Source organism: Medicago truncatula, chromosome 8 (assembly GCF_003473485.1).
Source record: "Medicago truncatula cultivar Jemalong A17 chromosome 8, MtrunA17r5.0-ANR, whole genome shotgun sequence".
In the NCBI taxonomy this organism is placed as follows: domain Eukaryota; kingdom Viridiplantae; phylum Streptophyta; class Magnoliopsida; order Fabales; family Fabaceae; genus Medicago; species Medicago truncatula.
This window is the reverse complement of record NC_053049.1, coordinates 10,422,214-10,533,444: the sequence shown is the minus strand read 5'-3', so window position 1 is coordinate 10,533,444 and position 111,231 is coordinate 10,422,214. Positions and strand designations below refer to the sequence as shown.

General features: G+C 33.0%; 15 protein-coding genes, 1 non-coding gene and 1 pseudogene across 20 annotated transcripts; 8 read left to right on the top strand and 9 right to left on the bottom strand.

The window, feature by feature from the left end:
• The first annotated feature begins 2,709 nt into the window (after nucleotides 1-2,709).
• LOC25500769 (F-box/LRR-repeat protein 12) lies at nucleotides 2,710-6,217 on the top strand. Of its 2 annotated transcripts, none has more exons than XM_013589254.3 (2): nucleotides 2,710-2,921; nucleotides 4,533-6,217. In XM_013589254.3, the coding sequence occupies exon 2, from the start codon at nucleotides 4,729-4,731 to the stop codon at nucleotides 5,914-5,916; it is 1,188 nt and encodes a 395-aa protein (XP_013444708.1). In that variant the 5' UTR covers nucleotides 2,710-2,921; nucleotides 4,533-4,728; the 3' UTR covers nucleotides 5,917-6,217. The 2 variants fall into 2 exon arrangements, with proteins under 2 accessions (XP_013444708.1, XP_024628469.1); XM_024772701.2 differs by having other exon boundaries at nucleotides 4,397-6,217.
• A 5,073-nt stretch (nucleotides 6,218-11,290) lies between these two features.
• Nucleotides 11,291-14,221, top strand: LOC25500767 (60S ribosomal protein L5). The gene is made up of 9 exons (XM_013589252.3): nucleotides 11,291-11,449; nucleotides 11,695-11,764; nucleotides 11,864-11,955; nucleotides 12,802-12,928; nucleotides 13,016-13,095; nucleotides 13,176-13,292; nucleotides 13,386-13,520; nucleotides 13,621-13,790; nucleotides 13,891-14,221. Exons 1-9 carry the CDS (start codon nucleotides 11,447-11,449, stop codon nucleotides 14,003-14,005), a joined length of 909 nt encoding a protein of 302 aa, XP_013444706.1. The 5' UTR covers nucleotides 11,291-11,446; the 3' UTR covers nucleotides 14,006-14,221.
• Nucleotides 14,222-15,863: 1,642 nt separating this feature from the next.
• LOC25500766 (glyoxylate/succinic semialdehyde reductase 1) lies at nucleotides 15,864-19,881 on the bottom strand. Its single transcript, XM_024771679.2, has 9 exons — nucleotides 19,689-19,881; nucleotides 19,416-19,526; nucleotides 19,230-19,328; nucleotides 18,538-18,639; nucleotides 17,214-17,329; nucleotides 16,659-16,737; nucleotides 16,409-16,579; nucleotides 16,083-16,159; nucleotides 15,864-16,046 (listed from the first exon to the last, which is right to left on the bottom strand). Exons 1-8 carry the CDS (start codon nucleotides 19,791-19,793, stop codon nucleotides 16,088-16,090), a joined length of 855 nt encoding a protein of 284 aa, XP_024627447.1. The 5' UTR covers nucleotides 19,794-19,881; the 3' UTR covers nucleotides 15,864-16,046; nucleotides 16,083-16,087.
• Nucleotides 19,882-21,799: 1,918 nt separating this feature from the next.
• LOC25500765 (receptor-like protein kinase At3g21340) lies at nucleotides 21,800-23,100 on the bottom strand. Its single transcript, XM_024772123.2, has 3 exons — nucleotides 22,847-23,100; nucleotides 22,395-22,584; nucleotides 21,800-22,286 (listed from the first exon to the last, which is right to left on the bottom strand). Exons 1-3 carry the CDS (start codon nucleotides 22,929-22,931, stop codon nucleotides 21,881-21,883), a joined length of 681 nt encoding a protein of 226 aa, XP_024627891.2. The 5' UTR covers nucleotides 22,932-23,100; the 3' UTR covers nucleotides 21,800-21,880.
• Nucleotides 23,101-26,048: 2,948 nt separating this feature from the next.
• LOC25500764 (probable LRR receptor-like serine/threonine-protein kinase At1g05700) lies at nucleotides 26,049-32,212 on the bottom strand. 2 transcript variants are annotated; one of them, XM_013589249.3, is made up of 13 exons: nucleotides 32,074-32,212; nucleotides 31,232-31,778; nucleotides 30,672-31,153; nucleotides 29,587-29,725; nucleotides 29,434-29,505; nucleotides 29,002-29,073; nucleotides 28,828-28,908; nucleotides 28,523-28,662; nucleotides 28,044-28,261; nucleotides 27,774-27,900; nucleotides 27,273-27,335; nucleotides 26,820-27,009; nucleotides 26,049-26,711 (listed from the first exon to the last, which is right to left on the bottom strand). In XM_013589249.3, exons 1-13 carry the CDS (start codon nucleotides 32,168-32,170, stop codon nucleotides 26,306-26,308), a joined length of 2,634 nt encoding a protein of 877 aa, XP_013444703.1. In that variant the 5' UTR covers nucleotides 32,171-32,212; the 3' UTR covers nucleotides 26,049-26,305. The 2 variants fall into 2 exon arrangements, with proteins under 2 accessions (XP_013444703.1, XP_024627890.1); XM_024772122.2 differs by having other exon boundaries at nucleotides 31,232-31,700; nucleotides 32,074-32,175.
• A 3,466-nt stretch (nucleotides 32,213-35,678) lies between these two features.
• Nucleotides 35,679-40,504, top strand: LOC25500763 (adenine DNA glycosylase). Of its 3 annotated transcripts, none has more exons than XM_024772354.2 (7): nucleotides 35,679-36,248; nucleotides 37,621-37,680; nucleotides 38,109-38,228; nucleotides 38,463-38,560; nucleotides 38,694-39,220; nucleotides 39,427-39,524; nucleotides 40,099-40,504. In XM_024772354.2, exons 1-7 carry the CDS (start codon nucleotides 35,820-35,822, stop codon nucleotides 40,189-40,191), a joined length of 1,425 nt encoding a protein of 474 aa, XP_024628122.1. In that variant the 5' UTR covers nucleotides 35,679-35,819; the 3' UTR covers nucleotides 40,192-40,504. The 3 variants fall into 3 exon arrangements, with proteins under 3 accessions (XP_024628122.1, XP_024628121.1, XP_013444702.2); XM_024772353.2 differs by having other exon boundaries at nucleotides 39,424-39,524; XM_013589248.3 differs by having other exon boundaries at nucleotides 39,418-39,524.
• Nucleotides 40,505-41,003: 499 nt separating this feature from the next.
• TRNAI-AAU (transfer RNA isoleucine (anticodon AAU)) lies at nucleotides 41,004-41,077 on the bottom strand. Its single transcript has one exon. It is a non-coding gene; the product is annotated as a tRNA-Ile (tRNA).
• Nucleotides 41,078-41,667: 590 nt separating this feature from the next.
• LOC25500762 (uncharacterized) lies at nucleotides 41,668-44,449 on the top strand. The gene is made up of 5 exons (XM_013589247.3): nucleotides 41,668-41,963; nucleotides 42,261-42,339; nucleotides 42,607-42,797; nucleotides 43,961-44,030; nucleotides 44,132-44,449. The coding sequence occupies exons 1-5, from the start codon at nucleotides 41,820-41,822 to the stop codon at nucleotides 44,284-44,286; spliced, it is 639 nt and encodes a 212-aa protein (XP_013444701.2). The 5' UTR covers nucleotides 41,668-41,819; the 3' UTR covers nucleotides 44,287-44,449.
• A 173-nt stretch (nucleotides 44,450-44,622) lies between these two features.
• Nucleotides 44,623-49,873, bottom strand: LOC25500759 (uncharacterized). The gene is made up of 2 exons (XM_024771754.2): nucleotides 49,522-49,873; nucleotides 44,623-45,086 (listed from the first exon to the last, which is right to left on the bottom strand). The coding sequence occupies exons 1-2, from the start codon at nucleotides 49,723-49,725 to the stop codon at nucleotides 45,075-45,077; spliced, it is 216 nt and encodes a 71-aa protein (XP_024627522.1). The 5' UTR covers nucleotides 49,726-49,873; the 3' UTR covers nucleotides 44,623-45,074.
• A 2,550-nt stretch (nucleotides 49,874-52,423) lies between these two features.
• On the top strand, nucleotides 52,424-58,197 carry LOC25500758 (ribonuclease 2). Its single transcript, XM_024773232.2, has 9 exons — nucleotides 52,424-52,731; nucleotides 53,649-53,677; nucleotides 53,957-54,030; nucleotides 54,516-54,617; nucleotides 54,732-54,735; nucleotides 55,037-55,128; nucleotides 55,896-56,057; nucleotides 56,275-56,374; nucleotides 57,816-58,197. The coding sequence occupies exons 1-9, from the start codon at nucleotides 52,517-52,519 to the stop codon at nucleotides 57,860-57,862; spliced, it is 825 nt and encodes a 274-aa protein (XP_024629000.1). The 5' UTR covers nucleotides 52,424-52,516; the 3' UTR covers nucleotides 57,863-58,197.
• Nucleotides 58,198-58,307: 110 nt separating this feature from the next.
• Nucleotides 58,308-64,289, top strand: LOC25500757 (cytochrome b561 and DOMON domain-containing protein At3g07570). Its single transcript, XM_013589242.3, has 6 exons — nucleotides 58,308-58,747; nucleotides 58,838-59,243; nucleotides 60,950-61,119; nucleotides 61,947-62,352; nucleotides 63,461-63,744; nucleotides 63,914-64,289. Exons 1-6 carry the CDS (start codon nucleotides 58,574-58,576, stop codon nucleotides 64,142-64,144), a joined length of 1,671 nt encoding a protein of 556 aa, XP_013444696.1. The 5' UTR covers nucleotides 58,308-58,573; the 3' UTR covers nucleotides 64,145-64,289.
• Nucleotides 64,290-65,035: 746 nt separating this feature from the next.
• On the top strand, nucleotides 65,036-66,568 carry LOC25500756 (cytochrome b561 and DOMON domain-containing protein At3g07570). The gene is made up of 3 exons (XM_024772523.2): nucleotides 65,036-65,329; nucleotides 65,671-66,076; nucleotides 66,185-66,568. Exons 1-3 carry the CDS (start codon nucleotides 65,132-65,134, stop codon nucleotides 66,430-66,432), a joined length of 852 nt encoding a protein of 283 aa, XP_024628291.1. The 5' UTR covers nucleotides 65,036-65,131; the 3' UTR covers nucleotides 66,433-66,568.
• A 6,828-nt stretch (nucleotides 66,569-73,396) lies between these two features.
• Nucleotides 73,397-76,954, top strand: LOC25500755 (cysteine-rich receptor-like protein kinase 25). Its single transcript, XM_013589240.3, has 7 exons — nucleotides 73,397-74,897; nucleotides 75,027-75,164; nucleotides 75,268-75,389; nucleotides 75,460-75,670; nucleotides 75,745-75,982; nucleotides 76,071-76,221; nucleotides 76,355-76,954. The coding sequence occupies exons 1-7, from the start codon at nucleotides 73,397-73,399 to the stop codon at nucleotides 76,685-76,687; spliced, it is 2,694 nt and encodes an 897-aa protein (XP_013444694.1). The 3' UTR covers nucleotides 76,688-76,954.
• LOC25500754 (tyrosine decarboxylase 1-like) lies at nucleotides 76,939-78,723 on the bottom strand (annotated as a pseudogene).
• An 8,748-nt stretch (nucleotides 78,724-87,471) lies between these two features.
• Nucleotides 87,472-89,886, bottom strand: LOC25500753 (metal transporter Nramp2). The gene is made up of 4 exons (XM_013589238.2): nucleotides 89,169-89,886; nucleotides 88,842-88,978; nucleotides 87,945-88,597; nucleotides 87,472-87,776 (listed from the first exon to the last, which is right to left on the bottom strand). Exons 1-4 carry the CDS (start codon nucleotides 89,792-89,794, stop codon nucleotides 87,552-87,554), a joined length of 1,641 nt encoding a protein of 546 aa, XP_013444692.1. The 5' UTR covers nucleotides 89,795-89,886; the 3' UTR covers nucleotides 87,472-87,551.
• A 2,224-nt stretch (nucleotides 89,887-92,110) lies between these two features.
• LOC25500751 (serine acetyltransferase 5) lies at nucleotides 92,111-94,687 on the bottom strand. The gene is made up of 2 exons (XM_013589236.3): nucleotides 94,043-94,687; nucleotides 92,111-92,932 (listed from the first exon to the last, which is right to left on the bottom strand). The coding sequence occupies exons 1-2, from the start codon at nucleotides 94,580-94,582 to the stop codon at nucleotides 92,441-92,443; spliced, it is 1,032 nt and encodes a 343-aa protein (XP_013444690.2). The 5' UTR covers nucleotides 94,583-94,687; the 3' UTR covers nucleotides 92,111-92,440.
• Nucleotides 94,688-100,152: 5,465 nt separating this feature from the next.
• LOC25500750 (proline-, glutamic acid- and leucine-rich protein 1) lies at nucleotides 100,153-110,486 on the bottom strand. Its single transcript, XM_013589235.3, has 13 exons — nucleotides 110,118-110,486; nucleotides 109,082-109,198; nucleotides 108,282-108,346; nucleotides 107,456-107,561; nucleotides 106,707-106,778; nucleotides 106,422-106,481; nucleotides 105,770-105,899; nucleotides 105,494-105,687; nucleotides 105,205-105,389; nucleotides 104,652-104,779; nucleotides 103,668-103,954; nucleotides 102,393-102,630; nucleotides 100,153-101,144 (listed from the first exon to the last, which is right to left on the bottom strand). The coding sequence occupies exons 1-13, from the start codon at nucleotides 110,382-110,384 to the stop codon at nucleotides 100,399-100,401; spliced, it is 2,595 nt and encodes an 864-aa protein (XP_013444689.1). The 5' UTR covers nucleotides 110,385-110,486; the 3' UTR covers nucleotides 100,153-100,398.
• Between the last annotated feature and the right edge of the window lie 745 nt (nucleotides 110,487-111,231).

The following is a 111,231-nucleotide window of genomic DNA, read 5'->3' as shown; positions in this document are numbered from 1 at the left end:
TCAGGTGCATTTTGTGGTAAATATTTAACAAAGAGAGTTCAGTTCTAATTTGGATGAAAAGTGTAATATTAACAAAAAAAAATGTTGCTATAATCTTTCAAAACCCTTTTATTCCAATAGGGCGATTTGTTTTGTTGAAGAAATAGGGCGATTTGTTTTGAAGAAATAGGGGAAATAAAGCGATGCCGATTTGCTTTGTTCATGAAAATAGGAGATTAGGTGTGAGCATTAGTGTTGTTCATGAAAATAGAAGATTAGGTGTGAGCATTAGGGTTAAAATGGTAAAATTATGCAACAGGGTTTAGGTTAAAATTAGGGCTCATGAAAATATGAGATTAGGTGTGAGCATTAGGGTTGTTCATGAAAATATAAGATTAGGTGTGAGCATTACGGTTAAAACGGTAAAATTATGCAACAGGGTTTAGGTTAAAATTAGGGCTCATGAAAATATGAGATTAGGTGTGAGCATTAGGGTTGTTCATGAAAATATAAGATTAGGTGTGAGCATTAGGGTTAAAACGGTAAAATTATGCAATAGGATTTAGGTTAAAATTAGGGCTTACGGGTTACCTTTAATATATAAGAAGATTAGGTGAGAGCAATAGGATTGTTCATGAAAATAGGAGATTAGGTGTGAACATTAGGGTTAAAACAGTAAAATTATGCAATAGGGTTTAGGTTAAAATTAGGGCTTACTTGTTAACTTTAATATATAAGAAGATTAGGAGAGAGCATTAGGATTGTTCGTGAAAATAGGAGATTAGGTGTGAACATTAGGGTTAAAATAGTAAAATTATGCAATAGGGTTTAGGTTAAAATTAGGGCTTACATGTTAACTTTAATATATAAGAAGATTGTTCATGAAAATAGGAGATTAGGTGTGAACATTAGGGTTAAAACAGTAAAATTATGCAATAGGATTTAGGTTAAAATTAGGGCTTACTTGTTAACTTTAATATATAAAAAGATTAGGAGAGAGCATTAGTATTTTTCATGAAAATAGGAGATTAGGTGTGAACATTAGGGTTAAAACAGTAAAATTATGCAATAGGGTTTAGGTTAAAATTAGGGCTTACTTGTTAACTTTAATATATAAGAAGATTAGGAGAGAGCATTAGGATTGTTCGTGAAAATAGGAGATTAGGTGTGAACATTAGGGTTAAAACAGTAAAATTATGCAATAGGGTTTAGGTTTAAATTAGGGCTTACATGTTAACTTTAATATATAAGAAGATTGTTCATGAAAATAGGAGATTAGGTGTGAACATTAGGGTTAAAACAGTAAAATTATGCAATAGGGTTTAGGTTAAAATTAGGGCTTACTTGTTAACTTTAATATATAAGAAGATGATGTAACTTTACTAATGTATAGTGCTCAAAAAGAAAAAAAGAAAAAAAAAAGCATGATATGGTCATTGAATTTCTATAACATATTGCTGGTTTGTGGTATTCAACAAGCGAATCGCTTGAGTATAAAAAGTTAACAAGCCTGGTAAGCTTGTTAACAACATCAACCTTCAGTTATTCTCCTGTCAACAATGAGGATAGGAAAATCCTTGGAGGAATTACACAATGTGAAGGTGGAAAGAAAAGTTTCACCTCAAAATCTAGCTCAGCTTGGAGTTTTAAGATAGTCAGTATAGAAAAATCTAGCTCAAATTACTTTCATTCAACAATACTAGAAAAATGAAGCAGGACTAAGAGTGGCACCATTACGGTATTCCAATAATTAGATTATAAAACATGTCTTTTTTTATTAATCCCCGGTTCCAAACAAAAATTAAACTCGAATTTCTTCAACGATTCATCGTTTGAGGAAAATATTTTAAATTTATCATAAAAAATATAATGACAAGAGATGAAAACCAATGTTATATTTTGTTCTTATGAGGATTGATGTTAACACCATGTATATTGATTCATTGAATCTCTACATAAATAAATATAATTATCTCTTAGGTGTGTTGAAATTCCATTCCAATTTTTATTGAGAGGCAGATTCCATTCCAAATTTAGAAAATATATCAATTACCATCATTCTTCCAAATTTCTCATACTCTTCAATTGTTTTGACAAGAATGTGTATGTACTTGTTAACAAGTAAAATTTAAAGAATTTAATTTATATACACCCATGATATAAAATATTTTATTCACGTGTCTAACCAAATATATGAGAAAGTCTTCCTTGGGCACATACCCAACATCTCAATTTTGGGCATATACTCACACAAAACTAACAAAATTAAATAAAAAGTATTTAATCAAATCATTTGATATATTATAATTTTATTTTCTATTAACTTTTTCTTGCTTTTCTGTGTGTGCCCAAAATTAAAGTGTTAGGTTTGTGTCCAACCAAGACTTTCTTCCAAATATATAGCATTTTTTTTAATTAAAACCAATATTAAAAAGATTTAATTTATATACATTGTTAGTGTTTTTTTTTTATCAAATTGTTTAATAATTAGAAATTCATTTTAAAGTGGAAGTTCGAACTCATCTTCTACATACATTTTACAATATCACAATCAACCGAGCTCATGTTACACGCCGGGAATAATTGTGGCACTATTTAATCTGTAAAATAAATAATGTTACAGTTGACGTATAAAGATTAAACTCTACCTTAAAAACAGGACCGACTATTGTTATTTTTTGTTTGCTTACGTGTTTGTGTTGAATTTATTAAAAACAAAACCAAACCGAGTGACATTTATTTATGGAATTTAGGTAAGAGTTAGAAAAGAAGCAAAGAAAGAATCGATCGACACGGAAAATGGAATTGACAAGTAAGGAAGAAAGGTGATATTCCTCAATTTTCTCTTTCTTTTTCAACAACAAAATCAGAGTTATAATGGATGAACATGGCGATTGCAATTTCAACCACTGAAGGATGTCACAAACTTATGTCTCTTACTGGTATGCTAACAACTCCCTCTTCTTTCTTTTCGCTTTTGTTTTTTGCTGCTTATTATGTTTTTTTTTTTCCTTGTTGCTTAATTCACGTGATTTTGAATGCTTTCACGGTTCTGAATGTTTTTACACGTGTGTTATTCTGAGGTTAGATATTATGATATCTTTCACAACCTATGAAGCACGACACAGAACACGAGACACCGATACCGAAGCTGATAATAATTTGAGAAATGATATAATTCAATTTAATCACATGTGTCGGACACATACGTATTCGACACCTGGACACACCTAATCCAAGGTGTGTTTGTGCTTCATTGTTGTCAACTGAAATGTGTGTTACTGTCTGAATATAAGCTCTTGTTAGTCTGTTTGAGAGAGTTTATGGTAATATGCTTTCAGCTTATTTCCACAAGTTCAGGATAGCTTATGAAAACATCATATAACTTGTATCAAAACAATTTGACTTATTTTATTTTATTTTTGTCCATGCAATAGAAGCTTATAGCATAAGCATTTAATTAAGTTGTTTATCCTAACATAGCCTTACTATGGTTCTGTTTACAATACAAGACGAATCTAATTATCTAAACTTTGTTAAGGTTCAATTCAACAAAAGTCTAGAAACATGATCAAAGTAGTGCTTACACTACAAGACATAGGCATACCTTTCTCCTAGTATGATGTTGCCAAGGTTTTAAAATACGGTCCGTTACTGAGAAAAAGGCCGTGACAAAAAGGTGGTATAGGTAGCCGACATTACTGTTTTTCACTGTTTTTACAGAGTGAACAAAAATCACGACGAAACGACATTACAGCTGCGACGAAACACTGTTACGGCCACAACCGTTATTTAAAACCTTGGATGTTGCTGACCTTTTTTTAATTATTTTCTAACTTCCTAGTGTTCAGTTTATGCTGACATGAAAATGCATATTGTGATTTTTTTTTTTAGTTGGTTACTGCTTTTGTCGTGTTTGTATGCGTCGTTAGAACTTGAAGATTATCTGGCTATCTTTTCCTTTTTATTTTTGGCTCTTGTGTGTGTCTTGCTAGTTCCTTTTTCGGGTAATGGGCTTCAACATTTAGAAATCAAAATCTTGCAATGTATGGGATGAAGAGTTGATTTTCGGTTTGAAAATATTGAAATTTCAGAAGGGTAAGGATGGATGAAATTGTAGAAGTGGGGACTCTAGCACTTTTATGGATGTAAGGGGTCATGAATAAATGAAAAATTACAAATGATAATTATGATATGATGTAACATGTTAAGCTTGGAAGACAAAAATCTACTAATTAGCATTATATGGTAATAGTTATAGTATATAATGAAAGAATTAACGAACGCTCAGCATGCTGAATTTTTCTGACTTGACATGGGATGTTGTTCTTATTTTTGAAAAATCCATGATTTATTCTATTGTTTTGTTCTATAGTTTTGTTTTAATTGTATTTTGAGATTTTGGTGTCCACTGCAGCTGCGGCTCTTGTGGATACCCTCTGAAATTGACATCTTCAAATCGTATCACATCTAACATTGCATCAGAATACCAAAAGTCTGTTAATAAAGGATCAATCTCCTTTTCTTCAGTTGATCTCAGCCGTTTTACACAGGTTGATGAAATAAATTGTTTTCCAGTCTCATGGTTGTCTCGTTCAAAGACTAAACTGCTTTGCCGCAAATGTGGGGTTCATATTGGTTATGGTTATAGTAGAGAATCACCTGCACTTTGTGGATGTGAGCCTTCCATTTCACCTGGCTCTCTGACAAAATTCACCGTAAAGATTCGATCATTACAGCCTTCTTCAGATGAGTCTTGAAAAGGTTGACATGGAAGATCTTTCCAAACTTGGCGCTACCTCCATCACGCACTTACCAGATGACTGCCTTACTATTATTTTTCATGGTTTAGATTGTCGTACTGATCGTGAATCATTTGGCTTGACTTGCCGCCGATGGCTCCGTATCCAAAATTTCAACCGTCGGACTCTGCAATTTGAGTGTTCATTTAGTATATTAAACCCTTCCTCTTTGTCTGCTAAGGGTCTTGATGTTTACACCGTCCATATTCATAGGTTGCTAAGGCGCTTTCAACATTTAGAGTCTTTATCTCTATGTGGTTGCACGGAGCTCGATGATTCAGGACTAACCCGTTTGCTAAGCTACGGTTCAAATTTACAAAAACTTAATCTGGATTGTTGTTTGAAAGTCACTAACTACGGGCTATCCCTAGTTGCTTCTGGTTGCCCCTCATTGACAACAATTAGTCTCTATCGGTGTCTTATCATTACTGATGAAGGATTAGAGACTTTAACCACTGCTTGCTTATCTTTGAAATGCATAAACCTGTCATACTGCTCACAAATATCTGACAAAGGGTTGAAAGCTCTTACTCAGCAGTGTCGCCAGCTTCAAGCTATTAACGTATCACACTGTGAGCGTATAAGTGGCGTTGGATTCGAAGGGTGTTCCAAATCTCTCGTACACGTAGAGGCCGAGTCTTGTAAACTTAGCCTAGAAGGGGTAGTCGGAATTGTTAGCGGTGGCGGAATAGAGCATCTAGATGTATCTTGCTTAAGTTGGTCACCTTCAGGAGATCCCTTGCGTGGAATAGGATTTTCCTCAAGCCTCAAAATCCTAAACTTTCGAATGTGTAGATCAGTTTCTGATGCTTCTATTATTGCAATAGCCAAGGGATGTACACTACTTGAAGAATGGAACTTAGCATTATGTCATGAGGTGAGTATATCTGGATGGCAAGCAGTGGGGTTATATTGCCAGAATTTGAAGAGACTGCATGTGAATCGATGCCTCAATCTTACTGATAATGGCTTGCGGGCGTTACGAGACGGTTGCAGAAGTCTCTCCATTTTGTACTTGAATGGTTGTGCTCGAGTGACACCTTTAGCATTAGAGTTATTCAAGTCTCATAGAGGCGATGTTTGCATAAAGGAAGAAGAGGTAATGTGCATAAAGCCTTACTCCCCATTCAGATGATACTGGCTGATACAGAATTATCAACAATCTAGACATTAAATGTATTCTCATTATAGAGAAAGGTCTGCATACAGCTGAGAATATTTATCAGTTGTCTTATAAGGTCTTTATTTGTATAAAATATATTTTAAAACTTGTGGTTACTTCTATTTATACATTATTTAGATACTACCTGGTATAGATTATCATATGTCATAAATATGCACACAAATAATTCTGGAATTGGATTGGATGGAAGTACACTAGTATTGTAATTTGTACCCCTGAGGGATCTCAATACATACTGTCACTTTGAGAACAAGTATGCATTTTTCGATCATGTTCAACCCTTGACAAGCTAAAATTGGAACAAAGGTTACGGCTTAATTAAATACAAAAAAGATTGTTAACTGTGTAGTTTTTTTTTACTGCGTAGTGCTTGATTTGTTTGTTTAATTTGATAGCAAGCTGAAGTGTTGTGCCTGTACACTAACTTGTGCTACAACTTGCTATAATATAAGACAAGGCATCAAATAGTACACGTTTTAAATTGTTGCAACAATAGAGTTAAATTTGTCAAATAGGGACCATGTCCAACTTCATTATATGTTATGCAAGTATTATCAAATTTCAAAAGGGTGAAATTCAACATTTATAAAATATTAAGTAAAATAAGTTGGATAGATATAATATATTTTTCATTTAGAGGGTGTGTTTTTTGGGTAGTCATGTTATTGGTGTGAAGTATTCACTAACTTTTTCGACGAATAATCTTTGTCAGAGAACCTGATTGGCTACTTTTACTGGGGCCTCCCCTTCTAATCATTTTTTTTTCATCCCCAAGACTCAAACTCGAGATCTTGCTTAAAAGATTTGAGTCCAACTCCACTCGAACAATGTAATGTTATTTAGTTGATTGTTCAAAGTTACCTTAAGTACTACATCTTAATAGTATAAATATAAAAATAGAGCGAAATATATTACCACCAACTACACTAGACACAAGGTGTGCAAAGAGTGGAGCAAAAAGAGTACAATGAAAAAGTAGAGAAACATTACAACACCAATCACCAAAAACAATCTAAACCTCTAATACACAAAGCTTCCTAAGCTCCAACATCATCCTTGAACACTTAAGCATGCCAAAACAAAGCTTCCTAGTTTTAGACAGCACCTATAACAAGACTAAAACTTTATTGTTCAGCAGAAAATCACTCCCAACCCACAACATGGCATTACCTCAAAGCACCTACAACCAGCCCATTTACTGCAAAATTCTGCAGAAGAAAATCTGCAGCTCCTTGCCATACATTGTGAATATCACTACTAGCTCCCCTCATTAATGTATAACATCATATACTGCATAATTTTGTAGATTTCAACTTAACCTTTATGCTACCATCGACTCCACTCTAAGACACATCAAAGCTACATCAGCAAACCACAGACCAATCCAACAGTGAAAGAACATAAAGTTCCTGAAAAGAAACATCATGATCTCTCAAGTACTCGAGAGTTGAAATGCTGCTCCTTGCTCAATAGGTAACGTGGTCCGTAATACGCAGCAGAATAAAGAACGCATAGCATCTCTAGTTTTCCATACTATCTAGATGCTAGAGAACCATATGGTCGGGTCTCCCAAATGGGAAGACCGCCATTTCAAAGATTCACTCCACACCACTTATAAAATTGAACAATTAAAGAAGATGATTTAGGATTTCTAGATTTCCACAATAAGATGAAGAATTGATATTGATTTTTTTTTTCTTCCTAAAGTTATCATTTGTTTGAAGGAGTGAATAGCCAATCACCTCCTTGAATTTGTATCTTCACTCGAATACTTCCCTTAAATCTGCAAAATAGCAAAAATCCCCCAAAATTTGCTAAGCTTCTGCCACTCAGTCCCTCCGTTAGTTTTCGCCGTTTGAGAGTATGATGTGGTCGTTAACTATCGACCTAATAGTGCCACATGTTTTGAAGGTTATGCCACGTCATAGGGGAGTATTTGCATATTTTTTTAAGAAAAAAGATTGCTGGATTTATTATCTTTCAAGGGTAAATAACCTCGCCTACCTTGAAATATGTAAATACCCCCTCAAATTTAACACTTTTGTGCAAATTGCACTGTGAAATTGATGATAAAAAGCCAAATTGGTCCCTGAAATATAACACTTGGAAGTGTTTCCATGCAACTTTAGTAATTGGAGTTTGATAGTATCAAAATGACATTCATAAAACTGACAGCTGAATTAAGATCAAAATCAGAGAGACAAAGTATCAATCTCTAACATGTTTAATGAATGTTGACATTGTGTCAAAAAGAGGTCATAAATGGAATTGCAAGTTAGTAATATGAATAGTAGCAGTCAGAAATGAGAGAGAAATTGTTTCATGAAGAGAAAAAGGGGAATTTGTTTCATCACAACTTGCATGTTAGTAAGCTAGCGTGTTAGAGAATCCAATAATGAGTAACATGTGTCTTGAAATTCAGTGAGTGGGTAACATATTTTTAAAATGTCTAAATGCTCAATATCCCAAGGATAACTATAAGTTATAGATAAATGCCTAAATGTAATTAAATGTACAGATTATTTACTAACATTTTAATGAATAAATAAAGCCACACTTGAATAAATAAAGCCACACTTGAGAATCTGAATGCAGAAGGACCAAAGCTAGTCATATCAATACCATCTTGCTCTTGTGTGCAACTTGGAGTCTTTTCTAAAGATTTTACCACATATGTCCTAAAATCTTTGCCGTCACTAGATATAGCAATATAATATGATTCAACAGCACAACAAGAAATATCATTAGACATTAGCAATATCAGTTGGTTCAACATCAGTCATGTCCATATCCAGGGTCGTTTCTGAGATTTTGGTGGTCTTAGGGAACCTACAATTTAGGGGCTAATTAATGAATATATATGTATATAAACATCAAATTTATGCAAAGAACTAAGCAATTTTTTTAGAGCCTAATAAACCCCTAAAAATAAAATTGGGAACCAAATTTCGTACTTAATTTTTGAAGCCTAGGGCAGTCGCCCTCTTCGCCCTACCCCAGATACGGCCTTGTCCATATCCTCAGATTGCTCTCTTTTGGCTTTTGAGTTCCATTCAAGGAAGCTTGCATTTTATAGTACGCATACAAGACAGAATTTGAATCTCAATGTTTAAGGCAAACAATTTTTCAAAATAAATTATATGCTCCTGCAAAATATTGCATCCACGTACTCAATTTTTTAGTTGCCAGATTACTACACCACTAGATAACTGATGTACAGAATTACTCTTTTTGAAGCATTCCTCTTTTTCTCTTTGGTAAAAAAGAGATTTATTTCACTCTTGTATAAGTTCTTTGTAAAGATTTATGGTAAATGTACTAATGTTGATTTTTTTTTTTTGGGTCAAGGGTTGTTGGTTTTATGTGTTTGGTCTAAGGGTGAGTACATCTCAATTCCGACATGTGTGGGCACAAAGATTAGACATATTATTCAAACACAGTTACAAAATGCATATCATATAATTATTTGAAATACATATTATTTAATTATCATTTTTCTTCTTTTTTTCTTTCTTGTGCGTGTTTAAAAGATGTGTCCATATAAGAATTATTCCTTGTTTTATGGCTAATTACGTCGTGTTACATGAATAGTCATAAATCGTATGGGAAAATTTTAACCACAAATTCACATGCGAAATAATATATAAATAGTCATAAATCGAAATAAAAGAGGCTCGTCATTTTATTGATAAAAGTACAATTTGAAATAAGAGAGATGAAACATAACTTGTCAATATTGTGCTAAATAAAATTATGAGGTAAATACCCTTTCCGATGCATGTTCGAATAATATCAACATCATCAAATGACTTGATTATCTCCCGCTCGATGTAACATATCATCAAGTCATTGAAAATTTTTAACCTCTTGATCTCAATTATTTAAAGCACGTTTGGTTACACTTTACACACAAGTGGGGAAAAAGTGATGCAAAGTAATTTTTCATTCTATTAACTTATTTCACAATCCTCTAAAAAACTTAGGGTTAAGTATTTTTACAGTCTCTACAAAATCACAAATTTTTAAGTTTATTCCTTATAAAATTTTAATGGTAATTTTAATCCTCCATAATATTGTAACTTGTAAGAATAGTCCCTATTTTGAAAACTTTTTACAAAAAAATGGACACTTTTAGTCCTCCAAAATAGTCCCTATAAAATGCAAATAGGGACTAAAAATGAATAAATTTTTTGTAAGGACTAAACTTGAAAGCTTGTAATTTTTTAGGGACTTAAAATATATTTAACCCAAAAACTTATTTTAGAAGCAAACTTGTTGGATTCAACTGTGATTAATATTGTCTCATATTGCCTTGAGGTTTTTGTGTGGAGACGTGGAATCTCCCACTCTTGTGGTCCTAGAGCATTGTGCGTTTGATTTGCTAAAAAATGAAGGACAGGACAGAACAACTCTAGTTGTCCAGTGTTTGATTTGTAAAACTGTTTTAGGTACAGGACAAACTGGAGGCAAGAGACAAGACAAAAACTGATATTTTTGTTCCTCAGCAAACCACAACACAACTTTTTGTCCCACGTACAAGTTGTCTAAAATATCAAAATAGCATTTTGTCCCCCAAAAATCGTATAAAACAAAAAATTATTCTATGTCATAAAAATTTGTCCTGTGCTGTTCTCCCTTGTATTGTGTTGTTCTTTCCTGTATTGTACTTGCTGTTTTGCAAACCAAACGCACACTTATTGTTACTCTTGACACTCCTTTAAACTTCCCAACAAGTGGTACCGGACCTATGTGGATTGAGAGATTTGTCTTTGCAGTTGGGTGTAAATAATACATAGTTCACACAATAAAAGATTAATTATATTTATACATTTATTTATTAATAACCTAGTTCAAGGGTGGTCCGACATATTAAATCTTGACCAGAATTTCTCAGTGGTTCGATTCTCGATCTGATTCAAATGTTTTTCCACCGATTCCATGATTAGTCCCATGGAAAACTTAATGGTTTAAGCCATTGAGATATCTTGAAACTTCCATCGAGATCAAATATATTATTTACAACAATAAGTGATCGAGCTAAAATGGTTCAATGAACTCCACCAAATGACTAATCAAATTATTTAAGAGAACCCATGTTCGATTTGAGTGGAACAATTCTTAATCAAAACTTTATTTATTTGTCAAACTTCGAATGAATAAAACGATATTCATATAAGAATCGATTGACTAACAAAAAAAACTCTCCATACCATTAATACATTTCATATTAACTGAGTTAAGGTCACGAGCACAATATCTATTATACGATCGACCACCATAATTTGTAAAAAATAAAATAAATAAGATTGACAAAAGCTGTCTGTTTTTAGGGTTTGAATTAGACAAAACCAGCCCAAGCCCAATAATCCATTTTAACCCGACCCATCGAAATCAATCTATATAACCAAAACCTTGCCTCTCAAACCCTAGCTCCTTCTCACTCTTCCCATCAACTCTTGCGGATCCAGCTGCGTCTGCAACAATGGTTCGTTTCACTCTTCACATTTTCTCTTCATTTCGTTTCCACCATAGCTTTAATTTCTTAGATCTGTATATATAATCTGTTTCTCCTGTTTGATTCTGTATCTTTTTACACAGCATTCAGTATTGTTTGTTCGATTTTTGATTAATTATTCATTCTGCTGTGAAATTCAACTACTTTTGTGTCGTAAATGATTTTAAGAGATTGTTTTTAACACCATTTTTCGTTTGTTGTGTTTTTTGAATTAGGTTTATGTTAAGGCTCAGAAATCCAAGGCTTACTTCAAGCGTTACCAAGTCAAGTTCAAGAGAAGAAGAGGTATTTTAGTTATTTCTATGTTTTTTTTTATGATGTATGAATTGAGTTTTTTTTTGACAAAAATGTATGCTGATTATTTATTTGATGATGAATTTGCAGAGGGGAAGACTGATTATCGTGCTCGTATTCGCCTGATTAACCAGGATAAGAACAAGTACAACACCCCCAAGTACCGATTTGTTGTCCGATTTGTATCCTTTTGTCAGTTTATAGTTATGATTTTCATTGATGTACTTGTATTTAGGTTGCTGTATTGTTTTGTTCAATTGATGACATGTTTTTTATGTGATTAAACTGGTTAGTATTTTTTTTAATTAATGTTGATTTTTTATGGTATATGTTAGAAATTGTTAGAAATGCTACTGTGGGAGTTGAATCCACAACCCTTTTGGTTTTTTTTTGTGTAATTAGTTTTTGATATGCATTTTTATGGCATATGTTAGTAAGCAATTGTTAGAAATTTTATTGGGGGTTGAATCCATAACCCTTTTTGTTTTTATCTTCCAAGAAGACATTGTGTGATATATATTTATAATTATCTTAATTGATCGTTTCATTTTTATGGCATATGTTATTAATTAATTGTTAGGAAGTGCTAGTGGGGAAGTTGAATCCACAACCCTTTTGGTTTTCAACTTCCATGAAGACCTGGTTATGTGTGATAAATATATCTACAATTATCTTAAATTATTGTTGATTTTTTATGGCATATGTTCGTAATTAATTTTTAGAAATGCCAGTGAGTGGAGTTGAATCCACAATCCTTTTGGTTTTTTCTTCTATGAAGACATGGTTTTGTTTGATAGATTCTGTTCATGGCATATGTTTGTAATCAACTGTTTGGAACGCTAGTTGGGGAAATTGAATCCAAAACATTTAATTAAACACCTTAATCACGTAATCACCTTATATCTTTTTTGATAGGTTGTTATGTTAGAAGTATTTGACTTTTGGTGCTACTTAATCATAGATATTATGTAAACAACTGTTAGTTTGTTGGTGTTTTTCTGCTATTGTTAAACTTCACTCATTATTAGACCAACAAGGACATAGTGGCACAAATAGTGTCTGCTAGTATTGCTGGTGATATTGTTCTTGCTGCTGCATATTCTCATGAGCTGCCACACTTTGGTCTGAAAGTAGGCCTTACAAATTATGCTGCAGGTAGTTATCCCTTGTTCTCATTTTAATTTGTCTTTATCTTTTTTTCCGCTTTGTATTGTGATTGAATGTATGTTAAATTATGACCAGCTTATTGCACTGGACTCCTCTTGGCCCGTCGTGTTCTGAAGACACTTGAGATGGATGAGGAGTATGAGGGCAATGTTGAGGTATTTGTGATATTTTTTATTCTCTTATCTTATCTTGATGTTGTTCTTTGCAAACTAATTAGATTAATCCTTTGTAACAGGCTACTGGAGAGGATTATTCAGTTGAGCCAGCTGAGTCTAGGAGGCCGTTCCGTGCTCTCCTTGATGTTGGTCTTGTTAAGACCACCACTGGAAACCGTGTCTTTGGTGCCTTGAAGGTACTAAAAACATTATATTGCAATTCAAATGGTTATAGTTATTGATATTTGTTTTCGCTGATTGTTGATTTTAATAATTGTGATGGTTTACAGGGAGCCCTAGACGGTGGTTTGGATATTCCTCACAGTGACAAAAGGTTTGCTGGGTTTGACAAGGAGAAGAAAGAGCTCGATGCTGAGGTTCACCGCAAGTATATTTTTGGGGGACATGTTTCTGCCTACATGAAGGTATGAATAAAAATTAATCATTTGTTTTTTTTGTTGTTATTTTTGGTGTGCAATGCACTCATTTCCAAAAACGGTGAATAATGTTGAATATTATCTGCAGACATTGATTGAGGATGAGCCTGAGAAATACCAGACTCACTTTAGTGAGTACATTAAGAAAGGAATCGAGGCAGATGGCCTTGAGGAGCTTTACAAGAAGGTTCATGCTGCAATTCGTGCAGATCCTACAATCAAGAAATCCGAGAAGCAGCCTCCAAAACAACACAAGAGGTATTTTTTCCCTTTTATTTCATACTAGAATCTGTTACCTTGGTATTATTTGTTACATGCATGAATGAAGATGACTAATTTATTTTTTAATCTTGTGTAGGTATAATCTGAAGAAGCTTACCTATGAGGAGCGGAAAGCTAAGTTGGTTTCACGCTTGGCAGCTCTTAATGCTGCTGTTGATGATGAGGACGAGGACGAGGATGACGATGAGTGAAAGACATTGTGTTTGCAGCCCAAGTGATGGATATCTAGAACTTTTTATGAATTTGCAATTAGATAAACGTTTTTTTGAAAATTTTTGTTGCCTGTACTGTTTATTTTTGAGGTTAAAATTTTGGATAATTACATGTTGGCCTTTCACTGGTTCAACTTTCTGGGTTAATGTGTTTTTAACTTGATTTTCTCTTGCATACAAGTTTCTTTACTTTTATTAGTCGCTCACTTGGTTCTTGTAGTTTATGTGTTTTATAATACCTTTCATGTTGGCCATTAAAAGATACGCAATATTGGTATGAAATATTTTGTTTTTTAAGAGAATTAATTACCTAAGTAACACAATTTTAGAAACTAAAATATATGTTATGTTGTGTAACAATATGGAGCGTTCCGGTTATGCATCAGTATGACGTATTATTTTAAGATTTAGGAATTTTTTTAGTGTTAATCTAAATGGTTTTTCTCCCTTCACATTTTACTCTCTATTAAACTAAATTTCCCAATTGATGTACTTCCAAGTGAAGCTAATGTTTTTATGAGGTTTCAATCCTGGGAAGATTTAGTAACAGAAGCGTGTACTAAATACCCTTCGGCTCAGAGATGGAGTTTATAATGGGGAAATGCCCTTATAATAGGGATGTTGCTTTTAGTAGTCTCTCTTGTCACCATTATTACCGACCGCTATTTTCTATCTTAAAACAAGCTTCTGTTTGCTTTTTGATTTCGTCTAATGACAAGGAACTCATATCGATTACTATTTCTTCTTACATAAAACAATTCTTGAAACTGAATCATGTACTCGTTAGGTTTAGTTTTTGAGAAGATGTGGTATAATGGTGGTGAAAGATAATGGGACAAAAATCTTTTGTTTGATCCGATGGTAAAATGCCACTATGGTAACCAGTAACCCTGCTGATATATTGAAGCTTCTTCGTTCCTCTGAACTGATGTGTTGACATCCTTGCGAATATGGGTCATGGCGACGACTTCATTTTGATTGTGAAAGATAAATTTTATATAAGATATTCAACCAATTGAATGATGGATCAATAAATTTAGATGAAACAATATTTCTTTACCGTCATATTCGCTGAGACGTGACGTGTAAATTTGCAAGACAAATACTATGTTGCGCAGTTGGTAGATAACTGAATCTTTTAAGCATAAAATAAGAAATCAATCTCAAATAGATGAATGTTTAGAGGTAAGTATCTCACGAGATCATTTCGCAATTTTCAAATGGTAAATACCCTAAATTCACTTAAACATCATTGATGCTGGTGGCGTGTGTTTAGTTTAAGATTATTTTCAATCATTTTCTGCATGTTACACTCCAATATTAATTAAAGTGAAAGAGCATTGCAAATTTAAAATTTTGGTTAAATTTATGTTCAAAAAAATTCTCAATTAACAAACTCTTTTCATTTCATTTTTTTAAAATATAGGGTTAATTACTCCCCCAACTCATTGAGTTTCTTCTCATTGATAGCTTATATAGTAAAATTACAGGGAGGTGAGGGAATGAAAAATGACAGAGAAGAGGGACAGAAACATAGGGTTCTAGCCTTACTTTCTATGAAAGAACTCATTGAGGATGATTGCGACTTTGTTGAGTAGAAATTACAATGTGGCCAACTTTTACTGCTCATTTAAAATATGCATAGTTGGAGGGTTACTTAATAATAATGTGTAGTTCATAATCACTTGTGCGCGCTCACTCTCGCATTGAAGTCAAATTACTCCAGTGTAATAGTATTTGGGTACAACACACAAGAGACCTATGCATATACCTTTTAAATGGCCTAAAACATTTATGTCAGCGGACATATGGCCAATGCAATCTACAGCAAGCAACGTATTGAACCGAATCCATGCGCTAGCTAATAAAATTTCATGTTTTGAAGAGTGCAAATGTTTACAAGGTTCATCAATGCATTCAAATGAGAGAATATAGTAATGACCTATGCTCAAACAGCCATTTCATATATATATGTGGTTTACATCATGCTGTTGTTGCTGATAACAGTAGTTCAATCAATTCAGAAAGAAAATCATGTCAACGATGAATGATCAATAGCTTTTATTTCAAAGTCTCATGGACAGCTGAAAAATCAAGGTCTCCTAATCCCAAGCTTCTGGCTTTCTTGAATGCCTACAAACAGAGTTCAAACTTTATTACCTCGTGAAACTTATTAGATAGAGTCAGTGAACATCTAAAGAAGCATTATCAGATAGTTACGTATTTTGGCAATGAAATGTGACTGAGGAGTAAATCATTAATGGCCATCTAACTATGAATGCTACAAGTTTAAACTTGAAGTCACGTGACTTTTCAAAGTGGTCATGAGACCATTAAATAACTTTCAACAAACATAAAAATGTCCTCACTATATAGTATTACCTCATTTGCTGCAGCTGCGACAGGCATTGGTACAGCATTTTCATCTCCAAGGGCAAGAGCCAGTCTCATGTCCTTCTGCTGATGTTTCAGTGGAAAAGCAGGGGCGTAACTGTTCTTAAGCATTGTCGGTCCTTTCAATTTAAACATGCCGTTACTTATGGCCCCAAGATCCTGCAAAAAAATACCGCAGATATTCTCAGAATGTTAATAAAAGGCATTAACAAGAATCCTCTTTATCACAGTAACTTACCAGCACATCAAGAAGTGTGCTAGGGTTCAAGCCACTTCTTTCAGCAAGTGTCAGTCCCTCAGAGAAAGCATTCATCATACTGTAACAGAGACACAAGAGAATAACTAATTTACAGAACAAAACATAAAATAAGGACATGCAATCTAGCTAGCAACCAAATAAGGACCGCTAATATGCAATCTGGATGAATTTGGGCTTGTTTAGATTGACCAATCTGAACTTATCTGCTTGGTTAAGCACTTATGAGACTGTTTGAGAGATTATGGAAGAAAATATGACATGTCCGTAACATGTTTTCATATTTCCGTAAGCTCTACATGATAGCTTATGAAAACCACTTATAGCTTGTATGAAAATAGTTTGACTTATTTTATCTGTAGAAATAACTTATACATGATAAGTGTGTATGCTAAGTGCATAATTAAGCTATTCATCCAAACACAGCCTTTTTCTTGTTTTCTGATTCATACAATGCTCTAAACTGAAGTTGCAAGTTATCCACCTTCCCACTACCAAATTAAAAATAGAAGGAAGAAAAAAAGGGATGAAAAGTACCTTCCCATTACCATGTTGACAACAAGTTTCATTTTTGCTCCATTTCCAACCTCACCCAAAAAGAAAGATTTCTTTCCAAGTACATCAAATGCTGGAAGTGCTTCATCATAGAATGCCTATATATCAAACAAATCCACCACTGAATTTGATATATACGGCGATAAAATGCATGTTTGTAGCTTTTCATATGCCTAGAGAGTAGAATATGCCTAGAGAGTAGATTTGTTGTATAGGATGGACAAATCATGTACAGTAATCAGGATCCATGTAGTCTTTGTATTCATTATAGTTTAGTCTATTTGGTTAATCTTCAGTGCTTAATTTAAACCGTTCGATTAAAGCCTAATGAGAGGCAGCCCTCATCTGTGCAATCCAAATGGACCTATTGTCAACCTATTACGGCGATGTTTACATAACAAGCTTAATTAAGCCTTTATCATATGAGAGCCTATAGCAAGTATAACACTTCAAATGCCAGCAAAATGATTAATAAATTTCTACGTCTCTTCTATATAAAAGGGAATGGCGGATAGTTTTTCAATATCTCCTACTATAACCGCATAAATACAATTACAAGGCATAGAAATACAAGGCAAGTGAGTAAATAACAAAAAAAAAAAAGCATTGTCCCGCAGATTTTAAATTGTGAGACCACTCGTTCCATTTCTCTCTCACAAACTAAGTTTCTACAGTAACAGGAAGAGAATTGAACCAATTTAAACAAAGTCGACATTGTAACCGTATATTCTTACATACATTAAAAAATGATATGGAGTTAAAATGTAATCGAAAAGCTGGCGTTAAACATAAGAATTAGTATATAGTCCCGCACCTTACACATTCTTTCAACATACCTCACTCCCCCTCTTAAACTTTCTTCTCTAACAACTTTATTTTCAAAATAGCATTATGCTCACAGTTGCCTTTTCAATAATGCAATCTAAAATGGACTGGCAAAACTCTATCATGAAAATTTTGAGCTTTCTGATAGCTAATCTGGATAATAATTGTAAATTGATGCTTTCAAACTGTAAAGATTTTAATTCCACATTTATTGTCATCTCATTACATTTTATATATATTACTCAAATATCTTCAAGTAGATTCCAGTGTATTTTCATTTGGGAACTTAAAGTAATACTTGAGAAAGAAGGTGATAATAAAACACACACTCGTTTGAAAGGCATGAGGAAACATATCACATGATAAGAGAACTGAGAACATTTCTGGATAGTTCAACTCTCCAAATGGCTAAAAGCACAGCAGAGCAGGAAGGAAGCAAGATGACATAAAATTAATCAACAACTTTTATATTTAAAAATACCTTGTCTCCGGCAGCAAGTATAACTAGTTGACCATCTTCTGCAGGCTTCTTGCTACCCGAAACAGGAGCTTCAAGGAAGTCACCACCTTTTGCTTTGATTGCCTGTAGAAAGTAGGCAGATCTTTAAGTTGCAATTTATATCAAAGGTCTTTTTTCCAATTCCATTTGAAAAGTCGATTATCATGTAAAATGCAAACTACCAGGTTATGCTTACAGCCTTGATATGCAAATATAGTTACTTCAGTCAACCAATGATTCATACATACAGAACTTAGTCAAAGAAAAGTAGTGGATGTACACAATTTTTTTTCTTTTTGAACGAAATTGCGTATATTCAAACATTCTACGGCAAGAATCTGTGAATAATGTAGTACATAGTCTTTTTAATTCTCGCATTCAAAATTAGGAAAGCTTAACTTCATACTTAAGTATTCCTCATTCAAACATAATCTCCAGTACTATAGACTTCTCAGCAAACTAAATATCCCTAAAAACAGAAATTTTCAATGACCAAATTCAAATTAATGACTGCAATCAATCACATATTTATAATTAGATAAAAACCAAAATGCTTACTTCGATGCTTAATAGTTAATATTAAAACTTACGAGTCTTGATCATGTCAATTAAAGGATTTTGGCAACATTTTTCAGCTATTAAAATACACATGAGCAACAACATAGTATAGTAACCTCGGATATCTTGATAGATGTCTCAGCATCAACTGTTGACATGTCAATATAACCTTTTCCATTAATTTGCTCGAGAACACCATCCTTATCAAACACAACCTAAAAAATTCAACACGAAACGGAATTTAAGTATGAGAAAATAAATCGGTGTCAGTCACATCAAGGATGAATTTCGCAACCACTGACCGCCAAAGCAGCTGCAGGATCAGATAACATTGCAATTGTATATTTGCATTTCTTGACTACAGCTGCAGGTGTTTCTCCAACTGAAGCACCATGTTCCACGAGTTCATCACACTACAATCAGATGTCACAAAATTGAGTCACTACTACAAGCTATCTTTAGTAATTCTATAAATAAAACTTACTTAAGCAGTTATAGCATAATCAGTTATGTATAAGCTATTTGGATAACAAAAGATAAATTAAAGAGTAAAATGAAATAGAGAAAGTGGGTACCTTGGAGAGGGTTCTGTTCCAAACAGTGACTTTGAAGCCATGGCGTAGAAGGTTAATTGACATGGCTTTGCCCATTATTCCCAAACCCAGAAATCCAATCTCCATTTTTGAAAGTAATTCACTGTTTAATCACTCACTCTCACTATTTTCTTCTTCTTCTTCCTCTCGATAAAGACCCTTCCTTTATAATCATCAATCAATATATCAGAGCCATTAATGGATGATTATAAATCTCTTATTTAAAAAAAATTAAAATAATAAAATAAAACGTACATTTCTTTTCGTTATGATTGGTTCACTATGAAAATGGAAAATTTTAAGCACGTTTCATTTTTAATATCTGATTATTTATTATTTAATATAAGGATTTTAAAGACAAAAATAAAATAATCCAAATATGTTAATGGATCAATTGACTTAATTTAAAGAGATAAATTGACACTTTTAAAAATTGAGGGACCAACTTGCATCTCAAAAATAAGTTAAAGTATAAAAATACAGTATTTAACTATTGGAAAATGTTAACAAATGTTTCGGGGCACTTGTTAAGTGAATATAAAATGAAATATTATTTTGGAAATTGTGCATTATACTTTTTGAAAGTTGAAAAATATTTTTTTTTAATGTAAAATTTTACATTTCTTTCTACTTTAAGTTTGTTAACTAGTGCCCTGGGACACCGGTTAACAAGACTCTTAACTATTTAAACTCAATCCCATGTTGTCCATAAATCTTAGCTCAACTGATAAAAATGTCGAAATTGTTAGTCCGTCATGATTGGGGTTCGGACTCTGGCATCTCCATTTTGTATGTGTGAGTTTACGATAGTTTTTACCATTTCTTCTATCTACCTACCAAAAAAAAACTCACTCCCATGTTTTCTTTTTAAAATTAAATCGAAAAGAAAAGTTTTATTGTAAATCTACATTTTTTAGAAGGGGAAAATACATAAGAAATAAAAAAAAAATATGGGGACATAAACATAACTCGATAAATTCACACGAAAGTGTAATTAATCCCAAAATTAATCAAAAGTCTTCAATGCGGTGTTTGGATCTTCCGTCAACACAGAAGTAGAGTTCACATACCATCGACTTTGTAACAAATGATAACAAGCTAAATGGCCCTTTCGAGCCCCACACTTCAAGTCAAACATAGTGAATGAAAAGTTCAAATTAACGTATGAATCTTCTACCAACACAGAAGCATCTAAGATCTATCAACTCTTGCAAACCGCAACAAATGATAACTGCCCTTTCGAGCCAAATAATACTTTGAACCAACTCCATTAGCAAGCTGACACTTAGACCTTCATAATCGTAATTAGTTTGAATTCAATCACAAAGATTGAGACGGATAAAATCAGCAGCTTCATTAGCAAGCAGAAACTTAGCATTTGGAAGTTATCTGAAAGCGCAAAACTGGATTTTTATTATTTCAACACAATTTTATTATTTTTCTGTTTTTTTTCTTCAGTTTGTTATTTTCGGCCCAATTAGGGTTTGTTATTTTCCTAGTATTTAAACTAAACTTTCGTAGCTTAAAAGACATCATTCAATAAAGTTATCGGGAACTTTTCTCAACATTGGTGGATTTTGGAAACCCTTTTTTGACAGGTTTGTCGCTTGCAACTTATCTATTTATCTTTTAGATTTAGAGCTTGCTAATCCTTGCTTCCCGTTTGTGACAATTTAGGAGGAAAAATAATGCTTCTAATTAAGCATCATTCATGTCGTAGTAGTTGACACACTAATTTTTTCTTTTTTTATTCCTAGAAAATTCTAGAATACAAATTATTATAAATATTGTTGAATTATGATGTACATTTCTAAATATTTATAGAATACATTATAAAGATTTATAGAATCATTTTATTAAGTGATAATGCACACTTACATAGATCTTTCTAGAATATTTGAATTGTTAGTAGAATAAACTAATACTACATTTATATAAGAAAATATCATGAACATTCTAGAATTTAGTAATTTATCTCTCTACAATTGTATTCAAATTTTTGAGATTTAATGTAAGTAACATTGAAGCTACGACGCACTATATTATCTCCTTCTATAATAAAATGCTACTAGATATTCGACCACCAGCTCTAACAGTAACACTAGATTTTCTAACAAATACAACAATGAAGTGACACCAAATATGTAGCACAAAAATATCATTATAAATGGTGGTTATCTAGCTAAAATAGTGGTTTCTGATATAGTAGCTATAGAAACCAATTCATCTCTAGCTCTCGTGCTTACATTATTTATCTGAACCGTCTCAAAAGATAGACATTCCTTTAACTCTCCCAATATTTGACTCATGTCTGGTCTTTCAACTTCATTTGATGATGTGCATGACATGGCAATCTCTACAGCTTTCCATGCTGAATTGATGTTAAATTCACCCTCCAACTTTGGATCAACAACATTTTGAATATCTCCTCCTTCAACTATGGGAATAACCCATTGAAGTATGTGAATGTATTCATCAGATGCTCTTGCTACTGCTTTTCGACCGGTGATCAACTCAAATAAAATAATTCCAAAGCTGTAGATATCATTTTTTTTATTTGTGTTTCCTGTTCTCTGATATCTATTAAGAAAACAAATAAAATAACAAAATTAGTGATATTGATATAATATATTGCTTCTTTTCAATCTAATGTTAGATTATAGAATAATATTGGCATTTGACACTTACTTAGGATCAATATAACCTGGTGTACCAGCAGGTCGGGTGGATATATGAGAATCAATATCGTTACCAAAAGCTCTACTTAGGCCAAAATCAGCTATCTTGGCATGCATATTCTCGTCTAGTAATATGTTGGCAGGCTTCAAATCCCTATGCATAATCGGTGGTTTACATCCATCATGTAGATATTCCAATCCTGAAAATCCAAAAGAATTACTGCAATGTAAGGGTACAAGAGAGAACCAAGAGACATAAAAAAAAAGGCAGTTTGATGCACTAATGTTTCTACATATGCAGGGATTGAGAATGGGTCACGTCAATTGATGTATTATTTGCAATCTTACTCTGTTTCCAAGACTTAAACATGTAACTTTTCAGTCACGTGATAACAACTTTACCGCTACACCAAAACTCTTTAAAAGAATCAAGAGACATACTAAAAGTAAAATGTACATTACCATGTGCTGCATCAACCGCAATTTTGAGTCTCTCATTCCATTTCAAGATATTTGTATTACCATCTGCATGCAAGCATATAGGCATTAGTCATTGAAGTTTTGCATAAGCACTCTTTAAAATGAAAAGATGGAAAAAATTTCTTCCAAATGGATTATGTTTTATTGACATTACATAAAAACTGTTGATGTGGAATCATCCTAGTATATTAGGTTTCACTACACATCAATAAAAAACTTGTCATAACTCTTAGAAATCGTGGTTGAGCCTAACACAACCCTACAAAACCGGCTTCTGAGGTGAGGATTGTAGCACGATTGTGACAATTTCAAAACCCACAAAACATCATTTTTACCCTCGAATTTGCTCCTAACTTGGCTAAAAATCCCTGTTTTCGACCCCGTTTGACCCTAAATTGATAGGAAACATTACCTAGGGTTACCCTATCATCCAAACACTACTTCTTCATTAACCTACCAGATTATCTATTCTCTTTAGGGCTAAAAACTCAATTCAAAAACCGAAACTAGTTTCCTTTATTCTCATCTTTCAACATCATATTTTAATTCGTTCATCATCATTCTCTCATCAAAATTCACACCATAACAGCAAAAACATATTAAAATATAGGACAACCCACCCATCATAGATTAAGATACCCTAAAGTTCAAAGATTCTTCCCCTTACCTCGATTCTTTTGGAAATTTTCAGCTTTGGCTTGATTTCGTCGCAACTAGGGTTTCTCCTTATCTCCTCCTCTCTTCTCCCTTTTTCACGGTCAACAAAAGTGACCCTTCTAACTCCTAATGTTTCTATTTATATTTGGGTCAGTCACTTGTTATAATTTTCTTTTCCTCTATTTACTCATACCCTCCCCCACTTATTTAAAACTTATATCCTACACCTCCGACTTCATATTATTTTTACTTAATTCTTCACTTCATCTTATTAGCCCTCACAATATATCACTAATCATCAACACTCTATTCTCTTGTAAATAATACATTACTTCATAAACATGCATCATTATAATCATAATAAACACGACTCCACCTATTTAACCTCACAAAATTAATTAAATAAAAATTTGGGGTGTTACAACTCTCCCCCACTTAAATAATTTTTCGTCCTCGAAAATTATCCGAAGGAAATAACTCCGGATATGATTCCCTCATCCTATTCTCCAACTGTACGCTTTACTTCCCCCGACAGGTCTCCCTTACCCCACCTTTACTTAGTCGGGTACCTTTACCTCCCAAGTGTTTCACCTTGCAATCTTCTATCCACAAGACCAAGTCTCAACGGTCGCGTCATTACTCACTGGCACTCTACTATACTTTATTACATTACAATCATCCTTTATTTCTCTAGTCCATGTCCAGTTGTGAATATTTAGATCCGAACTAGTATAATCCAACTACATCCTACACCTTTACGCACCACCCTTCCTCTATACCCCACCATCACTTGCTATATACTAAATCCTTCACATTAAAATAAGGCATGTCCACTCGGATTACCAACCTATCCTATAATAATCCAAATGAAAGCTTAAAATACAACAAAAGGTCGCCAACACTGCACTCCTGCTAGGTTATTTCAACTGATCAAAACTTATATCTCCCATTTTGTAAGCAAATACTACCTAACATACGTTCTCCAAAAATATCCTTCTCTTTTAACATCTTATGACTATCCATATTAAACACGTCCCGCCAAATGATTCTTATCCTAACTGATAACTAATCTAAACCACATCCATCATTCTGCTACAACTTATTCGCCCACAGTTATACATAGAAGGTCGAACCAAAAATTCTCAACTCATACCACCATCCTAACTTGTTAAGACTCAATACGGAACTCATGCATCATATTCCTTCAAACTATATCTAGCACTAATCTAACTCCAAGATTGTTACCATCACACCTAACTTCTCATTCTGAGTACTAACCTTCTCCGAAATGGAACAACATGTGAAACTTCTCATTCAAAATTAATTAAATAATACATTACTTTTGAAACATGCATCATTATAATAATAATAATAATAAACACATTAGTTACCAATTGTTAGATTTTTAAATAAAGAATTAACGCATATGAATATATCAATAAGATGCTATATTTAAGAACCGAGGTAATATGTTTTTCAAATAAACTAAAGGGCTTACTTACCATCATCTTGTTCTGTTTCTGGTTTTGAGAAGTCTTTTACTTTATAAATTTTAATGGCATTGAGGATGGGTGGAAGGGTTGAATTCTCTATTTTGAAAAGGGAAATTAAGTTAAAGTTGTTGTACTAAATACGGTTTTTACTTTTCGGTATATAGGTATCACAAGCGCATACCAAAACGAGTCACTCACTCTGATGTTGAACGCTCTAGTTTCGTTTGGTGCCAGATTTTCAACCTCATTAAAGTGCATGTAGAGGTAGTATCAGTCATTTACATTATCTACATCACAATGCAATTGTAAAGGGTCACTAGCATTTACTGGTGTAATAGCACTGCTCATCACAATTGCAGGTGGTTCAAAATTATTCTGAAGTAGATCATCACTATATATGAAGGTAGGTGCTTAATCGTGCCCAATTATTATTGAATATATTTGAGGATACCAGATGCGGTCAAAAACATCATCTTTGTACCTGTGTTGTTTGTTCATGACCAAAAAACTTATCGGTAATGGACTTGGATGTTATTTATTTATTGGGTCTTGCTAACCAGTGCTCTCAGGATCATAGTTAAGGAAACTATAAATAAAAATTTTGTATTAAAAATATAAGTTTTGACTTTTGATTAAGTAATAATTTACACCATTTTTTATAAAAAAATTACTTGTTTTAGTTGCTTAACCAATGCCCTGAAAACACTATTTAACATTCTCTTTATTTATAAAAAAAGATTATGCAAATTTACGTCTACCTAAATCATTATAGTATAAATTAGAAAGTGTGTACATTTTCATTTGAATCAAAAAATCTTGTATCCTTATGATTTAAAAGTAGTAACTTGAGGTTAGTTTTGTAGCTTTCATTCAAAACATTTGTATTTTATGGACCAAAAGTATATTTATAGGGACTAAAAACATATTTAACTCTACAAATTATTATAAATATTGTTGAAATATGATGCACATTTTTAAATATTTTTAGAATACATTATAAAGATATATAATCACTTTGTTAACCAATAATAATGTACACTTATAGATCTTTATAGAATACTTGAATAGTTACGAATAAACTAATATAAGAACATGTCGTGAACATTCTAGACTACTAGGACATTTGAGATTAGTGTCAGTAACATTGAAGCTTCATCGCAATATATTATCTCCTTCTACAATCAAATGCTACTAAACATTCAACCACCAGTTATAACACTAGATTTTCTAACAAATACAACAATGAAGTGACACCAAATATGTAGCACAAAAATATCATTATAAATGGTGGTTATCTAGCTAAAATAGTGGTTTCTGATATAGTAGCTATAGAAACCAATTCATCTCTAGCTCTCGTGCTTACATTATTTCTCTGAACCATCTCCAAAGATAGACATTCCTTTAGCTCTGCCAATATTTGGCTAATGTCTGGTCTTTCAACTTCATTTGATGATGTGCATGACATGGCAATCTCTACAGCTTTCCATGCTGAATTGATGTTAAATTCACCCTCCAACTTTGGATCAACAACATTTTGAATATCTCCTCCTTCAACTATGGGAATAACCCATTGAAGTATGTGAATGTATTCATCAGATGCTCTTGCTACTGCTTTTCGACCGGTGATCAACTCAAATAAAATAATTCCAAAGCTGTAGATATCATTTTTTTTATTTGTGTTTCCTGTTCTCTGATATCTATTAAGAAAACAAATAAAATAACAAAATTAGTGATATTGATATAATATGTTGCTTCTTTTCAATCTAATGTTAGATTATAGAATAATATTGGCATTTGACACTTACTTAGGATCAATATAACCTGGTGTACCAGCAGGTCGGGTGGATATATGAGAATCAATATCGTTACCAAAAGCTCTACTTAGGCCAAAATCAGCTATCTTGGCATGCATATTCTCGTCTAGTAATATGTTGGCAGGCTTCAAATCCCTATGCATAATCGGTGGTTTACATCCATCATGTAGATATTCCAATCCTGAAAATCCAAAAGAATTACTACAATGTAAGGGTACAAGAGAGAACCAAGAGACATAAAAAAAAAAGGCAGTTTGATGCACTAATGTTTCTACATATGCAGGGATTGAGAATGGGTCACGTCAATTGATGTATTATTTGCAATCTTACTCTGTTTCCAAGACTTAAACATGTAACTTTTCAGTCACGTGATAACAACTTTACCGCTACACCAAAACTCTTTAAAAGAATCAAGAGACATACTAAAAGTAAAATGTACATTACCATGTGCTGCATCAACCGCAATTTTGAGTCTCTCATTCCATTTCAAGATATTTGTATTACCATCTGCATGCAAGCATATAGGCATTAGTCATTGAAGTTTTGCATAAGCACTCTTTAAAATGAAAAGATGGAAAAAATTTCTTCCAAATGGATTATGTTTTATTGACATTACATAAAAACTGTTGATGTGGAATCATCCTAGTATATTAGGTTTCACTACACATCAATAAAAAACTTGTCATAACTCTTAGAAATCGTGGTTGAGCCTAACACAACCCTACAAAACCGGCTTCTGAGGTGAGGATTGCCCACACTTATAAACACATTGTCAGGCCATGTCCTATCCGATGTGAGACTCTTAACAATATCATCACTTTTTAGTATAATATATGATTGATGAACAAAATAATTATTTGTAAAAGGGAGGACTTATTATGTGAACAAGAATAACAAGAGGACAAAAACTACAATTAAGATAACTAAAAATAAAATATACTTTACCAAATAAGTGTTGTAGGAGATTTCCATTAGCCATGTATTCATAGATCAATGCTTTAACTTCACCTTCATCACAATATCCAACGAGAGAGACCAAACTTCTATGATGAACAATCGTTAGAAGTTGTGCCTGCATTTTATAAGTTAATGTTATGTCTACCAAAGTTAACTGCGGAAAATATTGCAGGAGTCTTAATGTGAATACTATTACTACTTGACTAAAATCATGAATGAATCCATTGTGCTTTGGTTAACTTGAATCTAAAAACTAACCTCAGATTGAAATTCCTTATAACCTTGCTTTGATGATTTTGAAAGAAATTTTACAGCTACTTGGGTCTGATCTTGTAAAATGCCAATGTAAACTTTTCCAAATCCTCCTTCTCCAATAATAGTTTTGAGGTTATCAGTAATATTGAGAATTTCAGTGTAACTGAATGTTTGATGCTTTGATTTCATTGAATCCTTTTTCTTAGATTTTGACCATGTAGCTACAGTGATAAAGAAAATTGAATGAAAATATGCAAGGATGTGGAAAAAAAAATTAAACATGAATGTAGATATAGAGATTGGAGAAAAACCATTTGTCTTATAATAATGTAATGATAAACCAAACAATTGAGTTTAAGTGGTTAATGAACTTTACTTACCTCTCAGTCAAACTTAGATTACTAGGGTCTCTTTCCCTTAGAAATAAGTGGATTAACAAAAACAAAAATTAAACATAAATGTGGACATGATTAATGAAGTACCTTTTTGTCTTCTATATATCCAAAATCCAAGAGAAATCAAAAGGATTACAATTAATGTTGAAAACAATGTAACAAGTGGTACAACAATGTTCTTCTTTTTGCAGGATTCCGTCGTACAAAGTTCAGGATTATCATCCACACTGAAAGAAGTTAAAGGTGCTAAAAGATTAGTTATCATATCATTGGTGATATTTGCATTATACAAAAATTTAGAATAGAGGCTGAAGACTTAGAAAAATAACAGCTAGAATTAAGAGTTAAACTATAAAAATTGACATATTTGTAGCTTTGTGTACAAAGCATACCTCAACGATAGTGAACCTGTTTTTGATCTCTCAAGGAGTCCACTTGGAACTAACCCTGTAAGTTTGTTCTTCCCCACATTTCTGCCAACACATGACAAAAAAGATGACACTGTTTTACCTTTTATACTAATAATCAATGAAATTACATTTGTGATTCATTGACATAGGACTTACAAGACTTTTAGTGACCGCAGTTGCATCAGAAAATCAGGTAAGGAACCCTTTAAACTATTGTTTGATAAATCCCTGAAAGGAAACAATTTATATGCCGTTACAATATTGAATTTTCCTAATACAGAGAGAATTTCATCATTTAACCAAATGAGATTTATCCTAGAAACATACTATAGTCACTATACTTTGGTATTTATTTGATATTTTAAATAATTGAAGTAATAACATGACATATAATCCCCTTAAAAAAAAAAAAAACATGACATATAATCATATAACATTTTAATGACAATTGATTTATGTTAAAAACATTTTACAATTTATTTAATTTAAAAAGAAGAATTTTTTTAGATATTCCATCAATTTCAATACCCTTCAACCAAACATACACTACTCCACTGCTTATTTAATCCAATGAGATTAGGAACTCACAAATACTGTAACATAGTGAGCTTTGATATGGAAGGTGCTATCTGACCAGTCAATCCACTTGAAGACAAATTCCTGATTGCATTTTCAAATATAATTTCAGAGGACAATTAAAGTTTTTGAATTTATGTATATTTTAAGTGATTCTAAACTTACAAAGATGTGATTCTTTGAATGTTATTGCCATCAATACTACAGTTTAGGCCTTCCCACATATACTTCACTGGACCACATGGATCTCCATTCCAATTTCTAGCCATCCCATAAGCATTCTTGATGTTTGTGATAGTATCAACTAGTATTTGGTATTAAGAAAAACAGGTCAAAATATTTCAAGCCAATTTACGCACAATTTACTTTACTTTACACCACAAATTATACTAAAAATCATATATATTTTTTTGTCCTAAATATAAGATATAATTTACTAAATTAAGCAAATTAGAAAATTTGGTAGAAATATTATTTTATAAATTTACTCTTTAGGAGAGAATTATTTATTTTTTTATTATAGTATTTAGAGTAAACTATCAAAATTGATTCTTACTTTATAAAATGTTTTTAAATAGGTTAATTTGATTATGAATATATAGTGTCAAATTCCGTCAAATTTTAATCATATTAGAGTTGAGGACCAAATTCAGTAGTAATGTAATGGTTAATTGATAGAAAGTGATTAAATATATGACCCAAATTGATAGTAAATTGTTAAAATATAGGAAACTAATTCTTATGAACTAATAACTCCACTTGAATTGATATGGTGGTGTTGATTTGCGCTTTAAAATATGTTCATCTTCAAAGTGGTTAAATATAGAGACCATTTTGACAATTTAATATAGTCATTAGAGCAGCCTAATATATTTCTAGGCCCCAATCAAAATTTAAATAGAGGTCTTTTAAATCTGTTTAGAGAGAATAAGAAACAAACAAAATGAAAAATAAATTCACAAGTTCCCTCAATTAAAAGTAATTTTATTTATTCATGTCAAACATTAAATATAATTATCTTGTGACAATTTATCATTTTTCTCTAAAGGCAGCTCCATTAGTTTAAAATTTTTCTATTAAAAAAACCTTTGATCACTAATATCTGTTGAAAATATTTAATATATAAACATTAGTTACCAATAGTTAGAGTTTAAAATAAACAATTAACGCATATGAAAATATATCAATAAGATGCTATATTTAAGAACCGAGGTAACATGTTTTTCAAATAAACTAAAGGGCTTGCTTACCATCATCTTGTTTAGTTTCTGGCTGTGAGAAGTCTTTTACTTTATAAATTTCAATGGCATTGACGATTGGTGGAAGGGTTGAATTCTCTATCTTGAAAAGGGAAATTGGATAGCGTGTGCCTCCAGTTAAAGGTGTTGTACTATATATGGTTTTTACTTTCCGGTATATAGGTATCACAGGTCCATGCCAAAACGTGTCACTCACTCTGATGTTGAACGCTCTAGTTTCATTTGGTGCCAGATTTTCAACCTCATTAAAGTGCATGTAGAGGTAGTATTGGTCATTTCCATTATCTGCATTCCAATACAATTCTAAAGGGTCACTGGCATTTACTGGTGTAAGAGCACTGCTCATCACAATTGCTGGTGGTTCAAAATCATTCTGATGTAGATCATCACTGTGAAGGGTGGTGTTTAATCGTGCCACATTTTTATTGTATAGTTGAGAATACCAGATGCGGTCAAAAACATCATCTTTGTACCTGTGTTGTTTGTTCATGACCAAAAAACTTATCAGTAATTTATAATAAAAGACGCTGCTATAGCTGACTTGATCTTACCGATATTGTAAGTTTTCGATGGATTTGGAAACCATGTGAAATCGTCCAGAGAGTGATAATACTGATTTAGCTGAGTGTGTGGTATAAGTATTATTGTTCAAAGTCCTCAATTCTATAGCTGAAATGAATGGAATCCCTTTGCCTGTGTTAACAAGACATGGTTGTATGTAATCTTGTGATGGAGTGTATATGATCTCCTTGAATGCGAACCCTAAATCATTGGAGGAGAACGTCACTGTATCCCACACATTAGGTCCAAAATGAAGATCAAACTGTGGTGTTTCATTTAGATTATCATAGTTTCCATAATAGAAAGAAACTCTGATTAAATATTGAATACCACTTGTAACATTTATTCTGTAACAATTTCTCACTCCACTAGGAAAGCTCCTCACATATTCTAGTTGCTGTTGAATATCATCTTTAAATTGTATCCTCTTGCTTACACCTGTATCTATGAATTTGGTATCTGAAATGTAATTTATGTATGTGCTCTCATGAATATAGCTCAAATGTTGAGGTAGACCACAATCTATGCTAATGAATCCTGAGACATATATAAATTAAGATAACTTATTTAACTATATATACATACAAATAATAATTACTAGGTTTAATGATGTGTTTCGTCCTTGCAATTAGGTGTCATTTAAAAATTAGTCCCTGTAATCGCTAATCCTGGCAATTTACCCTTGCATTGTTTAATCATTTAAAATTTCGTCTTTTGACCAACTTAATCACTGCCACGTCATCAAATTAGCAAAATGGCATGGAAATGGACAAAAATACCCTCGTAATTACTATGTGATATAAAGATGCTATAGACAAATTCATAAACAAACCTGATTGATCCTGAGCTTGTATCAAAACCAAAATAGTAAGAACGCCAAGCAATATGGAACGAAAATGCAGTAACATTCTCATCATTGTTTGTTTCATTAGGGATACAATTATGGACTGATAAGTGTTAATTCTATACAAGGAAGCATTTATACTGCAGTAACAACTATCTCCATTAGTTAAATTTTATAATATTTAACCTTTTTTTTTTTAATGTTAAGGGACGGCTTTCAACGACCCTTCTACCCTACAAGAGATGGCAAAGAAAGAAATAGAATGGACCAAACTTAACTATATTCTAAAGGATACGCTAAGGGACGTCAACTTTACACAGTCGGAGTAATTGTAGTTAATACTCTTTTTTGGCTTTTGCAAAAAAAATAAAAATTGTAGTTAATACTCTTAGTATCTCATCCAACAACCCATGGGTCTTCTAAATCAATCAAATATTCAAGTTCTTTTTTGTTTTTTTTTTTGTTTGAACGAGTCAAATATTCAAGTTTTGATAATGTTGCATGGGGTAAACGATATTGTAGACACATTATATTAAACGGAGTTGATTCAATACAAGGTTAATTAATAAATATCTAGAATTTTACTTTGCATTACTAGATAGTCTGAGAGCATCTACTTTTGACCTAATTGTTCTATCTCGGGATGCAGAGCTTATAGTCCGCAGTGCGAGATAGACAATAGCGATCACTTTTGAATTCCGTTGATTCCTTATTTCAATTTTTTCTCATCAAAACGTCTGTAACGACTATGCCTCAATCTTAATCAATGCTGAATTTGTAAAATGCATATTACGGCTACAAAATTGTCTGGTTCATTTGGATTTCCATGGCTTCAAGGCATCTTCCCGCCTCTTGGTTTTTCGTGAGTTTTTGAATGGATTCTTTCGTAAAACTCAACTAAAACTTAACTTAATTAACATAAACTTCCTATCCTACGACTAAAATTATGCTAATTGATGAATATAAACCTATAATTTTTCTCTTTATAAGAAAATCTAAAAAAAAAATCTCTAAATTATTGAATGTCAAAATCATTTTTATTTAATCCCGTAACAAGCAGGTCTATGAGGAAGTTTGTGATAACTTTAAAAAAAATCCCACTTATTTTAAAAAAAAAATATCAATTTAAAGAGTATTGTATTTGTTTGTAATAGTTTTAAAAAATCATAATCTACAAAAATTCTAAAAACAGCTTCAAATAAAAAGTTGTCAAAAGGTAATTTTATAAAACAAAAAAATAGATTTCTTTTAGATGAAAGACAATAAAAAGTATCAAAAGATGGAGAAAATTTTCTAACAAAAATATCCCTTTTCTATAGTTGCATCTAAACAAATTAAATTTGTTATTTGAAAAAAATGAAAAAAAATCAATTTAAGGAGTATTTTCCAACAAACGCAAAATTGATTGTTTTTTTTTTCCTTTCTAAAATCTCCAAATTATTGAAAATTTTCTAACAAAGGTATCTCTTTTAAATTGGTTATTCGACAAAAATCCATTTAAAGAGTATTTTCTTACAAACATAAAATTGATTCTTTTTTTTTTTTTTTTTTCTTTCTAGAATCTCTAAATTATTTTAGAATGTTAAAATCTTTTTTTTTTATAATTTGTAACAAATGACCCCTGTATTAAGTTTACTTTTACTATTAATAAGTTTTATTTTATGATGTGCAAGTACTTTTATCCTACATTGGGTCTATTTTATGCAATAAAACTACTTCGTATGACTTTTTCTGTTTAGGTAGTCCTATGAGAAAGCTTTCAACCACTCTTCTTTGTGGTCATCCATCATAGCTTCTTCATAAAACTTTGGTTCTCCCCCATCAATGAGTAACACAAATTCCGTTGCAGGATATTTGGTTTGCGGTTTAGGAATCTTAGATGGACAAAGTTATTATGCATAAGCCATTTCCTTATGCACCCTGCATAAACACTTCAATAATAGGATGATTTGTGGATTAATATTGGGGGTTGTGTAGTTTAAATGGTTTGAGCAAATTGTTGAAGGAGTTGGAGGAGTTAAAAGACTAAGATGGTGGAGGAGAAAATATAAATTTAAATCTGATTATTAATTTGTTTATAAACCTCTAAAAATAATAATTTGTCTATTAGAAATAATCATTATTGTCACTTTAAAAATACACATTTTTCCCTATTTTGATGTATATATGTATGTAGTTTTTCCAAACTCCAAAATTAATAGTTAGCTTTAATATTTAACTATTAATTGTTTGTTTTTAAGAAAAAAAATAATATAAATTTTTAAGTTTGGGGGGCATTTTGCACATAAGTGCAAAACTTCAGGGGGATATTTGCAAAACGTCATGTTCACTAACAGAAAAATTTGACGGAGGGGGTAAATTGACTAACGTTGTGAAATTTCAGGGGGGTAATTGAAGTTTTGTTAATTTCAGGGAGGTAATTGATGAAACTTACAATTTCAGGGGGGAAATTGACTATTTACTCAGTGAAAAATATGAGAAATCGTGTTCTTCTGACGATTAATATCTTTTATACCATTGTACTTTTGACAGTTTTAGTTTCCTAGCACCAGAAACTGCCGACTTTCTATATATAATTCAAACGGTCATGTATAACAATATTATCTCTCCAAGGTTCATAAATATCGTGTTCCAATGCTTGATTTTATCGTCTAAAAAGACTTATCGGTGCAGTTTGTTGCCCGTTTACCTTCCATTCATATGTAATTTTTGTGTGTCTGTAATACTGGAGGAAATTTTTTTGCAACTTTAAGACTTGATTACATTCTTGCTCCATCTAATTTGAGCCATGTGTGATTTCGGTAATCCAACTTTTTTAAAATATATTTAAGTTTGAGCTTGCATGAAAAGAAAACCATATATCTGAAGATTGAAATCCATATCCAAACATAGATGAAAGACAAAAAAAAAAAAGGTGGAAAAAAAAACTAATATGTTACCTAAAATTAAAAAACAATATGAATATTTCCGCTCTTAAAAAAATGATTGTTCGCTCTAGAATAAGATATAGGAGTAAGATTTTTAGCCAAAATTTTCAAAGATCTAATTTGACCACTCATAATTTTTTAGGCTCGATTCAATCTCTTACAAGTGCATTTCTCATTTCTCTATCAATTTAGTTTAATCTCTTATTTGATAATAATTTCAAATTAGTCCTAAAACCAAATTTTTTTTTTTTTAGGCTTAAACACACTTTTAACCTCCTAACTTTGTACTAGTTGCGATTTTGGCCCCCTATCAAAAAAATCTACATTTCAGCCCCTTAAGTTTCCTTTATATTGCAACTTTTAATTTTATCATTCAAAATCAACCATTCAAGACGGTAGAAGATCAAGAAACCAGTTCCAACACATATTCTTTGCGTTATAAATCTAAAACTTGCTCAACAAAACACCCCACTTGTTTTTAATGTCTTGAATTGTTGATTTTGAATGATCAAAATTGAAAGTTGCAACAAAACATAAACTTAGGGGGCTGGAATGTGATTTTTTTTAATAGGGGGCCAAAATTGCAACCAGTGGAAAGTTAGGGGTCAGAATTGTGTTTAAGCTTTTTTTTTTTATTGAATCAGAAACCAAACCAAACAAAAGTAACAGGGTACTTTTTGGGACTAAATTGACTCGTTTACTCTTTCAAATTTGGAGAGGTAAGATTAAGAGCAAAGTACCGCTTTTTTTATGAGTGGAATTTGAACGACACCAACGTTAGATAGAAGAATCGTTAAACCCCATTTTATGTTTCTTTGTTTTTGTTTACCATCACCAACATCAACACTGTCACTAATTTCCAACATCAACATGTCAGAGAAGACCTTAAACAAGAACAAGACCCGAAAGCGTAACATTAATAGTGTCACCAAAAAGACACCAACTTTGGTAAAAACAGAAGACATAGAAGATTCACCATCATTCTTCTCCAAAGATGAAACCCATAAACTGAGAACGGTTTTATTGGATTGGTATGATCGTAACCAAAGGGTTCTTCCTTGGAGAACAACGTTGAATGATGAACATGAAGAAGAAGAAGTTGAAAAGAGAGCTTATGGTGTTTGGGTTTCAGAGGTTATGTTACAGCAAACAAGGGTTCAGACTGTTATTGCTTATTTTAACCGTTGGATGCTTAAATGGCCCACCATTCATCATCTCGCTAAGGCTTCTCTTGAGGTTCATTTTCATTCATTCCTTTTCCCTTTTTGTTTGTAAAAATTGTTCTTTTATAGTCAAAATGTTAGTTGTTAGCTCCGGTGTCTGACACGTATCAGTGTCCTACACGGACATTACATTGAATTATGTCATTTTCTCAAATTATCATTACTTGTCAGTGTCGTGTTTGATGGCCGTGTCTGCATTCGTGCTTCATAGGTTGTTAGTATATTGTTATACGGGAGGGGGAAATGTTAGCAGGGATTGAATCATGGTCCTCCTTCAGGGACTTCTTTTTCAAAGATATTGTCGAATATGACTCATTTACTGATAAGTGGGTAGGTGCTCGAGCATAGCGGAGTGACTGGACTGTATTATAGTAGTTAAATACTGCATTGTAGTATGCAGCCCTAACTATTGCAATTGCTTCTCTTTAGGTTTTGACTCATTACCTTTTTGTTAGTTAACACATTGTTGAGTATGACTCATTCATTGAAAACTGGGTACGCGTGTCGAGTGTAGTGGAGCGGAGTGAGTGGACATTAGTATTTAAACATTGGATCGTACTTTGTAACCCTAAGTATTGTATAATGGAAAAACTACAGCCATCACTTATGTGTCAGAGATGTAGGCACAATTGACTAAACTCCACTATCGATTGTTTGTGTTCTTGTGGGTGTTTATTAATCTGATTTGGGAGATTTGCTGTTCTAACACGTAGTATAGGAGATTTTCTGTTCTAACACATAATATGATGGATTGGTGGTTATCATAAATTAAAATATAATCATTAAACAGAATTTTGTGAAGCTTTATGATAGACAAGATGACATAATCTCATTTAAGTGGATTTAACATGAATGGAGAAGATTTGTGGAAGCTATAAGAGGAGTGGAGCTATGTGCCACCCGCACTTAAGATTGAAGACTTGTATAGTGTGAGACACGACAACGACACATGTAGTAACATTCAATCACTTTTATTTTCTTAAATTATTATCGATGTCTATGAAACAGTGTTCAGTGTCTACATCTGTCAGTGCTTCATTGGACTGGAGTAGATAGAGGTAGTCTAAAAGATTGAGTTAGATGGTTTAGTTGACTGATCCACGTGGAAAACATCACCAGGTGGAACAAGCTTGGTTGTTGTTTATTTTTCTGTCAAACTTATGTTATCAAGTTGCGAAAGTTGTGAACTTAAATGCAAATGTTATGTTATTATGTTGTCAAGTTCCTGTCATTTTTTTGGGGGCCATGAATTAATTCGGAAAATATTCTGCTTTGACACTATGATGTTGACAAGTTGTGAAATTTAGTGCCGATTATTTGATGATAGGATTCCACATTCAAGTTATGAAATTTAAAAGCAAGCATTTGTTTTGATTTCTATGCAGGAAGTAAATGAGATTTGGGCCGGTTTGGGATACTATCGGAGAGCTCGTTTTCTTTTAGAGGTGCGCTCTCACTACTACATTGTTTTTCTTCTGACTATACCTTACAGGTCTCACTTATAAATTTTAATAGACTGTGGACTGCTTGAACTTCAAATGGATAATATGAGTCTTCCTCTATCACATTATATTTTTTGCCTTCTTAGTAAGAGTTAAGAAACAGTCAAAAAAAGGCTTATAATGTATAAATCAAAGTCTCATATATGGATCTTGTCAAACATAGCCTCCGTAGAATCTCCAGTTTCATATTGAACAACTTCTCCTTCTGCTTTTGATGTATGCTAAAAGATCCTTGATATCATGTTATGAATAACGAGAAGGTAAGTAACCCTCTCAAAGAAAGTAAAAACAGATCAATACGAGAGAAGTATGCTAATAATACCAATACATGCTGCAAGGTTTAACCAGGCTCTTAACATTTCTTTGTTTAGGGGGCAAAACAAATAGTTGCAGAAGGAGGTAGTATTCCAAAAACAGCTTCTACGTTACGAAAGATTCCTGGAATTGGAGATTATACATCTGGTGCAATCGCATCTATAGCATTCAAAGAGGTGGGTAGTTTCTGTGGTTTTTGTCTATGAAGCACTGACACAGTCGCACACTGACACCAGTAATAATTTACAAAAGTGAAAGTGATTAAATGTAACTAGATGTATTGGTGTTGTGTCGGTGTCGGACATTGACACATCTTGGACACTTGACACACCTTTAATTCTAAGTGTCGGTGCTACATATTTGTTATTGAAAAGTAAATATTGGCTATTTCTAATGAATTAAATTATCAGGCGGTACCTGTTGTCGATGGAAATGTGATAAGGGTGATTGCCAGGCTAAGGGCCATTTCTGAAAATCCAAAAGACTCGGTAATCATTAAGAGATTTTGGTGAGTGTTTGTAAACTTCTGGAACAAGTTATTCATCACTTTATCTCATAAAACTTTATAATCATTGCTTGCATTTCTATTCCTTTACTTATTTTGTTCTCTATTGATGTGTGTTGTTGGAATGGAGATTAAGGGAAATAGCTGCTCAGTTGGTCGATCCTCTTCGTCCAGGAGATTTCAATCAGGCTCTCATGGAACTCGGTGCAACTGTATGCACCCCTTTGAACCCAAGCTGTTCGTCGTGTCCAGCATCAGAATTTTGTCACGCACTATCAATTGCTAAAGATAATAGTACGGCAGCAGTTACAGATTATCCGATTAAGGTTGTGAAGGTTAAACCAAGATCCGATTTTTGTGCTGTATGTGTTGTTGAATTACTTGGAGGTGAAAACCAATCTAGCAGCAGATTTGTTCTCGTAAAAAGGCCCGACGAAGGATTGCTTGCCGGTTTATGGGAGTTTCCGTCTGTCTTAGTAGATGGAGAAACTGCTCCATTAGCTAGACGAAAAGCAACCGATTGTTTCTTGAAAAAAAGTCTCAAAATTGACATCAGAAAGACCTGCGATGTTGTTTTGAGGGAAGATGTCGGGGAATTTGTTCATATTTTTAGTCACATTCGCCTCAAGTTGTATGTTGAGTTGCTGGTGCTACAATTGAAAGGTTTGAACCTCTTTCTATTATATGCCATTACAAGTTGAATTTAATCTTTCAGTTTCTCCACATCACATTTACTTTACTTAAATAGGTTATGTAGGTTATTTATTATACATTATCATCATACAGATGTGCATGAAAATGAATACAGTGATTACATTTTAAGGATACCCTTTTGTACTAACTGTTTTCCCCCTTAAAAGGGACAGTAGGTGATTTGTTGAAAAGCAAGGACGATGAAACTACAACTTGGAAATGTGTTGAAAGCAATGCTCTCTCAAATATGGGACTGACGACCAGTGTAAGAAAGGTAGTATGATGCACTTAGGCTTAGCAATTCCAAGTTGACATTGGGCATGTTTGGATTGACTTATTTGAACTTATCCAATGGCATAATCACTTGTGAGACAATTTTAGAGAGCTTAAAAAACAACTTATGATGTTTCCTTGAGCAGTATTCGGCTTATTTCTATAAGCTCTCGAAGATAGCTTATGAAACCTACTTAAAGCTTATATAAAACAGTTTGACTTTATTTTATCTTTTGTTATAGAAATTAAACAGGACCTTTAGTGGTTACATGTTATCCTTCTGTGTATTTGGTGCAATTCATTAGTGAATTTACTATACTAAGGTTTTAGGGTCTGTTGGTGTCAGGAAACTTTTTTCTTTTCTTTGTTTTTTGTTATCATTTTTAATTGTGAAACGGCTGTATAGTTTTTACTTTGTTTCTTGTTTTCAGATACTTGTACAAAGAATGTTTTCTCAAACCAAATAGGCCGTTATATTCTTTAGATTCAAAGAATCAAAGTTGAAGTTTATTATTCTTCTTGCTTTAAATCTTGATACCGTATTTCCGTATCTTAAAGTTGGTATACTATTGCAGGTGTATGACATGGTTAAAAAATTTAAGCAGAAAAGACTTCCTTCTAACCTTGTGCCAACCAAAAAGAGAACTAGAACAACCAAGAAAAACTAGTCTGGTTCAATCAGATTGGCTGCATTTCCAAAATTACAAATTAATTTGCTGATGTAAAACACTTTTCTTGCATTTTATTCTTAGTAGACTGCAATGTTAATTTTGCAAGGTACTTTTTTCTTCATGATACCTTTTGCCAGGCATGGCAAGCTGTGGTATGTAAGGTTCTCAATATCTTTGCCATGCTATGTTTCTTTGTAATTGAGGTACCAATGTATCTTGAATTTATGTTGGTTAGAGTTATCAGGAAACTAACAAGACAAAATACATGTATTATGTATAATATATTTGATTGGTTATGTTTTAGTAGCAATAATTCTCTTTAAATATCTGCTTAATTTATTATTTCATACTTTTTATATATGTTGATCCATTTCTTAGAATTTATATCATTTTAGGAGTAAAAAAGTTTTAAAGTATAGTTTATTATCCTCCAATTTTGCTATATTTTATTTTTAATGTCATCCAACTTTTATGAAGGAAAAATTGCCATGTAAGGATCTCAATATTCTTCTAAGAAGCAAAATATTGCCCATCATTGCTTATAACATAAAAAAAATAACTTTGGTTATCTAAATTATCTATCATTGTATTATTTTTCAATTAGTCAATATTCACCGATAATGCAATAATGCTTATCTATTTATTATTTAAATTTGAAATATTTAAAAAAAAATCAAAAATTGTTAATTAGTTTTTTTTAAGGAAAAATTGTTAATTAATCATTATAAATTGAAAAGGCAAGATACTAATAAAATATTATTAAGAAATGACAAAATAAATTATTTTCCTTAATAAAAAAGACAAAAAATTGGCCCATGGCAGGTCAAAACCTGCGACCTTCGCGTTATTAGCACGACGCTCTAACCAACTGAGCTAATGGGCCAATTGTGAATGTAATCTTATTTTAGACAAGTTGGACATTAAATATAGATACTTCTTTCAGCCAAAATTTGAACTTTAATTCGTCATGTTGTGGGAGTTTAGCTCTTTCTACTAGACTCAATGTTCATTGGTTATTTTTCATTTCTAACTATTAAAAAGTTTTTTTTCTTCAAAATTATTACAAATAATTATTTCACAAAGGTTAAAAGCAAATCATTTTAAAGAAAATGATATTTAGCTTTTTGACACAAAAATGATATTTAGCTTGAATCAATAAAAAAGAATCATTTTAATATTTTTTGAATCTTATGTGACACATTTAGACTGTGTTCATCATAGTAAAAAATTATTATTTTGAATTGCAAAGCCAAAATAGATAACCAACTTTAGATGAAACTAACATAATATATAGCTTCTCAACTAATTTATCTTTTAAGATCTCTTTTTTACTTTCACAAAAAATCAATTTGCCTTTGGCAATTTATATGCGATTGATATTCAGTCACACATTATTTTCCACTGGTTGTGTTTGTATTCTAGTGTTCCTAGTTTCTAAATTAAATAGATAGATAGAAGAGGCAGAAAAATCAGTGGCACATATTGTCTCAAAAACCATGTGGATCAGAAGGTTCATTCATTTTGTTCCTCCAACGTATGCTTCTGACAAAAACCATCAATAAACCAGTAACAGAAAATGGAATAGAAAATAAAAAATAATAAGAAAAGAACACACAAGAATCATAATGCAAATGGCACTTTTGTTAAGAGGTGGAGCACTTGGAGATTCTAGCTTTCGTTTGTGTTCTTTAACTTCAACCTCTTCTTCTTTGCATGTCTCTCAAAATGTTGTCATACCCAACTCAACATCATCACCAATATTACCTTTGGTATGTCTCATTTATGCAGCTCATATTAATTTATCAATTAATAAAATTTATTCTATATGTCTGTCTATCTATCTATGCGTATATATATTGCATGTACATGCGCACGCGTGCGCGTTTCATTCAATAGATAAGAACTAAGTTTAACTTTTAAGTCAACTTTTATAAGTTTTGGATGAGATTCTTCTAATTTAAAGTTGAACTTATGCAACTAAAATATTATATATCAATTACATTTACTGCTTTTGTTTTTGAAGTAACCAAATGATTAATTTTTATGTTTCTTTTCTTGTGTTGCAGATTGCAAGTAGATTTAAAGCAGTAAGCAGAAACAAGATTACTTGCTCTGCAGTTCAAGAATCATCTACTAGTACATCAGGTATGTTATTAAATGAACATAATCAAAACTTAGGTTTGGTTTATTTTGTTAGTTTAATTGGTATGCTACGTCAGTGTAAAAAAGTTTCGCACATACATTCAATCACATATTTTCTCATAGATATTTGTAAAGATGTTTTAGGAACGTCACACTGATTAAGTATGATCGGATTCGTATATAAAACATTTTTAGGCTTGATGTTGTGCACAAATTAAATCATTAATTTTGGTTTTGAAACTGTAATGTAATTAAAATTTGTGGTTTTAGCTACTGCTGAAACAAAGGAGGAGGTAAAGGAAGAAGCTCCAAAAGCAGCAGCAGTAAAGAAGACTCCTGCTAAAGCTCCAGTTAAGCCTTTACCTCAGATGATGGAGGAGGATGTGATTCCTTCATTGAAAGCAATATTAGAAGCCCAACAAGATCTCTCTGATATTGAGCTGGTTTTTCAGGACAATAAGGTTAGTAATGTAGCTATGCTTTCTATGTCTGTTCAAATTACTCTCTTTGTAATGATTGCGATCTACGCTATATAACAAGGTACCTTGTTGGCCTATTCCCCTTCCATCCTCCAACTCTCAGCTAGGATCAGCAAAACTCAAATGAACTATGAAGAGTGTTCGATGAACTTGATTTTGCAATTTTGATCCTAATTGAATGTTACTTTGTAGTAAAACGATTTATGTTTGAATTTTTTTATTTCAAAAGCAAGTTAGTAGTATGGTTTAGTATGAAATTTCCAATGTAACACCAAAATTATAGTTGTTCACTTTTCGGTCTAACATCGTCTCAGAAGTAAAATCATGTTTGATTAGAAGTGATCAAACAAGTTGGTTTGGAAATCACACTTGAGAAGTTGAGAGCTCCAAAGGGGGTTAGGAGCTCAAAAACATGAATCTTAATATGCCTTAAGTATGTGTTTGGACAAAATTAACTTGATTTTACAAAATTGGTTTGAAATGAAACGACTTATGTTTAGATTTTATTTGTGGCAAGTTCTACAGTGAACCTTCTTGATAGGCAGTCCATAATGGACTGACACTTAAAAATTGCACAAAATATCAACGGCTCTCCGTCCTTCAGAAGTAGATGATCATGGTCCTCTTCATCCTCACAACTAAGACAATGACTTGATCGATGTCAATTTGACAAAAGCAATGACAAACACATACTAGTTATGTTTTGAGGAGCATTTCTCTTGTTTTTGCGAAACTGACACCAATTAGTCATTGTCTCAGACTTTACAGCAAGAAAAACCATAAACTTTTACTTCTAGGAGTCGACGTAACGTAAGTCATCATTGGAGTTTCATACAGTTTCAAATAATGTTCCACGGTGTAGAAGTTGCCTTAGTCAGTTGCATCAAAAGCTAGATAAAGTTCCTTCTATCAAAACCATGTTTCAATCCCCAAACCATAGTTGAAAAATAAAGGAAAAGTGTCTGTTAACATTTTAAAAATATCACGAAATTAAGTCTTGAGCCTTGAAAACATGTTTTTGTGCTCTAAATGCAGTTCCAGATGCATTATAAGTGTCTTTTCAAGCATGTTCATTTAGTAAGAGCTTCAAATTATTGAAACAAGTTACTTATAACATTTGATTAATCTGATATTATGACCGACAGTTGGAAGGTTCATTTCTGAAAAAAGGCAATCCCTATTCATTTTGGGCCTTCTTTCCCACAGGACTTACAGGTATGAGCATTTTGTGCTTGCTATTAAGAAAGTAATTTCTCACTAACATTGAGTTAAATGCACTTATTAACAAATGTCACCATCATTACGTGCTTGAATAGGTCCAAAGGGGTTTTCTCTGTCATCATATAACTCAGGAGCTAGCACTGTTGAACCGTTTCTAGTTGATGAGAAGAAAGTTAATTCAAAACTCATTGTCTTTTGGGTTGAAAAACGTTTGGCAGCACAAGGGATTATTCCTGTATGGAAAGATTGATTCTCATAAACAAATTTTCATTTTGGTTGCAAATGATGTAGCATACATTTCACCATTCTCTTGTACCTTGGCTCATTGACTATGTGGTGTATGGTATATAAAGTGTTGTTTTGATCAATGTGCAACTAATTGTATATGATTTTATGAACACGTTTGTTGATCATTGCCTGGGTTTGTGATCATTATTTGGTTAAAAAACACTTTTTTAAGCTCATTTCAGATTGTCACATGGCCTAATGAGAAATGTTGAGGAGAACAGATTTCCTAATTGAATAAGTTTTCTTAGTATCATATATAAACAAAACATTGACAAAATTTATAAGGAAGCTTTGCTCAGACATATAAACTCGTAAAACAACCTAAAATAGAGAAAAATCAATACACAGAATACTTCGCCAGTTTGAAATTTTAACAGCACTTTCAAATTTAGTTTCTTCATGTCACTCATTTCTGCAATGTTGAAATTGCTAAACAGAAATAAATATGGCAATAGAGAAAAGCTCAAGCTCTTGTACTGAAGCAAACATCCAAGCACTTGTGGTCAAAGTCACTAAACATGAATAAAAAATTAATATTTGGTAAACACCGAATAGTAAGTTTTGCTGAACTCATTTCTTTCTTCCCTCAGTATGGGGGAATCTCTTGGGGAGACAGATAAAAAAGCAGGGTAAGAATTCTAAGGTTGCCTCAACAATCTGTTTTATTATGGACATTTCCTCTACAAACATTTTGAACCAAGCATATAGCTCTGAGATCCTTGTGAAAAACGTTTTACTGGAGCCGAATATCTAACTTTCAACCTGCCAAAGAGAAGAAAAACATCATCAATACACCACTTCCACGGAAATTAGAACTAACAAGAACATCTTTGTAAGAATAAAATAATCATAACTGAATCTCCATCTCCCAAATTATCTCTCTAACTCTAATTAATTACCATCAGAAAATATTATTGGTTTAGTCTAGATGGAAAGAACATATACTTTTAATATGTGCCACCCTCTACGGTAGAATCTAGTTTCAAATCCTTCAAGTGTGATATGTTTTGATTCCAGATTAGTATTTCCAGATGTTCAAGCACTCAACGTAAAATTGAAAAATTAAAGGGTCAGCAGGACTAAAAAGAATGTAGTCAAAGATCTTTCACCAGACGCATAAAAAAAAAAAGTAGTGAATTTCATAGTTTCACTAACAGATCATGATTCATAGGATGAAAGTGGTGTCTTTTATGGTTGAACTAAGCCTTATGCCCTTATTCCATTAGGCGGGTCAGTTAGGCAATTACATGATGAATTAATCAATGGCATTTGGCTCTATCAAAAGGCTAATGTTTAGCAAAACCATTTCTAACAAAGTTTTTCTTAATAATCTCTCCTAATGTTTTTTCAGAGATTCCTCTGTTCCTTTTCATCACAGGGATTCAGAGAATCATTATCTTAAACTTATCCACTTTTTTCACCAGAACCCAGTTATCTTCCCACTTGACCAACCCACAGACACAGGTTTCTGTTATCTTCACCTTCATTGATGCAAACCCAATATTTTCCTGGATATATCAATTCCTAATCTTATACATCAAAACACTCAACTTCCTTTTATTACTAATGTATCAGTAAACTAATGGTGGTAGGGGGTAGCACTATAAGGCTTATGAGACTTTTTGATCTGAAGATGCTTTAATCCTGCTAAATATTTTCAAAGTGTAAGATGCAGATTGTTTCCACCATGAATATCGGAATCAGAATATCAACATCCACATCAACAATCATAAAATTTGCTATGAATAAATCATGATTCCCATATTCCATTTCAAAAGACCGGAGATGCTTCCTCTGAGTCACTGCTTCAAGAACTTGACAAAAAAAAACTATGCCATAAAGAAGATAACACCATCCCACGCCACACCAGAGTCAAAATTCACACATACTGCTGACATAGCAATGGAATTTTTCTTAATTTTCTTACAAATCTTAACCATTAGGCGAGGTTAAAATCAAATATAATATATTATTCCACAACCATCAACACCTTTCCTCATTTATCTAATAATAAGAAATACAGTGCTAGTAACACATTCTCTATTTGTTATTTTTATCTAGATTGTCTCCTTTATTATGTTCCAATAAATCATGTGAGTCTCTTTTTCCAATTCAATGAGACTTAAAATTGAGAAAGATGATAGAACCAACAAAAAGAAAAATAAATTGAGAGAAAGATTGATTATTTGAAAGTTAATATAATGAGAAAACTTGATTGCCAGTGTAGGATACACTTCATATAGCAATCCTAATTAATTCTAACAGAATAACTAAAATCTAACCAACATGTAACTAACTTTAAAAATTTCCAATTAATTCCAACAATCTTAAAATTTGATTGAACCTAACTCAACCCAACAAAACTGAAATGAAAAATGAGGGATGTCTCCAATTTGCAAACCCATTTTCAGGCTACACCTTATCTGATTTTGGACTCTCACCACACACCCGCACACCAAGGATCGAACATCTAGAGCGTGACCCGAGTGGTAATCTTGGTAAGACTTTGATACCATCTTAAAATTTGGGTTAGACCTAACTTATAAACACATAGCTCAATACAGTGTGGGAGTCTAAACACTTATTCCAAAAGTGGTGGAGTTCACGTGAATTTCAATCAATAGCAAAGGCATCATAAAGAATGTAATGCAAACACTTCTTTAATAATATTACTAATAATTTCTATTTCGATGCAAATCCTAGATTGTCAATTTTCTCACTTACAATTGAAGATGAAAACAATTAAAATAATAAAGCCCTAGCCTGACGTATTCAGCGAGAAATTTTATTATACTCTTCAAAAAATTGCAAAATTATTGGTTAGTTGGTACGATTGAAGGGTCAGTGGGATTATAGAGAATGTAGGCAAAGCTCTTGTGCCAGCTGTTCTATGAAAAAAAGAACTAAATTACACTGTTTTTCCCCCCTTTTAATCATAGGATTCAGAGCACCAGTTTATCGTAAATTTATCCCCTTTTCTCAAAAGAACCCAGTTTTCTTCCCACTTACCTACCCACAGACACAAGTTTCTGTTATCTTCACCTTAATTGATGCAAACCAAATATTTTCCTAGATATAGCAATTCCAAATCTTATAAACCAAAATACTAGGCTACCTTTTATTACTAACGAGTATCACATTATGCAGTAAACCAATGGTGGTAAGGTGTAGCAGTGTAAGGCTTATGAGACTTTTTGGTCCGAGGATGCTTTCATCTTGCTAATCTTTTTAGTATCAGAATACCAGTATCCGCATCGATAACTATAAAACTTGGTATGAATAAGAAGTGATTTCCATAGTCCATTGCAAAAGACTAGTGATTCTTCCTAAGTCATCGCTTGCTAAGCTTATGCAGAAAATAACATGCATCCTAAATCAATAGGCGAGGTTAAGCTCATAAAATTCAGGACATTCTAATAAGAAGAGTGCAAACAGGACATTCTCAATTATTTGTTTTTGTTTCAAGACTCTTATATTAAGTAAAATTTCTGTAAATCCACTAAATCATGCTGGTCTCATTTTTCTTCTAGACTCTCTTCTTTATTAAATAAAGGACAAAACTTAGATGCAGTTCCCTATGTGCTGTTGGTACTGTTCTCCAATAAATTTGTGACAAGTGGATTTCTTAATATAGTCATCTAATCTTTCGTTAACTCTCTCTTTACGGCTGTTAACCTACGAAACAATTAAAGCCCAACTTTCTTCCTGGCATGACCAACATCAACTACGAACCAACTTTCGTGCCGGCATCCTCCCCAGGAGCTACTGCGTCTCTGTCACCTCCAACAAATGCCCATGGCCTCCCTTCTACATCTATGTGGTTTTTTGTTTTGTGAGACATGCTAAGTATTTGATACAGTGGAGATTATCTTCGTTTACTATTTTTAATGAAATCACGTTTGCTGTGCAATTGACTAAGGATCTTCCAATCCTTACAAATCATTCAACAACATTCACATCCTATTTTGAATCTTGCAATGGCACATCCCGAGAGAGACATTGAGGACCCAAATAAAAATCTGATTGAAAAAAAGTGAAACATGTAGAGGTGTTTTGAGAGGTAAATTAAGAGGTTTCATTAATTGAAAAAAAAAAAAAAAAAAATTGGTGTAAAATCTAATTGTAGTTTTGAGATACCATGGTTGTCGGTGGTTGTTGCAAGTGAATCCTGTGAATTGGAGTCTTTCAGGCAACTTTCACATTGGAAGTTAACGGAGGCAAGAGGGTTAACGGAAGCGATATAGATTTAAGGTCAAAGTTTCGATAGCGGGTCAGACGTGGAATAAGTAATCCACTTGTCTCAATTTTATTGGAAAACAGTTAAAACAGCACCTAGGGAACTGTTTATAAGTTTTATCCTTAAATAAATTCAAGTGAATTCTACTAAATCATGTGAGTCTCATTTTCCGATTTGGCGAGAATTATGATTGAGAAAGATGGTAGATTCTAACAAAGAGAAAAATTAATTGAGAGAAGGATTTATTATTTGAAATTGATAAAATGAAAAAACTTGATTACAATGAGTGTAGCATACACTTTATACAGAGACCCAACAAATAGTGTAGGATACACTTTATTATATAGAGACCCTAATTAAGCTAACTAAACCTAACAAAATAACTAATATCATAACCAACTTTAACAGTTCCAACTAACTCTAAAAATCTTACAATATGGATTATCAAACCTAAATCAAACCTACAAAGTTGACTTGGAAGGTTAGAGACTGGCTCCCACTTATAAACACATTTTCAGGCTATATCTCATATAATGTGGAACTCTCTCAACATACACACTCACGCCAAGGATCGATCATCTGAAGTGTAACCCTAGTGGTCAGGAGCGAGTGGCCTAATTGGGTCGGATACTATTTTAGAATTTTCGTCGGGTCTGACTCAACCCTACAAAACAGGTTTATAACTCCCACTTATAAACACATTGTTAGGTCATATTTCGAATTCTTAACACTTATTCCTAAAATGGTAGAGTTCGGATGAAATTCAAAGAATGTAATGCAAACACTCCTCTCTGATAATATTATGAATAACAATTTAAATTTTGGTGCAAATCCTAGATTGTCAATTAAATCAGTTAAAAATGAAAATGAAAATGAAAATGAAAATAATGATAAGAATGCAACCCTAGTGTTGAGCGAACAACTTGAATTGTTGTTGATTGGTGCAATTAAGGAAAATACCTGATCATGATTGGAAACAGGAGTGTGGTTCTGCAAATTGGATTCGAGATTTGAGATTCGAGTTTGAAGAGCGTCGAATTGTTGAGTTACGTGAGAAGATAAAGCGTGACGATCAACCCAGAGATCCTTCCAAACGAAATGGGAAACAACCGCAGCTGAAGTGGTGAATCCTAAGCTGAACCATAGCAATCGAGTTCGAATCATCCTTACTTCTCTTCTTCCCAAATGTCACCGCCGTAGAACAACAGAGCTTCACCGTGTCGATGGTGGTGGATTGAGATAACCCGCACAGGTTAACGACGTCGTTCTCTACTAACTACGCTTGCTGTAGCGTGAATCTTGGCCGTTGGATAAATATATCAAGATCATATGTTTGAACTCTGTTAAGAATTTTTAGCATAGGGATTTAGTTTTCTGCCAAATTATTATTTATTTTTTTAAAAAGCCAAATTTAAATTTGTTTAACTATCTTTAAATTTTTTAATAATATTTTTTTTGGGGTTAAATATATTTTTAATTCCTACAAATATATCATCTTTTTATTTTAGTTTCTCTAAAAAATTTCTTCAACTTTTAGTCCTTATAAATTTTTGCTTAATAGTAGTTTTGGCCCCCTAAGTATCAATAAAAATGCAATTTTGGCCCCTAACAAAATAAAAACAATTCAGCTCTCTAAGTACTGTCCATTTTGCATTTTGGCCCCCCAGACCAATATTTACAGTCATATTTCATCAAGAGGCATAATGATACTTATCATGTTATGCAGGAGGGGCAAATCTCATCTAGGACACTCGTGTCCCTCAACTGCCCATTAATCTCATATCTATAACTCGTGGTGTTCAACATCTAAACCACAATAAAAACACATAATTATTCTATAAGGTTTAGAAAAGGGCATGTTTATAGGAAAATTCAATTCCATTTATCTTGTTATAATACTTTAAAATGAAAAATATATTAATTAGAAGTTTTCTCTTATCATTCTCTACAAAGTTACTTATTTAAATAAGGTGAAAAGTTTCAATCAAATGTAGAATTTTTAACTAACATTTAAGACTCAACCCAAACTATATTTTGAATTCATCTCAACGATTATAGTGGTATAATCAAACTCGATTTTTCTATGTACAATGATATAAGAGGTCTATACTACTTTATATATTTCAAAAAAAAAATGATATAAGAGGTCTATACTACTCTATACATTTCCTTTGTATACTAATCGAGAAAAGTGTCAATAATTAATCGATGAATTCTCCTTTTTTTCTTCCTCTCATAATCTCAAAGTCTTCCTCCATTTTCTTCGTAGCTCCCAAACAAAACTTTATGCATTTTTTGAGAGTTTGATCGGGAAGGGGTTTGTGGACTTCGGAAGAATAGAGAAAGAGACAACACCTTATTTGATATAACATTAGAACCAGAATACATATAAAACATAAGATCATTTTCAATAAGGGTGTCTCAAATTTCAAGATTTAATATCTATTAAGTACGTTGTTGGGAGAAATAATTTTTAATACCTATTAAGTATAAGGTCTCAATGAAGACCTCTTAAGTGAGATTCACATTTTTCAATATTATAAATAAAATGTAATAATATAAAATTATTGAAAGATGATTAATGACTCTTGTTTAAGATATTTGTGTAAAATTACTAAAAAAATATTTGTGTGAGATGGTTGGAGGGACTGAATACTTATTAGATGCCACTGTTAAAAATTATTAATAAATGATTGTAGTGTGATTTTCACTTAAACTCAAAAATGAATATTTTCGTTGCAGATGTTATGTTCCTCTTTTTTTGGTGGTGTCCAGGATTTGAACCTAAATCTTACATATTTTATGCATATGTTATGTTCCTCTGATGACCGAGTATATTTTTAACTTTTTATAAATACTTTCTGTTGTATCATTTGTGAGTCTTCCACGTACTATTTTTGGAAAATCTATTTTCTTACTAGTCAATCTCAATATAATTCAATATTAAAAAAGTAGTCCCATCGTCAATCTTAAAAGTTAAAACTGCCTAGAAAAAAAACTAATCCTAAAAAATCGTAATTATGGACCAGCTTACTATATTGAGCAATCCATTTTTGTCTACTTCCGCGAATACGACATCCTCAAAAGGTACAAAGGAATATGCTTATAGAAAATTCTATTTTTTTTTTTTTTGCAGTGAGAAAATTCAATTTCTAATAACAAGCAACCTTTTTTCGTAAAAAAAATAACAAGCAAATTTTTACTGACCAAAGAAAGAAATGTTTAGAAAATCCGTAAAAAAAAGAAGAAATGTTTAGAATATCTCAAATTAATTATCATTTTTCCGATATAAATATGATTTATATTTTTTTGAAAAAGAAAAATATAATTTATATTTTAAAATATTAACAATTTAACATAATACCATTTATATACTTCAATAATTTCCCTAGATTGCGAAACATTTTGGTGTCTACACTTTACTTCATGGTTACTTAAATAACAATCCATCTACTTGGAGCGTTACTGCATAGTAAATGTTGACATGTTTTAGTTTGATATTTTAAAATCGATTTATCATGTCATGAACAATCTCTTTTAGAAGATTCAACTCCAATTTTTCTCTTTTTAGTATTTTACCTATCGTGTTTTTGTAGAAAAACTTTAATTAATTGTCAATAATAACTTATCATTTTCTAACATCCAACACAACATCAATTATTAATCGTCAATAATACCATAACAAATTACTAAATAAGTAAGGGTATTATAAGAATAAGAACAAAAAAAAAAAAAATTTGATGAAATGAAAAATATTAAAATTGCCAATTGATTAAAATTACGTGAGAAGACAAAATATCTAAACAAAGAGAATCATATTACGTGGAAACCTCGAATTTAATGCAATAAATAACGAAACAAACTCGCTTAATTCGTAACTACCCAATCTAAAAACAACCAAGTCCTTCCTATTTCATTGCATTTTCTGATACCAACCCAAACGCATCACGCAACAATGTCTTCTCCTCCTCTTCTATGCCTATTCCTCTCTCTCATCGTCGTCTTCGCCGGAACAGTTTCTCCGGCACGTGCCTCCGATGAGCTGGAGCGTGGTGGTGGAGGAGGAGGAAAGCAAAGAGAGTTTGATTATTTCGCTTTGGCGTTACAATGGCCTGGTACTTTTTGTCAACGCACGCGCCATTGCTGTGCCAATAATGGTTGTTGCAGAGGGTAACAACCTTCCCCTTTTCCTTTTCATTTTCCATTTTTTCATTTTTCATTTCAATATGAATATCTAATTATTATTTCAACATTACCAAGTTGTTAGGTTTAATTTATTCATTTTTGTCATATCTTAAGTTGAATTAACTTGTTTAAGTAATCTGTTTGTGATTTAAAAAAGGTATATTTATCAAAATTACCATCTCATTTTTTGGTCGTCAGTAGTAATTATATAAAGGTGTAGACTCTGTTTGATAAAAATATGGGATAGCTAACAAACTAGCTTATATTGGATGACTTATAAGCTAACTTATAGTTTTTTTTTTTTTTTTAAGCTAGCTCACAGCGGATAAGCTAGCCTAATTTTTTTCAATTAAGATTGCAGGGGTAAAAAATGACAAGTTATAAACTACTTGAACTAACTTACCCAAAAATGCTATAAACTCATTAAGTATTTTTAGTCATATGAGCTTATAAGCTATAAGCTCGAATAGGTGTCTTAACAAACAGACCCTTGGTCCTCTTAAGTTTTATTTTTTATTTTTTTATTTTGAATTCAGTCATTACAAATTCAGAAACTATTGCTTTTAGTCCCATGTTTCTAAATTTGCATAGATTGGGTCTAAAATAAATAAATTTACAGGACTAAAATTAAAAAATGCTATAATTGCAAGAACTAAAATCATATTTAAATCTTATATAAATGAATGATTCAACTTTTGAAATAAATGTAATTACATTATTAATACCACTTATACTTATGGAATTTTTTTTGGATTATTATTGTTTTAATACCACTTATACTTATGGACTTGTGGAATGAAATTGGTTTTAATTTTGCATTTTATATAAAAATACTTGATATGAGAGTGACATTGTTAAATTTCTGATAGCTAATTTTGTTTTTTTCTTTTGCTCCTTTTCAGCTCCAATTCTCCCGGAATATTCACAATACGTGAGTTTGAAATTTTCAAATTTGTTATTGTTACATTGATAATTTAGATATGTTGAAATGGCTCTTTCTTGTTTACCTGTCTATTTTGGGTTTAAAAAATTGTATTGTATGTGTTTTGAATCAAATTCTACTTATGATTTGTGGAGTTCTTTTGTTTGTAAAAATCAAAATCTGTTATGGAGGTAAACTATATACCAACCTGTGTCTCTTCTGTGTATGGACTATGGATATTCCTACAACAATTATCTTAACTGATCATTATTTGTGCTTGTATAATAGATGGACTCTGGCCTGACTACAATGATGGAACTTGGCCATCCTGTTGCACTAAATCTCATTTTGATCCAAAAGAGGTACAATTTCCGACCATAATGTGCAAATCATTACATTACAAACCATATGTATCAGTTTTCAACTTTTCATGCTTGGACTGACAAATTTTGGACAAAATAAAATTGAATTACCTTGCTTAGTTATAGCAGGAAGTTCTAGTAATAATTTTTAGTTTTATCCGATAACTTATTGATAAATAATTTTGAATTGATGAAACTCAAGAACTACTAACTACTAACATTTGCCATTAAAAAAAACACTTTTTTAGCTGTTGAAACTGCATATTTTTATTTTTTTATTTTGAAATTTTCACTGGTTTAAGTTTAGTTTACATTCTGGTTGTGTTAGTGTTGCATTTATATCTATACCACCATTAGAACTTTGAGTTTGTTTTTAATCCAATTTGTTGCAGTTTGATAAAAAATATAAAAAAAAAATCCAATTTGTTGCATTAGCACTCCATTTCAACTTTTCAAAGTTTTACCTTTTCATTTTATGTGTGCAGATATCAACATTGAATGAGGCTTTAGAGAAATATTGGCCATCATTGAGCTGTGGCTCACCATCATCATGCAGTGGTGGAAAGGGTACATTTTGGGGTCATGAGGTGGTCACTTAAAATTACTTATTTTCTCATTTATCCTTAAATTATTATCAAATCTAACTTATTTTTTGATATGGTCTATGTTTCTGGGACTACCATGTCGGTGCACATTCGCAGTGGGGTAAGAATCTTTTATAGTCTTTTCTCACTTACAAGAGTTAAGAAGTTCATTCAATGTCTTACTCTTGCTGCTGGAGAGTAATTGTTGACTGTTTTTCTAAACAATTTGTGTAGGTTATATAGAATATTAGTTTGGTAAAGTACAAAGTCTTCAAAGTTTCAACATTTATTTTTAGTTACAAAATTTTCTTCTGTCACTTGGTTTAAATATTTTATGCGTTTTGTTTGAGGTAAAATCTTTTGGTTTTCTTGTATTAATATTCCAATATTCCAATATTCTAATATTGAAATTTTATTTGCAGAAAAGCATGGTACATGCTCGTCTCCTGTGTTTCATAATGAATATGATTATTTCCTGACAACGCTGAATGTTTATTTCAAATATAACGTTACAGTAAGTTTCTGGAGCATAGTTTTTTGTTACACATAAATTTCTATATTTTTTTCTCTGCTAATTAACTCGCATGGAGTAATAATCAAAATAGGATGAGAAGTATATACCTGATTGTATTTCTGCTTCTGGTCACATGTCTAATTCTCATTTCTCCTACCAGATTAAATATCAAACCTGCTTGGCTGAATACTAGCACTTAGAAGTTAGAAAATACAATTGCAGTCCATGTAGCTGTTATTATTTTACTTTCATCTCGTTCCTTCCCAACACAGTAAAAAACAAATGAATTTTGTCTACTGATTAACCAGTGATCCCCCTCAACATGATATGATTTGGATATTAATCAATGAATCATTTATTCACCGATCGTCCTTCCAGTTGATAAAATTTGTCTTCTGATCGATGAACTGTTCAATTAGTCGTCCCTTTGACCTTGGTGCCTTTGTATACATATGAGAATGCTTTGATAGTAGATTTTATTTGGATTTAGGGTTGGCCTATTGCTGTTGTATTGTCCAAACAAATGCATGCAAGTTGAAATTATAAAAAAGTTGTTGGCAACTAGGCGCATTGTCTTATCTATTGTAGGCGGTGTTATATAAATTCCTTGCTGCTCTTTTATAGGGTACTGCGGTTGGAGGTTATTCTGTTTTTGGAATGACTACCAATTGTATTTGCAAAACCTTTGATTGTAAAGACCAAAAGCCTAATTGCATATGCATCACAACATTTTTTGACTATTATGTTTTTATTTTAACATTTTTCAGAGCGTTCTAAATGATGCTGGATATGTTCCGTCAAACACAGAAAAGTATCCCCTCGGAGGCATTATCTCTGCCATTGAGAATGCTTTCCATATATCTCCTCAAATAGTTTGCTCAAAAGGTGCTATAGAGGAACTTCGTCTATGCTTCTATAAGGACTTCAAGGTTCGAAATCTGCTCTAATTTGTAATAGACTCAGCATATAAGAAACTAAAAGATGTCCCATGATTTCTAATAAACTCACCCTGATTAAGCAGACTTTAATGGGAACTATGAGAGAATTCTCATTATATTGTACTTTAGAATGGTTTACTAATCCTATTCAAACATTAAATTTGCCACCATACTTACTCTAGTATATTTGTCCCATTTGTTTTTGCAGCCACGTGATTGTGCTATTGGAGCAGACGCTAAAATTGACATGGTTACTAAAAAAGCATCATGTCCTAAATATGTTAGCTTGCCAGAAACTGTATCAATTGGTAAGCTCATTACTCTTTGGCCTTTATGCCATATTTCAGACTTTCAGTTGTTCTTGACTTTAACTCTAAATCCTAGAAAGTTGTGCTTTTAGGATAGTTGGTTCATGGTACTCATGCTTATTATGATTTGATCAATGCTTACCACACCATTGTCAATTCTTGAAATCTGAACAAGAAACTTGATGGTACTATTTCACAAGTATTCTAGATATCAGTAGTACCGAGAAAGAGCACAATTTTATTTATTCTCAGATAGAAGAAGAAATTTCATTAGAGAGAAAAAAGTACAAATAGGGATAATGATAAGAAATCCTTCAAATAAAAATCAATACTTCAACATCAAAGCGAACCCAGAAAGTGGTTTTGGGGTGAACTAAGTATGAAGCAAGGCTTTCCAATTTTCGCAAATCCAAAATCACAACACCCTTAGCTGTCCTGGGTATAAACCACAGAGAAGCCAAAAAGTGTCCTGGGAATATTGTCTTCTGTGGAAGATCCCTATGCTTGATAAGTGTATGAGATTACCACAGACACCCGCCTATTTGCTGCCTGTGGCTCAAATGGATCACGTTTGAGAGTATCACGTGATAGCATGTGGAAGGGAGGAGGGTATATATCTAGAAATTTGAAGTTGGGTATTTTAAATTGGTAAGTGGACTCCTCAATATCTTTGCATCTCTTAGATTCCTGAGATCCTAAGACGGTGTCCAACTTAGTTGCTTCATGACTTCTCCTTAAATTGAAAATCAGATTGTGGAAATAGATAGAGTATAGGCTAAATTATACCTTTTGTCCTCTTGAGTTTTTTTTTTGTTTCACTTTGGTTCCTTAAGTTTTTTCGTTGTATCAAGTTACAACAAACGTTAGATACTTTGGTCCCTTAAGCTACAAATATTAGATATTTTGGTCCCTTAATTACAAATATCAGTCACTTTGGTCCTTTCTGTCAATGTCTAATATTTGTAATTTAAAGGATCAAAGTGTCTTAAGGGACCGAAGTGTCTACCGTTTGTAACTTATGGGACCAAAACGATACAAATAAAATTTAAAGGACAAATGTGAAGTCTACAAATAACTCAAGCGACCAAAAGCGTATTTTAGCGTGCAAAATATTTAGTTTGGAGGATCGGAAAGGTACTCTGTCCTAGAAAAGGAGGGTCTGCTTTTGACTCAACTTCAGTCTAGGTAGTCAATAATTGGTAATCTGCTGCTATTTTATGGCTGCCTACTTTATTACTGCCTATTTTTTAATTTTGGTGAATATCACTGTGCATTTTTAAATATTTACTTAGTTGATAACTTCTATCATTCTATGGGTTGGGGGTTGAACATTGTTTTTATTGTGATATATATCTGGTAGCCCAAAATTGTGTAAAACATTGACCACTGTGTAATTCATTTTATCAATTTTATTTTATACTAATAATCTCTGCATCTGTAGGTCGTGATGGACTTCAGAGTTGGGAGTCAAATGATGCAGCTCTTTAAGGTTACGGCAGTGTGCTCCTATTTGTAAATTTCTGTACCATGCGAATAAACAAAGTCAGAGACATGGATTTCTTTGGACATTGTATTATTTATCAATTTGGAGACAACAAATTGGATAAAGTGAAGAACTGGACATATACCTGCTAAACTTGGCCGGAAAAATGAAGAGATTGCTGAAAGTATTATCTTGGATCTATCTCAGTGCACTGCTTTATTTTGGGGGGGTTGGGTTGTATATGTTTCTTTATCATTATCATTGAAAGAATGTACAATAAGATATATTGTATCATAATGAGTTGTGGTAAATGAAAACATTTTCCTTTAATATCATCATATATACCTTTTGCCATAAATCTCCCTTTATTTATATACTTTTGCATTACACATGAGTTAAAGCAGGAGCATGGTTCTTGTTGTCTTATTAGACACATGATGCATTACGATGACTATATGAAGTCGTAAATAAAAACTTTGCATTTCTGTTGATGCAAAATAGCCTTTTTTTACCCCCTTATTTTCTTGTGGACTTTAATCTTCGTGTTAATTTATAGTCATAATTGAGAATGCCCCCCTCCACCATGTTAGTTACAACTTACAATATGATAATCATTACCTCGTTTAACTTTATTTTATCCTTTTTGTAAACATTCCCAAATAAATCTTCCTTATGCTATCGCATTTTTCAAACACAATCACAAAAAATAGAGACAAATGAAGACACCTCTGCCCCTCCTTTTCATATTTACCATTCTTGGTTCATTCCTCCATGCAAGGCCAGAAACCGATTCATGTACTGGTAATCTGACACTCAAAGCTCCAATCCCTTTTGATACAACCAACCTTCATTGCCTTTCTGTATGGGATGCTCAAGGTTTCATCCTCAGAGTAGGTGCACCATTTTCAAATTTCATTACATATATATCAATATTTCAGTGCCGCCATATATACAAATTATTTATGTTTACTGTTTTGCAGTATGTTCAGACTTCTGCAAACATTTGGAGCTTCATTCTCTCAACTCCAGACACAAATTCTTACATAGCTATGGGGTTTTCGGCCAGCGGAAGCATGGTAGGTTCAAGTGCAATTGTAGGGTGGGTGGCATCTAGAGGAGCCAGTGGAGGGATAAAGCAGTATTACCTTGGTGGGTTTACCCCAAATCAGGTAGTGCCTGATAAAGGCAACTTGCAGGTTATAGGCAATTCAACCTTCATCACTTTACAATCCTCTCGGTTATACATGGTGTTTCAGTTAGAAACTACTGTACTTTTGTCCTGGCTGATACTTGCCACTGGATCCACCGGTTTATTCCCTGCAGCACCAAATTATGCTCTAACAAAACACCTCGACAAGTTTTCTACAAGAATAGACTACTCAAAAGGTTAGTGTATATTTAGTATTTAAGCTGTGGTTTCATTCAAGGTTTTAAAAAGAAGGACCACTACTGCGACAAGGGCTGTGATGATTTTAATTTGCGGTTGTGGTGTGGTTGCGGTTATTGTTACATCGGTAACCTTTATACTGAGGCCAAATGTGGCCGATGCAGAGACCTCAAAATCTTACGGCTGCAATTGTCGTTGTAGACGGAAATTTAAAACCATGAGACATCATAGTTTTTTTATGCGACTGAGACTGAGACTGCGTCATTTCATGAATTGAGGCTCCTTTAAAAATTGAAATAGTCATAAATGATTTTTATTCTCCTTTTAAGAATAAACCATTTATTTTTTGAAGAACAACTAATTGGATAATTAATTGTCTATGAAGCTGAATTAAAAAAAAATAAAATCAAAAACTATGTGAAATATAACTAAGCTGTGGTTTGGGTTATTGTAAGCCACACATAGGATAGAGTATAACTTCAGCAAACAGTTTTTTTTAGTACAACTGCGATATCTGTTTTCACTTTCTTGCTTTTTTATATGTATAATTAGTGCTAATGGTCAAGTACACATCATTATAGGTCATTATGCATGTGGAAATGCTAGTTAGCACGGAGCCATTTTCACGAAAAACAACGATTGAACTTGATGTGTATTTGTTATTACAGTTTTATCCTTAATCCATTTTTATATGACAACCTTACCCTTGATTGATTAGTGTGTTTTCCATTTCGTCAAATTCCGTGATTAAATCTCCCGTACTCAATAGCAATGCTCCATAGTGGGTGAGATGTTTTTATCAAAAACAAGAAAAGCCAAAAAAGGGAAGTTGTGAAAAACAAATAGTGGAAGAAGTAACTATTCTCAAGGTATCCAAGTAAATTTTGCATAAAAAAAAAACTGCACTCAATTAACTGTTAATGCTTGCTGTATTGATACTTGCGCTTACATGTTGTTGAGTGAACTAGTTTAGCTTCTTCAAAAAAAATCTAAGTGCTTTACATGTACTCATTATTTCTGTAATAAAAGATAAAATGAAGTCAAACTTTTTGCATATAAACTATAAGTTATTTTGATAAACTACTATTATGTATAGCTTATAAAATAAGCTGAAAACAGTTTGTTAACATGTTATAAGTTGTTTCCATAAGCTAAAAACAGTTTTGCAAGTACTTAAACCAGTATATAAGCTCAAATGCAGAGTCTGAATGCACCTAAAAATAGCTCGAGGGACAGAGGCATAATTAATACTACTCTAATAATGCATGTAAAGTTTGAACTATCATAATTTTATGATAATTTTTACCCTCTTAATCTTACCTCATGAATGAAAGGTTCCATTCAAAATAAAAATGTATTAGAAGTTTGACTTTACACCAAAAATAAAAAAGAATGAAAGGTTGACTAATTAATGGTTTAAGTTAGCCTTCTACCAAATCTACTTAATCAAATAAAGGTCATCATAATTATTGATAAACTGCTTCTTCCTTTGCAACCAAATACCATTGTTTAATTTGTAATAATAATTCCTTTACCTTTTCTTTGTAACAACTTTTTTCTTTTTCTTTATCAATTAAATTACAATATGTCTCATAACACAAATCTTACTAATACGTTTATAAACACACAAACATAATTAATTGAAATACAGAAATGAAGGCATACTTAGCATCCCTCATTTTCACAATTTGTTTTGTTGCTTCAGCAAACCTTGGAAGTTCACAAGTGAATGGAAGTTCTTCTTCACAAGGAGATGGAAGTAGTTCACAAGGTGACTCATGTGACACCAAGCTAAACCTCAGTGTTCCTCTCCCCTTTGACACAACCAAGCTCAATTGTCTTGCTGTTTGGAATGCTCAAGGATACATCCTCAGAGTAAGTGCATTACTCTTTAACTTAACCAGTTTTTATCTATCTATATTCAAATTTTGAATGTCGATACTTGCAATACAATCATCATAATTGCAACCACATCTTCTCGGCGTCTCCAATCTCTATGGTCAAAAGTTGGGGGCCGGCTGCAAAGGATGGAGACGCTGAAGAGGATGCGAGCTCAATTAATTCTGAATTTGAATCCCATTTCGAGTCTTACTACTCATATATTCATGTCACAATTCTATCGTGATACAATGCTTACAAATACAACCAACATCAAAATGGACAAAACTTACATACATTTTATTGTGTACCATTTTTACATTCTTCAATGACAAGTCAACTCATGGATTGCGTGTCTAATCTAATAGTATAAACAAAAAATTTTAAATTTAAATTCAATTAAAAAAAAATAATCTACGTGGAGTTTTTTTTTTTTTTTTTTATCCAAAATCAAATGTATCTCAAAGTTTTTAACTAAGGACTAATCACTATCGTGGTGCGTGGCTGCGCTGGCCAAACATTTTTTTGACACCGACGAATCTATGTAACATGTATCTTTGATAAATAGTACAAACATCTATAAAACAAAACCTAAATTTTATCCCATCTCTGGTAAATAGTACAGACAACATCTATAGAACAAAACCTAAATTTTATCCCATATCAAAATATATCAAAATAACAATAATAAAGGCAATGAAACTAATTCTAAAATTATTGATATTATCTTAAATTTTGAATTAATTTCATCTAATACACATTTATATTTCAAAATTAATTTCAAACAGACCAATCTTATACATAAATAAACTATATATATGCAGTATTCTCAGACATCTTCAAACATATGGAGCTTCATTCTCTCTGCTCCAAACCAAAATTCTTATATATCAATAGGGTTCTCTCCCAATGGAGGCATGGTAGGTTCAAGTGCAATTGTAGGGTGGATTTCATCCAATGGAGCAAGTGGAGGCATGAAACAATATTCTCTATCAGGGTATGCACCAAACCAAGTGGTTCCAAATAGAGGCAACTTACCAATTATTAACAATTCAACTATGATCACATCACAGTCATCACGTTTGTACATGGCATTCCAGTTACAAACCAACCGCCCTTTGTCACGGCTGATCTATGCCGTCGGACCCAATGGTGTCTTTCCTACGGCTCCAAGTTTTTCTCTAATGCAGCACCAAGACAAAGTTTCTGTTACAGTGAATTATGCAACAGGTAATTAACTTGTTAAAAAATGTCATGCATGTTTTTTTTTTACAGTTTCAAATATTTAGACATTTTTTTAAAAAAGCCGAATTAACTTTGTCTTTGTTAAGAGAAGCTATTCAAAATAGTGTCTCATTTAAAGTAGTTTTTAGACTATTTTCAGATTAGACTGTCATCATCGTGACAGTCTAATCTTTATTCAATGACCGAGATTTCGTGACTATGTGCTTTAAGGCCCAAAAATATGTGCAAAAATGTATGTTGATTTGCAATGAAGAAATTGTACTCTTTTAGGCGTGGAGTTGGTAATTGCTTTATGATTTTATTATTAAATAACAAAGAGAAAAGGTACTATAAAGTAGGAAGTGGAAATTAAGCATGTTATATAGTGAAAATTGTTCCAGTGCTGACCTTTTGGTTTGTTAATTTTAGCATGTTATGTAGGATCAACATTGGCCCATTAATTTCACTGTCAAAATAACTTAGATTTGGACCAGTGGTTTTGGGGTAAATTCTTCTCTCATCTTATTAACAAGAGAATGATTAAGTTGAAATGTAAGATCAGAAATCGACAATCTACCAAACCAAGCCATATGTCTTGTCCTCTTTTGTTTGGTATAACCATATGTTTTGAAGTTGGATTTAGTGTATTCCATTTGGATTTTAACTAATAGAAGAATATTTATTGGAAAAAGTGAGTTAGATAATATGCTACTAGCATGACCGAAGTTGACAAGCAACTCGCATTTTCAAAATTAAGTTTTGAATCTGATTAGCTCATCTTCAAATATAAGTTATCCGATCAATATTGCATAGTCTAGATCATACATCCAATTATTTACATTTAGAGATGAGAAAATTATATTCAAAATCCTATTTTAAAATATAGATTGTTCGTTTGAGATATGAGAATTCAAATCGTGGATATATATCCTCAATTAAGTAGAAAAAAGAATTTCAACATAGTTTTGTTTTAGCACATTTTGTGGATATATAGTCATGTAAATTGACCTAAAAGCTTTTGTTAGTTAGAGTGAAATTTTTCATTGTTTCAAAGATTTGAATATTTCTCAGTGAACAAAGATTATTAATATATGGATTATTTCATTTGAAACAGGTTCAAGTGTATTAGGAAACTCATCTATGAACCTAAAAAGAAGCCATGGTGTGTTGAATATATTGGGATGGGGTATCTTTATCATAATGGGAGCAATAGTTGCTCGTTACTTCAAGGATTGGGATCCATTTTGGTTTAATTTTCATGCTTCAGTTCAGTCACTAGGCTTTGTTCTTGGGGTAATCGGTGTAATTACTGGGCTAATCCTCAATAATCAACTCCATATTAATTTTAATCTTCACAAGACCCTTGGAATCATCATTCTTGTTCTTGCTTGCCTCCAGGTATTTTCTTGAAACCTTGATCTATTTTTAGGCAAATTGACGAGACATCTTGGTCATGGTTCAACTGTTTTAAACCGCTCGAATTTAAATCAGTTGATTGACCAATTCAGTTTGATTTTTTAAACCTTGCTTAAATCACTTAATAATGTTAGTGAATTTGTTTTGGTAGGTAATGGCATTTGTTGCTAGACCAAAGAAGGAATCAAAAGTGAGAAAGCATTGGAATTTATATCATCATAACATAGGAAGAATAGTTATTATACTATCTATAGCCAACATTTTCTACGGAATTCATTTAGCCAAGGAAGGAAGTGAATGGACGGTAGCTTATGGAATTGTGCTTGCAATATTACTCTCCATTGCAGTTATTTTTGAGATTGGACTGTGGAGTAAAGACTAAATTTCTTTTCTTTATATAGATAGATTAAAATTGTTTCATCATTGGTTTTCATTTTTGAGCTCTTTAGTTTCTTTTGTAATCTTATTGTATGAGAGGATGATTAGAAATGAATTAATTTTACAGTAAACATGTGTGTTTTAATAGATTATAAGGCAAAGAAAAAAACGTTTTTCAAAATATTAACCAAATATGTTTGTTTGAGGGAGAGTTTTATCACTCATTGTGGTCCTATCCGACTCGAGAGATTAGTCTTTGCAGTTACGCGCATAAGATGTTCACACCGAAAAAATTTGTTTGCTTGAGAAAACATTATATGAAATGTTTGTTTCGAAGTGTTTGTGTGTGTTAGTATCTTCCATCCTTTTTGGTGCAACTTTAGTAACCAATCCATTTTAGCGATCTCAATTTTATCCAACTCTTTTGTCTGAATTTGAACTCAGAACCTCTAACTCCTTATCCATTAGCTCAAACCAGTTGGGATATTCTATCCCTATGAGTCAAACACTAAATGTGAATATCTCTTTCGGTCCATCGAAATTCAAATATTGACAAATTTAATCTATTCCGCTAGACACAACTCTTATTGGTCTTAAAATATTGCTAATTTATAAAGGATATATTTATGTATTCGCAACATGTCTTTATTTCTGATTTATGTACCTTAATTTAAAAAGTACTTAGCTAGCTATAAGACAAGTAATTCAAACAGGTAAGCCTTTTTTTAAAAAGTGTATTTCCTTAATTTTCTAGTAACGAAATATCATAAGCATGACATTTCGTTTGACCATATCATATACACCTTTGAATTGATCGAATACAACCATAACAGTATATATATATATGTCACGTTCCATCCAGAACTTCCTCCAATTGCCAAGTAGTTCGTTAACTCCAAGGTTAATATAACCTATAACATTTCTTATCTTTCTTTATTAAATTAAACATGACATAATTAATTAAGGTTACATCCTATTCCTATCACTTCTAATGGCCTTCCACACAAAAATGAAGTTGACATACTTTTGCCTATTAATCTTTCTCATTCTCCTTTGTAGTTCATCAATCCTTGTGACTTCTCTAGATTCATGTGCCTCTAATTTGGTCCAACTTCAGCAACCAATCCCTTTTGATACAAAATCACTTCTCTGCATTCCTGTTTGGGGCGATCACAATTTCATTCTCAGAGTATGTGTTGGTGATTTCCATTTTTTTTATTTATTTATTTTAAGAATCCATCCTTATTTTCTTTTATTCTTAATTAATTGCACATTTTATATAGCATCATGATGTAGAATTGTATGCCGTCGCAAAGATCAATCAACTCATATTCTAACTTCATATCAGATTTAAATACTACCACTTGTTCGATCTTCATCCAACAACTAAGATGAACAATTCGTATCTGCGAATTCAACTAAAAAAGGTTGCTAAATGAATTTGTGATCGATTGGCAAAATGATGCTAATTTTAGGTACTAACTTAGTGATCAATTTTACATTGAAATTATTGTTGTGAAAATTGAACAGTATGCTAAGGCTTCATCAAATATATGGAGTTTTATATTCTCATTCCCAACAAACATAAATGCATATGGAGCTATAGGGTTCTCCAAAAATGGCAACATGGTTGGTTCTACTGCGATTGTAGGGTGGATGCCATCTTCAGGTGCAGGGGGAATGAAAATGTACTCTCTTGATGGAAAATCAACAAATGAAGTGATTCTTGACAAAGGAGAACTTTATATTATGAATGCATCATCCATAGCTGCAGCTGGCACATCACTAGTCTACATGATCTTTCAATTGAAAACTACACAACCTAGTACAAAATTGTTATTTGCCATTGGACCAAATGGTGTATTTCCTAATTATCCTGACTATGCCTTGTCCAAACATAGCGGTCACATATCATTGGTCATAGATTATTCAAAAGGTTAGTCAATTTTGCATTTATATAAGTTTTTCATTATGTAGATTGTCTTCACAGTTAATTAGTGTTTTGTTAAAATGACTGCAATCTGAATATTATATCTTGAAACAGGTAAAATAATTAAGAGAAATTGTAACCCAAAAGTTCCAAGAAGAAGGCATGGCATTCTGCAGAGTGCAGGATGGACCACTCTAATGATACTCGGATCCATAATTTATCGTTATTTCAAGCAACGGGATCCCGCTTGGTTTTATTTGCATGCTTCTATTCAAACAATTTACTTCCTAGCTGGCATAATTAGTCTTAGATTATATGTTATAGAGTTATTAGTTATTGTTATAGACTTTTTCTTTTTCTAATAACTATGCTAAGGGTTGTTTACTCCTTTTATTCTCTTGGTTAAGAGTTTTGGACTAATGTCAAAGCAGAATTTGTGACTATTGTTGAGAATTCTACCTGGTTAATTGGAAATAGCAAACACATGGCAAGACTCTTGATGCGAAATTTGAATTCTGATGTTATGAGTATTCTTCCCACATATGTGAGTGATTATATCACAAATTTTCATTGGAACATCTCTCATAATTTGCTGATATCATTCCTGCTTTTAGATTACTTGTTATGCAAGTTATCATTCCTGTTGAAGACTAAGATGACAAGGTTCCTGCTGAAGGAGTATAACATTTCTTATCTTTCATCATTAATTAAACATGACATCCTATTCTTGTCGGTGCTAACGGCTTTCCACACAAAATCACTTCTGTGAAGTCCTGTTTGGGGGGATCACAATTTCATCCTCAGAGTATTTGTTGGTGTGTAGTGTCTTAGTGATTTCCATTTACTCTAAATTAACTCCACTTTTTATAATGCATGATTGAGTAGAGGGACACAGTACAAGTCTAAAACTATCCTAATAAAGACATCATTCAAAACCATGCTAAGATAGAGACTAAAATATTTACTCATTCAATTATCTGGCTAACCAAATGGTTGAGCTAGAGCGATTAATGAGTTTGATCAATCTGAATTTGAATTATGATTGAAACAATGATTTTACTTGTGTTATTTATTATTGCAGGAGCTGACAGGAGGATCTTTGAAAACTGTCATGCTAAATTATCCAATGGATAGAAATATTTTTCCAATGTGTGGGCTCTAGGAGAATATCGTAAACAGTTTAACTTTAGAAAGATATGATCAGCACAAAAAGGATGAAGCCATATCAATAAATCAAATAAACTAGTTAATAGAATAAAATTAAGGGTTAAATATATATTTTTTCCTTATAAAATTTGAATTCTAAGTTTAGTCCTTACTTAATTTTAATAACTTTTTTAATTCCTATAAAAATGATTTACATGAAGTTTTAGTCTCTATTAAAACAAAGTTTCTCTAATTATCCTTAGAGTCTTAAATTTTTGAACGATTTTTTTAAGATAAGTTTAAAACATTACAAAAGATTCATTTACCAAAATTTAGAATTTTTTAACATGAAATGAATTAAATATGATTTTTTTTAAGGAAATGTTAACTTTTGCCCTTGTGCCCTAAGGGCACAAGTTAACAAGACCCGTTCGTTTTTTTAAAAGACAAAAGTTCAAGATAAAAGTAACAAAAATATGGACGTAGAAATAAAAAATTTCAGATATTTTTTTTGCAGATGAACTTTTAGTAATGTTCTTAACACTTCCGCAAGAAATTGTTCAAAATCTTAAAAGTTTAAACATAATTAAACAAAGGAAAATATTAACAAGTGCCCTTAAGACACTTGATAAGAGGTTTAAAATAGAAACTTTATCTTGAAACTTGTGTATTTAACACATTAAAACATCAAAAAGTAACTTTTTCTGCAATTGTTTCCATTTTTTTAATCCTTAATTAGTGCCCTTAGGACACTTGTTAACATGACCCTTAAACAAATATAGATTTAGTAGGAACTAAAACTGAGTGCATATTTTTTTTTATAGAGACTAAAAACACTATTAAAATTAAGTAAGGACTAAACTTAAAAGGTCCCAATTTTACAGGGACCAAAAACATATTTAACCCTAAAATAAATAAAACAAGCTATTCCGTAGTAGATTAAATATTAATTTTTCCTGCATATGTTTCCTCAACTTTTGTTACATAAAGTGTAAAAAAGCAAAGTCTTGGCATAAAATACTTCAACCCTAATAGGTTGTATTAACCTTCATTGTATTGTACTTCCAAAATCCAAATATAGTAGCCGTCGTACTCCTTTCCCTCAAAACCTAGAACCGCCGCACTCCTTTTTTCCTCAAACAAATTCTAAATCCGCCGCCGCCATCATGTAGATCAAATGGATGGTGGTGCGACGAGGGTCTCTGTCCTTCTCACCACTGTATCTTTCCGACGTGCGGTTGCTCTCTCTGTTGTCGTAAAGGTTGGTTTATGTTTTTGGTGTTTTTTTGTTTCGTTTGGTTGAGACATTGGTGGGTTTTGTGGTGTGTCGTTGGATGCTTGTTGGTGGTTATTTGGTTTTTGTGGGTCTCAAACTATTTGATTTTTTCTCTCTCTTGGTTGTGGTGGAGGTTATGTTTGCTCGCAACATAGGTGGTGATGGAACGGTCACGATGGTGGTGATGGATCATATCTAGGTTCGCTTATGATATGTTATGGTTTCGATGAATCTTTGGTTGTGTTGGTTTGTGGTGCTTCATGGAGGTTTTAATGGTGGTGCTAATTTTGGATCTTTTGTGGCGGGGCTCCTGGTGGTTTTTGGTGGTGCTGCGCGTGGTGGCTGGTGTTGCTTTTAGGTGAGAGTTAATGGTGGTTTTTGTGGTGGTCAATGGTTGTTTTAGTGACGGTGGTGGTAGTGGTGTTGATTTTTGGTGGTGGTTAGTGATGGTTATGTTTTTTCTTGTTGTTTGATGGTACAAGAGTTTTTGGTTGGCTTTTGTGATTCTTTGTGAGGAGTGCTTTGCGTGAAGGTGCTTGGGAGAGCTAATGGTGGTGTTTGGGGCTTTATTCCCGGCTAATTTTCAAAGGTTGTTGGTTATTGTGTAGGTTTTTAAGTTGGTGTTCAGAGGTTGTGTGCGAGCAGCGGAATGTAGGCGGTGGAAGTTGTTTTTGTGGCAGTTGCGACGATGTTTGAGAATTTCGGTACAACTTTTGTTTATGTTGTTTAGTTGATTGTGATGTTAACTTTATTTTGGTGTTTCTATTTATTGATTTCGGAGATAACCCTTTGTTAGGAGGTGTTTCCTATAGGTTTTTTGGATTTTATCTTTGATTCATGGGTGTATGGGTTTTCCATTGGGGGCTCCCCATCTATGCTTTGTATGTTGCAACTCTAAGACTTCTAGCCTAACACTCCTTTTGCTGGTTAAGATTTATTGTGATTTTAATAAATTCCATTTTATCTTTTTTTTTTAAAAAAAATCCTTCATTGTATATTGTGTTGCGAATAATTGCTATTATAAATTGCTATATATATATATATATATATATATATATATATATATATATATATCATAAACATAATTATTCCGCAGTAACATAAAATGTACCTCAAGTCTTCTGTTTCATCTAATTTTAGGCTTGGCGACGGAGTTCCAAAGACACATTGCTTTAATTCTTTGTTGGAGGAATTGCTTTTTCTTGATTATCTAATTCAAAATTTGTTTGAGGGATTTTTTAATTTTTTTTTAGATTGAAAATTTGATGAATACACGGTTTCCAGGGTTTTAAAAATGGGTTCGTTATGAAAAGTTAGCGTTAAATGTATCTATGCACAAATGGCAATTTGATAATAATCACTATATGTTTTATTAATGCAACAACTTTTGTTAATCAGCAAATAGTCACTTTAGTCTCTGATTCTGCAGCTCACTGTCACATAGGTCATTGACTTAGGATTAAACACAAATAAGTCCATAACTTTGCACTTCCGTTATCACTTTAGTTCCTGACGTTAAAAAAATCTGTTAAGTGATGATGTGACGCATATGAGGTGTCATAAGGACCAAAGTGAAAGTAGAAAATGGTTACTTTAGTCTCTGAACCAAAAATCAATATGCCCAAATTGAATATCAAAGTGTTAAATCCCTAAAGCTTAAATCCTTAAATGTCATCTAATTATCTCTTTTGTTCAAAATCAATCTTCCATTAAACACCAACCTGTTGTTAGGTCCGTGACTGTTCATACTTACTATCAGTTAAGTCACTGACAGTAAACACGAAATTTCACAAAAGTCCCTGGCTATTAGGGACTTTTTTGACTTGAAAGTTGATCTTGAGGCAATGGTATGTTGGGCTAAGGTTTGGAGTTTTATAGTAGTGTCATAGTGTTGTGTTTCTGTTACCTCTTTCTCCCTTTAGTATATAATGACATCAGGATTACATATATAGAGAAATGAATTATGAACGGTGTGTATATTATAATCCATGTAAGTATTTTAAAGTCATAGCTTGATTTTTGATGTGTCTTTCAACAACAATATCCAATTTTTGGTGGAGAGATTTGAATAACTAATGCATAAATTCACTTACTAAAATACACATGCTTGAAGTTGCCTGTTGTGATTATTATTACCATAGTTTAAGACATTGTGCATAGACAATGACATTCGGATTTGTACAAAAAGGCATTGATTCAATAGTATCAAATATCATATTCATGCTATTAAGTTACATGAAAGAACTTATGCCTTAGTTGTTTTAGCTTCTCATGAAAAAAAAAATTAAAGTGAGAAATTTGATAATAAAATTGGAAACATAAACAACTTATGTTAGATGTAGCACTAGTACCTACTAAGTAGAACAAATTTTAAGTTAGAAATTATGTTAAAAGAAATTCAACATAAATGAATTATCATTTGAATATATCTTGAGCTCTTAATTAATGTATGTTCAGACCTACGGGGTAGATATATGAATTATCATGTAAATATAACAATAATCAAGAGTAATAGATGCTAATGGATTTGCTAATTCATTGTCAGGGACCTAACTGATAGTAAGTATGCACAGTCAGGGACCTAACAATAAGTTGTGTTTAATAGAAGATTAATTTTGAACAAAAGAGAGAATTAGATGACATTTAGGGATTTAGGAATTTGATATTCAATTTGGAAATATTGATTTTTGGTTCAGAGACCAAAGTGACTATTTTCTACTATCACTTTGGTCCCTGTGACACCTCATATGCGCCACATCATCACTTAACAGATTTTTTTAACACCAGGGACTAAAGTGATAATAGAAGTGCAGAGTCAGAGACTTGTTTTTATTTACACTCTGTTTGTTTGAAGAGAAATAAAGAAGAGAGAAATAGAGAAGAGATGATGACTTTCTCTTATTTGAAAATGAGAGAAATAGGAAAGAGAGATTGCAAAATCGTGGGACCCACCACTTTTTGCTTTCACCGCTTAACCGCGAAGAAAGGGGAGAGAAGTGCTATTTTTTGTTGTTATTCCATTTTCATCCATGCATTCAAATATTTTATTCTTATTAATTAATGATGAATCAATAGTTCCTGCAAATTGCAAGCAACAATGACTCTTGAGTGTGAAGTAGAAAACGCAACTGTTGGAGTCGAGCTAAAGACATAAGTAAAAAATGTGTTCTAAGTTTTTTGGCTAAAAAAAATAATAATAACAATCTATATCAATTTAAATTGAAAATTGATTTTATTTATCAGCAGTAAATTAATTTTGATCCAAGGTTTTCTATTAAGGGACATTTTGGTACTTCTAAAAATAATCAACACTTCTCTCTTCTCTATTTCTTCTATCTTTTTGTTATACCAATCGACACATCAAATCAACTCTATTTCTCATCTATTTCTCTTTTCTCACTCTCTCTCTCTCACCTAATTCTCTCTTTACAGTTTCTTCTCACAACCAAACACACCATTAATCCTGAGTCAGAGACCTATGCGACAGCGAGGTGCAGAGGATCAAAGTGACTATTTGCTCTTTTCTTAATACTAATAATTTTTTTTAAGATAGTCCTACAAAAACGGACCGAAAGAATAAAAATTTATCGATGTTTTTGATAGGTTGAATAACCTAGACAAATAAATAAAAAAGAGGGAACGTTTGAGATCCATAAAAGTGCTGCTCTTCGACTGGGACACCGTTGTATCCTCTCAATGTCACAAAAAAATAGAGCAATTGATCACACCTATGTATAATAGCTAGTAGCATGCTGACAAGTTTATATATCTTCAAAAGATTTATCAATCTTGGAACTTGGCTGTATAATCCAGATCGAGGAGCTCGAAGGTGGAATGCACCAATTTTCAGATACATTCCTTCTCGAAAATTGACGGTGATCGTGCTTCTTCTTTATTCAACACTTCCAAATAGAGAATTCACACTCCTATAAAGATTTCCACTATCTACTGCAATATAAGCCAATTTCGTAGATATCTTTTTCGTGGCCGAGGTTTGAATCCAGACCTTGCATATATTTTTCATGGTCCCCACCAACCGAGCTAAGTTCACGAGGACATCACATAAGTACTAATAAGGTTGGAACCGAGTCAAAATAATGACAATAATATGACGCAGAAATTAGCAAGCGCTAAACCTAAAAATAAATCCATTAAATAAGGGTTTTCGGAATCCACCATAATGTTCTCGATAATTTTATTGAATGAAAAAAGTGCCTCTTAGGCTACGAAAGCTCTGGTTAAATGATGGGGGAATAACAAACCCGAATGTGGGGAAAATAACAAACTGAAATAAAACAGAAAAATAATAAATATGCTGAAATATTAAAATGCTCGTGAGGTCGGGGGCTTTTTGAAAAGGTATAATTCGAGTCACTCCGACACCGTATGCCAAATTTGCACTATTCCAATGAACCTTTCTTGTGCGTCACTTCATCTTCGATGCGTGTCGCCGGTGTGCCTACATCATATATAATACTTCTCTTTTTGTAAGACCTTCTAACAATAATCACCGATATTGAGAAAAATTGCTAGGTTGATTTAGTGGTGTGGATTGTAGAATGCATGATTCATGTTCAATTCCGCCTTATGTCAGTTTCAACGGTTGTAGTCCATACAAAATCATACTGCTGCTTTAAACGGGTCTCATAAGTGGACGATACAATTGAATCTAATGTATATCAAATGCAAATCTACAGCTTTTGGTTTCTTTGACCATTTGTTACCATAACCCTAAAAAATATTAAGGTACTTTTACGTTTTTTTTAAATATCGAGACCAATCCCTATTTTTTAAGTTGGTACCATGAAAGAACCCTATTTAGATTATCAAAAAGTATTATGAACTAGGTTATGGTTATGGATATATAAATATAGTAGTGACTGCTCTCAAAATTCAACACATCCATGGCTAATTTCTACAACATTCACTACCTCTTCACCCTTATCATCTTGCTCAATATTTTCACATCTACTAATTCATGGGATGACCCTTTTTACCTATACCAATATTGCTCAAGCAATAGAACAGCATCCAATACTTCCTTTCAATTTGACCTCACAACCCTCCTCTCTTCCTTATCATCCAATGCTACAACCAACACACAATTTTACAACACAACATTCATTGGAAACAACCCTTCTGACACAATCTATGGTATGTTCTTATGTAGGGGTGATGTTCCCTCTCAACTTTGTCAACAATGTATAGTAAATGCAACACAAAGACTTTCCTTAGAATGTTCTTTGTCAAAAGAAGGTGTTGTTTGGTATGATGAATGTATGGTTTGGTATTCCACAACCTTGGCAGCAACATCAACTAGTTTTTACTTGTTGAATACAAATAAAGTCTCAAACACACAAAATTTCATGAGTTTATTGTTTTCTACAATGAACAAAACCTCAAATGAAGCAGCTTTTGGTGACAAAAAATATGCATCTAATGAAATAACTATATCAAAATTTCAAACCCTTTATTGTTTAGCTCAATGCACACCAAATTTGTCACCACATGATTGTAGAACTTGTCTAAGTGGATTGATAGAGAAACTTCCATTGTGTTGTGAAGGAAGAGTTGGAGGGAGAGTTCTGAATCCAAGTTGTAATATTAGGTATGAATTTTACCCTTTTTATCTATCCAATAGTATTGGTTCATCAATAGATACTACATCACAACAAATTCTACTTCCACAAACAAAAACTTCAGAACACCCTTTTTACCTTTCACACAATTGTTCAAGTAATAACAAAACCTTCACTTTTAACAACACTTTCAAAGTTCACCTTACAACCCTTTTTTCTTACTTGTCTTCTAATGCCACTAAAAGCATATTTCATAAAGATGATGTGGATGGTACAATATTTGGACTCTTCATGTGTCGTGGTGATGTTCCCTTTTACTTATGTGAACAATGTGTGCAAAATGCAACACATAAAATAACCCAAAAGTGTAACATTTTTCAAGAGGGTATAATATGGTTTAATCAATGCATGATTAGATATTCCTATTGGAATTTCTTCTCTTTAGTGGACAAAAGTCATGTGTATCATGAAATGAATGTTACTGGTGATTCTAGTCCCAAAAAGGAGAGAAACTTGTATAATTTTGTAATATCAAATGCCTTATCAAAAGTGGCAATTGTGGCTGGGGATAGTGATAAGAGATATGGAACAAAATCATTGAAATTGAATGATTTGCAAACACTTTATACACTTGGTCAGTGTACACAAGATTTATCAAGTGATGATTGCAAGGCTTGTTTGAGTGATATTATTGGAAATGCAATTCCTTGGTCTTATTTGGGAAGTGTAGGTGGAAGAGTTTTATATCCTAGTTGCAATATGAGGTTTGAATTGTTCCAATTTTACAAAGAAATTGACCAAGGTATCATTAGTCATTCTCCAAAAGGTAAAAGACCTCTCATTCTAGTATTTATTTTCTAAATTGAACTATTTCCAAACAAACAAAAAATTGTCCCAAAATACTTGATTTATTACTACTCCATTTGAATGAGATGTGTTGATTTTTTGTATGCAGAAAAAAGAAGAAACTTGCCACGAACAATTACCTTGATTGTTGTGCTCCCAATTGTTTCAGTGATACTCTTCTTTGTTGGCTGCTATTTGCCAAAGAGAAAAGCAAGAAAGAGTTTTAGGGCTATTCTCAGAGAAAATTGTATGTTGCAATTGCAAACATGAAAAATAATATCAAACCCTTGTTTTAATTTAAAGCTTAAAGTTTGAAACCTTGATTTAACAATTTAATCATTTTTATCTAGTTGGTCATGAAGGTGCAACTTTAGAGCCATTACAATTTGACTGGGATGTAATTGAGGCAGCAACCAACCACTTTTCAAATAAAAATTTCATTGGCAAAGGTGGATTTGGAGAAGTTTACAAGGTGGGTTAAATGCGGTGAAATTTATTTTTTAGCTCTCAACTTTTCCATAAATAATGAGCTATAATTTTAGGGCATTCTTTTGGATGGACGACAAATAGCAGTAAAAAGACTTTCAAGAACCTCTACTCAAGGTGTAAATGAGTTCAAGAATGAAGTTTTGTTGATCGCCAAGCTTCAACATAGAAATCTAGTCACATTCATCGGCTTTTGCCTTGAAGAAGAGGAGAAAATACTTATATATGAATATGTGCCGAACAAGAGTCTTGATCACTTTTTATTTGGTTAGTGGAATTCAATTGATCGATTAGAGAACATGCTTCATTCTTGCATTTCTCATTACTTGAATATTTTGCAGACTTTCAACGAACAAAATTCTTAAGTTGGTTTGAACGTTACAATATTATAAGAGGAATTGCTCAAGGAATTATCTATTTACATGAACATTCTCGACTCAAAGTTATTCACCGTGACCTCAAACCTAGTAATATTTTATTAGATGAAAATATGATTCCAAAAATATCAGATTTTGGTCTTGCTAGAATTGTTGAATTAAACCAAGACAAAGGAAACACAAATAGGATCGTCGGAACATTGTAAGTGTTAAATTATCATCAATATCCCATCTTTTCCTTTCATAAAAGATAGTCTCGTGTTGACTTTTTTTTAAAAATTATTTTGTAGAGGTTATATATCTCCAGAATATGCAATGCTTGGACAATTTTCGGAGAAATCTGATGTTTATAGTTTTGGAGTCATGATTTTGGAAATTATTACTGGAAAGAAGAACATAAGGTCTTATGAATCACATGTTGGTGATAGCCTCCTAAGTAATGTAAGTGTGTGTATATATACAATGTTTATTTCTTCCATTAATGTAGATAAGAAATATACATCCAATGTTTACTTAGATTGATTCAAATGCAATGTGGTAACAAATTGTATATTCATTCATCCAATTGTCACAGGTTTGGAGACAATGGAGTGATCAAATAACATTAAGTATATTGGACCAAAATATTAAAGGAACTTATTCTGAATATGAGGTCATCAAATGCATTCAGATTGGTTTATTATGTGTTCAACAGTTCCCTGATGATAGACCAACAATGGTAACAATTGTTTCATATCTTAACAATGACTTCAATGAATTGCCAACTCCTCAAAAACCTGCATTTTTGTTTCATGGTCAAATGGATACAAAAGGGATTCCACAAGATTCAAGTTCTAGTCAGTCTATCAATACTTGCACACCTTTGACGTTCAACGACTTGTCTATAACCGAATTTCTTCCTCGTTAATATGTCAATTTTCCTTTTGTTGTTAACCCGCTTAGGCTGGTCTGATGGTGGCGGCTTCATACCTTGAAGTGTGTTCCTCTTAAGATCTCAAATTCAATTTTTGTTTTTGTTGCCGTCCTCTAGGAATGTTGGAGGAATCCTAGAAACCAGTGGCACGATCCTTATTTCAAATGCAATGAATAAAATGTTATAGAAACTAAAGGTTTTCAATCCTTATAGATAATTGATGATTGCTTTGTATATATTTTACAAATAAAGTGACGTACATTTCCATAGTTCTATGACATCAATCTTTGATAATTATTCTGAGATGATACGCTTCAAATGGGGACTATAACAAATTAAACTATCCCAAAAACGTTGAATATGAATTTTATACTATATTATAACATCAATCTTTGATAATTATTCTGAGGTGAAACCCTCTCAACTATATTATACATTAGTTGAGAGGAGTACCTAATAGAAAACTTGCAATTTGTTGCACCAATTTCCATGTCATAGTCACATGATGTTCTTCTGTTAAGGTAGCACCAATAGCACATCTAATCACAAAAGATCCTTCAACCTCACCATGACTCATGTATGCTTTGCCAGAACTATTAATTAAATCTAGCAATTTATGATTCATTTCATTCACTAAATATGCATCATTCATCATTTTTCCAACATAGTAACCTTCACTGTCATTAGCAATACTAATTGCAAATGGAGAAATCCTAAAACAAACCAAAGAGAATTTACTTGGCACAACAATTTCAAACCTCTCATCTTTCCTCACTAGTCCTTCAAATATTTTTGCCATTTCCACATGATTTCTCAAAAAATTCTTGAGATTTTCGACACCGTAGCTTCGAAGAACAATCCATAGTTTGAGTGCATTGAATTTCCTACTTAAAGGTATTTGCCAATCTTTGTAATCAATAACTTCCTTTGAATCAGATTTCTTGTTCCTCAAGAATTCAGGATTTGTTGACAATGATGTTGTTAAAGCATTGTGATCTTTCACCCAAAGACAACAACATGCTAAATTAGTCAAAAACCATTTATGTGCATTAAAGCTAAAAGAATTTAACTCTTCAATTCCATCAATGCAATGTCTAAATTCAGGACAAATACAAACTGAACCGGCATAAGCAGCGTCGACATGAACCCAAATATCGTATTCTTTTGTCACATTACACAACAACTTTATAGGATCAACGGCATTTGTTGAAGTTGTTCCAATAGTAGCGCATAAAAAATAAGGAATCAAACCATTGTCAACGTCTAAAAGAATTGTCGAAAGCAAAGAGTCGGGGGACAAAGCAAATAAATTTGATCCTTTTGTTTTTATGACTCTAAAATTTTCTGAATGAATTCCAACAATTTGAGTTGCTTTTTGAAGTGCACTATGTGTTTGATCAGAACAATACACAACAAGTTTTCCAATATTGTCCTTTCCAATTTGAGAAAGTTTTTTTATCTCTTGCAGCAACTAGGGTACACAAAATAGCCTCACAAGTTGTACCTAATAACACACCACCACCACCCTTAATATTTGATGAAAAAATGAAACTTTTGGGTAAATTTAGCAATTTTCCAAGCCAATTCATAACAATAGTTTCAAGCTCAGTTGCAGCTGGTGATGATAACCAATTGAATCCAACAACATTGAATCCAGTGCTTAACATTTCACCTATAAACCCTGCTATGCTACCACTACTAGGGAAGTAAGCATAATAATTTGGACTCATCCAATGTGTGATACCAGGGATTATATGTTGTTGAACATCTTCAAGTATTGATTCAATTGATTCTGGTTGAAATGGAGCTGAAGATGGTAATATTTTTGCAAGATAACCAGGTTCTACTTTACTTAAAACAGGATAGTTTTCAATGTTTTTGTAATAATCTGTAAGGAAATCAATCATCATGTATCCTTGTCTTTTGAATTCTTCAAGGTCAAGAGGATTCATGGTTTTTTGTGGATCACTTTGAGGAGGGTTGGAACTTGATGTATTCATTGTATTTGGATGCATGTAAAAGCATCATCCCTCACATGTACATATATAGGGTACTAGTTTTATTTATTTTTTGACACAACAAATTGGGTAGATGTTTGTTTCGTTCCATTAATTGCATGTCTACCATAATGCTAGTAACAAAATTAAGGCTTAATTACTCATTTGGTCCCTTAACTTATTTTTTGGTTTCGTTTTGGTCCCTTAACTATTAAAAGTTTTATTTTGGTCCCTTAATTTACTTTTTGGTTTCGTTTTGGTCCTTTAACTATTAAAAGTTTCGTTTTGGTCCCTTAACTTATTTTTTGGTTTCGTTTTGGTCCCTTAACTCTTCCTCCGTCAACCACTTTGGTCTTTATGTTAGGATGAATGTATTAGAGTTAAGGGACCGAAACGAAACCAAAAAATAAGTTAAGGGACCAAAACGAAACCAAAAAATAAGTTAGGGGCCAAAACGAAACTTTTAATAGTTAAGAGACCAAAAGAAAACCCAAAAATAAGTTAAGGGACCGAAACGAAACTTTTAATAGTTAAGGAACCAAAATGAAATAAAAAAATAAATTAAGGGACCAAAAGAGTAATTAATAATAAATTGTAGGGTCTATTACGGAGCTTCTATGGTCCTCTCTTGTGTAGAGAAAAACTTTATCGATAATAAATTGTAGAGTAATTAATGAATGCAGTACTTAAGAAAAAAGGAGATAAATAATAAATTGTAGAGTAATTAATGAATGCAGTACTTAAGAAAAAAGGAGATCGATAAAGTTTTTCTCTACACAAGAGAGGACCATAGAAGCTCCGTAATAGACCCTACAATTTATTATTAATTACTCTTTTGGTCCCTTAATTTATTTTTTTATTTCATTTTGGTCTCTTAATTATTAAAAGTTTCGTTTCAGTCCCTTAACTTATTTTTGGGTTTTCTTTTGGTCCCTTAACTATTAAAAGTTTCGTTTTGGCCCTTAACTTATTTTATGGTTTCGTTTTGGTCCCTTAACTTATTTTTTGGTTTCGTTTCGGTCCCTTAACTCTAATACATTCATCCTAACATAAAGACCAAAGTGGTTGACGGAGGAAGAGTTAAGGGACCAAAACGAAACCAAAAAATAAGTTAAGGGACCAAAAGAAAACCCAAAAATAAGTTAAGGGACCGAAACGAAACTTTTAATAGTGAAGGGACCAAAATGAAATAAAAAAATAAATTAAGGGACCAAAAGAGTAATTAATAATAAATTGTAGGGTCTATTACGGAGCTTCTATGGTCCTCTCTTGTGTAGAGAAAAACTTTATCGATCTCCTTTTTTCTTAAGTACTGCATTCATCTCTTGATGAATGATTCATTTTGTTGTGAGTGATTCATTTTGTTGTGATATGTCAAGTCTCAAGTGTAAGTTAAAGTCTTACATTGATCGGAGGGGTTGAGGTTGAACAACATATAAGTGAGAGGACCAATAATGTTTTAAGGTTTTTGGTGATGATATGGTGTTCAACACATTTAGTTAGGTGGTTGCTATTAGCTTAATGTGATGATTTAACTCGGTGAGGCTCTCCCTCATTGTCCAACAATGATATTAGAGCTCTGACTCAACTTGATGGAGATTGGGAGAGATGTTGTGTGATTGTTCTTAGCGTAAAGTGAGGACCCCCCACCCATGTGTCCCAACTCTGGTTAGACTTGATGGGGAACAGGCAGTGGTGGTTACACCGCCCGGCGACTCCGGGCACTCGCCCGGGCTCAATCGATAATTTCTTCACATTAGGTTCAACCCAAAAGCCGATTAACACAGTTAAAAAAATATATATTGGGTAAACTCACAATCATAGTCAAGAGACGAGAGATAATGAAAAACAGGGGAGGCAAATTGGGTTGTATATTAGATTCGTGTTTCAATTTGAGAGAGGTTCTGAAGAGGCAAATTCGGGTTGTATTATAGATCCGGCTTCCATTATATGATCAATTGGAAGTTGGAAGAAAGGAGAGATAATGAAAAAAGTAAATAATTTATGTATTTGGTTTAGATACATTGAACAATTTATGTATTTGGTTTAGAATATAGACCATATACATTAGTTATTCAATTAATCTAAAAAGTAAATTGTTTTTTATAAATAGGACCGGAGGGAGTAATATTTTTACTCCTGTACTTTAATGTTTGTAAGTAAATAATTATTTTCCTAACTAATTGTTTTCATTAATAATGTATCGATTAGTATATTTGAACGTACCGCGAACCCAAATAATCTACTGAGTATGTATACCCCCAACAAACCTAATTTTTCAAGAGTTGTGTACCGCATACCAAAACTTGTACCGCGTACCAAAACAAATTAAGTATTACAAAGCAAAAGGAAACAACAGAAGTTCTTCAAACTGAGAAACATTTGGTATTTCCATTGGTCTACAAACTCATTGAGTTGGCTTTGATATTGTCGGTGTTGACAACATCCGTTGGAAGATTATATTTCATCTCTCTTATTTTAAATTGTACTTTTGTTGAAGAAATAACGAACTTCTTTTATTTCGATATATGACTATATATATATACTCCCTCCGTCCCTTATTGTATGCACCCATTTCATTTTTCACATTTATTAAGAAAAGTTGTCAATGTAATTAATGTTTGTTTTGTGTGTTAATATTACGAAATTGTCATTTGTTTGTATGTGTATTAAATTTGACTTTTCGTATTTCAAGACAAGATAATAATATTAATTAGGGATATGTTTAGGAAAAAATAAATAAATGCATCTAGTAATTTGAAAAGGGGTTTATATTAAGGGACAAAAACAAAATCAAACGGGTGCTTAGATATAGGGACGAAGGGAGTGTGTGTGTGTGTGTGTGTGTGTGTGTGTGTGTGTGTATATATATATATATTATGTCACATGTGAATTTGAGATAATTTTTTCGCCAAGGCTCTATAGAAATCTTGGCTACGCCACTGGGAACAGGAGAAATGTCTTGAGGTCTTAGGTGATGAAGTGGTATTCAACTCACTTGTATAATTGCTCTTAGCCCAACATAATGATCTAATCAGTGATGCTCACCTTATGGATGGTAACAAGGCGAGACGAGACAGATTTTAAATACCCACCCCTAACCCAAACCATGTCGAGGATGATTATTGGACATCCACCCCTAACAGGGATGGGTTTTTCCACCCTTAAACCTATAAACGGTAAATTTTTCAAATAAAGTGTGTCTACGAATCTCCTCGGTTTATTTCTTAACAAATTCAAAGACCAGTCATTAAATTTTATCATTTAACTAAAATCAAATCACAACATATATTTTAAAAAAAATAATCAAAGGGCAATAGTGTACCATTTAAAGGGTAAATGGGTACTAATGTTAGTAAATATAAGGGTAATATAGTATATGTAAGTACGTCAGATGGTGGCTGGGTTGGGTCGGGGCGGGTATCACCTTCCCTTGACTCGCCCCGTTTTTAAATTTGGATTTTCTCTGCACCTGCATCCAGTTAAATTAGTTCTTCCCCATTAATTTTGAGTCTCATTCGGATTTGTTTGCCATGCTTCTCTCCTTTATGGCCCACCACAACTTCTCATTTTACTTAGATCTGAGTTCAATTTTTAGGGAGAACAATTTTTGTCTAAACTTTTCTTTCCTTCGGACGAACTCCAGATTACCATGATCTCCTTCCACTGAGAAACGTGGGTTAACACAAACTAAAATTGTGTAAAATTGAAGACATTAACTTAAGAGTGAGAATATATTATTAATTAGAGACCTGATTGAAAGAAAAAATAGTGTTTTAAAAATTCAAAGATTCATTCATTTTAGGACAAGATGGATCAACCTATATGGGGTGCAGGAGTACTAATATATACATTCCATTCATTTTAGTTGTGTGACTTTTTACACATCCCGAGATAAATCAATTTTATTATTTCGGTAGAAATATGTATATGTCGCTTATAATATTTTTAATTATTTATTATGTATTTTTCTATAAAAAAATTATTTATTATACTTTTTTTTTTGCAATAATTAACAAAAAATAATATATTAAAAAATTAATAATTAAGATTGCACTACACTTTAAAAAATACAAATAAAATCAAAATTAAAAATGAATTTAGTGAGTATATTAAATAAAATGTTTTTTTTTTAGCAAAAGCAAAGCTAATTCATTTCATTCCAAATTAACATGTACAAAGAAGTTGTTACATCATGAAAAATATAGGGGTTAGGATGAGATAAAGATGCGCTAGCAATACTATGAGTAACCTTATTTGTTTGCCTCCAAAAATAAGACATTATAAAGTCATTTCTATTTAATAAGAGACTTCTACGTTGAAATACAAGATCACGAAACACATTCATAGGAGAGTCAGAGTTGTTGATAGCCAATGGTCCTATAAAATCTTGGAATCCGTTTCAAATAGAACATAATGCATTCCATTCAAAATTGCCACTTTGAAAGCTTCCAATAAATCCAGAGTTTCGGCTTCCAGAATGGTGGCGGTGGAAGGAGAATAATTTGATTTCTCGAACAAAAATTAACCCGTTGAATCTTGAAAACACATAATGTATCCATAATAATATTATTGTTGAAAATCAAAAAGAGCTTACAGAGCCACATTATATCAAGAAAATGGTGACTCATCGCTCTTTCACATTAACGTATTTATCAGTGTGTTATGTCAAACACAAATTGAACATTTGTACTCTTTTAAACCAGAATAAATATTTAATTTAGTCTTCACAGTTGGTTGTTGCCCAATTCAATTATAACAAAATATGATATCTAAATTAATCTTTAAACAGTTTTATATAGTGGAGAAATTAGTATCTCACGATTTTATTATGATAATAGAAGAATTAATTGGTCTTCGTTATGAAAATGACCGAGATTAGTTTAATTATTACTGTCCTCTGAACATAATTCAGTTGGTAAGGACAAATATATAAAATATGTAATGTTCAAGGTTCAAACCCCGGTCAAGGTTTAACTACTCTATAGTTCATTCATCTAGTCTTAAACAAGTCAATAAATTGTAATTATATTTCTAAATTAAAAAAAAAAAAAAAAATCATCATGAGATCTTTAAACTTGACTTCCTCCCTGACTTCTCTCTAAAACCCTAAACACCACGATGTCTCTCTTCCTCCAATTCCAAGCTCTTTTCTTCACGATGCAGACTTGGTGCATGGTGGTTTGAAGAGGTCCTTCCTTCACATCATCTTTTCACCCCTTTGGGATTACTTTTTTTTGTTTTTGAAGAAGCTCCCTTTGGGCTTTTACTCTTATCTTTCGACGATCTATGTTGCTTAACCACAATTTCTTCTTCCGTAGTCGTCATGTAAGGTGTGTCGTCATTCACATGGGTTGTGTTGGTTCAATATTTCATTTTCAGGGTGGTGTGGTGGGTGTGCAATTTCCGAGTGGCTGGTTGTGATATGTTCACTGTTTTTGGTTGTCTCCACCGTGTAGGTGGATTTGGAATTGGTTCAAACGGTTGTGTTTCCTCATTTGTCAGTAGTGTGTTTCCACCGTGCTGATTTGTTGTGCATTGTTATCTTATCTGCGTCATCTTTCGATCTAGTGAGTTGTAGGTGTGTGGATATATTTCCATGTTGGTGATCAGGTTCATTCACTATTTTTTAAACCTAGATTCGTGCTCCCGGCGGTTCACACACCACTTTTTATTTTTATTATTTTTCAATTTGGTTTTGCGACAATACACGAGTTTCTTGGTTTGTGCTTGTGGTGGCTGATTATTTTGCTCCATATTTGTACTTACATGTCTGATTGTCTAGTTGTGGTTTCTTTCTCTCTTTGGCTTGATCCGTATTACCCTTTTGAGTTTTTTTTTTTTTTTTTTCCTTTCATTAAGACTTAGTCAGATTTTATGTCCCAACCTTTTGTACTTTTTATTTTGATTCATTTAAAGTGTTGTATATGGCTCGCAATTTGCACCTCATTTACTTAAAAGAAAATCATGAGATCTCTAAACTTTTATAAATAATTTGAGGATAGGATCCTAAACTTATGATTCAATTAAAAATGTTTAAATATTTACGGGCTTAAATAAAAATTGTTAAACGATTTATAGACTTGAATATTTAGTTCAGATATTTTTTTTGAAGGAAGTTCAAATATTTAATTATCAATTTATGCATAAATTTAGAAATTTAATTAAAAATTCTCGAATAATAATTATGTAAACCAAAAATAAACACGTACTACTACTATTCATTTAATGCATTTCGTGGTGGCAAATGCTTTCTGTTGGAATTCATTTATGGTGTTTGCTTTCGTGGTGGTTTAGTAATTAGCTACAGAAGCCAATTCTATCACTTCTACGCTTCATTAATTAGTTAGAAAACTAGCCTTTTCTTGTTTAAAAAATAGAAGAAAAAGTACAAATAAATTTGACCCGATTAAGTTGCTTCATTTAAATCAGAAAAAGTACTAAACCATTTTAAAAAAAAATCTTATGTTATTCAATCAAGATTCTTTGTCATTTTAAAAAATTCTTGTGATATTCAATCAAGACTTTTAATCACTTAAGAAAAGTCTAGTGGTATTCAGAATCATTCAAATTTCGAAGGATTGTTTAATAAATCAGATTTTGATGGATTTTGTGGGATTTTCTAGTGAAATTTTAGCATGAAAAAATCTTTCATGAAAACATGAGATTTATTAGGATTTTTTTTTCTTTTAAGATTTTTTACTATCTTTCCCTCTCTCTCCTCCCTTCTCTCTTACTCTCTCTTTTCCTCTCCTCTCTCTCCCTCCCCTTCTCTCTCTCTCTCTCTCTCTCTCTCTAGCTCTCCCGTAAAAAACCTCTCTCTCCCTCTCTCTCTGATTCCTTCACTCTCTCTCTCTAGCTCTAGCTCTCCCGTAAAAAATAAAATAAAATAAATAAAAGAGTCTTTATTGAGATTTTGTAGCTCTAGCTCTCCCGTAAAAAATAAAATAAAATAAATAAGAATCTTTATTGAGATTTTATGAAAGAGGATGTGTTATGATATTTTTTTCAATTATTTCTTAAAATTCATAAAATCTGTTGAAATCTCTTGAAATCCATAAAATCATTTCAAATCCTTTAAAATCTTATGAATTAAATCCATTGAAATCCTTAATAGTCTTTTAAAATCATCAAAGTCATCAAAATCTTGCAAAGTCTTTTAAAATCCTCAAGACTTTTTTAAACAAAAATTATCCTTTAAAATTCTAATCCAATACACCCCCCTAAAATTCACATCAACGCCACAAAATCAATATAGTATTCATGTGACTTGGCATGGGCATATATCTATTAATCAATAAAAGATAATGTGTTGAAATAAATAAATAATGCTATATTTTTCATAATTAAACTAGGGTGATGATATTGGTTCATGATGACCCTGATACAGATATAACATTAAATGTGTTTAATAAAGAAATATTTTAAGAGTAATGATACATAGATCATCTTAGGTGGCATGTGCCACTTATACACCCATACACAATTGTGACATGTGTCCATGTGGTCCCCACACACATAAGAAACTCACTTTCACACACTCTCACATGGGAGTAGTACATAATGTGAAACATTATCCTATTTTAAAATGTACTTTAATTTATTCATATAATTATATAAATGTAAAATTAAATATGGGTTATAAGAAAACATTTGCATATCATTGTTATGGTTTTTATTTTACAATCGTTTTTGTTCCATACATTATGTGGTAATTCTAAGCTAATGCTAATTCTTTGTATACCGTCAAATAATACATATGACTAACACTATTAATAGTCTAAAATGATTTGGTATGGGCATATATCTATTAATCAATAAAAGATAATGCGTTGAAATAAACAAATAATACTATATTTTTCATAATTCAACTAAGATTTTTTTGAACAAACTAAAATAAGATATGATATTAACAACGTGATTTATTCCGTACAAGGCGTACAAAAGACAAACCACCCAAGAGTATATACAAGAACAAGTTGCCTAACAAAGCAGCACCTCCCAAAAAATAAAACAAAATAGAGAAACACTAATACAAGTGAACACTCATACAAAAGAGAGGATGATTCCACTGGTCATGATAACTGTAACTAAATAATTCAACTAAGATTGAATCAGTTTTTTTAAAGACACAATTCAAATCTAACTGAATAACATGTTATTTTAATCTTTAAATTTCGATTAGATAAAAAAAGATTATTTACATTTTTTATTCTTAAAAAAGAAAATTAGATAAAAAAAAATTATCACAAAATCGATCAAATTGAATTGCAAACACGTATTCTTCTTTTTTGTCATAATTTTGTCACGAGTAACTCTAACATCATCCTACCTCTTGGGTATAATTTATGACTACTTCATTTTTAGAAAAGGCAGTCATTTGTATTTAAAAAAAAAGAAAAATGTTAACTAATGTTTCAGGATACTGGTTAAGGAAGCAAATATGATAAAACTTTCTTAAAAAATGGATAGTCAAACTCTTAAAAGTATAAAAGTGCTCATTTTAATGCAAAATTTTCCTTTTTTGTTTCATCAATTACTGCATCCGATGCACTAAAAATTACAAATTAACTGATAATAGATTTATCTTAAGTGGTAAGAAATGTGTGTCTCTTAAACAAGTGGTCAAGAGTTCGACCACGGACTCTTGTATATAGAGAAAATTCCGTTCGGACCACCTCTTATGCTCCATAAATTTTTCGACGGCAATTAGTCACCGACTAATAACATGGTAAATAAAAAATTACAAACAACCAAAATTGACTATTTAAAAATGATAGGTTTAAGAATGAAAAAACAAAAGCTACCATTTCTATATATTCACATCATCATCACCAAAAAAAAGATATGGATTTGGTGCCCTAATCTCCTGCAAGAGAAAAGCCTTCAGAATTTGGAGATCTGGCCAAGATAGAAGAAATAGCACCACTATGTTTTAGAAGAAATGCAATAAATGAAATCCATGCTGTTGCACAAAGGAAGACTAAAAATCCAAACAATAGTCCCTTCACTTCTGAGAGGAAGAAATCTAATAACATATATCCATAAAGCATTATCACAAGTACCACCACTGTCCATGCCACCCTCTGCATCACAAAATTTATAAAGTTAAATATACTCATACTCTTGAATAATTTTTGATCATTTAGAACTCAAAGTTTTGTCTAAAATTATTTAATTACCTTTGATTTTTTAAACACCAAAGTATAAGAATTTCAAATAAAAACTAACTATATTTTAGATTAATAACTTACCTCTACTATAGGCCCTATTCTGAATGTCCCCATGACCTCTTCTTTAGACACCAAAGTAAGAAGAGGAATAAGTGCAAAAGGAATTTGTATTGCTTGAAGCACATTAAGCCATTCATTCAAAGTATCCAATGAACCTTCTGAAGTATTAAAAACAATTGCTACAATCATAGTTGGAACAATAGCACAACTTCTAGTGATCAATGCCCTTAACCATTTTTTTATATTCAATTTTAAAAATCCCTCAGTTATAAATTGACCAGCATAGGTACCAGTAATTGTGCTACTTTGACCAGCTGCTAATAAACCAATACCCCAAATATAAAGAATTGGAAAGAACCCTCCACCATATTTTTCTTCAAGATATTGTCCTGCATTTACTAATCCTATGTCTTTGGCTTGTTCAGTATCATAGAATACTCTAGCAAAAACGGTTATCACAAATAGATTTATTACTAAGGTGATTAATAGTGCTATTGAGGACTCAATTGAGTAGTAATTTAGAGCCTCTTGAACTTGGCCTTTGTTACGGATGTCAATGTCTCTTGATTGTACTAATGCTGAATGAAGAAACACATTATGTGGAGTTATAACACATCCTACAATTTCCACTGCTTGACGAAGCGTTTTTGAGCTAACTCTTGGGATCAAAAGACCTACAAGGAAGTATTAAATATGTTAAATAAATGTACTAGTATTGGAAATAACGTAGCACCGTCACTTTAGTTTGGAGACGTATTTGGTGTCTGATATGTGTCAGTATCCGACACAAACATGACAACAACACATGTTTTATTGAAAATTATTATTAGTATCATGTCTGGTGTGTGTGCGCTTCATTGAAAATAAGTTTATAAAAATGTATGTGCTCGAACTACATATAGTGTGATAAATTTGTACCCATAAGAAGTTCTTCTTCACTTGGCTTTGTATCAAAGAACATCCATGCAAAGGAAAGACCCATAGTTCCAATGAAAATAGCAAAAACACCTTCCAACTTCCTAACTCCATAATTCTCCAAAAATAGAAAGAAGAAACTGTTCAACAAAAAGAACAAAATCAAACTTAGGCAAAACTATATCATTCATTCATTTTCACCATCCTTTAATTTATTTTTTTGTTACAATTTTCACCAACCTTATTATTAAAGTTTAAATGCATTTTAACCCCTCAGTTTCACAAACATGTAATGTAGTATTGTTCAAGAAACAAACATGTTTAGCTTACCAATCAAAGGCTGTGATAATAACACCAGCCCAAATGGGAAGAAGTCCATGGCTAAGAATCTTAAGAGCAATAGCACTACCAATAACCTCTTGAATATCAGCAGCAATCAAAGCCAACTCAGCTAAGAACCACAAAAGTAGCCTAGCCCAATTGGAATATTCCTCCCTACAAAGCTCCGCCAAGTGGCGCCCCGTGGCAACACCAAGCCTCGCCGATAAAAGTTGTATGAGGAGCCCCATTATGGTGGACCACATTAAAAGCCAAAGCAACGAGTACCCTGCAATCGCACCGGCTTGCAAGTCTCCTTCTATGTTTCCTGGATCCAAAAATGCCACACTCATTAGAAGCCCTGGCCCCGTGAAGAGCCAGAGCTTCTTCCATGAAAATGGTGGTACAATCGTTGACCCGGTGGTGTTGCCATTTGACTCTAAGTCAAAAATATGAACCTTGTCCTTCGCCGCATACACATAGTCCTCTTTGTTTCCATCGTCCAAAGATGTTGACAAAGAGGACGACGGTGTTGACAATGGTATATTCTCGCATTCTTCGGATTGTAGCAGCCGGTTTTGTTCTCCTTCTAATTCAACGAAATCTTTTTTATGATGTTGTTGTGATTGAGTGTCCATGTTTCATGTGATTGGAAAATCATTGACTGTTGTAATGTTGTCTGGGTTATTGATTATGTTCTTTTATCTTGTTTAGATTTCTTTTACATGAGAGAAGATCAATGGAGAAAATTTAGTGGAATTGTTATGGCTGCGCAAGGGATTTATGGTATAAAGATTTGAAGGGTGTAGATGATCAAGGGAATGATGCATGTAAACCTCATATTGTATTTGTGGTTTTTTCATGGATGCTATATTTATAAACAAATAATGCTATATTTTGGATATTGTAAATTCAGCCAATTTTGGTGTAAGAGGATTTAGATTGATGCACTTTTTACCTTCCAGGCTCCAGCAAATTTAGGGGGAAACAATAAGTAATACTTTTGTTCAATTTTAACTAATATAATCCTCTATGTCTCATATGTGTCTCTGTGCAAATTAAATTTTCAGAACTACAATCGTCAAAACTCAAAACCTTGTTCTTCTTCATGTATTCTGAATTTTGTATTAAGGCAAAAAATACATGCTTGAATGCTCCATTGCAAATTTTGCTTTACTTTGCTCTCCCTTTTTTTCCCAGAAATTACCTAGTTAAATACTTTTGTTTTTAATTTTTAAACCACTTAATGAAGCTCCAAATTGAATACTTTTATTACTCATATAATTTATGTGTGTGAGAGAGAGAGGGAGAGAGAGAATAACACTCCCCTTCTTATACAAGATATTTGAATTACACACACTTCGTTATAAAACGTGCACTTCCCTTTCTAAGTACTTTGCTTCCCTCTATTCTAATATAATCAAATTTGAAATTATGATTTAAAATTGTTTACTACCATTTAAAGATTCATTGTAAAATTATTTTACATGTGCATTTAATGATATATTGTCCTGTCAATCAATGAATATGAAAACATATGAGTGTTCATTAATTAACGTGACAACACATCGTTGGATGCATGTGTGAAATACATTTACACTGTCGGTATAGTAATTAAACTCAACATAATATATTAAATACACACTATAATTCATATAGTTTTATATACCCTGCTCCTCTTAATGTTGTTTTGTATTTTTCAAATCCCATAAGATAAAAGGTAGCTTTATCTAATTTGATAGCGTAATCACTTACCGTTTACAGCATGTGAAGATTTAAGACAGAATACATATCAGTCAAGTAGTCACACTCTTTGCTCTAATTTGTTGTGCTTTCCAATTTTCTTCATCAAACACGATATGGTTAGCATGGATTATATTCAAGATAAGTTCTGCAGCTTTGTTTTTTATCAGCCTATAGATTTTCAATTTTAAACTTCAAAAAAAATAAAAGTACATTTTTTCTTTGATCACTGGAGGTAGCATTCTTACTGATTTAATTGGGAATCCACATGATAAACCACTGCTGGTTACAGAATCAGATCCTACTGATCTAAGGAAGATTCCTGGTCCATTGGCTTAGGTGGGTTCTAGTCCTTTTGGATCTATACCTATATAGGAGTTAGGACCACGTCAGCAAGTCACTAATTTGATCTAAATAACCAACCATCTTTGCAGATTTGCGGAAACTATGTATTCCTCATCAGCAACTATTGAAAAATGTAAAAGTTTCATTGAAAATATTAATAGGACCAAGGCAGATAGATGGTGAAATAAGATATATAAATTACATAAGCAAATACTGCCACCATTGCGAAATTAGTATGTATAACTTCCTTGTGCAAGGGTAAGTAAGCAACTGCTAAAAATGTTTTCAATTTGCTTGAGAACTGAGCAACATGTTTGGCCCATGTTTCTGTAAGGTTTTGGCTTCGGCCTTCGCTTCCAATCATCACATTCCCAATCCTCAACCCAAGTCTCACCACCATCACATCCCCAAACCAAAATCCAAGTAACTTTCTGGTTACAGTGGCGTTCGCTGCTGCAGCTTTGTGACTCACAAGGAAGCTGCAAGATGAAGGTGTCTTATGGCTGTTTAAGGTCGCAGGAGGAAGCTATTAGCAAAGAACAAAACCCAAAATTGTAGCCCTGTGAGCTCCGTAAGCAGGACATGTACCATCAGCTCTCTCTGCCCGTGCACCATTTAGCACAATCGCTTTTGACAACAAACCACTGTGGTATGCGCCGATCTCTCACCATAGACAGAACCTTAAACTCATCTATCCCTTTTGAAACATCAAAAGAAAGCACAACATTCTACAAGTCAAAGAACAGTTCTGCAACCCCTTGCAAGATAGCTCTGATGATAAAATTCTTTCTAGATCTAGCAAGACAACACCATGATTATGATGTCATATTATAGTTTTTTCTAATTCTTTCCAAGTCCTAGTAACATAATCAAGAAAACTAGCTACTTTATTCCGAACCATGTTTTAATACATCGCTCAATGCTAAAATTTCCACTCATAATGCAGTGCAGTAAGCAGTCAAACAAATTTTCATATCAGTGATCAACATAGCCTTATTATTACACTTAAATTACAGGGCCACTTTGTAATATAGTTTAGTGACTATTAGACTATTAATCACTACAAAATCTCAATACAATCGCTCAATTACAAGATCAGACCATCAAAACAGAGGAGATGGGAAAAGCAAATTTTGTTCTAAAGCCGTGCAAATCCAACATCAAGTGTTTGATTTCAAGAATTTCGCCTTGGAAATTTAAATGATATAATCAGACCACTCGGAGATAAAGGAAGTATGGTCCATGGACTCCCCAGGCACATCCTCAAGCTGAGATGGCTTCTCCTTACCACCAACCAATCTCGCTGGGTTACCAACCGCAGTGGTCCGCGGCGGCACATCAATCAAAACCACAGACCCAGCACCTATCTTAGCACCTTCCCCAATCTTAATATTGCCAAGAATGGTAGCCCCAGCACCAATGAGCACCCCATCCCCAATCTTGGGATGCCGATCCCCACCAACCTTACCAGTCCCACCCAGCGTGACGTGGTGCAGGATCGACACATTATTTCCGATCACCGCTGTCTCACCCACCACCACCCCTGTGGCGTGGTCGAACAAAACCCCTTTTCCAATCCTTGCCGCCGGGTGAATATCCACCGCAAATACATCAGCAACGCGAGAATGTAGCGCTAGCGCTAATGGCTGCCGAGCTTGCCTCCACAACAGGTGTGCCACACGGTGCGCCTGCAATAATCACAAGCACAGTCACAGTCACATACAACTCCATTAAAGAAAAACCACACAAGTTGGAATTGAAGAATAAGGATTAGTCAAGAAATAGAAAACCCCTGAAATTGAAGAATTAGAGTTGAGTTAAAAAAAACAGAACCACAAAATTGAAGAATTAGGGTTTTAAAAAACAGAAATTTAAAAATGGGGGTTGTTAAAAAAATGAAAAGGTTTTAAATTTGAAGAATCAGGATATAGATACACAGAAAACCCTGAGGTTTAAGAATCGTGATTTTGCTAAAATATGAAAACCAACAAACCTTCAATTTGGTATCAAAACTATCATCATCTCCCATATTTAGTCTCTGAACTATAAAAAATACAAATACAAGAGTAGGTCTGTCTAGATTGGCTTATTTGAGCGTATCTATTGGCATAATAGGCTAAACTTACGAAAGCAGCTTATTTCCATAAGCTGTTTTGAACTTATTTCTATTAGACTATTGGTCACTACAAAATCTCAATTCAATCACTCAATTAGAAGATAAGAATATCAAAATAGTTTAGTGACCATAAGTTCAGTCTTATGAACACTGATGAAAAGAGCTTATGATAATAAGTTCAGTAATGAGCTTATCTATTTGAACCTATGAAAATAAGCCGTCTTAAATTTATAAATACAATAAGTTCAGTCATGATGAGCTTATCTATTTGAACTTATGAAAACAGCTTATGACATTTTCATAAGCTGTTTACAGCTTATTTCCATAAGCTCTATATGATAGTTTACGAAAACAGCATATAGATTATACGAAAACAGCTTGATTTTATTTTATCATTTATTATAAAAACAGCTTATAGCTTTTACGAAAACAGTTTGATTTATTTTATCATTTATTATAAAAACAGCTTATACATAAGCGTTTACATAATAAGCATTCATACTATAAGCTGCAAAATAAATTGTTTATCCAAACAGTGTCATAGTCTCAATTCATCAAATTAATCCTTCAAATACTTTCAAAATATGAATTTGAACGTTTATTAAAACAAAAACCCCAAAATTGAATAATTAGGGTTTGGCTAAGCACAAAAAACAAACTAAAATGGAAGAATGAAATTAACCTGACAAGCAAGAAATCCCTTGTAATTGAGCAAACAGTGAGAGTAAGAGATACAAGCAGGATCACGTTCACGAGCAGCACGAAGATCAGCAACAGCAGCAGAACTTAGCGACGGATCAGTCGCAAAAGCGTTAAGAAAAAGGTCATAAAGAAGCGTCGAAAGAAGCGTCGAAGAACAAAGCTTGTTACCAAGATGAAACGAAAGTGAACGTTCGAGTGAAGAGTGAGAGAGAATTGTTGAGTATAGGTAGCTTGCTAGTGCTGGTTCCGATTCCGCGTCGCGGCGTGCTTCGGCTTTGATTTGTGACCATAGCCAGCCTTCGTCGGAGGCACCAACGACGGCGGAGTTGTTGGTGGTGGCTGCCGCCTTTGGTGGGGTGGTGTAGTGAAGTTCGCCGGTCGGCATTGATCGGCGGATTGTGGTGGTTTGTTGAGGGGGTGAGAAATTGGAATGGTGGGGTGAGAAAGTGAGCGTGATAGTGATGAGGTTATTATATGGTTTGAATTTTGCATGTAAATAATTGCATGAAATTTGCAACATTTGTGGGTATATTATTATGTGTGTGCGCTATTATTGTGGAAAAGGAAAAGATATATGGAATGGTATAGGATGTTTGATTTGAGAATTTTGCATATGATGTTGTCTAAAAAGAAAAGAATTTTGGATATGATAGTGTACATGGATGGATGGCTATTATATGTTCTACCAAAAAAGAATATTTGCTTAGCTCAATTCACAATTCTCATGCTAGTTTCACTCTTTCAATGGTGATATTTTACATGGAAAGATATAAAGCATTTCTACTATGGAAAAATTTACCTTAGTCATTAGATCAAATGAAGAACACAGTTTTATCGTACACTTCCAACATTAGATTATTTCTTTTTTCACCTTCAACCACCCTTCTCTCTCCTTCCTCCCCACCACAGCAACATCAAACAACCTTTAAAAATTCCATAAGCTGTAAAAATTGATATTATACTTCTTGATTAAAAAATGAAGAGACCCATATGGTGGTGATTACATTTAATTTAATTTGTTAAACTATTACATGCTTATGTGTTGGTCTCACTCGTGTCCAATGTGTGCTTTTGTGTACTGTGTTGGTGTTTTATAGGAGAGATATGACTAATCACTGTATATAAAAGGTTTGAAGGGTTGGTATATAGATTGAGTATTAGAAGTGAACACTTGTTGAAATACAGTACTAGAGATTCTATTTTTGTTGCTATTTGATACTCATTATAGTTAATTTTCACAAGAGCATTACCAATTTGCTTCTAAGTTGGTTAGAAACACAGCAGGACCCAAACCTTTTTGTTGCTCGGAATAGAAGAAAACATCCGGTGGTGAGGTAGATGTTGCTGGTAGTGGGGAGGAAGGAGAGAGAAGAGTGGTGGAAGGTGTAAAAAAAGTAAAAAAAATTTAGTATTAATATTGTATAATAAGATTGTGTTTTCAAATTAATCTAACAACTAAAGTAAACTTTCCCATAGTGGGAATGTTTTATACCTTCGCATGTGAAATGCCACCGATTTCAGGTATGTTTTGGTAAAGTTGAAAGGTGAGTACCAATATTAAGTTGGTTGCATGAAATTAGACACATATAGGGACAGATGCATTCATGGGTTATGTGTGGCTACATGCACTTTCTCTATTTATTTTTTTATAATAAATAAAGCACATGTATAGTGCTTAATTTTATTTTATGCAATCGTGTTGAGCTTGTTCATACGTAAGCATTTCAAAAAATGAAGCATGTGATATTTAGTTGAGAATAATAAAACTAAGTACTTTGGTTGCAAAATATAAAATATTTCTTTAGTAGTAATGTACAAAGTCAGATTAAATACATATTTCATATCATCTTTTTTTTTAAATATGTTAAGATTCTCGAAAAAGTTAAGCCGTTAATATTTGTTTGTTTGTCAAATGTCAAGTGTTGAACGTGTTTTTTCAGCTATGAAAGTTGTGAAGAGTAACTTATGTAATAAAATGGGTGATCAGTGGCTAAACGACTGTTTTGTAACTTATATATAAACAGATGTTATTTTAACAATTAACAATGATGTCATTTTAGTTCATTTTCAACAAATAGATAAGAGACAATTTTGATTGTAATGTATTATATCAAACAATGTTACTTCTTATTTTTAATATAGTTTACATTATTGTTTCTTTGAAATTTTAGCCTCACAAATACTAAATATCTAGATCCGCCTATGGACACATACTGATAATATTTTGAGTTTTACTAATATTAAGTTTTGCAGATAGAAAAAATATTGTTGATTGTACCAAAAAAAATATTGTTGAAGATGAAGTTATAATTTCAAGGGTTACCAAATTTCTCGACAAAAATTTGCTATCTATAAAATTGATGAATATTTACACCTGGAATACGATAAAATAAATAAAAAGTTAAGGAGATTATACTTTTTTTTTGGTTACAAGTTAAGGAGATTATACTTTAAAGTATTTGTAATGAGAGTTCCATGACACATATTTAACCAAAAAAAAGGTTAATTAGAAGTGATATTATACCTTAACCACAAATAAAAAATAAAAGTGATATTATACCTTAAAAAAAATTGTGTGATTTGAGAGGTGTTTAGTAAATAACTTTTTCTTATTTGTTCATGTTATATGCCTTAAAATCATGTTTTAGAGGTGTTGAGGTTATGCGCAATGTGTAGGATATATGTTTTGAGATGTCGCATGTCATTAAGCACCCATGATGGGTATAAATTGGGATATCAAGAAATTTACTATAGATAGAGATTTTGGATTGTAGAAAGTAAAGATGCAAGTAGTCTTAATTCAACAAAAGTGTGCAGAGATACTAAAAGGTTGAGGTTGGGTTTACCAAGATGGAGAGCAAGGCCAGAAGTGTCGTTGTTTTGTGCCTCTGAGATAAAGTTCTAAGAGAAGTTGTGAAGGAGACAACCGCAGCATTTATGTGAGTAAAGTTGGAGTCATTGTATATGATCAAGTTGTTGGCTCATAGATAACTCTTGAAGAATCAAATATACTCATTCGGGATGGTGGAGTCAAAAGCCATCATAAAGCAATTGGCGCAATTCAACAAAATCTTTGATGATTTGGTGAACATTGAAGTAAACATTAAGGACGAAGACAATGATCTGCTCTTATTGTGTGCATTACTTAGATATTTTGATCAATTCGAAGATACCATGATTTATGGAAACGAAGGCATTGTCAACTAAGAGGAAGTTCAAATAGCATTAAGAACCAAAAAGTTAATCAAGTTCAAGGTCTTGAAGTTTGATGATACTCGTGAAGGCTTGAATGTCTCAAGAGGAAGTGGTGGAGTAGAGGAAATCGTGGAAACTCAAAGGGTGGTGACAAGTCGAAGTACAAGTGCTTCTAGTGTCACAAGACCGGCCACTTGAAGCGGGGTTGTTCTGAGTTATAGGACAATGACGATTCTGCATAATTCACAATTGCCTTAGACGACTATGAGGACATGGGTGTTCTGGTGATGTCATATTGGGATTTGGAAGAATGTGAAGTATTTCACCTTGGAAACGACGACACATGCAATTTGGTCTTCACATAAAAGGGGTGTTCATTTGTAGAGACGTTAAACACTTAAGATCAGCCTAAAAAGGTGGTGCTAAGAACACTCAAGATTAGCATGGTGAGGTGGTGGTAAGAATACTTGGTTATCTCTTGAAGAGAGTTGTTTGTTATTTTTTGGAGGTTACAAAGTAAAAGGCATAGTTGATGTACACGTTTGAAAGTTGAGATAGAGGAAACTCATCTTGAGGTGGAGTCTTCCACAAGTAGGACTAGAAGAAGACATCTAACAATGACCCCTGGCTATAAGCTAAGCTATAGGGAAAAGGAGGGATATTGTTGAACCAAAGTGATATGGATACCTTGTGTGTTATACTTTGATTGTGGTTGAACAGACGCAAGACTCAAAACTAACTATCTTTTGGGAAGTAGTTGAGAGCAAGACAGTCTTCAAGAGGATGGATAAGCACACTCCGGGGGTTGAAGAGGTTATGGTGGAACTTTTGAAGCTATCTAAAATGCTTAAGGTAGTTGGGCAAAACACTTCAAGAAGGCGGGAGACGTTCTGAATATTGAAGAGGAGAAAGTGAAAGCTTATGAGACTACATAGTGTAGTTGGATGCAAGGATAAAGAGCAATGTGGTTGATGGTTAAAAAGGAATCACCATCTATTTGAAGGAAAGGTGGAGAATTGGTGTATGTGTATTGAAAACATGTTTTAGGTGTGTTGAGGTTATGTTATATGTGTGATGAACATGAATGTGTTTTGAGCAGTTGTTGCTAGTGTACCTTTCATGTCGGTTTTGAGGAAGAGATATGAGACAAACTAGGGTTTATCAAAAGAGATCATTCTTAAGATATCAAAGGTTAATAATTGAGCACTTTTGAGTTATACTCTAGGGTTAGGAAACAATCTAAACACCTTGAGAAGACTATGACTGATGGTGTATGGAGAAGGTAAATTGGTGATGGGTAGCGGCTAAGAGAAGGTCAGTCGATGGTGGGTAGACAGTGGAGAGAATGTGAGTCAACAATAAGTAGACGGCGACCAGCGATGGGACGTAGGAGGCGAGTCAACGATCGGTGCATGGAGTATCAAAGACACCCGATGGAGAAAAGAGGGTGGTAAAAATTGTTACACGTTCTATATTTTAAAAAAAAATGTGTTTTTTTTTTTTTTAAATAAGGTTCTTAAAACAATTTAGAAAAAAATAGACATTAAATTTTGAATTATATATACATATATAACACCGTTCATAATTTACAAGTATTAGTGTAATAAAAAAAGCAGAAAAATGATCGTTTTTCTCCTGTAATATATAATTAAGATATGTAAAGCTATTAACCAGTAGCGAGAAGTTTATAAACTAAAAATATATGAACAATTTTGAAGTTCAACGGATATGTAAAGTTGTACTATATTACCAACAATATACAATCACATTTTCGCTTTTGCATTGCTAAGCTTTTTCGTTTATTTTTCATTTATTTTTCTCCATTTATGTGAGTGGGTTCAAACATTTTCATTTTGTATTTAGAATTGGGTGACAACTAGGATACCCATGGAAGAATGGTGGGTAATTTACCTCAACCAATACATATTAGCCACATAAGCACATATTCATGAACTATCTTGACCCCACCAATAAATTGCTCATATTCATTGGTTGGTGGGTAAATTACCCACCATTTTTCAAAGGTAATTTAGAAAAAACCTTAGAATTGATTTTGCATTTAGAGTTGATTCTACTTAAAACTATGATTTGTAGGTTTTAATTTTAGAATTGATTTTACACAAGTTTATAGTTTAACTGAATGAATAATTGAATATATCCAGATCCAAGTCACAACCTTTTGAAGTGCAACAATGGCTCATATTATGATGTCAATAATTTACATACAAAGTGTTTGCTGGTCTAATATAGGAAATATAGCAAAATCGACGCTTAAGATAAGATGTCATGGACATAACCGTTGCCAAAATTGTTGTGCTAAAAGTTAATATATTTTTTGTCTATAATTTAATGACAATTACTCTTTTTTTTTTTTGACAAAAACAAAACGATATTCATTCATTCAAATCGATAGAGTATCGCTAAAAACGTGAATGGTGAATCTGCGAGCAAACTCACAGCACCCAAGTTAATAGCATACAACGGCAAAATGCCTACAAATAATATGATAAAACTTAAGTCGCCGAAATACCCATGCTTCCGGATCTGCAACGTTGATGTCCAAATCATTGGTTGAATTTATAATTGACTGATGTAGATCTTTCAATAGGAACTGAACAAACACCACGACAAAACGCGAAATCAAACGCCGCACAAGACGGCGAACAACACAACGCCGCACTTAGACAACGAAATCACAAAAAACACAAAGGGAAAAACTTGATAGAACCACTTATTTAGATTGAAAGAGAAGGGGGAAAAAGATGTAGATTGGTGTTCTAGGTCAAAAAATGACCTAAAACCACCCCTCCTCGATGAACGAAGGAGAAAGAAAGTTTAGAGAGAAGTTGGAGTTTCTCCCACTAGAAAACTAGGGCCGACTTTAATGACAATTACTCTTAACAGTTAAGTTTAATGATGTGTAATTTCCTCTTGTCTAGTTTTACATAAATTTGAACAATGCTGATGAATGAAACATTATGGAATGTATCAAAAACAAGAAAAGAAACTAAATATATTTTTGGTCAGGCAAAAAAGTTGCACAGAACATTACTAAGGAAAACATATAAAAGGAGAAAGAATACATTTTGTTACCACCCTGAATTGTGCTTCTTTAAATGGAAGAAATTGCAAATGTTCCCCTTATTCAGAATCAGAATTAGGGTCTCCATCCACAATGTCAGGAAAAGGATCGTCATCATCATCATCCACTGAATTGCCATAATCTAGCTTGAATTCAACTTGCTGAAGCATGTTAGTATCTGATGACTGTGCTGAACTTTTGCTCTGTGAAGCTGATTCCACATGATTGGCTTCATTATGAGCTATTGCACTTTCTGAAACAATCCTCTCCGGCTCTTTGTCAGTAGCCGCATCGCTGTGAATGTCAATGGCAGCCGGAATACTTGTCGTGCAATGGACAGGTTCTTGAAATTGCACGACAGATTCTCCAGGATGATCTGACTTCATTGTGGTTTCATTCTCGACGGTTCTCATCTCAACATCTGCACGTGTCGCTATCTCAGGTACCATCTCACTCCTCTCTTGGATGTTGGCGCTAGAAGGCAGGGATGTCGCCATTTCAGAAGACACTTTAGTTTTTTTTGTATTTTCAGTCCATAACCCACCCATCTCATCATCACCATTTGCCAAATAGTCAGCAAACAGATTATTAACAGATTCAGGAGGTTCTGTTTGAGGCAAACCAAATGTAGTATGATTCCGGCTAGCATATTCATGTCCGAAACTGAACTGAGCTTCACCAAAATTATCGTTGTTTGGAGGGACATAATCAACCAGCGGAAGTGCCCTAGGATGTATAAGCACTTCCAAGGTTAACATGGCATGAGCACAGAACTCGGCGAGCTTTGTTCCAGTTTGTTGCTTTCCTGTTTTGACATAAATTACATGTTGTTCAAGCAAACAGGGAGAAAATCAAATACAATTTCATAAAGTTGTACGTATGAGCATGAGGAAGGTTTAAATGCAATTTTTCTTTTGACACCTCATACATATTCAATCAAACAATAAGACTGAAAAGTGGAAATTAATATCGAGTCTTTTTTTATATTATTCAAAACACTCATGCTCAAATATTATAATACCTTAGAGCTATCTATGACAACCTATTCATTTTTCCAAACCACGTAATCAAATTTGATCACGTTCCTCCTCCAACATCAATCCAGTTTTAATAGACTTCATTGATTTTGTAGATTTCTATCAAACACAGGATGATATTGTATTTTTGTTGGTGGTAATTTGGCATGATGAAAATGTAAAAGCAAAACGTAGTTGCTAAATCTAATGTAGAGACTTAATAATATCAGGCTACTGCAAGGGTACAAGTACAACAATTGTGTTAATATTATTTATGAATCCAAATTTAGAAATGTTAATCATATTAAGCCATGCTGTGATAATAAAGAGGTTTGCAAATCACTTCAAATTTAGTCTTCCATAACAGGGCAAAAAAATATACAAATTGAATTTCACTTTTTCTACATAAAAAAGGTCTTTTCAAGCAAATTGATATTGAGCAGCTTGCAGATAGCTTTACAAACTCTCTTAGGGATTCTTATGACAACTTTATCAATAAACAATTCAGTGGATATGATTTGCATTTACTCCAATTTGAGGGAAAGTTATGTAAAGGATCACCTATATAGGGGATCTATATTTTCTATTAATAATTAGGATTTTATTTGCATACAATTATTTTCCTGTTTTATAGCTTCTCGAAATGAAAGATTGTATATCATGTTATCTATATACTCCATTGCTCAATCCTCCTAATGAACATTTCCTGAACAATTCAGAGTATTTTTATTCAAGTCCATAAAAACATGACAAAAAATCCGAAATATATACAAATAAATGTTTAATTATTGATTGCAAAAATACAGCCCTTAAACAAAAAATACTTTCGAACAATCACAGCACAAATTGTGAATGTTATTAAAACTCTATGCGTCTTGTAACAATATTTATCAGATTTCAAATAGAAAACAGCCAATACTCATAATTTAATCTCTTTATTTACATGCATGAAACCCAATATTAACTACTACTAAAGTAATCATCAATAGGGACATAAATATCGATAAGAAGAAAAGGTCATATTGATATAGAAGTACCTCTTTGGAAAAGTTCAAGGCCCTGTGATAAATATGGGGGCCGGGACACAGATAGAAAAGAGGCCAAAAGAGCACGCAATGCAGCAAATTGCAAATCTGTGGCAGTTGCAGCATGATCCTTTTTCTGAAACACATTTATTTCTTCACGAGATGAACCTTCTTTGAAAGAATCCATTGCTATGACTATCAAAAGACTATCAACTTTGGATCTCCACTGTTCTGATTTTAAAGCACCAGCCTGTAAACCAAAAAAATAATTACTATTATGCAGGCCCTTTAAAATTCAGAACAAAATTATGATCTCCACTATCAAGGGTCAGTTTGATGTACCCTTAAAAATAAGGAGAACTCCATGGATCGATTTTATGCTAGAAATTCACCTCCAAAGTTCTCACATAAATATATTAAGAGGGTAGATACCAAACTTACTACAGAGGTAAGGAAATTATAATAAAAAATAAAATAAATAAAAGGGACTGCTAACAGCACTAGAATATTTGACCACAATGTTAGGGAAAGTATCTGGGAATATCTTAAGGGGAGCAAGGTCGGGGATCACAATAGAAGAAGCAGAATCCGCCTATCTACCAAACACCAAAGTTCCATTGTCGGCTCTCATGCAGTGTCTCAGTTACATGTCTTCTCCGGCACGAGAGCTACACTTGCCACCATTTACAACTCCACTTCTCACATTGTGATCGTCAACCTAGTAAAAACAGAACATCTTTTCCTCATTTTCTGTTCTTGGTATGTTAACACATGCAAGGTAGATAAGGGTGGCCCTAGAGTTGCATACCAGTGGCATATTGCGAATCATATGCCAGTATACAGAAGTTCAAGAATATTTAAACCTGAAATTATGTGTTGAGGGATAGAGTGACATTTTTGCTTCTCCTTGATGCTATGCTACTATACTTATGGCTGCTTCAAGGAAGTTGCTATCTAGGATACACAACTTATACTAATACTAAAGGCACTGCATGTTTTTTGTTTTTCCTATTATCTTCTGTATATAGTTTCTTGTTTGGAGGATACTTTATCCTTCGATAAATTCTAGTCACTTAATTTCTCTCCAGTAAATTTTTCTTTTTCTTTTTTATACTTTTTCTAAACTAAGCAAAAGAACTTACTGTTTGGACAAATAAAAGTGTATGTTCATGTTATTATGTAAACAGCTTCCAACTCTATAGTTACAACAAAAACTATGAACAAGAATAGCCACTGTAGGGAAAGGTTTATGAAGGAACCTTAGTGTTTCAAACTAAAGATACATACCACAGTAATAAGAGCCTCTAATGCCTCAAGTGCAGCTACCCTCAGAGAAATTGGAGTCACGGGACATTTATTTGGAACTTCTACTCCCAAACCACCACCAGCGTCATATTCCTGAACAGAACCATTTGTACTGCTGTGCTTTCTTTTTCTATTACTTGCTGGTAGTGGCGCTATCGTGGAGACTTCTGTATTAGAACCATTCAACATGCCTCCATTCTTCTTCTCTACGGTACTCAAATCAGCAATAGCATTATTGACAACTTCCTTCGACAGGCATAAAGCCATTCCTGTTCAATATAACTAATCAGTAAAAGTCATTATGTACGGTCAAATTAAATTAAATATATAGCTTAGTCAAACAGCTAGGAAGGGGAGACAGGCATCAAAAAAATGTGGAGCCGAAAAAGGAAAGAACCATCAAGGCAGTTTGTGAATAAAGTTATCGAAACAATTTATGGGGAAATATTATAAATAGTATTTACATTAAATCAGATGTAGGATGATGAGAGCAGCGAAAATCAGAAAAATATATGGAAAGAAATTAAATACACTTAGCCTTGTTCATTTATTTCCCTCCCCTTTCTCTACCTGTGTTTTCTTTTTCTTTTTGAGAGAAAATAAAAGCGAAACTGCAAAAAGATTCTAGGTAAAAATATTTCCACTTATAGACTGTTAAGAGTCCCACGTTGGATGAGATAAGGCATGACCATGAGTTATAAGTGAGATTGAGTTAGGCTCAACCCGAATTAAACCCTAAATTCCCCAAAATACCCCCTTCTAAAAATCTCTTTTAAAGGGTGTTTTGGGTTTTCGAGTCCCTCCTCTGGTGCAGGCAATAACGCCGCTATTTGGCAGTGGTTGGAGCCACCGAAGGACAATCCTTTAATCCCCAACGCTATGGCTAGAGAATAGTGAGCAGCCGATGCTCCGCCGCTATTGGTAAACTATGAGTAGAAAGGAACTTTTTAAAGAGTTTTCGCATACCAACACCCATGGATATGAGCAGAGTCTTTGCAATTGAATAGACTTTAATCCTTAAATCTGGCAGCGCACACGCCTTGAAGTACTTTGTAATGAAACGTACAATAGAGGCAGCATGGGGTAATAGTTGACTGCAATACAAATATGGGCAATGAGTAGGATTCCGCATTCTATCAAGAAATAAATACGTAAAAGATATACTAGAGGAAACATAGAAATTGTGCACAGGAGCAGGATTGAAACACATAAGAGTGCAAGGTAAGCTAGATGATATGAACAGAGTTATCAATTGCGGATCCCAGAAAATAACAGTTTGTTCAAATTTGGCTATGCTATATTGCTATAGCCGCTATTTGAAAACACTAGATAGAAGATACAAGATTCATTATATTTATAACACCAATCAGCTACTGTTGGCATTAAACACGATAATTTACAACATCAAGGATCGAAGAACTTGTATGCAAATAATTTTCCAAAGCTCAAATTGCCATTTTTTTCAATTTAGGCTATTTTTCTTTTCAAGGGAAAGGGTGTGGATATCACGCAGTTATACCTTCCTGTTGCCTTTATAATAGCTGTAAGCAATTCCAGGCTACACATATGCAAAGCTGGAAGTTCGGAACAAATTCTCTCTTGCTGTCTGGCGGTCATGAATGGCAATGACATTGCTGGCAAAGCGCCATTTACCGTCAGAATTCTCTCAACAAGGACCAATAATAGGCGAACAGGTACATTAACCTGACAATTAAATCACATTAGTTTTCATCATTCTTCTCCCAAATTAAGAGAAATTCACAGAACTCACTGTAGGAATATACATTTTGGGATAAATTAAACAGTACCTTAACTGGATATGTATTTGTGAGCAGCATACAACAACCAGACATAAGTATAGGGACATTATATATTCGCGATTGTTTGGACCTCTTTGTTGTGTTGCTACTAGCTTCTTCATTTGATACATTGCCTCCTAAAGGTGGTGGAGGTTGTTTCCCAGGAAGAATCAACAATCCATTGAACTCCTTTAGAATGAATTCTGCAATGTATGGAAAAAGATGGCCATGACCTACTTGTCAAGAGTGGCTTTTATTAAACACATAGCACGAACATCTACCTACCTTCTTCTACACCTTCAAATGTCAAAGTTAAATGTTCGTTTATTGAAATCAAAATTTTCTGCATCATCACAGACCAGCTTTCTTCATCTCCTTTTGATTTTGGAAGTAATGCAAGGCAATGTACAAGTTTCTGGATGTACAAAACCAAATAAGATGACAGAACATGTCAGAATGAGGCTATGACTCTGAGCATATGTTTGTATTTATCAGAGAAAGTTTCCATATAAAACTGAGAATCTCATGTTAAGGATGAAGCGTCCTTCTAAACAAGAGGAAAATAAACTCCTTAATGAGTGCACACAGCATATTGGATATCAACTAATGCAACTCATAAAAGTCATCCAATACTGAAACAAACATTAAAGCCAAAAGCTTATACTCCCCAAATATTTTTCATTAACTTCAATTTTTTCTCTGTCAGAAAAAACATCACAGAACAAATAGAATTGGGAACATGAATTTAGTTTTAACTTAACAAATTAAAGATCAAATTAACACAAATTATTTTCAACTTTGTACTAAAAGTCTAATATATCTCTCTTTGGACCCTGCCAAAGACCTTTTTTGTCCCCTCCATCCACTCTCGTGCCAACATGGCAACAATCCAAACATACCCTAGAAGAAGCTCTTAAAACTTTGATAATCACATTACCTTCATCATATCATGACTGCATCCTCCAGACACAAGTTTAGCAGCAATGGCAGATTCAACCTGCATAAGTTCAAACCACTCATCAAATCGTGAATACAGAAGAAATGAAACTCTTGAGCTCTCCTGCACTTTTTCCTCATAAAAGCAACAGGAAAAACTGGTACGGATTACATGGAACCACACCATGCCCTTCTTTGTCGAATTTATACAAGAAACAAATTTCTAACTGTATATACATGAATTAATAATGTAGTAAATCTTGCAACAAAGGAAGAAGAAGCTTACACTATCATAATGACGCTGAATAGAAAATGGGAATGAAGTTATCAAGGTATATATCACATGAACTGCAGCTTCCTGCATTCACCACATTTTGAATAATAGATAAAACTCGTAGTCAAACAAAGCAGACAAGATAAATAACAGGTATATGACAAATGACATAGAAAGTAGGCTCTATTATCAAAGAAGGAGCATGCAAAGAAAATTATATACTCAAAGATTTTTCTTCATTCAGCAAGCATGGGCCAAATAGTAAACTTTTTATGTCACTTATGCTAAGTTTAGCACAATATATTTCATCTCTTAGCATACACATATGCATGGGTCAGAGAAGAATACAGCAATGAGTAAAACAAATAGTACTTTGTAGTTGATTATTGCAGATGTAGCAATAAAGTATACTTCCATGTGAAATTAGTTGCATACTTACAATAGTTTGTATATGCTTTCTGTCTATATTAACTAAGCACTACGTAATGAAGCGATGATTCCATCTATGATCCATCAACATATGTTCTATACCAATGTTTAAATGCAACTCTAAGCACAACTATGTATACTTCAAAACAAGAATTACTCCTTCAACTAGTTTACAGGAATGTAGAGTTTATCACTTTTGCTTTTGACATAAAAATATTACGCAACCACTAAAAATATAAATATGTCTACATCCATGTGTAATGAAAGCTTCTTCACTGTCTATGTTGAATAGAAGCTAAAAACTCAAATTAATATTTGAATTAATAACTTACCCATACTGCCTCTGAATTGTCATCATGTAACATCTTTAGAACAGGCTGAACAACTTTCACAGCAGAGGCAGACCCATCTTTCTTGAATTTTGGAAATCCACTTAACCTAATATGTGTGTGTGTGTGTGTGTGTGTGTGTGTGTATAAAAGAAAGTTAATACAGGTAGCTTCCAGCTAATTCAATGAAGTCAGAGCTTACCAGCAACAGGACTAGAAAATTTCCGACAGACTATACTACTCATAACACACACTACTGAGAGAAAATACTCAACAAAATAAATATTAGACTTACTCTAGTTTTAAGACTAAATGCACCACTGTAGTAATGTTGTTTTGAAAGAGATCCTATGATCTATATATAGTTCAGAAATTTAGCTTGCAAAATAAGCATATGGAATTGAAATGTCTGTTTTAGGAAATTGATAGGACCGTCGTTGGTAAATAGTTAATAGAATATTGCATATCTACATTTCAAGATTATCAAATGTTCTTTGACAGGTGACCTAATCTTATTGTTCACAATGCATACGCACTTGCAGACAAGCAGACAGATAGAGGGAGTTGTTTCTTTGTTCTTTGTTTTTGTGTGGTATGTTCTCGGTGGGTCAAGTACCCCTTGTACTTAATCCCGATTTGTGGGTAATACCTTTTGTACTTATTTCCACTATCAATAATAATTTTGCAGTTATAAAAACACAGACAGAGAGAGGGAGATATCAAGGAAGGGATTCAATAAAGCACCACCAAACATGAGTATAATACAATGTATCTCAATAATTGAATCAACCAATAAGACTTTCCTTTAGTAAGAAAAGAAATATCTAACCTTGCAAGTAGATCAGATATGGAAGCACAAGTAGCCACCCTCACAAAATGAGAATCTTCCGGTGACTGTTTTATATAAAGACCATGGAACACATCACGATTGCATACAGGTTAAGATTTCGTTTCAGAAATTTGAACATTAATATTCAGAGATCTAAAGATATAAATAAATAAGGGACATCTGTGTTTGAGCGCAAATGAAGTCTAAATGATTCAACTAGGCAGGTACGACACGTATGATATCCATTAGATAAAGAGCAGATACGACACATGCGATATCCATTAGATAAAGCGGGATAAAGACATTGTCAATTTTATAGTATGGAATTTGGTTTGTGCGTCAAATTTAGAGCAACAAGGTGATACTACTCATCTTTTAGTTCTATCTACAGAACAAAGTCTTGAAATTTGGGTTGGGCCTAACTCAGCCCGGCTAAATCGACTTATAAGATGATGGATGCCTCCCACTTATAAATACATTTTCAAATTATATCTCATCCAATGTGGGACTCTTAACACATGCCAATCGCGACAAGGATTGGAGTGTGGCTCGATTGCAGGTGGCCTAGCGGATCTACGACAAGCTTTGATATCAATACTATCTTAAAATTTGGGTTGGGACTAACTCAACCCTACAAAACCGCTCTATAAAGTGAGGGATGCCTCCCATTTATATAATACATTTGAAGGCCATATTGACTCTCGTGCACTGAACAATAATTGATATATTCCCAAAAGAAAGAATACAATAAAGCTAGCAAGAGAGTTATGTGCAGCCATGGTACAAGAACAATCGATTACCTGTAGAGAAGTCAGCAACTTCTGGAACCACACGGTGTAAGATTCTTGGAAACGATCAGAACTGCACTCTTCACAAGTAACCCCTAGCAAGGATATTCCTGCCCAACGTTTATCAGGCTGGAAGAAAAAAAATAGGAAAATCCACCCATTTCAGTTAACTAATTTAGTCAACTCAAACTGAATAAACCAAAAAAAACTTCAAACTTCAAGTGCAATCACTTCACATCAAAAAACTCCAATAACTTTTTTGGCAAATAAATTAGAACAAAAATAATTTTCACCCAGATTTAAAAAAAAGGGGGCTTTATTTGGATACACAACTTAATTAAGTGCTTATAAGCTATTTTTATAACAGTTCAAGTGTATGTTTGGTTTCGCAGTGATAAGAATTGATTTTGAGTGAATTGTTTTTGTAAAATTGATTTTGAGTAAAAGTGAGTTGAAGGTAAAGTGATTTGTGTTTAGATACATTCATGTAAAAATGAATTCTAGAATCAAAAGCTGCAAATCCTAGCCTCAAGTAGAACCAATTGTGGAGGCGAAATCAATTCTTCTCGATAATCAATTTTAGAATCAATTCTATATCTCCATAATCAATTTTGGCCCCTCTAGAAGTAGAACCAAACATACACTAACCATGTGTTTGGTTGTGCGTTTAGCAACATCGATCCTGCGTTTCAGTCCCTTTTGGCCATGAAAACAATAAGCTAAGAATAGTAGCTTCACAAAAAATTTCCATTGACTGCCTCCTAGAGGTGGAAACAAACATATGCTAAATAAACTACAATTGTTTTCATATAAGCTATAAGTCATAAGCTATTATGGAGAGCTCATTCAAACAAGCTGAAAACTGGTTTTAGACATGTCATAAGCTCTTTTCATAACTCTCTCAAATAGTGTACTTATGCCGATAAACAGACCTAAAAATCATCAATAGCAAAAATAAAACCCAATGAAATAAGCATATGTATACTCTTCTAAAAAGAAAACTACTGAATACCCAGAAACCATAGCAGTGAAAAGCAATGAAATTTACCTCACGACTAGAAATAAGAAGCAAAACACGGTCGACCCACGAAGCAACAGATGATTTCCAAGCTTTAATTTGTTTAGGGTCCATAGATTCTGTGACATCCTCGGATAAGAGAGAGTGTGTTTTGATCAAAGAGACAACGTTGGAGAGTTGGGAAGGGTTGGAAAAGGGGTGGTCCACTGTAGGGAGATTGTCTCTGATGAGAGTGTTGAGGAGACGAGGTTTGAGTGCAATGTCGTACATGTCTCTGAAGGAGTCGAAGGTTGCCATTGGAACAACCTTGGTTTTGTGACAGTCAACGGAGTTTTTTGCTGCTTATGTTTTTTTTGCTGCTTATGTTGTGATGTGGGTTTTGGGTTTTAGGTTTTGGTAACACAGTCAATAGGAGATTAGTAGGGTGGCATTTACAATACACAAGACACAAATTTGTGCATGATACATAAGTATTGTTTGAAAGGACAGCTGGCAGTTCATCACCTGCTAGTGCTAGATTAAAAAACTAATAAAATTCTAAATCATACTTTAATGCAGAATACACCCCTGCTTTGAAAAACAATGGGTATCGCCCCCATCTTCATATTATCAGATATGCATTAACTTTCAAGATATACATTAATTTGATCGCTTGTTTCTTCTGTCCATTAACACTAAAATGATGATCATAAAAAAATTGTTAAATTTTATTCCTTTTCACCCTTAAATTTGAAGTTTGAATAATAGTTTGTTTTTCAGATCTAAATTGATAAACCCTTTTGCTTTATCTTTTTGAAAGGAGTTATATTCCTTTTGATAGTTTGCTGAACAACCACAAGGAATAAGAAGCAAGGCCGTGAAACACCATCAAACACAGTAACATCAAAGTAGCCAATGAACAACCACAAATCACTTCAATTAGCATAGGAAATCAATTCAACTTTCAAAATAAAATGATCCAATTTGCACATAAAACCCATTAATAAGGACACCGATAGAACGACGACGGGAAATGAACAGGACGAGTTGATGACAGAAACAACCACAACCATGGATTCGTCACCGGTGAAGTGGAGTGGCCGTGAAAGTAAGATGCCAGAGAGAATAGTTTGCAAATTAAATTTGTTCTATTAATTTTTTTGAA

Excerpts from the sequence above, each read along its gene's own strand:
- LOC25500769 (XM_013589254.3), top strand. The coding sequence starts at position 4,729 with ATGAGTCTTGAAAAGGTTGACATGGAAGATCTTTCCAAACTTGGCGCT.
- LOC25500767 (XM_013589252.3), top strand. Across the intron at positions 11,956-12,801 it reads ACCGATTTGTTGTCCGATTT|ACCAACAAGGACATAGTGGC; the intron begins GTATCCTTTTGT and ends ACTCATTATTAG. Across the intron at positions 12,929-13,015 it reads CCTTACAAATTATGCTGCAG|CTTATTGCACTGGACTCCTC; the intron begins GTAGTTATCCCT and ends AATTATGACCAG.
- LOC25500766 (XM_024771679.2), bottom strand. The coding sequence starts at position 19,793 with ATGGAGATTGGATTTCTGGGTTTGGGAATAATGGGCAAAGCCATGTCA. Across the intron at positions 19,527-19,688 it reads GGAACAGAACCCTCTCCAAG|TGTGATGAACTCGTGGAACA; the intron begins GTACCCACTTTC and ends ATCTGATTGTAG. Across the intron at positions 16,738-17,213 it reads GTCAACATGGTAATGGGAAG|TATGATGAATGCTTTCTCTG; the intron begins GTACTTTTCATC and ends TCTCTGTTACAG.
- LOC25500765 (XM_024772123.2), bottom strand. The coding sequence starts at position 22,931 with ATGCCTATATGCTTGCATGCAGATGGTAATACAAATATCTTGAAATGG. Across the intron at positions 22,585-22,846 it reads TGCGGTTGATGCAGCACATG|GATTGGAATATCTACATGAT; the intron begins GTAATGTACATT and ends TTGGATTTTCAG. Across the intron at positions 22,287-22,394 it reads CCAGGTTATATTGATCCTAA|ATATCAGAGAACAGGAAACA; the intron begins GTAAGTGTCAAA and ends TTTTCTTAATAG.
- LOC25500764 (XM_013589249.3), bottom strand. The coding sequence starts at position 32,170 with ATGAAACAAACAATGATGAGAATGTTACTGCATTTTCGTTCCATATTG. Across the intron at positions 31,779-32,073 it reads ACAAGCTCAGGATCAATCAG|GATTCATTAGCATAGATTGT; the intron begins GTTTGTTTATGA and ends TATATGTCTCAG. Across the intron at positions 29,506-29,586 it reads ATTCAAAGAATCACATCTTT|GAATTTGTCTTCAAGTGGAT; the intron begins GTAAGTTTAGAA and ends AAATGCAATCAG.
- LOC25500763 (XM_013589248.3), top strand. The coding sequence starts at position 35,820 with ATGTTTCTTTGTTTTTGTTTACCATCACCAACATCAACACTGTCACTA. Across the intron at positions 37,681-38,108 it reads GAGCTCGTTTTCTTTTAGAG|GGGGCAAAACAAATAGTTGC; the intron begins GTGCGCTCTCAC and ends TTCTTTGTTTAG. Across the intron at positions 39,221-39,417 it reads GCTGGTGCTACAATTGAAAG|GGACAGTAGGTGATTTGTTG; the intron begins GTTTGAACCTCT and ends CCCCCTTAAAAG.
- LOC25500762 (XM_013589247.3), top strand. The coding sequence starts at position 41,820 with ATGCAAATGGCACTTTTGTTAAGAGGTGGAGCACTTGGAGATTCTAGC. Across the intron at positions 42,340-42,606 it reads ATCATCTACTAGTACATCAG|CTACTGCTGAAACAAAGGAG; the intron begins GTATGTTATTAA and ends TTGTGGTTTTAG. Across the intron at positions 44,031-44,131 it reads CTTTCCCACAGGACTTACAG|GTCCAAAGGGGTTTTCTCTG; the intron begins GTATGAGCATTT and ends GTGCTTGAATAG.
- LOC25500759 (XM_024771754.2), bottom strand. The coding sequence starts at position 49,725 with ATGATTCGAACTCGATTGCTATGGTTCAGCTTAGGATTCACCACTTCA.
- LOC25500758 (XM_024773232.2), top strand. The coding sequence starts at position 52,517 with ATGTCTTCTCCTCCTCTTCTATGCCTATTCCTCTCTCTCATCGTCGTC. Across the intron at positions 53,678-53,956 it reads TCCCGGAATATTCACAATAC|ATGGACTCTGGCCTGACTAC; the intron begins GTGAGTTTGAAA and ends CTTGTATAATAG. Across the intron at positions 55,129-55,895 it reads ATTTCAAATATAACGTTACA|AGCGTTCTAAATGATGCTGG; the intron begins GTAAGTTTCTGG and ends AACATTTTTCAG.
- LOC25500757 (XM_013589242.3), top strand. The coding sequence starts at position 58,574 with ATGAAGACACCTCTGCCCCTCCTTTTCATATTTACCATTCTTGGTTCA. Across the intron at positions 58,748-58,837 it reads CTCAAGGTTTCATCCTCAGA|TATGTTCAGACTTCTGCAAA; the intron begins GTAGGTGCACCA and ends ACTGTTTTGCAG. Across the intron at positions 59,244-60,949 it reads AAGAATAGACTACTCAAAAG|CAAACCTTGGAAGTTCACAA; the intron begins GTTAGTGTATAT and ends TTGTTGCTTCAG.
- LOC25500756 (XM_024772523.2), top strand. The coding sequence starts at position 65,132 with ATGGCCTTCCACACAAAAATGAAGTTGACATACTTTTGCCTATTAATC. Across the intron at positions 65,330-65,670 it reads ATCACAATTTCATTCTCAGA|TATGCTAAGGCTTCATCAAA; the intron begins GTATGTGTTGGT and ends AAAATTGAACAG. Across the intron at positions 66,077-66,184 it reads GGTCATAGATTATTCAAAAG|GTAAAATAATTAAGAGAAAT; the intron begins GTTAGTCAATTT and ends ATCTTGAAACAG.
- LOC25500755 (XM_013589240.3), top strand. The coding sequence starts at position 73,397 with ATGGCTAATTTCTACAACATTCACTACCTCTTCACCCTTATCATCTTG. Across the intron at positions 75,165-75,267 it reads GGCTATTCTCAGAGAAAATT|TTGGTCATGAAGGTGCAACT; the intron begins GTATGTTGCAAT and ends ATTTTTATCTAG. Across the intron at positions 75,983-76,070 it reads AATAGGATCGTCGGAACATT|AGGTTATATATCTCCAGAAT; the intron begins GTAAGTGTTAAA and ends ATTATTTTGTAG.
- LOC25500753 (XM_013589238.2), bottom strand. The coding sequence starts at position 89,794 with ATGGACACTCAATCACAACAACATCATAAAAAAGATTTCGTTGAATTA. Across the intron at positions 88,979-89,168 it reads ATTATCACAGCCTTTGATTG|TTTCTTCTTTCTATTTTTGG; the intron begins GTAAGCTAAACA and ends TTTGTTGAACAG. Across the intron at positions 88,598-88,841 it reads TGAAGAAGAACTTCTTATGG|GTCTTTTGATCCCAAGAGTT; the intron begins GTACAAATTTAT and ends ACTTCCTTGTAG.
- LOC25500751 (XM_013589236.3), bottom strand. The coding sequence starts at position 94,582 with ATGTTGCAAATTTCATGCAATTATTTACATGCAAAATTCAAACCATAT. Across the intron at positions 92,933-94,042 it reads AGGGATTTCTTGCTTGTCAG|GCGCACCGTGTGGCACACCT; the intron begins GTTAATTTCATT and ends TGATTATTGCAG.
- LOC25500750 (XM_013589235.3), bottom strand. The coding sequence starts at position 110,384 with ATGGCAACCTTCGACTCCTTCAGAGACATGTACGACATTGCACTCAAA. Across the intron at positions 105,688-105,769 it reads ATTTGAAGGTGTAGAAGAAG|AATTCATTCTAAAGGAGTTC; the intron begins GTAGGTAGATGT and ends CATACATTGCAG. Across the intron at positions 105,390-105,493 it reads CAAATACATATCCAGTTAAG|GTTAATGTACCTGTTCGCCT; the intron begins GTACTGTTTAAT and ends TTTAATTGTCAG.